General features: G+C 41.1%; 1 protein-coding gene across 1 annotated transcript; it reads left to right on the top strand.

Annotated features, from left to right (window-relative positions):
* The first annotated feature begins 1921 nt into the window (after positions 1 to 1921).
* LOC148020241 (RPM1-interacting protein 4-like) lies at positions 1922 to 75876 on the top strand. The gene is made up of 4 exons (XM_087700571.1): positions 1922 to 2156; positions 44403 to 44915; positions 45011 to 45223; positions 75605 to 75876. The coding sequence occupies exons 1-4, from the start codon at positions 2151 to 2153 to the stop codon at positions 75641 to 75643; spliced, it is 771 nt and encodes a 256-aa protein (XP_087556697.1). The 5' UTR covers positions 1922 to 2150; the 3' UTR covers positions 75644 to 75876.
* The last annotated feature ends 46906 nt before the right edge of the window (positions 75877 to 122782 follow it).

Genomic DNA, 122782 nt, shown 5'->3' with positions numbered 1-122782 from the left:
TTTTGTAATAATAAAGTAGATTTGTCACATATGGTACGCTTGTTTTGTACTAAGCAAATATTATATTGTTGAGTAATTATCCAACATAGCTACAACTTTACAGCAAGTGAGAGTGCAAATTTTAGAACATACAACCTTTGCATGACGTGACATTTAATTAAATATTGTACTATAAATTATAATTTTCTATGTAAGGATAAATAGGGTACGATTAGGACTTTGTGGGATTTATGAAAAATGCACATGGCTTTTTGCACATAGAAGTGATTTGCAACCCTAAAGAGAGGACAAGCAATATAATATATATTTGTGTCTAATATATGGAATGCATAAAGGGATAACCAACCTATGTAGTTGCATGTGCCTTTAAGTAAATTTGTGTCTAGTATATGGAATGCATAAATACAAAGGAATAAGCAACCTGTGCAGTTGCATGTGCCTCTAAGCAAATGCCATGGCACTATTGACATTATGTGTGCGATTGATTGATTGATCGAAAGCTTAAAGGAGCAATAAGTGATTGAATCTTTATAGAGTCAACACTTTAACCATGTAAACTTGCAAACCATGGACACATTTACAATTGTCAAGGATGGTTAGGGCCTCTATGAAAAGTAATTATAAAACACAAAAGTGAGAGCCATTATGCAAAATATATTGAATAGAGAAGGAGATGAAGAGATAGAACTAACCAAATATATGTAGTAAGAGCATTTAATTGAAGGAAGGTGAGGGTTGAAAATTACTAAGGAAATTTTACAAGAGGATCCTAAACATATTTCAAAAGAGATTAACTTTGTATTGAAGTAAAAAAATGAGGCATTTTTGCTACATAAACAACTAAGTAATGCTACATGAGCATTGAATACACACGAATACTTTTACTAATTGGGCAAGGAGCTTCAAGGTTGGTAGCATCTCACACACATATTTGGTAGTTGAAGGAAAATTAAATTCTTCTAATGCAACAAGCAAAAAAGTTGCTTCTAAATGTAGAAAGTAGTTGTTCTCTATTTGGCCTTTTAATGTGCGAAGTAAAATAGTTGCGCAAGTGTCAAAATTTGATAGCCTATTGGGCTTCCACTCCATCCACACCTAGTTTGGGGTATGTCCTATGCAATGGCACTAGGTTTGAGCAACCAAAACATATGTGATGATGAGGCTTGATGTAGCTTATGTTTATGAAAGTCTAGGCTTCAAAGTCAAGTGAATGGTTTAACTTTAGTTCAAAACCTTCGATTTTGAGAGAAAAGAGTTTTCTCCCTTTAGACTTTAGTTAAAAAACCTTTGATTTTGAGAGAGAAGAGTTTTCTTTCTTTAGACTTCAATGTGAGTTTGGATATGTGATGATGAGGCTTGATGTAGCTTATGTTCATGAAAGTCTAGGCTTCAAAGTCAAGTGAATTGTTTAACTTTAGTTAAAAACCTTCTATTTTGAGAGAAAAGAGTTTTCTCTCTTTAGACTTTAGTGTGAGTTTGGGTATGAGATGACAAAGGATTTTGCAAGGTCTAGGAAGAAACACTTGCAAATTAAGATTGTCAAGGTTAAAGGTTTGGTGTTTAGCTATTGCGACTTCCGCCTCTCCCGCCCCCCCCCCCCCCCCCCCCCCCCGCTCCCCGAAAAAAAAAAAAGATATTCTTTTGGACCATACATGTAGCATGTGCATGCAAGTGTACCTTAAGCTATGTGCCATGTGGGAGCAATTGTACATTAAGGCTCAATGTGTAAGCAAGTTGTGTCTTAGGGCTTACCCTTAAGGTACAAATTGCATGCACATGACACTTGCTAAGGCACCTAGTGAAGTGTGAGAGATGTGAAGTTTGAACCTCAAGAATTTTATCGGGAAAAAAAATATCTACATATATAGAATCTATACATGTGTGTGTATTTATATATGTATACACACATATATATGTTGTTATGCAGATTCTATACACCGATATAGAAAGAGAGAGAGCGCATTAAACCCCGAGGCTCCAGCAACGTACAGGCAGGCGCTTTTCCAAGCTGTCGTCTTCTTCTCCGGCACCTTTCTTCTACGCATTTTCTGCTTGCGGACTCCCCATAGCATCGCAAGAACCAGGCCATCCCTCTCCCTTTGACCATCATCTATGCATGTGGCACGATAATCTCTCTGGCAGCCGCAGCCATGCCGGTATGTTACTCATTTTGCTTGATTAGATTGCTTAATCTGCTTCTTACAAGGCATCAGGCGAGACTGATTCTTAATAAAGAAAATGAATTAGAATCCTTAGTTTGCGCCATGGATCAGTCTGAGCATAGTTACAATCATCATCTATGCATACGGCAGCATAATCTCTCTGATAGCAGCAGCTATGGCGGTATGTTACTCGTTTTGCTTGATTAGATTGCTTAAATTGCTTCTAACAAGCTACAAGCCGTGACCGATCCTTAGCAAAGAAAATGGAAGAGAATCCTTGGTTTGCGCCATGGATTAGTCCAAGCATAGTCACAAGAGCCTCTTCATTTTCCGCTTACCTCGAACTCCTAATCAACCTGGATGTTTCCAATGCCGGACACAGGGAATTATTGATACAAGGGAATCCATGCCGTTATATTACTCATTTTTCTTAATTAGATTGCTTACTCTGCTTCTAAGTAAGCATGCAACGGATAGCCGAGACTGCTTCCAAAGAAAGAAAATGAAAGAGAATCTTTAGTTTGTGCTTTGGATAAGTCCGAGCTTATACTAGCCTGTTCTTTTTTGCCGACGTTCCAGTGCCGGACATTGGAAATTATTGATGTAGGGGATTGTTCTGTTTGCAGGCTAGCCGAGACTGCTTCCAAAGAAAGAAAATGAAAGAGAATCTTTAGTTTGTGCTTTGGATAAGTCCGAGCTTACACTAGCCTGTTCTTTTTTGCCGACGTTCCAGTGCCGGACATTGGAAATTATTGATATAGGGGATTGTTCTGTTAAGTGCTAGATGCAGCAGCCATGCCATTACCTTACTCATCTTACTTTGTTAGATTGCTTAGTCGGCACAAGTAGCTGAGACTGCTTCTTAACAAAGAAAATGGCAGAGAATCCTTAGTTTGCGCTGTGGATTAGTCCAAACATAGTTACGAGAGCCTCTTCTTTTTCTGCTACTGGTGAAGTCTTAATCAACCTGAATGTCTCAGGTGCTGGATGCAGGAAATTTTTAATACAGGGGATTGTTCTGTTAATTGACAGGTATCCACAAGTCAAGATGGGATCAAGAAGAGAAACAACAATAAAAATGGATAAGTAGTAATTTGTAGATTGTTTTTCCTTGGACCAATGTGACTTCACTATTCTAAGAGAGTGAGATGTCACTTGTGCACACGAAATCTGAATTTGCTCTTCTATCAAATCCTTTTGATGAGTATGCATCTCGGCACATGCAAGGAGCAACATGCTAATCCGCATTACATATCATTACTGACAAAGAGAGCTTGAGCTCTTGCTAGAGACATATAACACAAACAGAGAATGCACACAAGATAGGAAGCTAAAGGCCTCTTCTTTTGTTTCCTTTTCTTCTAAGTTCTACATTAACAGTCTACTCAAGATAAGGGAAAAGTATAACATATATAATAATTGCCAGGTATGGAACTCATGCGTATGGCGAGTAGGCTATGGAGGGTGAAGCTGAGATTGAAAAATATTCATGTGGGCATTTGGGTACTTCAAGCGTGATCTTTAAGCATCACTTGTCATTGTCGTATGTACTATGGTAATATAGGTTTTTGGTAGATCATCGCTATACTGTGGGACATGGTGATTGTTCTTGGGGGACTTGCTCCCCATCATTGTATGCTTCATTGCATTGACCATCCATAACTTTAGAGAGGGTTTTAGCAGTGCATATTTCAGGGGTGTTGCAGTGCATATTTCAGGGGTGTTAAGACTTTTTATTAGGCTTTGTATTCCGTGCATTTATGGGTAATTGGTTAGCCCATTAGGGCTAGCTCATTTGTTTTGGGTCTCATCCCAAGACCTATACTCCACGCCTCAATTCTTATTGTATCGTGTGGTTTGTATGGTACGACTCATGTATTATGTTATGGATTTCATTGCTTGTTCATTCATAGTTTGAGTTCTTGTGTTTTCTCTTTCATCGTTTGTTTTTCTTAGTGTTCATGGGTCGTGATTCTTCCACTACTATTGTAACTTGCTCATTCTCACAAATACATCTATCTATCTTCATTTCTCTTTCTTTTTCTTCTCACAGTTTTTCTTACTCTAGCTCAAGTTCAGCCGACCATGAATACAAAAAACCGATTGAGTCATAAGCATATGTCTGTATACATGACACACACTTTCTTTTCCATATTGTTTTGTGGGAAAACCCAAGTGGGGTGGAAGCCACCATGGAGTATGAAATTTAAAAGACTCTAGCGTTGAGATAAAAAATGCATTACATGCTAATTACCCTCTTAAACAACCCCAAAACATGCTTATTTAATGAAAATGCAAACATGGTGCATGGTTCGAGAGAGTTTCAGTGAAACCCTAATTTGGGAGGGTCCATACACATCTATAAATAGACAGGCTGCCCCCATTCAGTCTCGATCCTTTTGTGCAGGTTTCTCACTCCATTGTATAGATTTTAGTCATGAGTCATTTACCATTTTCTGTCCAGCCATCATGGATTGCAACCCATCACTATCTAGTCCTAGGCGGTCTGTTTCCAGCCATTGCTTTGCTATCTGAAGGTCTCCCTTTGTTGCATTGTCATAATACTTGATTAGCTTGTGTTTTTAGTACTTGGTGCTAGGCAACAGGCTGTTGCCATCTCTCCCACTAGGTGACTGCTACGGTACATGCGTTTTTGTTGTCTAGCAGGCCGCTTACATCAGCACACACCTCTCCTATTGTCACGTGATAGTTCTCTGCCTTGGTGACTAGTTTTCAGCCTCTCATGGTACACTACCACAATTACTAGATTTCAGCCTTTGACTATTGTATTTGGGTGACTAGCTTATTGCCCTTCATTATTTAGCATTCTCTCATCTCGGATTGGTGGTTATAACACTCGAGATTTGTCTTCGGTGGACGCCACACTTCGATACTTGCTCTAACGTTGAGCATTTTGTACACTCTTATATTCATTTATTGCATAGATTCATCCACTTGAGAGTTCTCCTTCTCTCTTTGGTTGTGTTTGTGTTTTTAGTTTTGAGTTTTGTCTTTTGTGTTTAAGGATTGAGTTTCACATTTGGGTCTGTATTGTTGTGTTTTTGTTGTGGTCTTATGCTCTGTTATGCTTTGTGTTTCCTTAGTGCAAACCCGAGCAGCTACTCCACAATTTTCTTCACATGGTATCAGAGTTGAGTATCTTGCGGATATTGTTGAGTGCTAGGTTTTGTGCGAGGCACATGAACAACTTCTAACCGAATCACAATGTCTCAAGCATCTTCTTCTCAAGACCCCATGATGTCTTATCAGTCCTCTCCATCATTGGAGGCCGTGAGGAGGCATTATGGACTCGCGAGGAAGATGACAACCCATCTTCACCTTCACCTTCTTTGTTTTCTCATGTTCTAGATTTTAGTCTTATGTTAGAGGAGTTTTAAGAGCACTTGCGCATCACATATAGTCGAACTTATACCCCTCCTACTAGCTTTTCTAGTCCATCTAGACCAGTTGGTGAGGCAGGCCACCTCTCCGATCATGGAGGGCATACAACATTTGGGACGATTGACGACCCATTTTCTTTATCTTAGCCAAGCCCAATGCTAGGTTCATACAACCCCTTTGAGTTAGATGAATCAAAACCCTCTCCTATTTCTGCTTTTGGTGTACAGGATCCAGATGATTTTTTGTATGTAAACTTTAATAGAGGGGGCTATTGAAGTAGACATCCTTCATCAAGTATATCTACATCTTTCGCTTCATTTGAGTATATCTATATACCTCGATTTCCTCTTCTAGTCCACACCTCAATTTCCTCTCTTTTTCATTCCAAAACCTTGGATTACACCACATCCGTATCTTCCATATTGCAACCTTTGTTTGGGCTCCTAGCACATTCTTACTCTCCATCCCATACTCACACTTTTCTATCACTTCACATCATGGTGCATCTTTACAAGGAATGCTACCCTTTAACACTATCATGTATTTACTTCTAGCCACTTTGCAACATGGGGCTTTGTTATAGGGCACGCCACCCTTTAACACAGTTTTCTCCACCTTTCCACATGTGAGCACATCATTCCCCATTGGGACGGTTGTGATGGGCATACCCCTTACTACTTCTAGTCATATACATCCTTTGACCTCTCAGACATAGGGATTTCCTTTGCTTATGGTGCGTCATCACGCTTCCATGGGGCACTCCTACGTAGGGATTTCTCTCCTCTGCTTCACGTGTCCTGATTCCTCCTCTGTCATGAGGACGTGAAAATTTGATGCTTTGCTTATGTTTGACATTCGATTAAAGGATTAATCAAATGTGCAATTAAAAGATGCACGTGTTGCACATGTGAGGTGCAAGCTACTTTTTCACAGTTGAAGGCGGAAGGACCTTGTAAAAAAGATGGGTGTCAAAGGCAAAAGTTGTAACAAGTTGCACTTGTTAGATTCTAGGTGAATTTTGGTGTCAGTTTGTCCCTAGGACCATTAATTGGCCATTAAGTGTCAGTGGTGACACTAGGGACTAGGCATTAATCAATGGATTAATGCTTGTCCAAGGGTCAATTAATGCATGGGACCACTTTGGGTTGCAAATGACCTAGCCAATTAATTTTTGGATGGGCAAGGTCAATTTTTTGGGCATGGATTAAGGGTTGAATTAATTTTCAGAATTAATTAATTCTGAAAATTAATTAAATGACTGAAAATTGCTGAAAATGGATTAAGAAAGTTGCCACTTGGCAAAACTTTGCCATGCAAGTGGGGGAAAGGCTCATTAGGGCTGAAGGGAGAGGGAAATCTTGTTTTTTCATTTTGGAGCTGTTGGGAAGAGGTGTTGGACTGTTGCTGCCAGCTTTTGGGGCCATTTCCCAGCCATTGGAGACCATTTTGGTGATGGAGATTGCATATTCTTGACCTTGGGAAGCTGACAATTGCTGTTGATGTACTTTCTCTTGAAGATCACAGTCTCTGATGCTCCTATTGTTGTTGGTGCATCTGTTTGGGATTGGTACAGCAGGGCAGCGGCTGATTTTGATCAGTTATTCGCGGCAAATCTCAGAATTTTCTCTCTCTACAGCATTCTCTCATCTCCTTCAGCCTATGTTCAGCCATTCTCAGCAATTCTTAGCCATTCGGAGGAGATCTCAGCCATTTTTGGTGGGCTGATTTGTAATTTCTGCAGTAAACCCTAATTTATAGTAGAAATTAGGGTTTAGCAGCCACCTTGGGATCCGTGCCAAAGATTGAAGGCACAAAGGATTTCAGGAGCCAGCCTATCCCGAATTGATTTGGGGTAGCATTTGGCCAGCCAAATGTCAAATTTGAGAAGAAGTCCTGGGTGAGTCAAGAGGCAAATGACCCAAAAGGCTTGCTGGTCATTTATGATAGCAAGAGTAATTGGTTAGCAGGAGGAGATTGAAGAATCTCAAGTTGTACTCCTTCCAATTGATTGAAAGCTAAAGGAAGGCTGGTTGCATCCTCCGTGGGCTCCTCATGCGGTTATCATGTTCATGCCTAGCCAGTCCATGTCCACATTTGGATCCATTGTGCATACTTTCCGCATGCATGTGGGCACTTTGAGATTAATTTCCAAGTGTACTCCACTCCTCCACCCTATCTACTCTACCCTCATTTCCCACCTTATCCATCTCCTAGCACTATCACTCCTGTTGCAATGGCCAAGAATGCCTTCATGGATAAGACTTGTTTTAACAGGTCGAAATTTACCACTTGGTCTTGAACTTCATGCAGCCTATGCCAATGTTGAGCTTCAAGAGTTTTCCATTAAGGAAGGGGATGATTTGAAGGTCAAGTTGGTAGAATATGGGCGGTTACTCGCGGATTTTGCCACTATTTGCTCCTCAAACTCAGACAATGATTAGATCATGTTCTTCTTGAACAAGTTGCCCGAAAAATACTTCCATTTTCTCTAGCACATTATCTCACTACCTAGATTGTAGACCTTCTACGAGTTTAAGTGCTAGTTCTTGCGTTATGCAAGGTTGCATGACCAAGTTCACAAAAAATCCTCCATTCATCCTTATTAAGAGAGGGGATTGGTTTTATCTTTTTCGCAAGGTAAATCCAACAGTAGCAAGAACTCACAAGATGCGAAGGCAAGCCAAACCACGGATGATTCTCCTTCAGATGGATTCAAAGAAACAAAACCCATGTGGCAACAACTACCTAAGAAAAATTGGTTTTGCACACACTGCCAGAGATGGGGCCATGTGGATGAGGAGTGTTGTACCAAGGCCTAGGGTCTTCCTCCTAGCCGTCATGATTGCCTCCACTCTAGCTGGCCAGTCTAGTGAGGCTATGCCTCCTATTGCTGCCCCATTAGCTCCTTTGTTCCTAGTAGCTGTTGGGACATGTGGCGTACGGACAACCTGAGCAGCCATCCTTCTCTACTTCTGAGGGGTTGTTTGATTGGTCTGCGAGTACCAATCCCATTGCACTTTACGTATCCACTTCACATCCATCTCCATCTAGGACTACCTCATTGCCTCGTTGGGCGTTTCATTGGTAGAACCCTACTAGTGGGCATCCATGATGGTGGCCACATTCTTAGATGAGCTTCATCTTTGCACTCTTAAGTCTTTACATTATTGAGTGGGGCAACTAGGATTTTTTCCTTAGATTTTCATTCTTAAGTCTTCTGTTGCATTTACTCTCCCACACACACACATTTGCATCTTTGCATTGTTCTTTTAGTTAGCTTTTCATTCCAGTTTTGTTTTGTTTTTTGGAGCATCTTACCATTGACCTCTGTGCTTACAGATCTTCATCTCTTTTGTAGGGTTTTGTTTTCAGTGTAGGGCTAACATGCAGGTTTGCACTCATCCTACAAGGGTTGGAGACTTAGGATGTGGGCCGTTCCATTCATGGTTTCATCATCCTAGGAGTTTTGCTCTTCTACTAGCATGGAGGCTTTCCCTTTAGAGGTTGCTCATAATAGCATCTCTCTCGATGCTATCATAGTGGTGACTTATTTTGTTCTTCTAGTTGGGATGCTTCCTCACATCATGGTTCTCGGCACCTCATGAAGACCAACGTATGGCTCCTCTTCCTCCTCCAGCATCGACATCCAAGATCGAGAGGGGGCTGCTATTCTTCTAGGTATTCTACAGGCTTCGGTACTTGTCTTCAACATTGACCTTGTTGAGAAACTACATCATTTTTGTACAGTTTCCCTTCTTCATTCTCATTTTTGGTTTTATTTTCTAGCCCCAAAAAGGCTTTCTAGGGTCTTCTGAGAGAGTCGGAGCGCCGTACAAGAGATTTCAGTGGGCTAGATTTGAGACAGTTCGTGCCTATATATACGACACATCCCCCATTCTCAACACCTCACCCCACTCACTTCTTCTGAGATTTTCGTCTCTTCTCTCTACTCTCCTTCCTTCATCTTGTTCAAGTGCCCTGCATTCTTGCATTAGGTTTGTGTTTGGAGTTCATCTTGTCGGCATTATCATCCAGACATAGGTGATAGCTTCCAGAGCCCTTCCTCCTTTGCGTTTGGTGCTCACCCCTGCTGGCATCAGCATCCACTTGCCAGGCGCCAACTCTTCTCCTTCAGGCTACAATTCATCCTTGCGCTTGGCTGCTCCGGAGGTCCTCCTCCACGTGGCGCCTTGCTCCATCATTAGGTGTCATCTTTCTTAGGTGTTAGAGTTTGCATTTGTAGCATCTGGCGGCTGCTCCACCATTTGACATCACAGCACAACTAGCGTTTCCATCATGAGAGGCTCTTTATCTTTGCGTTTGCAGCTTCTGGCCCGCCTCCATCATCTGGCGACAATGCACCGGTCCTTGGCAGCATCCAACTTTGCGTTTGGGCTGTCTAGGAGGTAATCTTCATCCCTAAATTTGCAAATTTAGATGCTCCTCTCCGATGACAGTGCATCCTTTGTAATACGACATCCTTATATCAAATTCACTTTATCATCTCATTTATTCATCTGAGTTTCTCTTCTTCTTTTCTCAATGTTTGCCATACACACACACTCATCTCCCTATAAACCCTACCGTCTCTTTGGTTGCTCAGTCATATCTTGACATGGAATCAGAGCCAGAGGCACTAGTGAGCTGCGAAGATTCTGTGCATCAGTGAAGGCAAAGACATGTTAGAGTTTCAGCATTAACATTTGATTTCCTTACCATTTCTGCTGTGTCATTGGGAGATATCCTTCTTTTCCCTCCCACCCTTGTTAAGAAGACTGCTAGGGTTTGCACTGAGGACATACAGAGTGTACGACCACGACAGAAACACAAAGACACAGACATAGACACAGAGAGCAAAACTCAAACCCTAAATGCAAAACTCAAAATTCAAACCCTAAACGCAAAACTCAAAACTCAAACACAAAAACTCAAACGCAAACAGAAGAAGGGAGAGAGAGAGCACAACTCTGAAGTGAATGAATGCTGTAAATGAATGTAAGAGTGTACAGTGTGCTCAAGGATAGAGCAATGTCGGAGTGTGACGTCCACTGAAGACGGATCCCAAGCCTGTGACCACCAGTCGGAGTGTAGGAGTGCTGAATAGTGAATGGTAGCAGGTTGGTCACCAAAACGCAGCAGTTTGGAGGCTGGAAACTGGTAAACGTAGTAGTGTACCACCGATCGGGGGCTGGAAACTGTGCTCAGTCTGCTGTAAACAGCAGGCTGAAACAGTGTCTGAGAGTGTTAGGGCCTGCAATGCTGAAAACGCAGGCTGGCTGACCCTGGAGATGATGGACAGCAGGCTGAACAGCAGTCCGGGACAGTTTGGAGCAGTTGCCAGCAGCTGAGAGCTGTCGCCTACAGTAATGGACAGGCTGAAGATGATGTGGCTGCAGTCGATGATGGTTGGACAGTAGATGGAGGCGGGCTGCAGGCTGGAAACTGGGCGTTAACAGCAGCAGAGGGTGTGTGGGCTGGTGTAACCTGCAAACAAGGATGATGGCTGAATGGGGGCAGCCTGTCTATTTATAGATGTGAAAGGGCGCCCAAAAAATTAGGGTTTCCACTGAACTCTCTCGAACCGCTCCCCGTTTTAGGGTTTTACCGCTCCCCGTTTTAGGGTTTTACTCTAAAAGAGCATTTTTAGTGTGTTTTGGGGCTGTTTAAGAGGCTAATCAGCAAAAGTAATGTATATTTTAGCTCAACATCCCCTCTCAAGCCCAAAACTGAGCCGAAAGGTTAGGCCAGCCATGATGATGTTTATGTATCCCAAGGTGTCCCACCCCAAAAGCAACCAAGGCATCGGACAAAGGGTGCACGTCGGCTGCCCAGTGGCCTACCAAGACTACAGAGACGATGGTTATCTTACCAAGGGAATCCAAGTAGTCACCCCAGAGAGGACAGGGCATCGGACAAAGGGTGCATGTTGGCTGCCCAGTAGCCTACCAAGTCCTACAAAGGTGGATGGAACCACATTGAACTTTGTGTGTTGGTTTTTTTAATTATAAAATAAGTGTGGTAAATTTTATGGGATGCGGCCGATTGAGTAATAGTGACCCAAAAGACGGGAGTAGGGAGGGTACACCCAACACATCACAAAACCGTATAAGCTAACCCATCCACTTAGGGTGTCGATGACGAGGAAAAATAGGTGATGAGGTATCCATGTGATGAAGAAGGATGGTGGTGTAGTAACAACAACCGCCGGTGGAAACAACTTAGGATCCACTCAAGTGGTGCTTTGCACAATGAGATGCAAAGTATGCTACATGTTGAAGAATGCTCATGCAGCAGGTGCCACTTGGACAGTGTCTCTCATGGGGAAATTGTTCACTTGCCCAAGCGCCCTAGTACAAAGATGATGAAATCATGCAAGGCAAAGGGTAAGGTACAACAGGAGGGAGAAACCAATGTCGAAGACAAAGTGCTGAAGCCTGTAGAATACCAAGAAGGGTAGGAACCCCCTCTCAACCTCGATGTAGATGCCGAAGGAGGAAGAGGGGAACCATAAGGAATGAAGATGAGGAGGAAGCATCCCAGCTGGAAGAGCTAGGTAGAAGGCACTGCCATGAAAGCATCAAGAGAAATGCTATACGATCCGCCTCGGGAGGGGAAATCTCCACGCTGGTAGAAGAGCAAAACTCCAAGGATGATGAAACCATGAAGGAACGACGCACATCCCAAGTCTCTAGCCCAGGTAGGACTGGGCAAACCTGCATGTTAGCCCTACACTGAAAACAAAACCTACAAAGGAGATCAAAGTCTATAATCACAGAGGTTAGTAGTGAGATGCTCCAAAAACAAAACAAACTAAAATGAAAAGCTAATTGAAGGAACAAGTGCAAGGATGCAAATGTGTATATGTGTGTGAGTAAATGTAGCGAAAGACTTAAAATGTAAAGACAAAAATCCTATGGGTCCGACTCTAAGAATGAGAAAAATGAATGCTAGACTGACCTAGGATATCTGAAAGGACCTAGAGACATGCTAGTCTAAGAAGGTGGTCACCATCGCGTACGTCCAGTAGCAAGGCTCTGCCAAGGGAACGCTTGACGAGGTGGGGAGGAAGGTGAGATAGATGCATAAAGTGCAACGGGATCGGAACCTGCAGACCAATTAGCCAATCCTTCAAGAGTAGAGAAGGAGGGTCGCTGAGGCTGTCCGTGTGCCACATGTCCAACAGTCACTGTGGGGGTTGGAGGAGTAGATGGGGCAGCAGCGGAAGGTGTAGCCCCACTAGACTGTGAAGTCGCAGCAGTCTGCTGAGGCTTTTTAGGTGGAAGACCTTGGGCCTTGGAGCGACACTCCTCTTTCACATGGCCTGCTCTCTGGCAGTGTGTGCAAAACCGGTTTTTCTTAGGGAGTTGCTGCCAGATAGGTCTTGATTCTTTGGTTCCATCTGAGGAAGAGGAGTCACCCTTTGATTGGCTTGCCTTCGCATCTAGCGAGTTCTTGCCACTGGTGGTTTTTCCTCCCGAAGAAGAGGCAACCAACCCCCTTTGCTCTGAATAAGGTTGTGATGAGGATTTCTTGTGGACTTGATCATGCAGCCTTGTGTAACGCAAGAACTAGTACTCAAACTCGTAGAAGGTTGGCAATCGAGGTTGGGAGATGATGTGTTGAATGAAATCAAAGTATTTTGCGGGCAACTTATTCAAGAAGAATGTAACCTGATTATTATCTGACTTTGGAGAGCCAGTAGTGGCGAACTCGGCAAGTAACCGCCTATAGTCAGTTAGCTTGACTTTCAGATCATCCCCTTCCTTAAGAGAGAACTCTTGAAGCTCAAAGTCGAGATTGATGCGCCGAGTACGATCATGAGCCGCATAGCGGTCGAGAAGGTGACTCCAACGCTCTGACGCGAGCGGGAAGTGTTGCAACTGAGAGTGAAACTCAGGAAGCAATCCATGCATCAGCTCAACATTGGCTGTAGCATTGCGAACTCTCCATTGACAGATGTAGTCAGGGTGAGCTAGTCGAGGGTCCTCGGCATAGGCTCTAGATCAATGACGAGATCCCAAAGACCTTGAGACTCAAGCACTTGTTGCATGAAATTCGACCAAGTAGTGAAATTTGACCCGTTAAAACGTGTCTTATCCGTGAAGGCATTCTTGGCCGTTGCAACAGGAGTGGTAGTGCTCGGAGATAGATAGTGTGAAAAAGTGTAGTTGGGGTGGGATGGGGGAGTGGAGTACACTTGGAAATGGGCCCCAGAGTGCCCACTAGGCATGCGGGTAGTGTGCAAGGTGGATCCATAGGTAGGGATGGGCTGACTAGGCATGGGTATGGTAGCCACATGAAGAACCCAAGGAGGTGGGATGGGAACACTGGGAGCAGAAGATGGGAATCCCTGCGTAGGTGTAACCCAAGGAGAGTGTGAAGACGCACCATAAGCTGAGGATGAAAACCCCTGCATATGAGTGGTCATGGGAGATGTGAAGTTGGGGATAATGAGAGGGATGCCCATCATAGTCGACCCAGGAGTTATGGGTGTGCTCATTTGTTGAAAGGTGAGAGGCACTGTGTTAAAGGGTGGCATTCCCCCTAACGAAGTACCAGGGTGTAAAGAGGTAGAGAATGGGGTGGAGAAGGAAAATGTGCTAGGAGCGGAGATGGAAGATCCAACCCCTAGGGTGTGTGAAGCAGATGTGGATGTCAAGACTGTGGGAGAGAAGGAAGGAGTCTCACTTGTAGCTTTCTCACTTACACAATGGGGGGATACACACAAAGGTGGAGGCTGAAAACAGTTTTCCTCTTCTTAGTTGTGTAAGCCAAAAAGAACTCTAGTACAGAGAAATAGAAGAACCCTATATATGGGTCTCAAACCAAACTCAACTGACTAAGGTGGCATACTAACTGAGCCACGAACTAGAGTAGATAAGGATAGCTGTCATCTAGCTATTATTCATGGGCGGTGTACCAACCGCATCTGCAGCTAACAAGTCGGTGACATAAATGCACAACGGTTACCCTGGCATATCACGAGTGGAGCTCGATATCTCAACACTCCCCCTCGAGCTCAATCCCAATTCCTGCACACCAAGCAGGTCTCTGAACTTGCGCAGCTTCTCTGCGCCCAATACCTTTGTGAATATGTCAGCTACCTGATCCTCCTGTGTTGACATAAACTAGATCAATAAGACCTTGTAAAACCCTCTCCCGCACATAGTGATAATGCACCTCAATGTGCTTTGTTCTAGCATGATAGACTGGGTTATTTGCCAAGTGTATACTACTCATGTTGTCACAATAAATGACAACCGGCCCATCTGTAGGATGATGCATATCATAAAGTAGCTTATGCAACCAAGCTATCTCACATGCAGCCATTGGTGCACCCCTGTACTCGGCCTCTGTGCTCGACAAGGCAACTGTAGGTTGTTTCTTGTTGCTCCAAGTGGCTGCAGCACTCCCAAAAGAGAATACATATCCACTGGTAGATCGTCTATCAGAAATACTACCAGCCCAATCAGTATCAGTGTATCCATGCAACTGTATCTGCACCCCAGTCTCATAAAATAGTCCATACTGCAATGTGGCATAGAAACAGGGAATGGCCGTTCCGGCCTGTAGGAACGGCCTAACGCGTTCCAAACCCTCCAAGGAGGTGAAACGGCCAGGGAACGTTTCCTGCCGTTCCCCCTGCCGTTCCCTGCCGTTCCCCTTGCCGTTCCCCGTTTGGAACGGCCATTCCAAGCCTGTTTACTGAAAATTGATATTTTTTCTTTTTTTTTTTTTTGCTTGGGTCATAGTCCTTCTACCACACATTCACCCATCTCCATTGCCTAATGTGCACACACTAATCTCTCTCTCTCTCTCTCTCTCTCTCTCTCTCTCTCTCGGGTTGATTCAAAGTGTCAAGACAACCCACAAGCTAATTAGGAGTCCATGCAAAGTTCAAATTTGATACATCATCAACTCTTGCAAATCAGAATCAAATTTCAACTGATCCTCAATTTCAAGGTATTCATCCATTTATATTGTCTAATTTCAAGGGAAATTGGGATAATTGGGGCAATTCAAGGCAACTTGGAGCTATGGGGGTAATCGAGTCAATTTTGGGACATTTGGGTCAATTTCATGCATTGACGGGTATTGGGGCAATTAGAGGGACATTCTTTGGGGCAATTTGGGTCATGCAGGGCATATTTGGGGCACTTAAGACATGTGCCGTTCCCCCCGTTCCCGTTCCCCGACCTTGGACGTTCCCCCCGTTCCAGGGGGTCCCGTTTCCGTTCCCGTTCCCCGTTCAAGGTAACTATGCAATGTGGACTTCACATACCTGAGTATGCATCTAGCCGCATCCAAATGCGGTTTTCTTGGAGCTTGCATAAATTGACTTATCAATCCAACAGCATAGCTCAAATCTGGACTGGTAATGGTCATATAAATCAAACTTCCTACTATGCGTTTGTACATAGTAGGGTCTTCGAGAAGCTCACCTGTATCTGCGCTCAGCTTCACATTCTGCTCCAAAGGAACTGAAATAGGCTTACAGCTTGTCATCCCATATTTGGACAGCATGTCCAATCCATACTGCCTTTGCAAGAGCCATATCTCACTTGGTGATCTAATCACCTCAATCCCCAAGAAATAACGTAGCTTTCTCAAATCCTTCATCTCAAACTTCTGCTTCAATAGCATTTTCACATGAAGGATATCTTCATCACTATCACCTGTCATAATCAAATCATCAACATAAATGACAAGTAGCATAATATCTTTCTCTGTTTTTCTCACATAAAGTGAGAAATCTGCCTTGGAAATCTGAAAGCCAATAGTGACAAGATACTGTCCTATCTTGTCAGACCATGCTCTAGGTGCTTGCTTCAAGCCATACAAGGCTTTCTTCAACCTGCAAACAAACTCAGGATGAATAGCATGCACATAACTTGGTGGTTGCTCCATATAGACCTCTTCTTGCAAATCACCATGCAAGAAGGCATTCTTTACATCCATCTGATGTAAAGACCATCCCTTTGATGTAGCCATAGCAATGACTGCTCTTACGGTTGCCATCCTTGCAACCGGACTGAATGTTTCTTCATAATCAATGCCATATGTTTGTGCATATCCCTTGACTACTAATCTTGCCTTGTATCTGTTCACAGAACCATCTGCATTGTGCTTCACCTTATAAACCCACTTACAACCAATTGCATTCTTATCTTTAGGCAAAGGTACCAATTCCCATGTAGCATTTGCTTCTAAGGCATCCATTTCTTCATCCATGGCTTTCTTCCATTTTTCTTTTCCCATGGCTTGCTCAAAAGAAGTGGGTTCTGGTTCCTGTATCACTTTGACCATATATGCATAGTGAATGGCTGTAAAACCATCATATTTCAGCCTATCCACAGGATACCTAGCTCTGGTAGACCTGCGCAAAGTAGGTTCACTCCCAGGTGCTCTCAAAACATCCCTGGTCTTTCTTACTCCAGGTGTAACAATAGAAGGAATACCCAACTCATCATCAATGCTCTGTTCTGAGCCACTAGATTCACCATCCACATAAGAGTGACTTGCATTCACATCAAACATGGGCTGATCTACCTTCTCTTTTCCTTTTCGTGAAACTTGTATACCACTATCTGCATTGTTTTAAGGAGATTATTCTGATCTCAATCTGCTTGTCCATGGCGAAGAATGTAAACCACTGCTAGAGGACGCTCCAGGTCCACTAATATTTTGTGACTGCTGCTGTGAATTCTGTGCAGCATTACCATTTTGTGCATCTACATCATCAATCACATTTACTGGTTTATACCAGCTACTCATCTCATCAAAAACATCTCTGCTCACTGTAAACTTACGAGTAGGAGGGTTATAGCATCAATACCCTTTCTGCTTCTGCAGAGAGTAACCAATAAAGATGCACTTCTCAGCTTTTGGATCCAACTTGGATCTCAACTCATCTGGCACATGAACATAGGCAATGCAACAAAAAATTTTCAAATGAGAAATATCTGGTTTCCTACCAGTATATCTCTCCTCTGGAGTCATCCCATGTATTGCTGCAGTGGGAGTCCTGTTCATTATGTAGATTGCTGTAGCAGCTGGTTTAGCCCAGTAAAAATTTGACAAGTCTTTTTCGTTGAGCATGGCATGAGATACCTCTCCAATATGCCTGTTTTTTCTTTCTGTAATTCCATTTTATTGTGGGGTAGGACTAAATGAATATTGCTGCTTTATGCCATGCTCCTGTAAGAATCTTGCAAACTCATTTGAGAGGTACTCTCCCCCTCCATCTGACCTTAGGTATTTTATTTGCAGGCCTGTTTCTTTTTCAACCATAGCTTTAAGAGTTTTGAAATGCCCAAAAATTTCACTTTTCTTTTTCATAAAATATACCCAAACTTTTCTGCTATAGTCATAAATAAAAGTGACAAAATAATGACAGCCTCCAATAGCAGCTTTAGTAGTTCACACATCAGAGTGGATTAATTCCAATGGCTTCTTACTCTCTTGAACATGTCTAGGAAATGGTTTCCTTGCCTGTTTTCCAAATTGACAGGTTTCACATACCTTATGCATTTCTGCAACCTTGAATTTAGGTAATCTTGCAACAATATTTTGGGCTTGTATTGATTTAAGTCGCTGTACATTAATATGACCAATGCGTTTATGCCAGATATCAATATCTGCAACTACACCGGTCCCATGTACAAACATTGCTGCACTCAATTCAGGCATGTCTGCATCCAACGTAAACATTCTGTCCTTCTTATTTCCTTTTGCTATCAAGCGACTTTTATTTTTCATATCCTCAACAAAGCATCCATGAGGATTAAATTTGACTTGCAAGCCCTGCTCAACCATTTGACCAACAGAAACCAGGTTCTTGGTGATATTCAGGATATGAAATACATTCGATAGGTATTTCTTTTTCCCATCTTGCATAGACAAATGAATTTTTCCAATCTGCACAATGGGATGTGCAGTATCATCACCAGTCTCCACAAATCCTAGGTTTTTCATTTTCCTTGCATCCTGCATCCATTCTGCATGACCTGCCATGTGGTTTGAGGCACCTGAGTCAACATACCACACATCGTTGCTTTCTTTTGCACTTGTCACAGAATTGGTCATGTGCTGCACCATAAACAAATGCTCATTTCTGTCATCACCCTATCTACTAAAAGATGCATGATTCCCTTGTTGCAATTTTCCATTCATGATGTCATTCTGCTTTTTATAGCAGTCTTTAGCCATATGACCCATTTTACCACAGTAGTAGCATTTAACATTGCTGTTTGCATTTTGCCCTCTTTGCCATCCACCGCGACCTCTTTGGCTCCCCCTGCCTCTAGAGTTACCACGTCCTCCTTCATAGAACTGGTTTTCTTGAGTTTGCTACATATTTTGATTTCTACCACGGCCTCTAGATCGGCCTTCTTTACCTCTGCCTCTACCTCTTCCAGCATTTGAGTAGAAGACAGCTTTTTTTGAAGTTCCTCTTGAAGAAGATGCACTACCATTTCTCTGCTCCTCAGAAATTAGAAGAGCAATCAACTCCTCAAAATCAGGAAATCTTCCACGGACGGAAATGGATATTCGGAACTGTGCATAATCCTTTCCTAGACCATTCAAGGTCACAGAAACTAAATCATCATCTTCCACTGGCGACCCAATGGAAGCAAGTGCATCTGCAATCTTCTTCACCTTCATGTGGTAGTCATTGATGCTCATACTTTCTCTTTGTACATTGTGCAACTCTTGCTTGAGTTGCATTTTCCTGGCTTGCGTATTTGTGCTATACATTTTTGACAAAGTATCCCATGCCTCCTTTGGCGTACTTGCATCTTGAATATGCACAATCATAGAGTCTGAAATACTGATAGACAGCCAGTACATAACTTTTTTGGCTCTCTCATGCCATTCTTTAAATGCCTGCATTTGCCGTTGATTGGGAACATCAGGAAGAACTGGTTCTTCTTCATTTCCTGCAACAAATTCCCAATATCCTTTTCCCATAAGGAAATTCGTCATTCTAAACTTCCATGCTTGGAAGTTGTTCTTGTCAAGCTTTTCAGTGACAATGTGTGAAAGAGAATCAGACGCCATTACAAAACACTGCAAAAAATTCTGTCACTGCAAAAAACACATATTCAACCTCACAAGGGCAAATCTGCAAAATTGACGAAAGTGGTATTTGACCACACAGTTACTTCCTAGTGACGATTTTGCATCAACAGGCAACAAGGATGATTCTGTAACTCCCAATGTTTCTGCGCATAAGCATACAATGCAATTTCTACGGTAACTTTTCACTGACCTGTAGAACAGTGGTCGCACAGCAAAAAACAAGGCCTTTTCCTGAGTGCATGCGGAAAACTTCCGTCTCCAAAACAGGCCCCGAAATGGCCTCGAATAAAAAAAACAGGGATACTGAGGGCTAAAGCCCATGCCCGCAGCATATACTACCCTCTTGCTACACCGCGAACGGCGTCTCAATCTGAGACAATGCACTCTTGCACTTTTCAGCTGTGCTACCTGCAGAGACTTGCTCTCAAACTCGAAAAATGAAAGCAACACTGGTCCTCTTACCAGAACACCGCGAAATTGGTTTGCTTTCTTGAGCTCCTTACCACGAACCATGCTCTGATACCATGTCAAGACTATGGGAGAGAAGGAAGGAGTCTCACTTGTAGCTTTCTCACTTACACAATGGGGGAATACACACAAAGGTGGAGGTTGAAAACAGTTTTCCTCTTCTTAGTTGTGTAAGCCAAAAAGAACTCTAGTACAGAGAAATAGAAGAACCCTATATATGGGTCTCAAACCAAACTCAACTAACTAAGGTGGCAAACTAACTGAGCCACGAACTAGAGTAGATAAGGATAGCTGTCATCTAGCTATTATTCATGGGCGGTGTACCAACTGCATCTGCAGCTAACAAGTCGGTGACATAAATGCACAACGGTCACCTTGGCATATCACGAGTGGAGCTCGATATCTCAACAGTGGAGTGTAATCCAAGATTTTGGAAAGATGATGAGAGATGATCAAGGTGTGATATAGAAGAGGGTGGGATGGGAGGGAAGTGAGAAGTGTATGTGATATGCTCAAATGAAACAGAAGCTGTAGACGTATCTGAATTCCTTCTGCTTTCGTGAGCCCCCTCTATTGAAGTTCACATACGCAAAGCCATCTGGATCCTGTACCTCAAAAGAAGAAACAGGCGAGGGTTTTGATTCATGCAACACAAAAGAATTGTACAAACCTGACATTGGACTTGGTTGAGATGATGAAGATGGATCACTAGACATTCCGAATGCCGTGTGTTCTCCATGATCGGAGAGGTGGCCAGCCTCACCAACTGGTCCGGATGTGGTAGCAAAACTGGTAGGAGGGGTGTAAACATCACCGTACTTGTTGCGATAGTACTTCTCAAAGTCCTCTGTCATGTTAGTGAAATCTGGTGAAGGTCGAGTGTCGTCCTCCTCACCGAGTCCATAATGCCGTCTCAGGGCCTCCAATGATGGAGAAGCTTGATAAGACATCATAGGAACCGGAGAAGAAGGTGTTTGGGACATTGTGATTTGGTTACAAGTCGTATTGTGTGCCTCGCACAAAGACTAGTGTACGACCACGAAGAAACACAAAGACACAGACACAGACACAGAGGGCAAAACTCAAACCCTAAACGCAAAACTCAAAACTCAAACCCTAAATGCAAAACTCAAACCCTAAACGCAAAACTCAAAACTCAAACCCTAAACACAAAACTCAAAACTCAAACACAAACAAAAGAAGGGAGAGAGAGAATACAACTCTGAAGTGAATGAATGCTGTAATGAATGTAAGAGTGTACAGTGTGCTCAAGGGTAGAGCAATGTCGGAGTGTGATGTCCACCGAAGACGGATCCCAAGTCTGTGACCACCAGTCGGAGTGTAGAAGTGCTGAATAGTGAATGGCAGCAGGCTGGTCACCAAAACGCAGCAGTCTGGAGGCTGGAAACTGGTAAACGCAAGAGTGTACCACCGATCGGGGGCTGGAAACTGTGCACAGTCTGCTGTAAACAGCAGGCTGAAACAATGTCTAAGAGTGTCAGGGCTTGCAATGCTGAAAATGCAGGCTAGCTGACCCTGGAGATGATGGACAACAGGCTGAACAGCAGTCTGGGACAGTTTGGAGCCGTCGGCAGCAGCTGAGAGTTGTCACCTACAGCAATGGACAGGCTGAAGATGATGTGGCTGCAGTCAATGATAGCTGGACAACAGATGGAGGCGGGCTGCAGGCTGGAAACTGGGCGCCAATAGCAGCAGAGGGTGTGTGGGCTGGTGTAATCTGCAAACAAGGATGATGGCTGAATGGGGGCAGCCTGTCTATTTATAGATGTGGAAGGGCGCCCCAAAAATTAGGGTTTCCACTAAACTCTCTAGAACCACTCCCCGTTTTAAGGTTTCCACTGAACTCTCTCGAACCGCTCCCTGTTTTAAGGTTTTACTCTAAAAGATCATTTTTAGTGTGTTTTGGGGCTGTTTAAGAGGCTAATCAGCAAGTAATGTATATTTTAGCTCAACAACCCTCCCTTTTACAGGTTGGCACTATGGTATCATGGCATCTGTACTGTTAGATTGCTTGTCTACTGGGTGCTTCTACTACGGTAGGAATGGTCACATCCTCGAATATTGCCGATGTTAACCTTTGCTCCCTACCCCATCGGAGTATATGTTTCTTTCACTTGGCACTCCTTGTGCTGCCTCTCTTTTCTGGGGAACAAAGATTGTTTTGCATCAGCTCTTAGCTTACTATGCTCAAGGCAATAAAACACATCTAGTGCGCACTAAGTTCTTACGAGTAGATAGAGGAATTAAGACCTCACGTGGCGATAAGTCCTCCTGGAGACCACCACATTGCACACCGGCGGTTTTCCCCACCCATTTTCGGGTGCAGTGGCTTCCATGGCTCACATCTCCTCCACAATCCACTCCGTTGCAAGCCCGTGAGTGTTTTCCACTCTTAGCTCACCCTTTTGCCCCACCCTCTTCTCGTCAGATTTGAGAAGATAGCTCTGTCACAACTCTATAGAAATAGAATTTGTATCCTTTTTCATTAATTTGTCTATATAATGATTTATTAAATTTGTTTCCTTTGCACTAATTAGATATAAAGAAAAGTGCATTGGAGCTGGCCACTGATGAGTGGTTGCAGGTTATGGTGGACCCACGCGGTGGGTTAGAGAAAAGATTGTTTACACTTTCACCTATATGGCCCGATTGGGCGTGTGTGACCAGAACTCACGCATATCAAGGTTAGACTCGCACACAGAAAGGATTGATGCCTTGAAGTGTGGGCTAGATCCGCCAGAACAGACAGTTACAATCAACAAGATGGCATGATCATGAAATGCTTATACAATATGCATGTGTGGACTGAAAGCTTGAAATGCATATTTCTTTGCATAGGAAAGTCACATGAAGATTCTGATACCGGTTTTGCGATGTACACGGAAGAAGCTTTCATATGACACCCATATTGGGGGGGTCCCTAAATTTTAGGAGCCTTGAATTAGCCTAAAAATGCTAGTCCTAAAAAATAGGGATGTTATTCTAAAAATAGTAAATTCTGTACTCTGACTGTGCTTACTAAATTTGGTTGTTTCTATTCTTGACAGTATTCAGCCCAAAAAGGAAGGCCATAGAGAAGAGACAAGTGTCAAGACACTTGTCATACAAGTTTCCAAGTGTCCCACCACTTGTCACATCTCATGACATGTGGTTGGACACTTGTCTTGTGCTACTCCACTTTCCCCTTTTGTACTAGCTCTTCCCTCTCCTATAAATAAAAGCTCGTTTTTCTTCATTCAGCATCATTTTTCTTTGCTGTAAACTCATGTACAACACCCACAAATAGGTCAGAAACTGGCCCATCCATCCTCATCATCATCTCCCACTTCTCCATTATCAAATTCCTCCATATTCCCTCTTCTATCACTGCTGTTTTACAAGACAGCAAGCCTGTAAATTCATTATAGTACCTCCTTCTCGAGCTCTTTCTTCCATTTTAGCAACAAAAAGCAAGCCCTATCCATGTACTGCTGATCAACGATGAAGAAAGGCTGATTTCCCCTCTTTCTTCTCTCATACTGTAAAGAAATCAGTTCTTATCATTGCATAATAGATAATGCATGTGTGTTTGTACATCTTTGCATGATCTTGTGAGAGTGAGAATTACTTCTCCTCACTCTCAGGTCGAAGCTCTTCCCTAAGGGACTTGGGTTGAGCAGAAATACATTCCTTGGGGAGGGGGGGGGGAGGGGGGTTGCCCATCTTCAACCCTCAATCTTGTCTCCATTACTTTTACATTTTCATGGCAGTAATTTTGTGAGTAATTTTCATTTTCAGCTTTAAGTGTTCATTCTCTTTTATATTAAATCTCGAAAACAAGCGAATATCATAATTGTTAAGTATACTATGTTGTTCGGGGCGTTTACAAGCTCTGGGCGCTCTCTAGTGTCTACTCCTTTCGAGTCCTAACTACCTTCTTTGGCATGACCGACAATACTTTGTTTGTCCTCTGACTGTGAGTTGGAGTCCCTATCTCTCTCAGAGGGGGATATAGAGGGATCTTTTTCCTTTGTCCTCAAAGGGGGCATCTCCTTTTTCTTTGGCTTTAGTGGGGGCTCCTACTATAGTTTTAGACGGGGACCCTACTACTCTTGAAGTTCCTCACGCACCATCATTTACTTTCAAGGAGTGGCTTTTTTTCAACCAGTCCTTTTCTCTACTCCTACCCAATCTCTAGAGGATCTATCTTTAACTGGGGCCCTTGGATTTTCAACCGTGACTTTGTGATTGGGCCTTCATATTTCTTCGAGCATGGTGCTACGAAGCTAGTGGCTTCTCACTCAAGGTTGTGTTTTAGGTTCTATTGCTCATTTGGTCTCCTGACTATCTTCACAGGTCTCCTTTCAGATGGCTTTCTCAGATTATAGGGTGGATCTTTTTCTTCTCTTCACCTCACTTTTCTTTTGTGCTCCTGTTTGGGCCTAAGATGGGGTGTTGAGAAACCACATCATTTTGTATAGTCTCCCTTCTTCATTCCCATTTTTGATTTTAGTTTCTAGCCCCAAAAAAGGCTTTCTAGGGTCTTTTGAGAGAGTCAGAGTGTCGTACGAGAGACTTCAGTGGGCAAGACTTGAGACAGTTTGTGCCTATATATATGGCACATCCCCCATTCCGAACACCTTACCACACTCACTTCTTTTGAGACATTCGTCTCCTCTCTCTCTTCTCTTCTTCCTTCATCATCTTTGGGTGCCTTGCATTCTTGCATCAGGTTTGAGCTTAGAGACGATCTTGCTGGTGCCATCATTACACTTAGGCGACAACTTCCAGAGCCCTTCCTCCTTTGCGTTTGGTGCTCACCCTTGCTAGTGTCAACATCCACCTACTAGGCATCAACTCTTCTCCTTCAAGCGAAAATTCATCCTTGCGTTTGGCTTCCCTGGAGGTCCTTCTCCACGTGGCATCTTCCTCCATCATCAAGCGTCATCTTTATTAGTTGCTAGAGTTTGTGTTTACAGCATATGGTGGCTGCTTCACCATTTGGCGTCACATCATAGCTGGTGTTTCCTGCGTCATGGGCTCTTCATCTTCGCATTTGCAGCTTTTGGTCCTTCTCCATCATCTAGCGACAATGCAATAGTCCTTAGCAAAATCCAACCTTTGCGTTTTTGCTGTTTGGGAGGTCACCTTCATCAACCACTCTTTATCCTTGTGTTTGCGGATTCAAAGGCTCCTCTTTGATACCAATCTCCCTTTCTCCTTGCTCTAGGTGATACCTCATCCTCCTTGTGTTCGTAGATTCAGAGGCTTCTTTAGCAGTCTCCTTGCTCCAAGGCATTCTTTGTGCTACGGTACCCTTATATTAGATTCACTTCATTATTTCATTCATTCATCTAAGTTTCTCTTATTCTCTTTTTACTCTTTTCCATACACACTTTGTGTTTCTTCTTGCAAACCCTACTATCACTCTGGTTGATCAATCATTTCTTGACATGGTATCAGAGCCAGAGGTGTTTAGTGTGGTGCGAAGATCCTCTGCATTAGTAAAGGCAAAGACAGGTTGCAAGTTCAGCATCAACATTAGATTTCTTTACCATTTTTGCTGCATTACTGAGAGATATCCTTCTTCTCCCTCCCATTGTCCCTTTTACAGGTTGGCACTATGGCATCGTGGCATCTCCATTGTCAGATTGCCTGTCTACTGGGTGCTTCTATTGTGGCAAGAATGGCCATACCCTTGAAGATTGTTGACATCGGCCTTTGCTCCCTACCCCACTAGAGTATATGTGTCTTCCATCAGGCACACCTTGTGCTACCTCTCCTTTCTAGGCAATAGAGATTGTTTTGCATTGGCTCTTAGCTTACCATGCTCAAGGCAATAAGACTCATTCAACGTGCACTAAGTCCCTACAAGTAGATAGAGGCATTAAGACCTCACGTGGCAATAAGTCCTCCTAGAGACCACCACATTGCACGGTGGTTTTACCCACCCATTTTCGGGTCTAGTGGTTTCCACGTCTCACATCTCCTCCATAGTCCACTCCATTGCGAGTCCATGACTATTCTTCACCATTGGCTCACCACGAGCCTCCTCCTTCCCCACCCTCTTCTCCTTAGGTTCAAGAAGACACCTCTGGGCATTGTCATGAGGACATGTATTTTTAAAACCTCACTTAACATGTGGATTAATTTTTAACCACATGGTTAAGTAAATGTTGCACATGTGAGGTGTAAGTGGGGTTAGAGTAAGTTTATGAGCTTGGGATCCGAGGAAATCACGGGATGTCAAAGGCAAAAGTTGCTATAAGTTATGCTGCATACATACTTGGTGGTATTTGGTGCTAGTTGTTGGCCTAGGTCATTAATTTGGGCATAAGTGTCAATTGGTGACACTAGAGAAGTGGCGTTTAATGGTACCTAATGCCAATTTGATGGGGTCAAAGATGGTGCAGAAACACTCGGAAACAGAAGTTGCTTAGTCAATTTAATTATTGGTCAGTTAGATCATTTCTAGGGCACTGAAATAATTATTAGATTAATTTTCAATATTTAAAGACTAAAAATTAATATTTAATTATGAATAATGCTGGAAAAACCATTTGGGAAGGTTGTCACTTGTCAAAAATGCCCATGCGAGACTAAAAAACGTCTTTAGAGGCTAGAGAGAGGCGTTTGAGTGGATTCAACCTACAAGAGAGAGGGAGAAGATTTTATTGGTCTGATTTGCAGCCATTGAAGGACTTTCTGAGGCAGTCAGAGGCAGGAGAAGACCAATCAACAATAGGTGACAGCATCTACAGGCTATTGAGATAGGGCAATAGCAGTAAATGAATGATTTTCTTTAGTTCTTTGCATCTACAAGCTGTTGAGACAGTGTAATAGTAGTAAATGATAGATTTTTTTTAGTTCTTCGTGAAGAAAGTCTGAATTTTATCTCTTCTCAGCATTCTCTCTTATCTCCCAACCTTTCTACAGCCTTGCTCCAAAGATTTCAGCACTAAGATCACTAGAGGCTGAGAAATTTCAGGTTTCTCTATTGTTGTAAAGCCTAATTTGCAGCAGAAATTAGGGTTTAGCAGCAACCTCGGGAAGCATGCAAAAAATTGGAAGCTCTAAGATTTGGATTCAACATGGCCGAAGCTGTTTTCAGTCAAATTCAAGTGGAGGGACCAGCAAATCAATGAATTTGGGGCATTTTCCATCTCCTTCAAAGCGGGTGAAGGTCAATTGACTGCCCAAATCAAGGGGTAAATCGGATTGAAGACTTGCTTGTCATTTTGGACAGCAAAGAAGGTTGGAATACCGAAAGGGATTGGGAGAATCCCATTGTACGTCAACTTCTTCTTCAATTAAGTTAAATAAATACTGAAAGGGGCACCAATTTTGGGGCCAATAGGGTGTCCAATGTCCAAGATTATCTAGTAAAGTGTGCATTTCAGTTTTGTGAATTTGTTAATTGCTGTAAATAGTGCTTAATCAAGTTATTTACCACCCTATGCGAGGAGGAAGGCTGGTTACAGGCACTCTTTGGTTTCTACTCCTTTCGAGTCCTAGCTACCTTCTTCGGCATGACTGATGGTACTTCTTTCGTCCTTTGACACCTTGGGTCCATGATCCATGAATTGGAGTTCCTATCTCTCTCAGAGGGAGATCCTTTTTCTTTGCTCTTAGAGGGGTACATTTGCTTTTTCTTCGGCTTTAGAGGGGACTCCTAGTCCTCGAGTTTTAGATGGGGACTCTACTACTCTCGAAGTTCCTTCCCCACCGTCATTTACTTTTGAGGAGTTGCTTTCTTTCGTGCACTCCTTTCCTCTACTCCTACCCAATCTCTAGAGGATCTATCTTCGATTGGGACCCTTGGATTTTTAACGGTGACTTTGTGACTAGGCCTTCATATTCATTGCGGCAGGAACTTTGCGACTAGGCGACAGTTGATCCTTGCATTTGGTTGCCTTGGAGGTCCTCCTCCATGTGACACCTTCCTCCATCATTAGGTGTCTGTCAGAGTGAAGCAATGCAGAAGCGAATGACCGTGACAGAGTGAATGGAGAGAGAAGAGAGAGAGAGAGAAAGAGACAGTGAAATGTAGAAAATCTGCAGTGAAGAATGCTGCATATGGATGCAGAATTATACATGGTGCAGAGAGAATATTTGTGTATGTCTCCGGCTTGAGGACCTCGATCTCCATGATCCCTGAGTGTTGTCTCCATCACCTGCAGGCTGAAATCTGTCAAATACAAGTAAGAAACAATGTGTTGGAGAGCTGCTATATATAGCAGAAAAGAAATGCCAAATAATGACCGGGTTGACTGCATTTAAATGCAGCCGATTGGTGCAGAACTGTCTGATTGCCAGTGGCATTTGCCTTGGCAACGATGACGTGGCTGCTGATGTGGCACTTGTGTGTGTGCTGCTCTGACCTGCTCTGCACAGTGTAACACTCTTGGCTGTCTAGGGAATGACAATCTCTAACACCCCCTCTGATCCTGGACAGGACATAAGGTTGAGGGATTTGGCATGTCTTCGAAGAAGAGCCTAGGGAAGCGCCTTTGTGGACAAATCTACAAGATTGTCTTTCGTATTGCAGTACTCCACATCTATAGTCGCATTTAGAAGCTTCTTCCTAATGAAGTGGTACTGGATCTCTATGTTCTTCGTTCAGGCATGGAAAACAGGATTCCGCGCCAAGGCAATGCAACTTTCATTGTTGCACTACAAGAGAGTAGGATGAGTCTGGGGGCAGCCAAGCTCCTCCAACAACCGCTGAAGTCACATAGTCTCACATGTGGTAGAAGACGCAACCCGATGCTCTGCCTCAGTCCAAGATAGGGCTACCGTAGGCTGCTTCTTGCTACTCCAAGAGATAGCACCAATACCCAAGGTTAAACAATAACCTGTAGTAGACTGCCGTTGATCTACATCGCTGAGCTTTAGAATAATTATTAAATTAATTTTAATATTTTGAAAATTAATTTAATAAGCTGGATAATGGTGGAAAATGGGATTGAAAGGTTGTCACGTGCCAAAACTTGCCCATGCAATGGAAAAAACATTTTTGGGGGCTGATGGAAGTTTATTTGAGCTATTGTGAAAGAGGAAGAGGCTATTGGAGAGGGTGGAGAGGTTGTTAAATTGTTCTACAACATTGGAGACGTGCCTAGAAGTTGGAAACAATTGTTTAAAGGCTTACAATAGTAGACGACAGGTCCAAAAGGGCCAAGGCAAGCAGATGACAGTAGTTGGAGGTTGGTGACAACTATTTTGAGCTCCCAAACTCAAGATGATTGTAGGTTAGGCTATCACGAATAGGGAAGTAGCAAGTTGGAGATGGTTTTCAAAAAGAAAATCAGAAATGTCTCTGTCTATAGCATTCTCACACATTCTCCAATCATTTCTAAACTCAGATCAGCATTTTCTAGTAATTTGAGTCATCAGAGGAAGAGATTTCAGTCAATCTTTGTTGTAAAGCCTAATTTATAGTAGAAATTAGGGTTTTGATAGCTAGCTGGGGATGCGTGCTCAAAATTGAAGGCCTAGGACTTGAATTCTAGCAGTTGAAATTGAAGAATTTTAGGGAGGTTCACAAGGCCAGCCAATCAATTTCAATTTGGGGATAAATTTGTCTCACAAGAAGCAGGGTGAAGGCCAATTTTCCAAGCAAACCAAGGGGCCAATGTCAAAAGATGACGTACCAACGAGATAGTAGGGTTTGCGGGGAGGAACACAGAGTGAACTGGGCAAACATGGAGAAGAGAAGAGAAGAGAGAAGAAACTTTGATGAATGGAATGATGAAGATCTGAATCATGGAGTGAATGTGGTACAAGGGAACAAGGGTGCCGTAGCATAAGGAAGATGATGATGACATCCACGAACCACAAACTGCAATGTCCTCCTGAAGGGGTGTGAGGGTAGTGGAGAGGCTGGAGAGAAGAGGTGACGGACTGAATGAATCAGCCGTGAGGAATGAATGAGAGAGTGGCCTATAAATAGGCACAGTCAGTCTAGGGTGGCGCCCCTTTTTGGGGCTGCAAACCCTAGACTGACGGCGGGTGAAGGGTTTCTCAACACCCCCTCTCAGGCCCCGAAAAGGGAACAAGAGAAGAGTAAGGTGGAGATGCAATGCTACATGCTGAAGAATGCTCATGCAGCAGGTGCCACTTGGACAGTATCCCTTGTGGGAAAATTGTTCACTTGCCCAAGCACCCTAGCACAAAGATGATGAAAGCATGCAATGCATAGGAGGAATGTTGGACTTTTTGTGGTGTCAAGAACCATAAGGATATGCTCATACTTGATCTCGGGAGGTGGCTCCATGCTAATCAAGTGACCAAGGCAAGAAGAGAAGAAGAGGAAGAAGATATAGAGGATCCCTAAGATCCAAGATTTCCACTGGAAAGGAAACCTGCAGTAAAATAGTAGATAGAGTGAACTGGAGAACTTGAAACTCAACCTCGAGAGAGAAGCCACTAGCTATGTGCATCCATGCTGGAAGGAATACAAAGGCCTCGTCACCAAGTTGCAGTTGAACCTCCGAGGTCCCGATATAGGTGGTCCTTGAAGATCCTGGGTATCAGTAGAAGAGATGACTGGTCGAAGACACCCGCCCCAAGAAAGTAGAGGATGGGTGAAGAACTTCATGTAGAGTAGGTTCCCTCTCTGAGGTGGGAGGTTGAGGAGCCCCCACTGAAGTCGAAGAAGTAGATGCCCTCTCTGAGGGCAAAGAAATAACATCCCCCTCTGAAGTAGATAGGGAATCCAAAAACTCATGGATCACGCACTCCGAAATATCTGATGACGAAGAAAGTGCCGCTGGTTGTGCCGAAGAAGGTATCTGGGGTGCCGAAGAGCTTCTAGAGGTAGCCTCTCAAACCTGAGTAGTCGAGAGTGGGGAAGGGTGGGGCTCGGAATGAGTAAGAGGTAGGCAATAATCACTATCTCTCAGTGGAGCGGACTGGATAACCGAAGAAGAGGAAGGAGTCGAGCAGCCACTGTCTCTCAAAGGAGCGGATTGACGAGGAGACGGTATCAAACAATCACAGTCTCTCGGTGGAGCGGACTGGATAGTTGAAGAAAAGGAAGGAGTCGAGCAGTCATTGTCTCTCGAAGGAGCGGACTGATGAGGAGATAGTATCAAACAATCGCTGTCTCTCGATGGAGTAGACCGTAGAACCGCGGGCCGTGGTAGCCATTGTACCCGAAAATAGGTGGGAGAAGACTGTTGCTAGCATTGGGACGATCTCCAGGAGGTCGTAGCCCCAATCAATCCTCCATGTGCTCGGAAGGACTTAGTGCTCATCGAATGCAGCTTATTGCCTTGAGGCTAGTACTTTGATAGCCGATGCAGGATGTTCTCTGTGGCCCAAAAGGAGAGGTGGCACAAGGAGTGCTTGGTGGAAGACGCATATGCTTCGGGGGGTGGGGAGTAAAGATTGAAGTCAGCAAGCATCGGTGGTGTGTCCGATGATGCCACAGTAGAAGCACCCAATAGTCTGGTCATCTGCTGGTAAAGAGGCCATGGATACCAGTGTGCCTTGTTGAAGAAGGAAGAGGTCAGCCACCACGAACCACGAACCGCAATGTCCGTCTCAAGGGGTGGGAGGGCAGTGGAAGGGCTGGAAGTGAGCTGCTAGTGGGAGGATGTGACCAACAGTAAGAGGTTACAACCAGTAGAAAAATGCAAGTGAGAAGAGAGAAAGACTAAAAACGCAGGTGAGGAGAGAGAAATACTAAAAACGTAGAGTGCAAGAGAGAGAGACTAAAAACGCAGGAAAAAACAGCAGCAGCAGTCAATATGCTGAAATCAGCTCCGAATAGTGTGTGATAGGCTAGAAACAAGCTCTAGACTGGTGTAGACAACAATGGCCAGCTTGGACCGCGATGTCCTCTGCGTTCGGGGTGTGGGCAATAAGCTGAAATACCTAAAATCTGCAAAAACGAGATTGTTTTATGAATGGAGAGTGATCAGCAATAGTTGCTTTGCTGTAAACAGCTGCAAACTACGGGTAGAAGGTTGGAAACAGGCGCCAAACTGTAGATGACAGCAAGGGACAACTGAGACTGCGATGTCCTCCGTGAAAGGGGTGTGGGCAGTAAGCTGAAAATACCTGAAACCTGCAAAAATGAGATATTGATGCAGTGGAAGAAGAAGAAAAGTGGATGTTGAACCCGCCATCGGTCTTTGCCTTCATCGGAGTAAAGAATCTTTGCCGCTGTTTGAGCAGATCCAACTCTAAGACCATGTCAAAAGATGACGTACCAGTGAGATAGTAGGGTTTGCGAGGAGGAACACGGAGTGAACTTGGCAAACATGGAGAAGAGAAGAGAAGAGAAGAGAGAAGAAACTTTGATGAATGGAATGATGAAGATCTGAATCATGGAGTGAATGTGATACAAGAGAACAAGGGTGCTGTAGCACAAGGAAGATGATGATGATAGCCACGAACCACGAACCACGAACCGCAATGTCCTCCTGAAGGGGTGTGAGGGTAGTGGAGAGGCTGGAGAGAAGAGGTGACGGACTGAATGAATCAGCCGTGAGGAATGAATGAGAGAGTGGCCTATAAATAGGCATAGTTAGTCTAGGGTGGCGCCCCTTTTTGGGGCTATAAACTCTAAATGCAAACCCTAAACACAAAACACAGAAACACAAAAACGCAAACTGCGGGTGAAGGGTTTCCCAACAGCCAATTGGTTTGAAGGCTTGTTAGTCATTAATGAGAGCAAGTAGCACTTGGATTAGCGGAGGAGACTACTGAATCTTAGTTGTACTCCATCCATTTGCAATAGAAGAGAAATACTAAAAGGGGTGCCAATTTTGGGGCCAACATGCGGTCCATTGTCTAAGATTTAAGTGGTAAAGTGTGTATTTCAGTTTATGTGAATCGTTTACTTGTTGTAATTATTGTTAAATTAGGTTATTACCACCCTATTCGAGGAGGAAGACTGGTTTTAGGTGGCTTAATGGGAGGGCTACTTCCAACCAAGGATAAGATCTATGCCATGATCTTTTGGTCTTTCAACCGGTAACTACTTCGAATGTGACTCAGAGAAGCATTTAGCATACATTTTCAGAAATGAAATGAGACTCTTCCCTAACTTAGACACGTTCTCAACATTTTTATTATCAACTTTATCCTTAGTGAAAGCCAAGTATGTTGAAAGGTGATTTTTCATATCTTTAGAAATGGTAACAGTTGATATAATAGGGGCAACTTTCTCTTTCAACTTTACATCCAAAATATGGGCCTTGGCCTTATGCTGAATAGTGATCACTTTAGCATGTGAATTAATGACTGCATAAAGATGATGGCACCAAGGCATACCATGACATCACAACCCTCAAGTGATGCAATGAAAAACTCTTTGCTGTTCACATATCTCTAAATGTGCAAGCGAAGCTTCCCAATGATGATAGGCTTTGCATGGCCCTTGCATGCCACACTAAATTCTCCAATGGATCCCATGCCATTCTCTTTGATGCCTAGAAAAGTTGCCATGTCCATGGAGATAAAGTTGGCTCATGCTCCATTATCAAAGAAGATTAATGCATGTTGATCTCTGATTTTACCCATTGCTATACATAACTCAATAGTGACATCATTGGGCTAATCATTAATAACATCTGGCCCCAATCCAACTGATATTTTGAACTTCTTTTCCTTAGGGTCTTCTTGATGTTTTGATTTTCCAGCTTGCTTTTGACCTTTAGATGTCTCGGGTCTATCAAGTCAAGGGATTTGATGGTATTGTGGCAATGAAACCATGAGACCAGTCTTCCTTCTTGGAGAGGGTGGTAATAACTTGATTTAACAATAATTTAGTAAGTAAATAAATCACATAAATTGAAACACACACTTTATTGCATAAATCTTAGATAATGGACAACTTGTTGGTTCCAAAATTGGGTGCCCCTTATTTCTTTATCTTCAATCATAAATGGATGGAATACAACAGAGATTCTTTGATTTCCTTTGCTAATCCAAGTGCCACTTGATGTGATAAATGGCTAGCAAGCCTTCGAACCAATTCTTGCCTTCAAGTAAAGGCATCAAATTTCATGTGTCATTTTCCTTAAGTGTAGCCACTTCTTCATCCACTACATCCTCAAAACTAGTGGATTCTACATCTTGCACAACCTTAGCAATGTATGCATAATGATGAACTATATAGCTATCATATTTGGTGCGAGTACCACAACATTGAATATGCCATGAGGATGTGAAATTTTATTACTTTGCTTAGCATTTGATTAAAAGTTAATGAAATGTGCTAATGTGACTTTCATATGTGAGGCGCACATCGATTATTTCACAGTGTGGGGCCTAGGACCCTGAGATATCATTTCGTACCAAAAGGTTATAATAAGTTATGCCTCACAAGTACTAGGTGGTATTGGGTGTCAAACTTGCCCTAGAACATTTAATTAGCCATTAGTGTTAGTGGTGACACTAGGAAATTGGTATTAATTAATTAATTCCAGTTCTTTTGAGGTAACGAGTGCTTAGGATCACTTGGGTAATAAATTGGCCTAGCCAATTTAATTGTTGGCTGGTTAGTTTTTTTTTTTTGGATATGAAAATAATTATTAAATTAATTCTCAGAATTTATTTGCTACCTGCTTTTAGGGGACAATTTCTTAGCCATTGGAGACCATTTTAGTGAAGATGGTTGCATATTTTTGACGAGGAGAAGCTAATGACCGTGGCTGATGCACTTTCTCTTGAAGATTACAGCCTCTAACACTCCCTTTGCTATTGATGAATCCATTTGGGGTTGGAAAAATGGGTCAGCTGCTTAATTTTACTAAATTCTCTTGACAAATCTCTAAATTTTTCTCTCTGCAGCATTCTCTCTTTTTCTCTAACCATTTTTTAGCTTTGCTCTAAGTTTTATAGCAATCTAGCTATTGGAGGTATTTTGGTGAATTTTTGTTGTAAACCCTAATTTACAACAAAAATTAGGGTTTAACAGCCACCTCGGGAAGTGTGCCCAGATTTGAAGGCACTAGACTTGAATTTTCAGAGCTGAAATCGGTGTGTTTCAAGAGGATTTAAGAGGCTAGCCAGACAACATTGAATTTGGGGCTAATTTATTTCCCAAGAAGCAAAAGTGAAGGTCAGTCCCCTAGCAAATCAAAGGGCAAATTGATCTAAAGGCTTGTTGGTCATTTATGACTGCAATTAAGGGAGGAGGTTGAAGAATCTCAGTTGTATTTCATCCATTTGCAATACAAGCTAAAAAAATACCACAAGGTGCACTAAGTTTTGTGGCCAATAGGTTGTCCAATGTCCAAGTTTAAGAGGCTAGTCAACTTGCATTGAAGGAGGATTCAAGAGGCTAGCTAGCTAGCATTGAATTTGTGGCTAATTTATTTTCCAAGGAGTACGGGTGAAGGTCAATCCCCTAGTAGATCAAGGGGAAAATTGATTTAAAGGCTAGCTTGTCATTTATGATAACAAGAGACACTTGGATTAATGGAGGAGATTGAAGAATCTCAGTTGTACTCCATCCATTTGCGATACAAGTTAAAGAAATACTGCAAAGGGCACCGATTTTTGGGGTCAACAGGCTGTTCAATGTCCAAGGTTAAGCGGTAATATTTGCATTTTCAATTAATGTGAATTTTATACTAGTAATTAGTGTTAAATCAGGTTAGTACCACTCTATTTGAGGAGGAAGGCTGGTTTCAAAGTACCGTAGCACAAAAAGTACTTCAAGCCCAATTGTGGACGACCACACTCTTTAAGGATGCGGCTAGAGGTTAGACGTGCAAGTCATCTTTGCACATTTGATGAACTTTTAATCAAATGCTAAGCAAAGCAATGAAATTTCATGTCCTTGCAACATAGGAGTACTTGGGCATGCTTGATATGGGAACCTCAACTTTGATACTATCAGGTGGGCTTCTCGGAAGAAGATGGTGAAGCATCTTTCTAATTTTCCTTCCATTCACGCTCTATGCCCTAGCTGTTTGAGGAGCAAGTATCATAGGCAGCCCCATCCACAAGTTGCCTCTCATAGGCATGGCCTCCATTGGAAAGGCCAAGTATTTGATGATGATTGTTGATGATTTCAGCTCTTATGTGTGGCTTTATTTTCTGGAGTATAAAAGTGATGTGCACTTCAACTTTTGTGATTGGAAGGTATTTGTGAAAATGCAAATGTCTTTCAAGGTTCGAGCATTCGAGCAAACCACAATGATGAGTTTTGTTCTAACCTCTTTTGTAAGTTTACATGGATAACAATGTTCGGATGGAGTACTCCCATTCGAACACACCATTTGAGATTGGTATGGAGTGTGCCAATCGACCCATGCTTGAGATAGCCCGATCTATGTTGGAGCATACGAGTATTCCTAGGTGGTGGCTATTGTGGTTCACATCCGCAATTGGTCTTCTACCTCCGCGTTGCAAGATATGATTCCCTACGAGGCTTTCTTTGGAAAGAAGCCTTCCATTTTCCATTTTCGCATCTTCAGGTGCGATGCTTTTGTCCATGTGGACAAGAAGTGAGCAAACTAAACTCCAAGTTGAAGAAGCTTATCTTCATAGGCTGTAGCACGACCATGAAGGATGTCATCTCTATGACTTGAAGAAAAGAAGATTGAGGTGAGTGGGGATGAGATCTTTGATGAGGCTTTGGCCTCTAACGGATCCATTTGATGGTTCGTTTATTGTAGGTGTTGCTTTGTGATTGACTAATCCCCACCACCCCACAACTTGGCCCCCCCCCAACTCCTCCCCCCACCCTTCCTTTCTTCCAGGTTATTTATTTGCACTTCCCTTCCTTGTTTGACAACTCCTTTCCCTTCTATTGCTTCATCTTCGAGTATTTCAAGTCTTCTAGATGGATGTAAAATTTGCCTTTTTGAATGGCATCCTAGAGGGGGATATTTATGTCTCACAGTGTCCTGGTTTTCTTATGTAGGGGAAGGACCATGTTTATAGGTTCTAGAAGGCCCTTTTTGGCATGAAGCAAGGTCCTTGAGCTTGGTACCAAAGGATTGATCGATTCTTCTTACAGAGTGGCTTTAAGGATCGGATCATGACCCCAATCTTTACTATAAGGTTGCGGGTGACACGTGTGTGCTCGTCATCTTGTATGTGGATGACTTGAATATGATAGGGAGTGGCTCATAGTAGGTTGATCGGGCTTGGGAGATCTTGCGACATGAGTTCGACATGACAGATCTAGGAATCCTACACTTCTTCCTTGGCTTGGAGATCTATCAGATGAGACAAGGTATCTTCATATCCCAGCACATGTACATCTTCGAGTCACTTTCGGAGTTTGGTATGGCCGAGTGTTAGCCTATTTCTTGTGCCATGGACCCAAAGTCCAAGCTTTTGACGATTGGTGATCCCCTTCTAGATGCTATCCATTATAGGTGACTTGTTGGTTCATTGATTTGGCTTATTCACACTTGGCCAAACATTTCCTTTGTGGTGGCATTGTTGTTATCTTTTATGAAGACTCCTACATAGGCTCACTAGAGAGCCGCTTTGCGCATTTTGCGTTATTTACAAGGGACTTGATCCTATGGGATAATGTATGGAGCAGGGGCCACTCTTTCTGGCTGGAGTGACTTTGATTGGGTAGGTGATGTGGATTTGAGATGATCTACTATAGGTTATGCTTTCTCCCTTGGATTAGGAGCTATCTCGTGGAGTAGTAAGAAGTAGCCTATTGTGGCACTTTATTCTACAAAGGCTAAGTATCATGCCCTTTGTTCCATAACTATGGAGGTAGTTTGGCTTTGCTAGATGTTGGTAGAGATTGGCTTTCCATAGACAGGACCCATTCAATTGTGCATGGATAACCATAGTGTCTTAGCTTTGGCAAAGAAAACCTTGTTTCATGCTCGCACAAAGCACATAGAGGTATCATTATGTATGGGAGTGAATTGTGGATTCTGAGTTGGTAGTGGTCTACTTTCCCACAATGGACAATGCGGTGGATCTCTTCACAAAGCCTTTGCCCAAGGCTTCTATGCATCATCACATGAGATTGTTGAGTTTTTAGACATTCCAAGGATCTTTGCAGGGGTGTTAGCTTGCCTCATTTTGTTAGTTTGCCATCTCTTGGTTGTGAGTCCTATTTAGAGTTTATAGGGACATCTGGAGCTGTGACTATGTTTGCTTCTTAGTTTAGGGTACATTTCTAGTGTTTGGTTGACTTGTGCTACCTTGTTGGATGCTACCCATGCCTTCGATTTGCCACATAAGTATCTGCGACTGCATGTAATGCATTCGGCCAGTTTTCAGTTTTATTGCTATTTATAGCAGTTAGGTTGGCTTGGAAAATTATTCCTCTCTATCACTCGTAGGTGCTCCGACAAATGGCTGTAGTCATTTCCATCTCCCTCGTGCAGGCACTATAGGCTTCACACACTTTGTCTCCGTCACCATCACAGGTGTTGTCATCATTATTCAGCTTGATGCAATGCCCTCACTGATGCCTTGGGCTGTGTGTAGGGATTGATAAGTTCTCATTGTATTTAGCTTTCCTTCATTGTTCAGTGTAAATCATTCTTCTCTTCTACTTTTCTCTTCATGTTCATGATTCTCTTTTGTTGTGCACTCTCACACTTACATGGGCTGGATATAAACTAGCTTCAACTTATTAACTTTTAACTTGGATTGTCCTACACTCCCCTTGAGCTGATGTGAGTAGTCATTAGGGTTGATGTCCTAAGAGTTGAGATAGAGAAGACTTCGATCTAGCTGCCTCTCCCTCTAGGACCAAAGATGGAGTTTTACGAGAGCCACCTCTTGCACCTCTTTGAGGATGGATTTATTGTCTGACCACAACGTATGGATATATAGGTCTCCCATAGTATGCGGGCTGCTATTGGATAGATGGGCACATCCTCCCATCAGTTGATGGTAGAGATAGGTAGGTGGATAGATATTCCAGCGGAAGCTAGGATATGCCAATTATGTGATAGCCCGAGATAGAGAAACACTACTTATGCACATGTATAGTGTCATGAGGACATGCATTTTTGAAACCTCACTTAACATGTGGATTAATTTTTAATAATTGAAGTGAGCGATGCATAGTGGCGATGCAATGTCTGGCGATGAAAACGTCTGGCAGAGTGCAAAGCAAGAACGTAGCCTTAAATTCTTCATCAATCATGAACTTCAAGGCAAGCAGCTGGTCGAAAATGGAGTTAAACTCACTCAAGTGAGTAGACATTGCTGTACCCTCTTTCATACGCAAATCCATTAGCTTTTTCAGCCAGTAAACTTTGCTTGCGGGCCGCATCACTCTTTTGGGCATATAGTTCTTCAAGTTGAGTCCAAATAGCATAGGCAGAATCCAAATCTTCAATGTTAAACAGCAAGGCATCAGAAATCGATAGCTCGATGGTTGAGCGTGCAAGCTCATTTAACTCATCCCAGTCTTCATGTTCCATATCTGCGGGCTTTACCCCTTTGGTCTTAATCGGCCTTGCTTGCTTCGTCTGCAACATGATATTATAGCACTGTTTTTGCCAGACTGCAAAGTTATGTGCTCCTTCAAGCTTCTTAATGTGCATGAGATGACTACTGTCATTGCTCCCAGCCATGATTTTCAGCCCTAATGTGACAAAAAGATTCAGCAAATGCAGGCCCAAACTGTCACACAAGTGACCAAGGTACAAACAAGTACCAACCAACAATAAATAACCACGTAAAAGCAGAAATTTCAGATCTGCAAATAAATTTTCAGAAGCACTAAACCTTGTGCTACAGCACTCCACAACTAATTATAGCTGTTCCAAGGACAAATACATCACATTATATGAGAAGTCTCAAATTTTAGCTGCAATTTCTGTTGTACATGCACCCACGGGCACAAAATTTGACACGCATAGTCAAAAGCCCCAAAATTTTTGTGCTCAAAGCATCAACCATATATCTGCATTGTCTCTGACATGCATAGAATAGGCCAATTTTTCCAAAACAGAGCAATTTCAGCAAAACCCCCAAAATTTTCCAAGTGCTAGGTGTCCAAATTGCATGGAATTAAACGCGCATGTACATAAAATGACTAAATGACGCACAAATTTCGCTCAAACAGCAAAAGCCCCAAATTGCACAGGGTTCAATGTGCATCAATGCCGAGAAATTGGGTAAATTTCAGTCCAATTCTTGCATGTACATGAAAAGCCCCAAATGTTGGAGGCAAAATGTCACAAATTCTTGCAATTTTTGAGAGAAATATCACTGTTGTTTATTGCTCCTATCAAATCTGGACAAATCCCTTTATTTTTGACACAAATCTGCCCAAAATTTTGAACTGTGCTTACATGTACGAATGCTCGTCATTGAGCAAAGGGCTTGCTTACAGGAAACCTTTGAAAATTAAAAATTTTGCAAAAGAAACGTGATGAATTTGCCTCGTTTACAACCGCCAACCCATTGCTTGCTCACGTGACCTTCTCGCGACCTGGAAACGATGTTTTGACATGCGCCTGAAGTGCATGACCTGCACGTGACTGCGTCTGACCAGGAAATGATGATTTTGACCTGTGTGCAACCTAGAATTGTCGCCTGATTGAAAAACGTCGCCTGTTGACCTGTGCTTGATTGCACGAGCTGTCACTTGTTTGAAAACGTGGCTTGTTGACCTGCGCCTGACTGCATGAGCTGTCACAGTTGTCACTTGTCTATTGGTGAAAGAACAATGAGGAGTTGACCTGCATGGACTCCGAGAAGCGAGAATATCTTAGCCGCAATGCTGATACCAGTTTGAAGTGAGTGATGGGCAATGGTGATGCAATGTCCGGTGATGAAAATGTCAGGTAGAGAGCAAAACGTGAGCAAGAGTAGAGAGTGAGAGTCAAAGAGAGAGATGCATGATGTTCTTGGATACAATTTGTTTTGTATATACCTCTTTAGGTTTTAGATAGATATATATGAAAGTACAAATGTGCTAAGGGTGTATTCACACCCATGCACATATAAAAGGCACGGTGGCGCTTTATTCCCAACAATAACATGTTAAGTAAATGTTGCACATGTGAGGTGTAATTGGGGTTATAGTAAATTTACGAGCCTGAGAGGAAATCACACAATGTCAAAGGCAAAAGTTGCTATAAGTTATGCCGCACAAGTACTTGGTGATATCTGGTGCCAATTGTTGGCGTAGGTTATTCATTTGGCCAAATGTGTTAGTTGGTGAGAGTAGAGAAGTGACAATTTTATTATTGGCTTGTCATATTATTTTTTTGGGCATTGAAATAATTATTAGATTAATTTTCAGTATTTAAAGACTGAAAAGTAATATTTAATTATGGATAATGCTGGAAAAACCATTTGGGAAGGTTGCCACTTGTCAAAAATGTCTATGCAAGACTGATAAACGTCTTTACAAACTGGAGAGAGGCATTTTGGTGCATTCAGCTTGCGAGAGAGAGAGAGAGAGGAGATGTTGCTGGTCTGATTTGTGGCCATTGGAGGACCTTTTGAGGTAGTCAGGGGCGGGAGAAAACCAATCAGCAGTAGGTGACTGCATTTATAGGCTGTTGAGACAGGGCGATAGCAGTAAATGACTGATTTTCTTCAGTTCTTTGCATCTACGAGCTGTTGAGATAGGGCAACATCAGTAAATGACTAATTTTCTTCAATTCTTTGTGAAGAAAATCTGAATTTTCTCTCTCCTCAGCATTCTCTCTCATTTCCCAGCCTTTTTACAGCCTTGCTCCAAAGATTACAGCATTGAGATCACCGAAGGTTGAGAAATTTCAGATTTCTTTGCTATAAACCCTAATCTGCAACAGAAATTAGGATTTAATAGTAGCCTCGGGAAGCGTGCTAGAAATTGCAAGCTCCAAGACTTGGTTTCAACATGGCTGAAGCCGTTTTTTAGTCAAATTTAGGTGTCGAGGGACTAGCAAATCAATGAATTTGGGGCATTTTCTATCTCCATTAAAGTGAGTGAAGGCCAATTGACTGCCCGAATAAAGGGGCAAATCAGGTTGGAGACTTGTTGGTCATTTTGGATAGCAAGGGGAGTTGGAATACCGAAAGGGATTGGGAGAATCCCATTGTACATCAATTTCTTCTTCAATTAAGTTAAAGAAATATTGAAAGGGGCGCCAATTTTGGGGCCAACAAGGTGTCCATTGTCCAAGATTGTAAGTTAATTTTCATTTCTTAGTTTTATAATAAATGTTACTGCTGTAACTAAGTTGTAATCAGGGAATTACCACCCATCCATGGAAGGAAGACTGGTTTCATATAGTGTACTATGACATATGAGGAAGATATCATTGCCTCTTCCGTGAGCTTTGGATCCCTCTGTCGTCTCATGGACTAGGGATGTCTAGGGATTTTCCTCTTGGAGCTGTAGAGGCACCGCACAATAGTGCTACAAGATAGGAGACTAGCTTGGCCAGAGGAACCTAGGCAGAGAGCACTGTCAGATTTCTTCCATAGATCAAACCCCACATGCACTACTAGTTCAGCGGACAAAGATTTATCTTGCCAGATTGGACCTACCCCATGTTGCGGAATCACACTAGATAGGGCCATTGCGCTTTGCCATGCGTGGTGACATCAACCACCTGGCCGACGACTGAGGGGTCCAGACCATAGTCAAATTAGAGCCATCATTGCAAGGCATAGGAGACTCACCCCTTCACATATTAGTAGAGTGGCCTTGGACCACATCATAGCTGGGATCATATGTTGACCTTGAAATATAGAGAGGAGCTATTATAGCTGAATATTTTGTACATACAGCTTTAGACATTGAGATATTTAGATTTTAGATGTTGGACTATACTAGGATGCATTCTTCTTTCACTTTCATGATGAGATGACCTTGGACAGAGATGTACTTTGATTTTGTCTCATAGTGCCACATTGGCCTTTTGTAGACATTAATATATCTTTCTTTCTTTCTTCTTTTCCTCTCTCTTTCTTCTCATTGTTTCTTCTTGCTGTACCTCAAAGTCTAACATCTAGTTGACCATGAACATGCAAAACCAATTTAAGTCATGAGCATGTGTGTACATACATGACACACACTTCCTTTCTTGCATCATTATGTGGAAAACCCCAAATGGGGCAGAAGCCCACCATGAAGTATGAAGTTAAAAAGATTCACAGAATCCGGAGGTCTACTTACTTCAAGGACCAAGAGTTACATGGAACAAAGGAGAGTATGAAGATTAATCCTTTTCAAGAAGTGAGCATGCTTTTTTATTATTGTCTAGGGAAATATTTATGATACCAAAGATGCCACTGGCTAGGATGATCAAGCCATCATCAAGAGCAAGTATGTAATTTTTCTCCCCCTTAAAGATATTAAAAATGTAGAACAAATCTCTCCCAGCTGTAATGTTAGAATCCATCTTTAACTGTGCTTTGACGTATCTAGAATCAAGGGTGTGAGAATGGCCAGCAGTTGAGGCTTGAGCACACTTGTCACACAGAGAATATCTTGTGGTGATCAAGGATGAGGTTCTGATACTATGCTAAGCTTTGCTGGCTGAGAACCGTCATTGTCATGGAACCACTTTTTGGCTGAGATATCTTGACATGTTTCTCCAAATCCATGTTTGGTTGACCATGATGGTATTGTGAGGGCAACAAAAGGATTTGGAACTACAACCATTGGTATGTACAATGTATGCTCCATATACCGTTCTGTATTGGATTCCCAAGAGGCTTTCTCCAAACCTTGGTAGGCTTAATTGCAGTGCCTTGGGAGGCAAAGTGGCGACAAAGCCCTTTTGAGATAAAACACTTCTTGCTCTGCCTGCCTGCATGTGGGCAGGCAGTCATGCACACATGGACATGCACATTCATTTGTCTGGTCTGCCTTGATTTCCAACCATGAGTGTTGGTTTTTAAGGAAATGGAAAGATTGGAAATAATGAGAAGTGAATAAAGGGGTTGGGGGTGGTATAAGCATAGTGGCAAGCAAAAGCACACCTGAAGTTTTGATAATAGGTTTCCAAAGTTTAACATGAGGAGTTTACTGCTAGATGTACAGTCCTCTTTGTTCTGTTCCCTCTTGGTGGTCTCAAGGTATTATTGCGTTCAACATAGTTAACCACACACTTCACACACATGCACAGACCCTGAAGCATATGTTCTCACTTTTTCCTTATTTTGAGGGTAGTTCTCTTCAAATGTTCATTGAAACAGTCCCGTGATGAGAGAGAATCTTCCTAATAATACCATTAGATATAGTGAAAACACAACTATTTGCTAACTACTTCACACATCAGTCATGAAGAGATGGGCACAAGTATTGACATGTGCAGTCATGCACACACACATTACTGTTTACATCCGGTCCATGATTGAGATTTAATTGACTTGCAGTGGCCACAGAATGCTGTTCCAAGGTTTGGAGACTGGGAACACAATGGTGACATATCATATAGTGTCGTTTTTGATAAAGCTCGAGAAGAGAAAGAACGTGGTCTCCTTGGGGGTTCCAAAGAAAAGGATAGTGATGTTCTCCATCATTATATGCTTGAGACTCTTGGAAAGGGAAGAAAAGTATCTGAGAACAGCTTGGAATCATTACCTGTAAATGATCGATTTAATGGTCAAATTCCCTTAGGTCAGCAAGCATCTAAGCTGGCAGAGGTAGACTCTCACCATCCTCCTACCATTAAGCCTGGCCGCTTGAGACGGCCTACACCGGTGGTTGTGGCTAAGGACACAGGTTCAGTCGGAAGTCACCATTCCTTTGATTCGGAACACTATACAGAAAGAAGTGGGAAAAATGCAGGAATATCACCTGGACAGAGAAGAGTGTCACGAGGGAGTATACCAGCCCCTGAAAGTGCAAGATCTCGACGAAGCTCAGAGAGTTCAAGAACAGTCACTGTGAGTAGTTGCCAACTGCAGACTGTCTTGAATTGAAGTTGATATGTGCTGTTTGTTATGATATTCAGTATTGTCGTTTGAATTCAACAATCCAGTCGGAACGAGCTGCTGTGCCAAAATTTGGTGATTGGGATCCGAGGGATACTGCATCTGCAGAAGGTTTCACTGTTCTGTTTAACAAGGCTAGAGATGAGAAGAAGGCCCAGTCTGCACAAAAAGTTTCCGCTCAAAACGTTTCTGCTCTGCAACCTGAGGAGGATTTGTACACCCCATCTCGTCACGCCCCTATAGTGCCCAACAAGAAAAGGGTAACTTATCTCACACTCACTGCACACAAGGTTTCTTGGTTCTATTGGGTGTGTGCTAGAAACTTCCAGTTTTGCAGTTTTGTTTCTGTTAAGTGGGCCATATTCTACTTTCTTGTAAATTCGGATGCTTAAAGTTGGAGTATCTCCTGACAAACTTAACCCTGTTTAGTGGTGCACTTCAGTGCCCCTTGGAGAAACTTTGAGCACGATTGTGTGCGCTATGGAATCAAGAGGCAGTCAGCATGTCTATGTGCTTTGATATGGAGTCTGGGGATTTCTAAAAGTGCTTAGGCACTTCAACCCTGTGGTTGTCTAGCTTTAAAGCAAATTTGATAAATTGTAGTTTAACAGAAAGTGAATGTGAACTAGGATTTGGTCAGGTACAGTCTGTTTTTCACCTCTTTATTAGTCTTCCAACAGTCATTGTTGGCTTGTTTGGAGAGTCTGGAAAATAGCTAGCTCTCTCTGTGTGTGTGTGTGTGTGTGTATTTGTCTCTTGAAGAGTAATTGTATTGATCACAACAAATGAGTACAAGTGTCAGAGAGAACTAGAAAGATGGTAGAAGTGCTGAGGAAATTGCTGAATGCCAAGGAACTAAATTCTCTCCAAGGGGAAGGCTTGCAGAATGAACAAGATTGTGCTGCCAATGAAGAAGGCCCTCCAGTTTACCACATGATGCTGAACACCAGAATTAGAATGAAAAACAAAAGCATTTCGGGTGAGCCAATTGTGCCAGCATCCCTAGAATCTAAGAAAGTGAAACATAATCTTCATGTGAGGCTGCACGGGAGTAGGAAACTTAGCCTTGCCAAAAACACTATCAAAGGGACAAATAGAAGGTCCCACTACTTTCATCCAAATCTCAGACAAAAGATACCAGATCTTCTTGGCCAATGAACATGGAATAAGTTTGTGCCACAAAGTCTCCACACTTCTACAAAAAAAGTAGGTGCCATTAGAAATTCGACTCTTGAAAAGTGCCAAAACAAGGGGCAAGCCATGAATCAGCATTCTCCATAGAAAAATCTTACATTTGAATGGAGTTTTTATTAATCCGACCATATGTTATAACTTAACTTCCACCAAGATCAACTTGGGTGGAGATCCCATACTGAATTAGCCTTATTTGTTAGCCAGTTATGATTCTTAATAAGCAAATGATAAATCTAGTTGACAGAAGCTCTCTCTAGGTGTAACTAGCTTATAAGGCACCAATCTTGCTAGGGATGACCAACAACATGGCTAGGAAAAGGTTCTTGATTGTGCAAATGTAAAGCAAGCGTATCCCACAAGCTGCAATTTCCATGTGGGATTTGAAAAAGGCGATGAATAGTGCGGAATGACATGAGGACACACTGCGAAGAAAAAAGTGGCATCATCAATAGTGACTAATCCCAAACGAGCCACCTGATTAATTCTAGGACTATCATCTTGTTTGCCTTCATAGCAGAGGAGTTTAGACATAACCAACAGCTCAACCTGGAAAGAATTGGCTTGGAACTGATCCTCATCCAGATGCCAAAGCCCCTTTCGATGCACAAGCTTCCAAAATTGACCAAATGGGTTAACAAGAATGAGCATGGAAGAGAAATTGGCTGATCATTGTTAAGCACGTGCCACCAAGGAGTGTGAATTCTAGTATTGTGATGGAGCAGACCTTTGTCTTCAAGGAAAAAATGAGCACTTGAAGTCTAGGGTGATAACCAGCACATAAGGCCTGAAACAATGACCTGTGTAGGGCAAGTATATGAGTCTCCACATCCAAAACAATAGCACCTCCTATGACATCGTGTATAAACATGAGCCTAGGAGATCCAAGTAATGCCAGCTTGGATGGAATCTTTTGTCTGAAGCATAAAATGAATAGCTCGTGTAATTCCCCACAAATTACTCATGGACTAAGGTAGATGAGGCAAGAATTTGGCATGTATTTTTGTCAGTTTGTCATCCCTTGGTTGTGAGTTCCATCAGAGAGATGGAGACATAGGAGTTCTGGCTTTTGCAGGCCATTATTTTTTTGTGCATTTCTTTTTCAGTATGTCTAGGGTGTGTTCACACTAGTTCTAGCCATGCTACTTTTTTCATGGCTGGACAACTTGTTTATCGGCCTGGCTTGCTAGACATTTATGCCAGCATTTTGGTGATCTGTGGCAGCTGGTCCTCCAGCTTTACTGGTTGACTGCATCAATTTTTGGGCCGCTTGATCAGGTCGGCCAGTTTTCGAACTTGCTAGCTATGTATAGCCTCATCCCACACTTGGCAGATCACATTCTTTTCTTGCAGGTCCAGCACTCCATCTTCAGCCGTCCTCTGCCTACGGTGCTGCTGTTGTCATTAGCATGATCTGGTGTCTCATTGACACGTTGGTCTGCATGCAGCGACTGATCAGTCCGCCATTGTATCCAAAGTTGGGGATGGCCTTTCAAACATTTGTGCCAATGTTTTCATGATTTGTGGCAGCTGGTCCACCAATTCTTACTACCCAATTGCATCAAATTTTTGGCCGTTTGATCAGGTTGGCCAATTTTAGCATTGGCTGGCTATTTATAGCCTCCTCCCACATTTGGCTGATCACATCCTTTTCTTGCAGGTCCAGCACACTCCATTGTCAGCCTTCCTCCGTCTCCGATGTTGCCGTTATCATCAATCTAATCTGGTACCCTCATTGATGCCTAGTTTGTGTGCAGGGATCGATCAATGTGCGATTGTATTCAGCCTTCTATTCAAATTCAATGCAGATTTATCACTTCATACTCTTCTCTTTTGCAATCTCTCTCTCTTTTTTCCTCTTTGCGTTCGTGTTTCCCTTCCATTGTGCTCATACATTGTATCATTGCCTAAGTGAGGATGCAGAGGATTCTACAGGTGGAGACCATATCTAGGTTGCTGTTTGGAGCAGATTTGTGGTGAAGAATGCGAGCTTGCTGCTGTTTTCGGGCCTTCTAGGCCTTCTAGGAAGTGTATGGGACATCTACGATTACTTCTTGCAAGGCGTGATTGCAAATTTCCCAATGTGATTGCAGGTCTATTTCAGAGATGTTGTACCATGGGTTCGATGTGTTTGATGACTCAGACTGTTGGGTGTAAAGGCCCTTCGTTATGCTTCCTGTGTATATATTTACATGTGCATGTGAACGCATCCTTATGGGTGTAAGTGTACCGTATCCTAAGTATAAATACATTTTTTTATTCTTTGTGTGTACCACATTGGTACACACCCTACTCACGTTTTTGCTCTCATTGCACTCTCTATTGCTTTACACATAGCACTCCTATTGTGCACACCCCCTTCAAGTTGGTATCAGAGCTTCGATTAAAGCGTGCATGCTTCCCGGAGTCCGTGCGAGTCAGATCCAGCTCATTCGGTGTGCAAGAAAATCATGAGGTCGTCACTTTCTAGGTCATGTGTGTGCTGGACTGTCAGTCGACAGACCAGAAACCCTAAATCTGGTTGCAGGTCGTTTTTTGCTCAGGTAGGCAGGCACAGGTCATTTTTTGCTTAGACAGACAGTTTGAAACCCCAAAATCAGAGAGACAGTCTAAAACCCTAAATTTAGACAGTATGGAACCCTAAAATCAGACAGATGACAGCTGGCAGTACCTTCTGGAAGAGTGTGATAGCTGTCAGGCCCTCATGTGATGATCTGGCAGTCCTGCTGTCAGTTCTGGACTGACATTCATTAAATCTGGAGGAGCAATCTCTAGACACTACAGCAGTCAGCGCTTTTGGGATTTTCTTTGATTTTTCAGAGTGAATGCTTGTGCAGTGACATTTGACCCAAAACTTGCAGACATTGTACACATTGGCTTTGGAACATTTGGGGCTTTTCATGTATCAGTGAAATTTTGCTCAGCTGAGCTGAATTCAATGACATCGTTGCACATTTGGACCTGAGAAATTTGGGGTTTTTGCAGAATTTGTTAAATTTCTGCAACGTTTTCCCTTGTTTGGCACTTGTGAACCTGTATTAATACAAGTGGGGGAGATTTGTCAAAGAAATTTTGGGACTATTCACATCGGTGATGTATTTTGCACTAATTCATACTTTGGCAATGAAATAACAGCAGATTCATTGTTGAGTGGGAGAAATTCTTACTTGGGATGTATTGAATGTTGTTAAAAGACAGTTTCCTTTAGTACATGTATTTTTGAATGCTCATCGTGTAGTGAAACAGTGGTATATATAGCACTTGGGTCGTTGCATATGGGCATTACGGTGATGTATTATTGAAGTGGGAGTTGTCTTTTGTGCATACTTATCACATTCTGTGCATGTATATATTGTAATCAGCCTATTTGGACTGAAATTGCAGCAAATCATCTGCTTCTTGAGTAACTTTCAAAGTGCATTTTGTGTACTTGCTGTAATATTCAGCAACCTTGCTATTGGCAAAGAGTATTTAGCACTTTATTGTAGAAATTTATTGCTGAAAATGGCTAGCAGTGCATCCACTTCTGACACAGAATCTTTTCGAGATTTGGAAATTTGATGGCAAGGTCTTTGATCTTTGGAAAGATCCTATACAAAGAATCCTGTTTTTGAAGGATTGTGATAATACTTTGGAACAAGAAAAGCGTGTTGCTTTGTCAGATGAGGAATGGGACAATATGAATAAGAAGACTATTGCTTACATCAAAATGGCAATCACAGATGATAACTTGGTTGATATCAAGGGACTCTCCATTGCACATGAAGTTTGGGTGAAACTCAAAGCTTTATGAGAATACCACTCTTGTCAATCAAGTCCATCTCATGTGGAAGTTGGTTAGCTTGGAGCTTGATGAGTCCAAGCTCGCCTCAGAGCATTTGAATGCATTTATTGGGATTTTGAATGCATTTATTGGGATTTTGAAATAGTTACAAGATGTAGGCTTGCCCTCTTTTGATCCCAAAGTTGAAGACTATCTTCTTGCTCATGACTTTATTAGATTCATGGGAAGCATTGGGTGTCTCTTTGAGCAATAACCCCAACTTGACTTTTGATGGTGTGCATGGTTCTATTCTCAATGAGGAGATTAGATGCAAGGCAAGTGGGGGCAGCAGTGGATCAGCCTAATGTAAGAGGAAGGACAGAAAAGAAATTCAGCCTATGATGCAAGAGGAAGGACAGAAAAGAAATCTAACGCTACAAATTAACATAAAAATTGCAGCAAAAGCAAGGAAAACTAGCAAGATGTCACTTGCTTCCAGTGTGGACACAAAGGTTATAAAAAGCCCGATTACAGGTATTTTAGAAAGGAACAAGAACGCAAAAAGAAAATAAATACAAAAGGCAAAAAGAATGAGAAAGATAGCAAAAGTACCCCTAAAGAAACAAAGAAGGCAAATGTGGTATCTAGGGTTGCCATTGAAGAGATAGAAGAAAATGAATACCACAGATTTGCTGGTTGCATCTCTAGATTCATATGCTATGACAATAGAAGATATGTATATCACTAAAAAGGATGTGATAGGTGTCTTGTTGTTTGCTCATGATGGTTTTTCACAATCACAGATTGTTGATAGTGGTGCTTTATTTTATGTAACTCTGTCTTTGGAGTGTTTCTCTTCTTATGCAGTAGGTCACCTTGGAAAAGTTTACCCAGGGAATAACTATGCATGTGATATAGAGGGAGTTAACACCGTACACCTGGCTTGTGAAAATGGTCAGGAATTGATTCTTCATGATGTTAGGTATGTACCTGGCATTAAGAAGAGTTTGCTTTTAGTTGGGCAGTTAGACAGTAGGGGTTACTTTAATACTTTTGGTGGTGGAATGTGGAAGGTACAGAAGGGATCCGTGCTTGTCACTAGAGGCAACTAAAATGGAACTTTGTATTATATGCATTGCAAGGCACTTCTTGGAAAGTTTATTGCAGTTGCAGAAGTGTAGTCACACATGGAGCTATGGCACAAGTGTCTTGGACACGAGTCAAAAGGGTTTACAGACACTCTCTTCACTTGGAAGAGTTGATGTGAAAGATTCAAAGCTTGACTTTTGTGATGATTGTATTTTGGAAAAACATGTAAAGAGTTTATACTATTACGGAGCCTCTAGAAAGGCATGTATTTTGGATTTAGTCCATTTTGATGTATGTACCATGCCAATAAAAACTCATAGTGGTTTCCTTTATTTTGTGTTTTTTATTGATGACCACTCTAGCAAGCTATGGGTTTACTTGCTTAAGTAGAAAAGTGAGGCATTGGACATTTTCAAAAGGTTTTATGTGTTTTTTAGCACTCAAAAGGGTTTAAAACTAAAGTGCATAAGAACAGATAATGGGGGAGAGTATGTATCAAAAGAATTCAATCAATTTTGTGATGTAGACATCACTTAAATTGCGGTGCATATTTGCAACCGATCTTCACATCATGTGGTTGATAGTGGCATCTGTGAAGAGGTTTGGTTTGGCAAACTTGCTTCATATTACCACTTACAGGTCTTTGGCTGTGAATGTTATGCATATGTACATGTTGATAGTAGAACCAAACTTGACATGAAATCCATCAGGGGTATCTTCATGCATTATGGAGATAAAGGTGAAATGGTTTATAGAGTTTGGATTCCAAGCATGAAAAGGGTAATAGGCGGCCGAGATATGGTATTTAATGAATCAAAGCTATTGAAAAATGTCACATCTAGTGACTTAGATAAGAAGAAAGTGAAATTTCAGCATGATCAGCCACTTGAACAGCCATCAGCCATTGAATTTTCAGCGCCGTTTGATGCTAGTTTGATGCTCAACATGTCATTTTTGAGCTAGATGAAAATGGGTAGCAAAGGGATGTTGAATATTAGCTTGGGCAACATAATCAGCATGCTGAAGATGTAGTTCAGCAGTTAAATAATGAGTTTATTGACATTCCTTTAGATGTAGACCCATTGCCCAAGAATATAGATCATTGGGTGAGAAGGTCTACATGTGTCAGAAGACCTATACAGAGGTTTGATTCCTCTTTAGACTGCATTTTACTCATAGATGAGGGTGAGCCTCTCACATACAAAGAGGCACAATCTTGCGAGTTAAAGAAAAAGTGGGAGCTAGCTATGCAAGAAGAAATAAAACCTTTGTATCAGAATGATACTTGGGATTTCGTTCCATTTCCTAAAGATAGAAAAGCAATTCCTAACAAATAGGTCTATAAAATCAAGTGTGTATATAGCAAACCCAAATACAAAGCTAGGCTTGTAGCTAAGGGTTATACACAAAAAGAATGGATTGACTTTCAAGAAGTGTTTTCATCTATTGTCAAGATGACCACTCTCTATGTACTGTTTGCCATTGTAGCATCTATGGATCTGGAGCTTGATGAGATGGATGCTAGAATTGCATTCTTGCATGGCGATTTAGAAGAAGAGCTGTATATGAAGCAACCAGAAGGCTTTGTTATTTGAGGAAAGGAGCATTTGGTGTGTAGGCTTAAGAGAAGCTTGTACGGTCTAAAGTAGGCTCCTAGACAGTGGTATAAGAAATTTGATGCCTCTTGGAGCTCAGCTGGAGAGATAATCAGTAGTTCAAGGAGTGAGAGTGATTGAGAGTCAGAGAGGGAGATTGAAAAGTATGATTAGATTTGAGTGTACCAACAATGTGCTGATACACAAAGAATAAAATGTATTTATACTTAGGGCATATAAGGGTACATTCACATGTACAACTGAATAGTGTGTGTGTACTATACACGGAGGTCAAACGGGCCTTTATTCCAATAACCTCCCACTTAAAGGTCCGAAGTGAACCTCTAACAAACTTCCACTAATTGTATGCAATGCTCAATTTGAGCTTTGCTTAGAATTTTAGTGAGAACATCTGCAGGGTTGTCCTGTGTTTTGATCTTGGTTAATGTGATTAGACCATCTTTTAGAATCTGTCTGGTAAAGTGATATCGCACATCTATATGCTTTGTGCGTGAATGATACATGGCATTCTTAGCTAGATACACAGCACTTTGGCTATCACATCCCAAAATTGCGGTACCCATGGACATGTCGAGATCCTTTGCAAGTCTGCTCGACCATATAGCTTCCTTAGAAGCTTCAGTAGCTGATATGTATTCAGCTTTAGTAGTACTTAGTGCGACGATGTTTTGCAATCTAGAACACCAAGAAACGTCCCCACCAACAATTGTAAAGACATACCCGTTGGTGGACCCACGAGTGTCCAAGTCACTTGCCATGTGTGCATCACAATAACCTTGCAAACTAAGTGCATCCTGCCCATAGCAAATACACTTTCTTTGTGTACCCTTTAGGTATTGAAGAATACACTTGATAGCCTCCCAATGTGTTTTGCCAAGATTTGACATAAACCTGCTAGCAACTTCCACTGCATGAGCAATGTTTGGATGAGTAGCAAGCATAGCATACATAAGAGAGCTACAAGCTGATGCATAAGGGACTCCCTTCATAGCATTTGCTTCCACGTAATCTTTTGGACTGTTAGTTTTACTAATCTTAAGATAAGGAGGTAAGGGTATCCCAAAAGGCTTAGCTTTAACCATGTTAAATCAATGCACTTTTCTTGAGATAAGAACAACAATTTCTGCAGTCTATCTCTGCGAATCCTCATGCCCAAAATATGCTTTGCATTCCCCAAATCTTTCATGGAGAAGGCTGATTTCAGCTGAATTTTGAGAGCATCCAAGCTAGTCTTTCTTTTCCCAACTAGCAATATATCATCCACATACAAAACAAGTATGATGGGGCTGCCATCTGTATCCTTTTTCGTGTACAAACAATGATCTGTATGGTTGCATGTAAACCCATGAGAGAGCATAAAAGTATCAAACTTTTTATACCACTGCCGTGGTGCTTGCTTCAGCCCATACGGGTTGTATTTTAGTTTACACACTAGCTGTTCTTTTCTAGGAACTACAAAGCCCTCGGGTCAAGTTTCATGTAAATTTCCTTATCAATGTCACTATGTAGGAAAGTTGTTTTTACATCCATTTGGTACAGCTCTAAGTCCAATATAATAGTGAGAGCAAAAAGCACACGTAGAGTGGTCATCTTCACAACAAGTGAGAAGACAACTTGGAAGTCAATCCCTTCCTTCTGTGCATACCCTTTAGCAACCAGTTCTGTCTTGTACTTGGATTTTCCATCAACTGTCTTTACTTTGTAAACCCATTTGTTTGGAAGAGACTTCCTTCCTTTGGGCAACGACACAAGATCCCAAGTATCATTAGCATAATAGAGATTTAATCTCTTCTTGCATGGCTAGCTCCCACTTATTGCTGAATTCGCATGACTTGGCCTCTTCGTATGTAAGAGGCTCACCCTCATCTATAAGCATCACATAATGCAAGGAGGGGTCATACCTATGTGATTGCCTTCTTACACGTGTAGACTTGCGTACCCAATGATCAACATTTTCAGGAATTGGGTTTACATTTGGAGGTATGTTATTTTCAACATTTATTGGCTGCTGTAAGCCATTTTCAGCATGCTGTTCATGCTGTACAGCACCTTCATTTTCATTATTAGCAAGTCTATTTTGCTGTCCATGCTCCTATTTGCTGTCCATCATCATCTTCCTAAAAAATAACCGGTTGATCATTAGTTTAAGTTTGTGGAAAATTGCAGCATTTGAAAAGTTGAAGCAAAAGATGACTTCAGATCTTGTGCTTGTGTTGCTTGATCTAAAGAAGTCATTTGTGGTTCAGTGTGATATATGTGATAACAACATTGGGGCTATTCTTATGCGGGATGTACTTTATGAGAGTCGAATTCTCCATGGTGCAAATAAGAATTTGCAGGTCTATGAGAAAGAGCTCTTGGCTGTAATTCATGGACTATATGCGTGGAAACATTATTTGTTGGGGGACTGATTTTATAGTGCAGACAAACCATTAGACTTACGGAGTATTTTCTGATGCAGACAAAGTCGTCAGAGAAGTATGAGATGGGTAAATTTTCTCTCTATGTTTCAATTTCAGATTGTACACAATGATGGTAAAAATAATGTTGTGGTTGATGCACTATCATGTCAGCCACAAGTTTTAGCCATCATCATGGTTTATCACATTGAGTTGGATGCTATGAAAGAGCAACATGCTACTGATTTGGACTTTGCTAATGCTTATGATTAGCTTATTAGCTTATGATCAGCTTTGCAATGGCTAGAGACATGAGTACTTTGTGCTTAGAGATGGATTTTTGATGATACATGGACGACTGTGTGTTTCAAAGCAGTTAAGACTTAAGAGTTATCACTAAAAGTCATGCTCCTTTGTATATAGGACATAGAGATATTTATGCCATAGTTAAGGCAGTGGAGCATTTATTTTATTGGCCAGCTTTGAGGCATGATGTAGAGCAATTTGTTAGGACATGCATCATATGTTAGAAGGTAAAGCATGATAGGCAAAAGATACTGGGCTTGTTATAGGCCTTGTCTATTCCAGGTAGGCCCTGGCAGAGTATTGCAATGGATTTTATTTTTGAGGTTTCTAGGATACCTACAGGGAATGATGGGACATGTACTATCATTTGCAGGCTAAGAGAATAGACTCATTTCACTCCGATGAGAAATAAAATAAAGATTGATCATATGGCATGATTGTTTTTGCAGCATATCTTTAAGTATCATGGTATGCCAATGTCGATCGTCAATGATCGAGACCCTTGGATGACCAGTTTATTTTGGAAGGGATTGTCTAAGAATACATGTATCATGTTGAAATTCTCATCGTTCTTCCATCCATGGACAGATGGTCAGTTTGAGAAAGCAAATTTCACAATGTTGGATCTTTTGAAGTGCTATGTTTCAGACCACAAGACATAGTGGTAGCAATATTTGCCATTGGTTGAGTTTGCTTATAACAACACAATGTATAGTTCCATTGGAAAAACTCCATTTGAGGTGGTTGAGGGTGGCAAGAAGGAACCACCTATCTTGCAAACTAAGCATAAGATCTTTGAGATTGATTGTTATGTGGAAAACTTGGATGTAGTGATGCAAAGAAAAAATATGCACTTCAGAGGTCACAAGAAAACTTGGATGTAGCGTATGTAAAGGAAAAGTATACACTTCAGAGGTCACAACAAAAGCAAAAGAAGACAGCTGATCGGCATAGACGTGCTTTGTAGTTTATAGAGGGCGATTTATGTATTGCTATGTTTTAAAAAGGCAAGGTTGAAAGATATGAAAGAAAGAGAGATTATATCCGAAGTTGAGTATGAGATACTATGGGTCCTTCTAGGTGTTGGAAAAGATCAGCGATGTGGCATATCGGCTGAAATTACCTTCATATTGGTGGATACACAATGCCTTTCGTGTTAGTTTATTGAGGCTTTATTATGGTAATGTGCCAAAGGATATCCATTGAAATTCAGCTTGAGGTTGAGGAGCTGGATGAGATCTTGGTATGCGAGTAGATTTTGGCACATAAGGAAACAAAGGTCAGAGGTAAAGTTTCCAAGAGATATTTAGTGAAGTTTCAAAACTATTCATCAATGGATGGAAGAGGATGACTTGGCTGACCACCCTGAGTTGTTGCAACTTTACCTAGATGCATTTCAGCTAGAGCCGATTTCAATTTAGGGGCTTAGTCAAGTTCAGTAGAGTAGGGATTTGGAGCATTGCCTGATGCTCAAGGGGGAGGTAGTACTTCCACTCCACTAGTTGTGGATGTGATAAGTTATGTTGACCAGGTTTTGGTGGTCAGTTGGTGTTAGTTTTGACCCTAGGACAGTTATTTGGCCAATAAGTTGTTGGGAATAAAGGCTCACCATGTCTTTTTCTACCGAGTTCGGGTGTGTGGGTGTGAATGCATCCTTCACTTGTTGTACTTTATATATATATATTCAAAACCTAAAAGTGGTACACTAGTCCAGTCCTTTTGTACCGAACATCAAGTGTCGTGCTCACATTCTCACTCTACTACTCTCAACTCTCTGTACCTTCACTCTCAGCTCAGAAATATGCACAAGTTGTGCACGCTTAACGAAGCCAGTGATATGCGTCAGGCCGTGTGATAGGGGAGTAGGAGGTGTAGGCGAGTAGGAGCTTTAAGTGCCAGACGTTGAATGGGCAGGTGTCGCAGGAGTAGCAAATGGGCTCGATGGGCAATAGTTGGCAGGTCGCAGGCTGCAGGAGAGACTAGTTGGCAGGTCATAGATTGTAGGAAACACATTGCAAGCACACGACTACGGGTGACCAGAACCAGGTGGAGACACATTGTAGGCACACGGCGAGAGGCAACCAAAACCAAGCAACCAATCGGGACGGGATGCGACCTGACAGGACGGACGTGAAATCCGTGACCAGGCGGGTCACAAATTGAATCCACTCAACAGTCAACGCCTTTTTTTAAAAAAAATCTGAAATTTTCTTTTTTGAGTTTTCTTTCCCTTCTCTACCGGAAGTTTGCGCGTATAAGCATAGAATACAAATTTGTGCATATCTGCTCTTGGAAAATTGGGGCTTTTTCCGGATTTGGAGACTTTGATGCAGAAGTTGACAATCTGACTCAAAAATTGCAGAATCGGTGCACATTTTCTTGTGAAATTTTGGTGTTTTTTCACATTCCAATGAAATTCCTTCAATTTCAGTGAAATTTGCGCACACCGGACCAGAGAGATATTTGGGGCTTTTGCAGAATTTCATGAATTTGTGCAAGAATTACTTGGTACATGCTCTTGGGTACTTGAATTGATGCAATCTGAACAGATTTTGCTCTAAAAGTTTGGGGCTTTTGATCCAAAGTGTCTAATTTCTGCTCGAGAATGCCTTCAGAGCAGAAATTGCAGTGAAATTTTGAGGATTTCACATGTGACTGGTGGCTTGGTCTCTAAATGCGTCAGAAATTGCTTGAGGAGTGCAGCAAACGACATTTTTTAATTCTGAAAATCCATTTGCAGATCTGAAATTTCTGTAATCTTGGGATTTTCATTGCTGGTTGGTACTCTTGTGTACTGTGGTTACTTGTGTCACATTTGGGCTTGCCTTTGGTGACAAGTTAGTCAATTTGGACCTGCAAATTATGGCTGGAAACAATGACAACAGTAATCTTTTGCACATTAAGAAGCTTGAGGGTGCACATAATTTTACAATTTGGCAAAAACAATGCTATAATGTCTTGGTGCAAAAGAAACATGTAAAGCCCATCAAAACAAAGGGAATCAAACCGGTAGACATGAAACAAGATGAGTGGGATGACTTGGACAAGCTTGCTTGCTCTACCATTGAGCTCTCAGTGTCAGACAACTTGCTCTTCAACATTGAGAAGCTGAATTCAGCATATGCAATGTGGCAAAGGCTTGAAGAATTGTATGCTCAGAAAAGTGCAGCCAGCAAAGTTTATTGGCCGAAAAAACTGATGGACTTTCGCATGAAAGAAGGTACAACCATATCTATACATTTGAATGAGTTTAACGCAATTTTTAGTTAGCTGATTGCTTTGGATTTCCATATTGATGAAGAGTTCAAAGCTACTTTCTTGCTGTGCACTTTGCCTAAAAGTTGGAATACTTTCAAGACAGCTTTGAGTAATTCGAATGCTTAGTTGTTATACTCTGATGTGGAGAGTTCTTTGCTGATGAAAGAACTCAATAGGTAGAATAACTCGGCAAACAAGTCTTTAAATGCATTACACACTAGAGGTAGATTTTAGCATAAGAGCAGTTCTGAAAACAGAGCACACAACAAATCTTGTGGAAAGAATGTGGAGTGCCATCATTGTGGCAAAAAAGGGCACTACAAAAGGGATTGCTTTCAATTGAAGAAAGAGAAGGGAAAAAACAAAAATAATGAAGCCAGCAAGGCTGAAAATAATGACAGCCAGTCTACCAAAAAGAGCAATGTAAAAATACAAGAGGTTAATGTAGTCACTCATGACAATGACAGTGATGGTGATGCACTTCTTGCTTCTTTTTTGGATTCACATGCATTGATTGCAAATTCTGAGGATGATATGCACGCTTGGATACTTGATTCAGGTGCGCCTTTTCATGTCACATCACACCATGAGTGGTTCTATGACTGCAATGGTGGTGTATGTGGTGTTGTCCACTTGGGGGAGAACTATGCATGTAAAATTGCAGGCATTGGCAGTGTGAAATTGGAATTTCAGCATGGCTCCGTGTTTGTTTTGCATAATGTGAGACATGTACCTCAGCTCAAGAAGAACTTTATAAGCATAGGGTAACTAGATGACGAAGGCTATCACACCACCTTTGGGGATAGGAAATGGAAAATATGTAAGGGCTCCTGCATTGTTGTCAAGGGGTTCAGAAGTGATACTTTGTATCCTTTGTATGTATCTAGTGTGCGTGACCATGTAGTCTCCATAACTGAGCAGCCAAGTGTTTCTTTGTGGCATAGCCGGTTGGGACACATGAGTCAATCTAGAATGAAAGTGCTCTCTTGTTTGGGTTAATTTACCGCCTTTGAGGTATGCTGATTTTGAATAGTGTGATCATTGTTTTTATGGTAAACATGCTCAAACGTCACACAAAAAATCTCTTTCTCTAAAGTCTTCACCCTTAGAGTTAGTACATTCAAATATATGTCAAATGCCAAGATTATCTCTAGGGGGGAAGAAGTATTTCATTACCTTTGTTGATGATGCCACACGCAAAGTATGCGTTTATCCAATCCGTCACAAAGAGGAGGCCTTGGATAAATTTAAAAAATTCTTGGCACTTGCTGAAAATCAAGCCAGCAAGACGTTAAAATGCCTTCGCTCTGACAATGGTGGGGAATATGTGTCCAAAGCCTTTCAAGACTTTTGTGATAGCAAAGGGATTAGAAGGGACTTTACTGCTCCTTATAATCTGTTCCAAAATGGTATTGGAGAGCGTATGAATAGGACCATTCAAGACAAGGTCCATACAATGCTGTAACATGTTGCTTTATCCCATGGTTTTTGGGCAGAGGTTGTTATGACAGCCATACACTTGATTAATTAGTCAACAAGAGGTCTTTTTTGGGGGGGGGGCAGAGTCCCTCAAGAAGCGTGGTAGGACAAGCCACCTTCGTATGCACACTTAAAAGTGTTTGGCTGAGAGGCATTTGTGCACATCCGAAAGGAAGAACGCAGCAAACTTGAACCAAAGTCATGTAAATGTATTGTCCTAGGATATGCTGATGAAGTTGAGATGAGGTATAGATTATGGGATCCCGAGAAAAGAAAAGTTGTACACAACAATAATGTCATTTTGCGGGAAAATCGCATGCACAAACAGCTCGAAAGAACAGAGGAGGTCAGAAGGGTTGTATTCTAGGAGGATGTACCAATAGGATAGCATAGAATGCCCGTTAGACAGCAGCAAATACCTGCTCAAAATGTCCCTGAAAATGCAGGGAATGATGCTGAAAATGATCAGTAGGATCTTGCCCATGATGTCCCACAAATTTAGCAAGAACATGTGGACCTGGAACAACCTAGGGCCGAATAGGAACACTAGCCGAACTTGCAGCTCGGACAGCCAAACAGATGTGGCTGAGGGTCGAGTTGGCCGAGTGGTCTGAGGGCTGAGTCACATTAGTGGGCTGAGTCAAAAAGGGCTGAGTGGGTTGGGCCGAGTCAAGTTGGCCGAAAATATCGGTTTGGTCCGAATGGTTGACTCGGATGGGCCGAGCGATACGTGTCCGAGTTGAGTGGTCTGAGGGCTAAGGGCTGGGCCGATTTCGGGACTCAGCCCAAAACTAAGCCACTCGGACAAGCCTAGTCGTGCGCGACGACGGCCGCACCAAGGATGATCTCGTTGAAGCTAAACAACTTGCAAATTTTGACCACTAGGTCCGTAGGTCGACCTGAGTGTAAAAACAACCAAATAGATTTATTCGTAGAGTAAACTATATGGTTGGTTATGTCATGTTAACAGATTGTGGTGAATTGTCATGCTTCCAGGAAGCAATGGATAGACAGAATAGTAAAAAATGGCAAAAAGCAATGTTATCAGAAATGGAATCTCTCATGAAGAATGGCACTTGGGATTTGGTACATTTACCAAAAGGACAAAGAGTGCTACCCTGCAAATGGGTTTATAAAATGAAAGTCACTTTTGGTTCTTTGCCCAAGTACAAGGCATGCTTGGGTGCTAAAGGGTACAAACAAGAACATGGAATTGATTTTGATGAAATCTTTTCTCCTGTAGTAAAAATGACTACTCTGCAAACCATCTTGGGCTTGGCTGCATTTGAAGACATGGAACTTATACAGATGGATGTAAAAACCACCTTCTTACATGGTGATTTGCATGAGGAAATCTATATATAGTAGCTTGACGGTTTTGTTGCAAAGGGGAAAAAACACATGGTATGTAAACTCAACAAAAGTTTGTATGGGCTGAAGCAGGCACCACGAGAATGGTATCACAAATTTGATACATTCATGCAATCTTAGGGATTTCATTGTTCTCAAGTTGATCAGTGCTTATATACCAAGAAGGTAGCAAATGGCAACCTTATTCTCTTGGTTCTGTATGAGGATGACATGCTAATTGTACGCAAGGATGTTGATGCCTTGGACACCTTGAAGCAGAGTCTACACAATAGCTTTGATATGAAAGATCTTGGTGAGGAAAATCACATTCTTGGCATGCGTATACTCGGAGACAGATCAAAATATTCTTTATCTGTCACAGCAGGAGTATATTACGAAAGTTTTTCAATGTTTCAATATGGAAGGGGGTAAAGCTATTAGTGTACCATTGCCTCCATATGTGAAACTTAGTACAGATGACAGTCCTATATCAGATGATGGAAAGGCTGAAATGGCCAAGATACCCTATGCTTCAGCTGTTGGTAGCTTGATGTATGCTATGGTTGCTACACGTCCTAACATTGCATTTGCGGTGGGAGTGATTAGGACATACGTGGCATATCCTGGCAAAAAGCATTGGTAAGTAGTGAAAGGTATCATGAGATACCTTAAGGGCACACAAAGGATTTGTGTATCTGCTTTGGTAAGCAAATGTCATTTGTTGTTGGTTTCACAGATGCAGACTATGTTGGCCATCTTGACTGTAGAAAGTCCACTTCAGGATATGTGTTCATGTTCACAGAAAGAGCAGTCTCTTGGATATCTAGGTTGCAATATTGTGTTGCATTGTCTACTACTAAGGCAAAATATGTGGCTGCCACATAGGCATGCAAAGAGGCTTTATGGCTTTCACGTCTGGTGAGAGAGCTTGGGATTACAGAGCCTTCTATCCTCCACTATGACAGTCAGAGTGCTATCATGCTTGCACGGAATCCTGTCTTTCATGCAAAGACAAAGCACATACAGTTGAAGTATCACTTTACCAAGGATGTACTTGACAACAAAGGCATTGAGCTTGTCAAGGTACATACAGATGATAATCCTGCAGACCTTACGAAGGGTCTTCCAGCCGAGCGGTTTGCTCATTGCCGCAAGATGATGGGGGTTGGATAGTATATATGTCTTTCAGCTTTGTACATACATAGACTTAGTTGATTCTTTCCTCTACCTTTACACACGTTGCTTTTAGGTGGGAGGTTGTTGGGAATAAAGGCTCACCGTGCCTTTTTCTATTGAGTTCAAGTATGTGGGTGTGAATGCACTCTTCATTTGCTGTACTTTATATATATATATATATATATATATATATATATATATATATATATATATATATATATATATATATATTCAAAACCTAAAAGTGGTACACTAGTGTTTTTGTACCGAACATCGTCTACTGCTCTCAACTCTTTGTACCTTCACTCTCAGCGCGGAAATTTGCACAACATAAGTGTTAGTAGTGACACTAGGGATTAACATTAATTAATTAGTTAATGCTAGTCTAGGGGTGACCACTCTAGGTTGCGAATGGCCTAGCCAATTTAATTATGGATGGGCACATTTAATTTTGGGCAGGGTCAGAAGGATTAAAATTAATTTTTAGATTGATCTAATTTTGAAAATTAATTTAATGGTTGGATGATGCTGAAAAATGCGTTTAGAAGGCTGCTACTTGGCAAAAATACCCATGTAAATTGAGAAAACTTTTTTGGGGGACTGGTTCTAGCCATTCAGTTAGTTTTTAGCTTGGGAGATATGGAGAAGGTGCTTCTGGTCAGATTTTAGATTTGTTTTTAGGCATTGAAGGTAGTAGACAGCAACTAGGAGGTTAGGAGCAGTAGGTGACTGCAATTTTGGCACCAGGAGCTGTTGGCGACATCATTTAATACAGGCGACAACAAATTGGAGGGCTCACAACAATTAGCAAATAAACATAAATTGAAATGCACACTTTACCTTTAAAATTCTTGGACAATGGACACCTTGTTGGCCCCAAAACTGGTGCTCCATTTGGTATTTCTTTATCTTCAATTGCTAATGGATTACTTACAAGTTGAGATTCCACAATCTCCTTGGCTGATCCAAAAGCCTCTTGGCATTACAATAATTGGCAAACAAATTGGGCAATTTGTCCCTTGATTTTCACCCAGTACTTGCTCTAAGTGAACCCCAACTAGCCAAATGCTACCCCAAATTTACAATGGATTGCTGGATATTTGAAATCCCTAACAAGACAAAAAATTGCAGGTGCTGATTTCAGTGTATGATGCCTTCTCTTGTTGGCATGTGTCCCAAGGTAGCTTCTAAACCCTAATTTCTGCAGAAATTTAGAGTTTACATTAGAAAACCCTCTATTGTCCACCAAAATATGGTTGAGCTCTGCTCCAAATGGTTGAGAAATGCTGAGATCTCCTGAGAATGGGCTAGAATAGGTGAGAGAATACCAGAGAGAGAATTTTCAGAAGTTCACTTGGGAAAACCTCGGAATCAGCTTTTTTCTTTCCTTAATAAAACCATAATGATGAGGGTGCACAATATCAGGGAGATACTCATTGAGGTGATTAGCCAAAACCTTGGAGAAAAGCTTATACATGGTGCCCATCAATGAAATTTGTCTCTACTGTTCAAACATCAATGGTGAAGGGATCTTAGGAATCAACTTAACAATGCTCTCCTTCCAAGATGGACACATAACTCTAGTGGCACAAACTTGCTGGCACACAATTGTGAATGGTCTTGCCAATCGAGTAGCATAAGTTTCATAGAAGTCATTTGTGAGTCCATCCCATCTAGGACTTTTTTCCTTAGGCAGATGCAATAAGACATCCATAACCTCCTCCTCACAAATATTGCACTCCAATGTATCACGACCGTTTGAGGGTGTGAGTCCATCCCTTCCAGGACTTTTGCCCTTAGGCAGATGCCACAAGACATCCATAATCTCCTCCTCACGAATATCGGACTCCAATGTTTCATGAATGTTTGGAGAAACCTAATCTTTAATCAATGCATTAAAAATTGAATATGCAAGAACTATTTGGTGAGAAAGAGGCTATTGTGAATCAAGAATATCCATAAAATATTATTTGCACATGTGCACAATAGATTGAGGATTTGTAATCATGTGACCATTGGCATCTTGCAGCCATACCATATTTTCTTGTGCAAAAGATGCATGCAGGTCACAATAAAATTTATGTGATTGGTAGAAGTTATCATATAAACCATCAGTAAGCACCTTAAACTTGGCTTGTTGATAAGAGCACAACTGAAAATGCTGAATCGCGAAGACAAGGGGACCAAAAAGAAACTCGAAGGGATGTCTTCTGGTCCATACTTGTTGTGTGGTACTTCTCAAACTCCTCCTTTGTGAGGTTAATGAAATTTGGAATATTTGGCATAGGTGTAAACATAGAGGGCGATGTGAGGGTGAATATGGAGTGTTGTCTTCCTCACGAGTCCATAAACCTCCTCCGAGCCTCTAGTGATGGAGAAGCTTGATAAGACATCATTGGGTGATGAGAAGAAGGTGTCTGTAACATTATGATTCGATTATGAGTTGTATTATGTGCCTTGTGCAAAGATTAGCACTCCACAAAATCCGCAGGATACTCTTTATAAGAGCATCAGCTTTGATACAATGTGAAGAAGACTATGGAGACACTGCTAGGTTTCACACTGAGGAAACACAGAGTGTACGACCACAACAGAAGCACAGCGAGACAAACACAGACACAAAAAACAAAACTCAAGCCCTAAACTCAAAACTTAAAACTCAAACACAAACAGAAGAAGGGATAGAAAGAACACAGCTCTGAAGTGAATGAATGCTGTAAATGAATGTAAGAGTATACAATGTGCCTAAGGGCAGAGTAGTGTGTCAGAGAGTGACGTCCATTGGAAATGGATCCCAAGTCTGTGACCACTAGTCAGAGTGTAGGATGAAGAGGATAAATCAAACGCAAGTGTTAGGACGATCGGAGCACCAAACTCAAGCAGAAGTGCTGCCAGGAGGAGTGTCGCCAGCTGCCACTAGGTGCTAGAGAGGTCCAAATGCAGCAACAGAAGGTCGCTTGATGAGGGAGATGGGCTGCTAGCTGTCACCTACACACTGGAGGTGCTAACATGGCAGATAGATGGTGGTGGAGATAGGGCGATGAAGAATAGGGTCAAACACAACAGAGAAAAGGGCACCAGACAGTGGGCGACAGTAGGAGGAAGGTGTTAGGGCATTGCAAGGGCTGATGAAGAGAGAGTGACAGTAGTCGCAAAGGCTAGACAGCCACGTGGTAGAAGATCGATGGCTGAAAGCTCCATTGAAGAGTGAGAACTTGCATAGAAGAGATTGAGACTGAATGGGGATAGCTTGTCTATTTATAGATGAGGATGGACCCTCCCAAATTAGGGTTTCAATGAACTCTCAAATTGCTCCCTGTTTTAGGGTTTTCATTAAATTAAGCTTGTTTTGTCTATGCAAATTCCCATTTAAGAATGCTGTCTTAATGTCCAAGTGATATACATTTTAGCCATAATTTGTAGCCATAGCAATTACACATCTCACTGTACTTATACGGGATGTAGGAGCAAAAGTCTCTTCATAATCTATGCTCTTTTTTTGTGCATAGCCTTTTGCTACCAACCTTGCTTTGTACCTATCAATGGTACCATCAGCCTTGCATTTGAGTTTAAAAACCCATTTTGTGCCAATGGCCTTCTTGCCAAGTGGTAAATTGACAAGTTCCCATGTAGAGTTAGTGACAATAGAGTCTAACCCATCTTGCATGGCTTGCATCTAATGTACATCTTGTTGAGCTTTGTCCAGGGAAGTAGGCTCATCATCATCCAATAGTGAGCTCCCCTTGCATCATGTGCTACATATCTACTCTTTTAAAATCAGCCAAATGGACTCCCCTTGCATCATGTGCTGCATATCTAGCAACTTTTCTAGTGCATTGAGCTAAAGGAGCATCCATTTTACTCTCTTGGAGAGTTTGTAACAGCCATCTCGTGGCTGTTTTTCTGCATTTACAGCAGCCCTTTCATGCTGTACTGTATCTTCCACTGCGTGTGGCAAACCATCATTAATACCCTGCTGTTCAGGCACATATGGTGCAACAACAGCTTGCTCTATTATGTCTGTCCGTCCATTTATAGCAGGCACAGACTCCAAAGAAAGTGGTAAGAGACCCTCAAAGATGTCATCAATGTCATGGGTGGCTGGCATTTGAAATTGATCATGTGAAAATGCAACATTTTTAGCAAATATGACATCCCTATTGACAAAAACTTTCTTTGCATGTGGGCATACAAGCGATAGCCCTTGCTTTTCGAAGTGTAGCTAGTAAATATACATTTTATAGCCTTGCCATCAAGCTTTCCACGAAGCTCTTTCGGAACATGTGCATAAACACCCGAAAGTAGTCAACCTTAGGTTTCTTGCCATGGCAAGCTTCAAATGGGGTGATCGTCTTTAGTGCCTTAGTGGGTGCACGATTCGACACATGATTTGCACACTGAAGGCTTTCTAATCAAAATTGATGAGGCAACCCCTTGCTTTTGAGCATACAACGAGTCATCTCCATAAGAGTGCGATTCTTCCTTTTAGCAACACCATTCTGCTGGGGAGTCATTCCAATAGTGGTTTGATGTGTAATGCCATGATCAAGCAAATATGTCTCAAAAGCACGAGACACGTACTCCCCCTCTCTATCTGTGTGAAGTGTCTACACTTTCAAGCTAGTTTCAGCCTCAAGCTTTGTGACGAGATATTTAAAATGCATAAACACATCAGATTTTGCTTTTAGCCCATACACCCATGTATACCGAGCGTAGACATCAATATAAATAAATGTAACAAAGTAAAGATGACCTCCAAGTGTACGTGTTCTCATGGGACCACAAACATCAGAGTGAATAAGTTGCAATTTTTGAACATCATTCACTGATGTCCCAATGCCACAAACATCGTAACTGTTGCTGTTCGCACATGTAACATGCTTCCCAACAGGGGCTGAATGCAAAGAGGAAAACAAACACTTCCTAGAAGTGATGTGCTTTGAAGTTGCATTGTCAAAATACCATGTTTGCTGCGTTTCAGCAACATTAAATGCTGAATCAGCCATTGAAGAATCATAACTGCAAGTTAGAAATGCATAGTCCTCCTCCACAAAGTTGACTGAAGCATCACCATTAGTAGATTTGTTGGCTGATGTCTCTTGGACAACCAAACCTGAGTCCTTTTTCTTGTCTTTGGCTAATCTATTATAGCATTCATCAATATAGTGACCTGGCTTCTTGCAATAATGACATTTCCCCTTCTTTTTAGACTTTCCTATGTCTTGGATAGCCTTATTTGATGGTTGTTTAGCATCGCTCTTTGGCTAATTTTTTGCATTTTGCTTGGCCTTTCCTTTGCCTTTGAAGTTGGAAAGCATACCCACATCTTTTGAATGCAATGTAACATTCTTCTGAGTCTCTTTCTCTTGCAACAAGAGGTCTTCTAACTCCACAAATGTAAGGGGTTACTGTCTCCCCCCTCAAAGACAACATCAAAGAGGTGTGGAAACCAAGATACGAATGTGGAAGAGAGTTCAGTGTGATGTTTACCAATTTAGCATCTTGAATGATTTCATCCACATTGAGTAGTTGCTCGTGCAAATCGTGTATGTCAGTAAGGTGATTTGTCATGCTATCACCCTCATCCATGTTCACATTGGCTAACTCTCTATGGAGATAAGATATTCTGACCTCGTTATGTGTTACAAACATACGCTTAAGTACATCCAATGCTGATTTTGAGGTCTTAAAAGACCGGATGTGTGGAATGATCAATCTTTTCATTGACAAGGCAATCAAAGAAAGCACCTGTGAATCTTTTGAGTCCCATCTCCTCTGATCCTTATTAGGAGGGGGAGGAGGGGCAGCAGTACCAATAGCCTATCTTCTAGCATTACATTGAGGTGCAAGACCTTGTGGTCACTGCAAATCACATGTAACATAGTTCCACAAGTTCTTCGCTACAAGAAGGTTGTGAACCATAAAACTCCACAACTAGTAGGTTGATCCATTAAGTTTGTCTTCTTGAGTGAGGATACTAAGGATGTTATTTTGATCATTAATCCCTTGCCATGCCATGCCATGCTATCAGTATTGGACAAAAATCTACAGCCAAATACTTCTCTGCTGAATTATAGATTGTAATCCTCAAAGTACCAAAAATCCCCTCCGGATCATGCAACAAGTACCAAAATGTCACACAAATGCCAAAGCACACGTGCCTCGTAATGCGTGCCCTCAAAAGTACAAATTACAGCAAATTAATGCCGATTCTTACCAAAATTTATTGAATTTTCCCAAAATTTCTTGCTCAATCTGACTGTAATAGCAATTAAGGGTTGTTGTACCACTTGTTTGCTTCCTTGGACTGCATGCCAGGCAGAAGCTCCAAATTTCTTTCTAAAATTTCACAGGAATTGAAGAAATTTGTACCTTATAGCTTGAATTTCTACAGTAATGTCACCTCGGGGTGCATGCCAACAGTGAACAGCAGCTGGAATCCGTCTTGTGATGCATGCCGAAGCCTCTAGGACAAAAACCCCGAATTTCTTGCACAAATGTTGATGAAATTGGTGCAACCTCGGCCTTTCCAATGAAGATTCGCATGTGGGATTGTAAATCAGAAAAAAGCCATAAAATTTTGGCGGGAATTTTAAAGAAATTGTGAAATATCTTCAAATTGATTGTCAATTTGAACTTTGGGAGTGAAAATTGAACAAAGTCCCAAATTTTGGGTGGCACGAGTTGAGATTTGGAAAGAGATGGCCAAAATAAATGGGAAATTGCAGAAATTTCGAAAAAATCCCAATTTTGAAAATTAGGGGTTTTGCACTTTTTAGGGTTTGTAGAAAATCAGAGGCAAGGTTGAGAATATGGTGGGCAGAAGAATGAAAGGTACAAGATAGGTCTAAGATGGACCTAAGCTCTAACTCAACTAGAGTTAACTGGCTTTGACTCTAACTCTAAGAGTGACGTTACAACTTATAAATTTAGTTGTGTTCACACTAAAAGCTGAAAAAGAACTAAAGACTAAAACATTGAGCACTGTCCATAGAATTGGCAAATTCTAACAAGAGCCCAAATGGATTTGTGATTGATATTGTTGTGGGAAACATGGTTGGTTCCTTTTGTCTATTAAATGTATTAGATGAAGATGCACCTACTTCATATTGGCCATGAGAAATAAAATAATTTGAAGGAAAAGGAAGGGAAGGAATACTTACAAGTTCTTCTTTTAGCTTCTTACCTAGTTTTGAGTTCCTAAAGAAATACTTGCTTCCTCATTACTCACAAACCAAAGTTCGTTTTGAAGAGTCCCTTCTTGACGAGCATCCCTCGATCCGACAGAAAATACAGAATCAGTTGGCATAGAGTTTGAAATAATAGGGTTATACATGGCATTGGAGAAAAGTAGAACTATGGAAGTGATGTGTAATTTGAGCCGGTTTCACTTGCAGATGGCTGGTCCATAGTAGAGATTCCAAAGGTCCTGCAAAATCATTAGTTTTGTGCACTAAATATAAAGGAGAAAACTTAGGCTTACCTTCAACCTCCTGTTGAGCCGTGTACATAAGGATGATATCATAATCAGCGGCAAAAATTTCTTATAGTTTTTGGACTCCATGGTAGTCCGATGGTTCTTCGTCCATGTTAGATCGGGCAGTAGCAAGTTGAGAGGCCCACTCCTGATTGTTTCTCTTCATGTTTGGCTGTGGAGATTGGAGTGGTGTTATGAATGTGTTCGAATGCCATTTGATCCTTTTGTTGTTCTTGCTTTTGCGAATGAGCTTTCCGATTAAAAGCCAAGGTTTCTTAGACAGTACCTAGCTCTAATACCATGTGAAGAAATGCAAAAAACACAAAACCAATCATACAACAAAGCACAGATTGATAAACATAGAACATAGTTAGGTTAGGGTTAGGATAACTTAGAGACAATGAACACAATGAATAATAAAGTGAATGAATAATGAATATATAGTCCTCATGTAGCAAACACATTATGCAATGGATATTGAAACTCAAACTCTCATATCTCTGGAATCAAGGTAGAGGTTATGAGCTGTAGAGTGTGTCATACTCTAAACGGATCCCAAATCGCAACAAAGGCAACCTCCATGTATCAAACACTAGTAAATGTAGCCAAGGAAGGTTGGATTCGATGCAGATAACAATGCAGGAGAGAGAAATACTAAAAACGTAGATACTTGAGGAGAGAGAAAAATTGGGTGATAATTTTAGCTGCAAAAGCAGCATGTGGAGGAGAGAGAAGATCAGGGTGGCAGCCAAAAACTGTAAATGCAGCTTATTGAGGAGAGAGAAGATCAAGATGAGAGTTCCAAACTATGTTTGTGACCTTAATATCACATTAAATGTCACTTTAATGTCACATTAATGTCACACAAACTATGAGCGACATCACCAAATGCTGACATCAGCATCAAACGCAGTAGACAAATTGTAGGTAATAGTGCTAGATGCTGACATCAGCATTAAATGCAGTAGGAAAATTGTAGGCAACAACTCTAGGGTACTAGATGAGAGCTGCAAATAGATGGCGAAGACTAAAATCAGGCGCTAGATGGTAGAAGATGGTTAGGGGAAGGTTTGATCGCGATGTCCTCTGTGAAGGGGTGCGGACAGCAGAGATACAGCTCCTGAAACGGGCAGCAGAGATACAGCTCCTGAAACGTGCAAAAACGAGATTGAGGAAGAGTGGTGGATTGCATGCCTATTTATAGAAAGTTTGGAGCACCCAAATTAGGATTGTGCATGTGGGAAACAACTCTCTAGAATCGCACTTCTTTTTAAAATAAGAAGGTTTCTTCATTAATTAAGCGTGCTTTGGGGTTGTTTAAGTCAGGTTAATGCATTTTTAGCTCAACAGAGGTGATGCTAGATGATGACAAATGCAAATTCTTGAGTGAGGAAAGTTGACACCAATGCCCTTGATCAGCAAACGCAAGCAGTAGATGTGCAGCTAGGTGTGGGAAGATGACGCTAGGGTGAGGGAAGTTGATGCCAATGCCCCTGAACAGCAAACACAAGCAGTAAATGTGCTTTTAGGTGTGGGAAGATGATGCTAGGGTTAGGGGAGAAGGATGGATGTCCACCACCAACCACAATATGTGCTTGAAGGAGTGTGAGGGCAATGGAGAGATAGGAGAGAGAATGTCAAAGTGACGGAAGAAGAAGAGGTGAAGAATGACTTAAGTGGTGAAGAATGAATGAAGTGACGCTCTATTCATATGCATAAGCTGTCTAGGGTGGAATACCATTGTGTAGATACCCGTGACAAAGTAATTAGAATGAGAACACTAGCCCTTTTTGGGGTTGTCAATGCGAAACCCTAATTGAAGTGTGAAAACTTGAGAAGTGGCTTTTCAACACCCCCTCTTAGGCCCAAAAAGGGATGAAGAAAGATGAGGGAAGAAGGATATGAAGAAGATGTGGAGGATCTCCAAGATTCAAGATTTCCATCTGAAAGGTAACCTATAGTAAGGAACAATAGACCGGATGAATTGTAGAACTTGACTTCACCTCCGAAGAGAAGCCACTAGCTTCATAACTCCATGCTAGAAGGAATTCAAAGACCTTGTTACCAAGTTGCAGTTCAATCTCCAAGGCCCTAATCTAGGTGATACCTGAAGATCTTGGATATGAAAAGTAGGTGCCCCCTTTGAGGGCAAAGAGAGTACATCCTCCTTGGTGAGAGAGAGGGAATCTAAAAACTCATGGATCATGAACTCTGAATCATTGGATGATGGAGTGTCGCTAGTCATATCGAAAAAAGTATCTAGGGTATTGAAGGTGTTGAAGAACTCCCAGAGGTTGCCTCTCGAACATAAGTAATCGAGGGTGGGAAAATGTGAGACTCATACTGAGCCAAGGGTGGGCAATAGTTGGTGTCTCTCAATGAAGTGGATTGTGGAGCCAAAGTAATGGAAGGAGTTGAATAGCTATTCTCCCTCAAAGGAGCGGATTGCCGAGGGGACGGTATCCAACAATCACTATCTCTCGGTGGACAGGAATGTAGAACTACGGGTTTTCAAGGTGGCATTCTTGAAACCCTAGAAGAAGAAGAAGAAGCAATCTCCGTAGTGCATTATGGCAGTTGCGAGGAGGCCATGGCACCTTACGATCCTCCTTTTGCTTGATAGAACTTAGTGAACATCGGATGCGCCTTATTGCCTTGAGCATAAAAAACTGAAAGCTGGTGTAGAATAAATTGTGTGTCTCAAAAGGGAGAGGTGACACAAGTGCGTGAGGGTAGACACATATACTTTGGCGATGATGAGAGCAAAGGTCCATGTCGGCAAGGTTCGGTGGGAGGTCCGGTGATGTCAGAAGAGGAGCACCCAGTGGTTTGTTCATTTGCTTGTGGAGAAGTTGTAGCACTTGAGTGTCAATTTGTAAAAGGGAAGGTGGGTGGGAGAGGAAGAGAAGGGCATCTTTGTCTCCTGTTGATGCAACGGAAGGGGGAAAATCAATGGTTGATGCTTAATCCGCAACCTATCTTTGCCTTCTCTGATGAAAAGGGTTTTTAGCTCTCTGAGCTCCTACGCTCTGATACCATGTCAAGGATAAGAGGTATGCTCTGATACCATGTCAAGGTAATAGGTATGCTTTGATACCATGTCAAGATATGCGATAGTGCAAAGAGATAGTAGGGTTTGTGGGGAGAAACACTAAGTGTTGTACACCAAACACTGAGAGAAAAGAGAAACTCAGAAACACAAGAACATGATGATCATGCATTGAATCATACTATGAGAAGAAAAGCTGATATAGTTGAGTGGAAGCTCAAAAAATGACTGCATTGTCCTCTTTGACTTACATAGCAACACGTGTGGAATCTGTAGTGAAGGGAGTGAAATGCAGTCCTTCAGGTAGTGGGCTATTAGCACATTGCTCAGCCACTAGGAAGATGGCCTGGGCAGCAAACACAAACCCTAGAGGCCAGAATGCTCAAAATGAAAATTGTAGGAACCTAGATGTTGATGTCTGTGTGGAGGGAGGTCGCCAGATGTGGAGGTGATAGTAGATGATGACAAACACAAATCCGTGAGTGAGGAAAGCTGACGCCAATGCCCTTGATCAGCAAACGCAAGCAATAGACGTGCCACTAGATGTGGGAAGATGATGCTAGGGTGAGGGAAGCTGATGCCAATGCCCCTGATCAGCAAACACAAGGAGTAGATGTGCTGCCAGGTGTGGGAAGATGACATCAGGGTGAGGGGAGAAGCATGGATGCCCACCACAAACCTCAATGTCTGCCTGAAGGGGTGTGAGGGTAGTAGAGAGGCAGGAGAGAGAATGTTAGAGTGACGGAAGAAGAGAGGTGAAGAATGAATGAAACGGCCTATTTATAGGCATAAGCTGTCTAGAATGGTGCACCTCTGTGTGGGCGCCCACTAACGAAATGACCAGAATGACACCAGCCCTTTTTGGGGCTGTCAGTGCGAAACCCTAAGTGTGGAAACTGAAGTGGTTTCTAAAGACGGCCAGCAGTCTGCAGTGTTGATCAGGTCCAGGGCATGCTCTATACAGGACTGCAGTTTTGCATGCAGCAGGAGGATCGACAGCTCACTGCAGGTCACACAGATCTGCTGGCCACACTTCAGATTTGCAGGGCATGCAGGTCTGGACTCTGAAGGGCATGCAGGTTTAAAGGCACACAGGTCTGAAGGACACATGTCAGGTCTTCAGGTCACACCCGTTGGAAGTTGCCTAACTGTATGCAAGCAGGTCATGCCTTGAACAGGTTGCGATCACTGCAAGCTCATTTCTGCACCAACCGGGAGCTCAATGCTGCAATGCGCTCATTTAGCAGTGATTGCAAGCTCAGACAAGGAGGCAAGCTCATTTCTGCACCAGTTCTCCTCTCCCTCCCCAGGGGTGTGTGCAAGTGTGAATGCCAATCTTGAGCTGAGATTGAGTAGGTCAGGGCTAGCTCAAAGAATCAAATTGATGTCACTGGTGGTTCTCTGATGAGGGAGAGCTCTGTCATGTTGGCCACACTTCAGATTTGCAGGGCATGCAGGTCTGGACTCTGAAGGGCAGGCGGGTTTAAAGGCACACAGGTCTGAACGACACACCTCAGGTCTTCAAGTCACACCAGTTGGAAGTTGCCTAACTGTATGCAAGCAGGTCATGCCTTGAACAGGTTGCCATCACTGCAAGCTCATTTCTGCACCAGTTGTCTCCTCTTTGCAACAACCCCCCACATCCCCCCCCACCCAACCCCCCCCCCCCCCCCCCACCCCCCCACATTAGTGCATGCTGGATACACAGGTCAAGAAATGGGCAGGGAACATTTACAGTCGTTTAGTGTGTGTTCCAAACCTGATCTAGTCTTCTATCCTTGTTTCCTGACCTATGGCCGGTTTAAAACAGGCAGAGCAATCACAGGAAAGAGAAACGTGTGAAGGAAGATTGAAGATGTGTGTCGCAGAAAAGACCTATAATACACACATGTAGGAACGTTGTATGCACATCAGAGCAGAGAACTGAGAGCAGTGGAGAGAGTGCACACAAGAATGCTCGTGAGGATACATTCACTATGCCAGAATGAAGTGAAAGTACAAGCCCAAAGGTCTATAACCATCATTCAGACAATATGAATCATTTAGCCTACACAAAGAGAGGATATTGGTAATATGTTTGATGGGCTCAGCTTGTGTCGCCTGGCGATCCTTTGCTTTCCCATTTTAAAGAGTTTGGAAATTTCCCTACAGATGATCAGCTCATTTGAGATTTCCAGGTCAGGGCCTGGAATGTTTGTGTGTGTAGAAAGCTACTGTGCAAACTCCTACATTTCAAGCTTTTGTGGTCTGGAGCTCTGATCCCACAGCATATGGTTAGCTCTATTAGATCTGTTTTTTAACTGTGTCTGGCCTGCCTTATGTGAAGATAAGAGAGCTGATAGCAGAGCAGAGAGAGGATAATGTTAATTTGCAATGAGGAAAACCTGAAGTGATTCTCTCTTACTCATTCACGCTTATAGAAGGCTAGTAGAACTCAGTGATTGGGATTGGGTCTATGTTTATAATATTTCATGTTTTTTCTGTGCAGGATTTCCGGAATTATTTCTGTTGTGGAAGCACCAATTAAAGTGGATGATATGAAAGAAAAGATGGTCCCATAGTTACTACATAGTGGTCAAGTACAAAGTCCAACAACTATCTATAAAGGTTTTGTAACTGCCAGTTGTCTGAAGCATCCTGTTTTGACGTGAGTGCTGTGACATGCTAAACCAGACATTTGTATATTCTGGTATGTAATTATAGTGCAGATTATGTAACTTATTCATAAAATCTATACCTTGGCACTTGTATGTGAACAAATTTCATATGTTTAATTGAATTGTATCATCTCCTGATTGTAATGTTATTGGCCCAAGTGAGCTCCCTAGTTACATTGCTCCCTTGCTAGCCAATCTAAAGGATTTCTGATCTCATCTTGTGGTAACATTTGAGCTGACCCTTGACTACATGTCTCCTGAATTGGAGTCCTGATTGTAAACCTGTTAGTAGGGCAAGAAAAATCCCTAGCCACATTACTTCCTTCCTAATCTAAAGACGAGTTCATGACAAGCAGGAAAGTTTTTCTAACAATCAAAAGCACAGTAGATAAGCAACTGCAATTTTACTTGTCACATGTGTTGGTTGCTTTAAGAGCATTTTGCTGTTCTATATTTGCATCAGCTCATCTGGGGCTTGTGTCCTGGAGGACTGAAGTTTGCAAGCTTTTACATCACTTTTGGCTGTTGTGTTGCATCTGCTTTCCTTTATGTTTTTGTATACATTTCATTTAACTGTAACCATTTTACGAACGTGAGTTCTGATTTCTTGGAGTTAGCCACAGCCAGATACTGTCCTGAAGTGTAACTAGAGAAATGTATGGCCATGAGACATGGCTAGCCAAGATATGGATGGACAGCTTGACGGCAAGCTGCTCTTGGACATACAATGTAGGAAGCTTAAGATCATATGACCAAGGCCCTAGATGTGATGTGTGGAGATGGGGTCTCTGGGCCAAAGCAAAGGCCATGACTTGTGAATGACAGCACTGAAGGTAACAAGATGTCAGATGAGGCTGATGTTTCTGACAAGCCAACGGGTCAAGCAGAATGTGCTTGCAGTGAATTATTGATAGGCAACCGGGAGGGTGTGGTAGTCCGCATGAATGTGGATGCTGGTCAGGGACCCCACAGAGGCACATGTGTGGACTCTGCCAAATTGATTGGACTAAACAGCTGATAGTATGCTGAGTCTACCCAGGGCTGTTAGGCTGGTATAAGCAAAGGGGTCCATGTTCAACACCTGGGCATTAATGATTAGGTGTGATTGTTGCAGTAGATTCCAGGTGTGTGTGACTGTGGCAAGTACCTCAGACTTGCTGATTCCAGGTGTGTGTACTCTCTCAAGGTGATTGACTTCAAAGTGTGGCTGCACAGACTTCAATTGCAGCAGATTCCTGGCATGAATGGAGCAACATACATGTAACATTTGTTGAGTCTGGGTGTTCTACTTCTAAGGCGATTGACTTCAGGGTGTTGCGGCTGATTTCAGGTGTGAGTGCTTGGGCATAGAAAGTAGCTCACACTCAAACAATAGGCTGAGTCTGGGTGTCTGTACTGGTCTGAGGTTGCACAAAGCCACAGCAGCGAGATTTGCAGCAGTGATTAGCAGTTCTGCACTCTTTTGGCAGGTATTATCAGTTATATACTCTGTGATCTGTCCCCTTGCAGTTATGATCTGTCCCTTTTCACATCTTATTATTTTACATATATAGAGTTTAGAGTTTGTGGATTGTATTCCTCTTGAATTATCCTCTGCATTTAGGAGGCACTTGGTATCAGAGCCAACAGGCTGCATTTAGGAGGCAGTTAGTATCAGAGCCAGCAGAGTCAGCTGGGCAAGATCAAGCCTTGGAGGCAAATCTTACTCTCTTTCACACAGCACTACAAGGGTATTGGGGTGTGAAGACTTGGTGTGCAAGTAACTACTACATTTTGGAGTAGGTAATTTCTTAATTGACTGCAGAATTATTACTCCGTAATCCAGCCCCCAAAATTTTTTATTAACGTCAACAGATTTATATGTGGACAATGCCCAAAAATTCCTCAATGTTGTGGGCATCCCTATTCTCTCACATGTTAGGTCACCCTGGCACACTCTGAGACTATGCGCATTCACTTTATTTCTCTTAGCCACTCTCCTTCGAGCAGTGCCTCCTCTTCCCACATGTACCTGGTGGATGCTATCACAGTGGGGCAACAACTCTCCTTTTCAGTGAATCCTAGAGCTGTGATCATCGCAGATTGGCTGTCACCTAGGCACTGCCTGTCATTGATGACATGCTGCCCAGCTATGTTCTCCATGTAGAAGCCCATATTTTCTCCTACAGCTGCATTTTGTATTGCTGGTCCTATAGCAGGTTGTTGCTTGTGGCAAACAACCTTTCTTGACATTATTGTAGTTGCCAAACAACCTTTCTTGACATTATTGTAGTTGCCAAACACTTTCTTTTTTGCTGCTGTCACTGTTGGAGACCATCCCAGAAGCGTTTTCTAGCTAGCAAGCGTTTGCTTTTGTGCTACTGCTCATCCTCCCATCAGTAGACAATTTCGTTTTTGCTGTTGCCCCTTGAGACCATCCTGGAGGCATTTCCAACAAGTAAAAATTTACGTCCATGGACCTCAGGGTGCATGTACTGCAGCAAGTTGGGATACTCCAAAGCTTTATTGTCCACCTTTGCTCTCTACCCCATGGAGTATATGTGTCTACTCAAGCCACTCCTTGTGCCATCTTGTTGTTTTGGCGATAGAAACTGTTTTGCATTGGCTATGAGAGCCTTATGCTCAAGGTGATAAGTGTTAGAACTGGTTAGCTGATCATTCCCTGGACAGGAGCAGCAGGTACAGCAGCTGGTTAGCAGGTGACAGGTGCAGGAGGCTTGCCATGTGGCAACTGACATGGCACAGGCAGTCGGACAGGAGTCTGCTGCATTTAATGCATTATTTGATGTGTTTTCCTGGCCTATCTATAAGCCCCTGTTTCAGCTGTCTTGATCAGTTGTTTTCCATAGATTTCTGGCTGCAGACCATGGAGACTGCTCTCAGGGCTGACGGAGACTGAGATCTTCGAGGTGGAGACATACACAGATATTATCTCAGCACCCGTGTATATTTCTACATTCCTATACAGCATTCTTCACTGTAGATTTTCTGTGTTTCTCTCTCTCTCTCTCTCTCTCTCTCTCTCTCTTTCTCTCTCTCTCTCTGTTCACCCTTTGTCTTGGTTATTTGCTTCCGCATTGCTTCCCTCTAACATGGTATTAGAGCATTGAAGGACTAGACCCATCTGAAGAGGAGATTTTAGCGCCACACAAGGCTGCGTTTTCAGCGTTCCAAGTGCGAGCAAGAGGGCTATGTATCAGAACAAGGCTGAGGCGAGGGTGGGTGTGTGAGAAAGGTGAAGATTTGCTAAAGCTGCCGCTGTTTTTTGCTATTAGAGAAGAAAGAAGACTGCGTTTTGGGTCTTCAAGTGCAGATTTTGCCTTTTCATTGCCTCTGGCTGGTGAAGGAGGAGCAGGACGAGCTATCAAGAGCCTGGCAGGCTGTATTTCCAGTCAGAGGGGCTATTTTTTGTGTTTTGTGTAGGCATTGTAGGTAAAGATGTCTTTTGAGGTCAAGACCGAGTTTCAAGTGATCATGGACCGGAAGGTGCCCGTCTTACTAGCTCTTCCATTAGATTAAAAGCTCGATGGCGAGAATTACTGCATTTGGCGGGTCATGATGCTTGCCATTCTGGAGTCATATGATTTGGAGGAGCTTATTATAGAGGCTATTCATCGTCCTTCTTTGCGAGATGAGTCTAGACTCTCTTCCAGTGATAAGGTGGAGTTGGTAAAGGCTGAGGCACATTGGGATAAACTCAATGCTTGCATTTGCTCGTTTTTATTTCTTTCATGTACTACAGTTGTTATCTCTCATATTGAGCATTTGATGGTGGCTTGGGAGACATGGCTGGAGCTTGATCAGATGTACAATCGAATGACCATCATGAAGCGAGTTTCTTTGGAAGTGCAGCTTGATCTCTATCTCTTAACCAAGCCTTTAAGACTTGGTAATAACATGTACATGTTGGATCCATTGATTTGGAACAACTATTGAAGTAGACATATGAGAGATATAATTGTTGAGGGGGAGAGTGCAATTGTTTGTGGTTTTCATCTCTGCAACCAAGCATGCAAGACTTTTTAATATCAACTACATGTTGGATGCATTGATTTGGAACAACTGAAGTAAGTACATGAGATAGACAATTGTTGTGAGGGACTAACATGCATCCTAGTGCGATATTCTTGGCAAGACAAATGTACTGCATCAAGATCTACATGCAGTAATTGATGCAATTTCAAGTCTCTTTGACATTAGATCTTAGGACAAGGGCCTTAAGAAGTGTGACCTACTAGAATTACATGTAGGGACTTTTTGGGCATCATAGGTGAGCTAACCCAAAGTCTGGGTGGAAATTAAAATGTCTTAGCCCTTTTTTAGCTATGGATTATTTCTACTTATTTTAGTGGCCATGTTTTTGGTTACAAAACTAGTATTGGAAAATTTAACATTTATGTAGGTGTTTGGTGCATGTGCTTACACGTGGAAAGAGCGCCCTTTTGTAATTTCGTAGTGTGTGCTCCACCCTTGGTGCTCACCTTGATTTCTTAGCTTTATGTACTCAGCCATGGTGGTTATCAACGTGGTTTTATAGTGTTTACTAACATGACATTGTAGTCTTTACCAACATGACATCATAGTAAGCTTGGATTCTTCTACCTTGCGTATTTACCTTGATAGTTCTTCGCTTTTGTTACTTTTAAGTTGAGGTTTGAGATGATGAATGAGATAGAGGTGAACAATGCAAGTTTGGGGGCTTGGGTAGGTAGTCAAACTATCAGAGGTTGTTGATGCTATTTTGATTGAATTAACTTATACAATCGTGCAGCTATAGACAATATGTTTTAGGTAGCTATGACTTCATGCATGTGGACTTGCATCCAACTTGAAATTATGCAACCTAAGATTGTCTTTGGGACGAGTCTTGTGTTTGCACCACTAGCTCAAGTCATCCTTTAGATTAGGTTATCCTACATTAATTTTGACTTTATGAATAAATGCTAAAGCTAACATTGAGGTTGTTTTGGAGTGGTTCATGTTGTCCTTTTAGTTAGGTCGAGTGAGTAGTGTTTTAACAACTTGATATCATTGGCTTTAAGATTAGATCTCAAGTTTCATGTTGAGCATGCATCAAAAGCTTGAAGTCATCCTTTGTGCCAAGTTAGGTCTTGCTTCAGATTGACTCCAACATCTAATCATAAATTCATACTTTCATTCTTTGTATGTAGAGTTTACTTCAAGAGCCTCAAATAATCATTTTTACCAAGTTTAGTCCTATGTTATTTGATATTTGTATTATATCCTAATGTTAGTGACGAGTTTGATTTGACTTTCCCGTCATTGTTTGTGCTTGATTGTTTCCTTTAGAATTAGATCCAAATGTTACTTCAGTTCTTTTTTAGATTCTCAAGGCACCCATTATGCTAGGTCAAGTTTGTTATGAACCTAAATCTTTGACCTAAAGTCCGTATTGTGTGTCCTTCAAATGATCTATATGATGATGCAATTTGTAAAGTCATTCTAGACTCTTGGTGCTTCATTGTTGTATTTGTGCTTGTTACATGTGTTTAGTACAAAGCGGCCACCATTGTTTTATTCTAATATGAGTGGAAGGTTGTGGGTTATGGTGTGCTTTTTGTAGATACATCAATAGATGTATACTAGAGAATCCCAATCGGAAATGCATGTGTATTAGTCTCTATTTGGCATGGAAATCCAATTGCCTTGTCCATGAATCAAAATAAGGTTGTTGAGATTGTTGGTAAAAGTAAAATATCTAACTTGACATATTTCAAAGCTAATACATAATTCTAGTGAGTGGCACACAAATAGGTTTAGATGTTTGTCAATATAATTGGAAAGAGAAAGGGGAGAAGCTAACTTTAGATGACAAAATGCTTGTTTGTTTGTAATGGTATTGTTTTGTATGATATGTATTATAGATGTATTAATTTGACGAGCTAGTTGAACGGGTCATCCATTTTTTTATAAAGAAAAGAATTTTATCAATGGCGACACACTAAGGTAACTCTTAAAAGGTAAACTATCAAGAATGGGCCATCTCTTGAAGTTTTACCTTTTCATCATTGATAGGCATCAAGCAAGATGATACATGGTATTTGTTAGTTATGGTTCATTCAAAAGAACATTCTAAAAGAAAGTACAGCATGACAAGCATGGCAAATATGAAAATAGAAAGTAACTATCCAATAAGAAGAGCCTACATGATATAAGGTATATGATTTAAACAATAAACTCTATTTAGTGAGGTGGTTGTAGGAATGAGAACACACTAAGTGAGCTGACTCTCAAGAAGTAAACTATCAATAAGGGGCCATCTCTTGAAGTAGATCATTTTATTATTGATAGGCATCAACCATAATGATATGTGGTATTTTTTGGTTATGGTTCATTGACAAAAACATTCTAAAAGAAAGTATAACATGGTATGTGTGGCAAACATGAAAACAAAAAATAACTATCCAGTACGGAGGTCCTAGAGAGGGTATAAAGTGTATGATTAAACAACAAACTATCTACTCGGGTGGTTGTAGGAAGTATCACTTTTACCAACCTTGCTAGAAAGTTGTTGTCAAAGAGTTGATCACAAGTTTATTGCAAATTCTTGTACCAATTTTGGAATTAACATTGAAGTTTTTACATTAGGGTTCAAAAAGGTTCAAAAATGTACTTTGGTTTATCCTCGAATTAAAAAAAAAAGAGAGCAAAAGAGAGTCTACTATATATACGAGAATATGGTATTCTTATCTCTTTCACTTTGGAGATGGTAGATATCTTTTTGTGGTTCTCTCCTCTTTTAATTGAAATATTCAAAGTTTGACATTCTTTGGTGGTCCCAATAATCCTATTCACTTATAGAAGCTCTTAAAGGTGGAACTCAAAGTTAATACTGGATATTTTGAAAATTGAGAGATGTAACTACATGACTTTTTTAAAAGTGTCTATTTATCTAAGCTCTTTTGATTCTCATTCTTGACATTTTCTTTGAGTTCCTTGACCTTCTCTTTGAGTTTTTTTATTTACAAAATATTTGCGCTTTTTTTTTAAATAGCATCCACAAGGCATCCTCATTTCATGAACTCTTATGAACTCTTGCATGGTCTATAGCAAAAGTGCACATGAAACTAGGGGAGTCTAAAACCTTTACTTTAAATGATTAGATTATCATGTTGCTATCTTACAAGGGTTTCATAAGGTGAAAAAACTGAAACAAGAGGATGTAAAATATTATTGGAAGGGACATGTTGGTTTCAATACTACACCTCAATGATATTTACGTAGCTTTACCATTTTGCATGCTTAGGGATATGTACTTGTCTCTAATTGAATGTATTTCTTTGCAAACACAAAATTTTTTGATGCAAGCAACAAATCTTCAAAAACTAAACCAAACATAAGTATGAAAACCATAAGTAGTTTTTGATACAAACCATAAGTATGAAAAAACTAAACCAAACATAAAATTGAATATAAATAGTCATACATTTGATAGCTTGATGATGAGCTACATCCTACATACATAAAAAAATCAACCAAAAAATTTAAAAGATAATCAATACTCTTGATTAAAAACAAGTAGACAATATATTAAGCATAATGAAAGTACTTGCTATTGTTAGCACACTAATCTTGTCAAATTGTGTATTCTATAATATGTTTTAAATAAATATCAAATAGCCCATGAGCAGAGACATCAAACGGCTCGTATGGACTGTGACTATTTAGCGTCAGAAATCTTGAGACAAAACGTATTTAAAACCACACCAAAAAATAGATAATACATGTAGCAATATGCACATTGAAATGTCTGTTAAGCACATTGAAAACCCTTGCATTGACACAAATAGCAAACAACTTACATTTATGGACACAATAAGATAAGAGATTCACATTAAGAAACAAGATCTTACCTTGTAAGCTCCAATCATCACCAACAAGTACTCTCTTGGCTAATCGTGACCATATTCTTAGAGTTGAAAAATATTAGTTAACCAAATATTTCAAGTATAGTGGAAAAGAATATGAAAAAATCATGAAGAATAAGAAATATCTATTACAAAGTGAATAGGGGGACTCAAGCATGGTTAGAACCCCTTGTTTGCATCATATCAGATATTTCTTTTTCTTCATGAATTTTCAGATACTCTTGGTTAATGTGGTTTGGTACAAAGATAACTACATCCAAATTGGAGTATCACTTAATGGAAAGATTATTATAGGTAGTTTAAAGTATCTTAAGCATAATAAGTCTTGGAAACTTTTTGGTTAGTCATCTACTATTTATTTTATTTATCATTACATAGTTTAAATCGAAAATACTATCTTTTTGTAGAGATATTTAATGTAATATATCTTCTTTTATGGATAAATATTCATTTTCCTGGTAAAAAATATTATTTATTTTATCTTAGTTTTATTTTTCTTGGTAAAAAAGTTCATATAGTTATGTCTTTTATAGAAAATATATTCTTTTGAAAATTCATTTGCTAATTATTTTATCTAACATTGTGTAATTTGTATGGAAGAGAGATTATCTTTTTGAAGAGTTATCAAATATAGTACATCTTTGCTAGATAATAAAATCTATCTTTTTGAGCTATTAAAAAAAGATAGAAGTTGAGCTATTAAAAAAAGATAGAAGTGGTGTTGAAAATTATATAGATTCTCATAGGTTTCAAGTATTATTCCAAGAATTCGACTATTATGAATTGAAAACCTAATAGCATTGCTAAGGATCATAGTTAATGGTATGATGAGAAAATGACTCCTAAGAGCTAATATCTAGTAAGAATTTGTATCTTTAATATTCTCTAAAGCATCATGCATACACGAGATCTTCTCAGTGCTAAAGAAAATATGCTACAAAATGTCATTAGTACTTCTATCTATTTCTAGGTTATTGTTTTGAAACCTTCTAATAAATTAAAGATCAAACAATGAATAATAAACATTAAAAATTTGAGGAGGTTTACTAGTCAAAAGATTGTTTGAATCAATATTTATGTCTACCTAAAAATCAACGTGCTTCCTTCTATTTGTAATATGTAGCTTTTGTCTTGTCCAGCAATGCTTGATGAAAATATGCTTCTCCAAGATAGATATGGCTAATCTATTGTAAGCTTATAATTACTTGCTCTTGTACTTTCTAATGAGATATTGGTTGACATTACAACAAAGTATAATCTACTTTAGAAGAAGGAAAAAAAGAGAAGAGGATAGAACAATGATTCAAATGACTAGAAGCAAAAAATGTCATTTTGGTGGGAAAAGGTGATAGTAGAATGTTTAACCATTGAAAAAGAGAGGATAGTGGTCAAAAAGTGATCCTTGACATGAGCTAAGGACCTTGAACACTTAATGGATGGCCTCTTAAATGAACAATACATCCTCTCAATAATCACATAATGATGAAATTTGGAGGGTTCATTATCTTAAAACCTTAGTAATTAGCAACTTAATCATTTTTTTACAAGTGTCTTTTTTGAAATGGTGTTGACCTTAATGAAACAAGCTAGTTGTACATGCTAGGAACAATTTGTCGACAAAATGAATCTAGTGTAAACAAGTACATCAAACTATCTTATCGAGCATGGAAATGGGATTACATCACAATCATCACCTACCAAAGATCCCACCAAAAGGCCAAGCAATGCGGGACAAGTAAAAATCAATATAGAAGGCTTACCAACCTCTTGAATAGCAAAAAACAAGACTACTACAATAGCACTTGATGTGAAAGGCAAGACATGCATGTAAACAAGGGACATCACTCAAATCACAAGTATGCTTAATTACATAATGTCTTTAGGGAGATGTCATTGAGTCTTATGTCATTCGCTTCAAAATACAAGTGTTCTAGAGATGGTGGAGAAAATCCTATTCTTGTACATATAATTAAATGAAGATATGGTATGGGGTTAAAGCATGTTAACTTGTTACAAAATCCATGGATATCGCTAAACATTTCTTTAGTGCTCCTTTTTGAATGTCTATTTTCAAACGTTCTATTTTGGTAGTTTAGGTGATCTTGAAAGCAGATGAAGGTGCCACAACAAGAAAGTGCTCATCCCATCTTCTTCCTCAATCTTTTAAAGCTACTTCTTTCACTTTTTCTTTCATTTTCACTATTATTCAACAATTACACACACATACACATCCATACACACACATATATATACACACATTCTCCCTCTCTGTTTGTCTCTATCCAACATTATTAAAAGTAAATTTAAAATATCGATATAAACATTCGTTAATATGTTTACATTTACAATACCAAACTATCTTTTACATTTTTTATAGAGCATGAGGTTGAAGAAGTTAGCACTCAACTTAGCTTTTATTAATTGATTACAAGCCTAAAGTAGAAAAGCATGAAGCCTAAAGTGAAAAAAAGCAAAACACAAAAGCAAGGAAAATGGCCAAGATGTAAGAAAAAACAAAGAAAAGAGAGAATCATATTAATTTAGAAAAAGAATTTAAAAATTGAGAAAGCATAGGTAGCAAAAAACGACAAGGATTGCATGGCGCAAAATGTAAAAGTAAGGCGCATTTAATGGTGTGGGAGTGCGTGGGTCATGTTTTCTTAGAAAAATAGATAGTTTGATGGGTTGTAGAACCGTAAAGTTAAGCCTAAGAGGAATGGGTAGTGGGCAATGATGGAAAATTAGGCTCTATCTAAGGACTGAAATTTAAAATTCATATATAAGTTTAGAAAACCTTATTGTAAGGCATTCCACGACTAAGTAATCAAAGGCTTACCTCTTTTCTCTATCTGTGCGTTGATAATCTCTATTGCTTGCCCAGAGGGAGCTAGGGAGTGTTTCATGGCTAAGCTTGTGAGTTTGTTCTCTTGTGATCTCATTGCGACTCCTCTATCTCTTCTCCTTACCTTCTTGGGATTGTTTCCTAGTTTGAGAGGTAGAAACATAGAGAGATTGTGACAAAGGGCTAGAGAGCTTGAGGGGGCTTGGGACTAGCCGAGGGGAGCACAGAGAGAGAGAGAGAGAGAGAGAGAGAGAGAGAGAGAGAGAGAGAGAGAGAGAGAGAGAGAGAGAGAGAGAGAGAGAGAGAGAGAGAGAGAGAGAGAGAGAGAGAGAGAGAGAGAGAGAGAGAGAGAGAGAGAGAGTGTGTGTGTGTGTGTGTGTGTGTGTGTGAGGGACTGTAAGAATGAAGCCTTCTTCTTCTTTCTCTTGAGCACTCTCTCATGCCTATGCTCATGCTTCTCCCTTGCATGCTAAGGCCATAGAGGGTTGAGAATGAAAGGTACACACTCATGGGTCATGGAGTTTTGCAAGGTTGTCATTCATGCTTAAAGAGAGGCCACACAAGCTCACTACAAGAGAATCTTGGTATTGGTGATATGTGCAAGAGGCTAGGTGAGAGAGAGCCATTGTACTTTGCAAATCGAGCCTCTTGAATAAACAAAGAGGGAGTCTAAAGCCCCATCATTGAGCTCATGTAGCACAACAGTGCGAACGATAACTAGTTAAAATTTTATGGTTGAAACATCAAGTGCTGGTCTTTTTGCATCAAAGAAGAAGCATAAATCTTAGTTTTGAGGGCTAAATATGCTTGGAGAATAAAAAATTTCATGATGGTATTCTAGACCACACAAGAGGGTCACCAACTATCGAATACAATGGATATAATCATCATCTATGAAGGTGTGTATGAACCTCTTTGGTTGAGTTAACCTTGAGATGTGTTTCATTGAAATTTCATTGTAAAATCTCTAAGAAAATACTGAAATTTTTGACTTTTTATTGATTTGGGCAAAGAGGTTGCATAAGGACTATTGGCTTATCGATTATTCAAGAATGTCTTTGTTGTAATTTACTATGTATTCTTTGTGGAAATATGTGAACATTTTTTGAAAATTGAGTTAATGGACATAAAGTTCAATTGGAATGGACAAGAGGTCAAACTAGCTGCAATAGCACCATTACTAGCTATTCATTAAAAAGTATATTTTATACATTCAATATCCTTGTATAATATGTATATCCTTGTATATTTTATACATTCAATATCCCCATATAATTTGTGTAATACTATAATTACCATATAATCAGTAATCTTTCATTAAAAATATTATGTATAAAATACCATTAATATTTTAAAGTAAAAAAGATTAATTTTGACTAAAAATAATTATTTAAATAATATATTTTTAAAATATTTATGTATTTTTTGTTTTAGTTTGACTTCTTGATAATCATGTAGAGTTAAATTCTTTAAGTTATAAATAATTATTAAAAATAAAAATATGTAAGGATTTATTTTAACTTATGAATTTTATTTATTATTAGTCATTATCAATTAATTAATAGTGATGAATCATTCATTATTTAAAATTTAGTTATTATTTATTGATTAATTATTTGTTAAGTATTATTAATTACTAGTTATCTCTTTAGCTTTTGATTGAGTAGCTCAAATCTTTTTAGCTTTTGCCAAGGAGACAAGTTGCATTTTTGTTTGTTAGGACTCATTTGAAGGTGCTATTTTTATAGTAATGCTTTCATATGGAAACTGTGTTTTGTACAAAATATTCTTTCATAAGATAGAATTTCCCCACCAGTCTTTTTTTGAATCCAATATGGCAATCCATGTATTTGGCTAATGTGTCCCCATATTATACTTTGTATTTTTAGGGGCCATTATAATAGTCCTATATTTTCCATATTATATGAATCTAGAATTCATATCAATGCAACTTTGATAAAGATGTAACTTTTTGGCCAAGCAAGTCTAATAAGCCTTAGAGAGTAAAATGTGCACTTAGGCCAAAGTTTACAAAGTCGAGAGCACACATGGAGATGCAACAACCTGGATACAAATGACATACCTACTTCACTTTTTGTAGGGCAAATACAAAAGAAATACTTGATCTAACATGTTTTCTATACCTAGGGTAACATGGATGGAGCCTCATTTCATCCTAACAAGTATGGGAGGTTCAACTTTCAAATGTATATTCCAAGAACCTTTACTCTACATACTATGGCAAAGGGACTTGATAACATCATTCTCTACCTTTTATCAAAACTAGTCTTTTTTGTTCATATGTAATTACCTTTACCTATTAATGTTTCTACTACGATAAAAGCCCACCATGTACAAGGGTTTGCTACCATGCTTGTTATTTGATTGAATGGAGTTAACCATGCCACCATGGCTAGGCTCATTCTCCATGTGGCATGCTTACATTCGAGTTGCTAGAGAGGAGCCGGTTTGCTCATTGCTCTCGCCCCTTTCTTCCATAATCTCCCATCTAGATTTGGCTAGCCACCTTGAAGAACTAGTTCATGAAGTGAGTCTTGCCTTGCTCAAATTTTACACCCACTATTTGATTAATAAAAAAGTACCTAAGAAAAAGAAAAGAAAATATGAACAAAAGATAAACCTTCAAAAATATAAAAGCATGAAAAGAGAGAAAAAGCTCAATTTTACAAATAGGTGTACACACCTAGCTTTGCACTTAATAGGTGTACACACCTAGCTTTGCACTTAGGGGTCCTCAAGCTAGAATTACCTAATAGACTCATTTAGTCCATCTCTTACCCTTAACCCATCTTCCTCTATGTTACACATTTAAAGCACATCAAGGGTAGGACACCACTAGGCTCACCCCTATAGACTTGTCATCATGAATTTCACCATGTATATACCACTTCACCACTTGGGTCCTCAACTATGGGACATACCTAACCCCTTTATGAGTTTCACCACACAATCACTCACTTCTAGCACATGCAAGTTTAGGCACTACCCTCAAGGAGAGTACAAAGTTTTATTTTAGGTGCACCTCAAAGGACATCCTAAATTGTCATCCACATATTTACCTCTAGTAACTCCCAAATCCATTTGTCTAAAAGTCACTTGCATTAAAAGAGAGGTGGCAAGTCTTGAGAGAGAGGCCAAGGGGTTGAGGCTACCCACCTATGAGACCCTATTCATTAAAAGAGAGGTGGCTAAACTTGAGAGGAGGCCAAGGGGTTGAGGCTAACCACCTAGGAGACCCTATGTATATAATGAAGAAAATATCTCCTTCTTTTGTGTGCAATTTGGAGCTCAAGATTTTTTTCTACTTCCTTTCTTCTACCATAGCCATTGCTTGTGAGAGAGTGACTTCCTAGGTGGGGAAGGGCAAGAAGTGAGTGTTTTGAGCGAGCTTTTGAGCAAGTTTTTTTTGGCAACCCCTCTATTCTTATTCCACATATTTCTCTTATTCCATCCTTAGATGTACCCACCTCCGCTTCCCCTTCTACCACCACCATCACTACTAGCTCTATCACCACCACCGCCATCATTACCTTTACCACCACCTTCATCTCTCTCTCTCTCTCTCTCTCTCTCTCTCTCTCTCTCTCTCTACATGTAAGTAGCTCATTCTCTCTCTCTCTCTCTCTCTCTCTCTCTCTCTCTCTCTCTCTCTCTCTCTCCCTCTCTTTCTCTCCTCTCACACAACACACAATCTCTCTCTCTCCCCAAAAATAATTTGTGCTAGCACTCTAGATTGATAGAGTCTGTATCATATTATATTACGAAAGGTGTTTCAACAAATAGTTCTCTCTCATGTTTGCAATATGGAAACATTTGTACAAGCACTCCAAAAATTCGATAGAACTTGTATTACATTGGATTGTGATATGCGTTGCAACAAATAATTCTCTCTTTACTAATATATAGCGCTCTCTCTCTCTCTCTCTCTCTCTCTCTCTCTCTCTCTCTCTCTCTCTCTCTCTTTGTGATTTGCAACACAAAAGTATTTGTGTGAGTACTCTAGGTTTGACATAATTTATTTTACATTAGATTATGATATGTGTCACAACAAATAGTTCGCTCTTTACTTGTAAATAGCTCTCTCTCTCTCTCTCTCTCTCTCTCATATTTACGATACAAAATAATTTCTGCACGCAATCTGGATCTAGATTTGCACTACATTGACCTCTGGCAAAATAAACTATTATCATAAATTTGATCATAGCTAACCAAGCAAGGTATGTATGTATTTTCTCAACAAAATAAAATGCATTTGCTCTAAGAATTAGTAGAGTATTTACTTTGTTGGTCACACTATGGGTGATGTTGGATCTTTCCAAATATGAGATATAAGTCCTCTACAATAAGCATGGGTAGTGTATAAAGATATCTACATTTGCATCCATTCCAAATACTTAATGAACATTTTTCTTTATACATGGATCTAATAATCTCATTAAAATTGATTTAAAAATAAAAACCCATTATTAAAGCTTGCACATTTGTGGATTATTTGTTGTGGTGGCAAGAAGGGATATTGGTTGGTGAAAATAAGTATAAATTGGATACTCAATTAATATGCTTAATGTGTGTGTGTGTGTGTGTGTGTGTGAGAGAGAGAGAGAGAGAGAGAGAGAGAGAGAGAGAGAGAGAGAGAGACTTGATCTCTCATTGTGCATGTCTTTGATAACTTGACATCCTGTTGTTGTAATATTAATATTCCTAGGCTATAAAATATACTTATACTTCTTTGAACTAATCATATGGGTGTACATGTGTATGTGTGTGTATTAGGACTTCCAATACACACACACAAATACATGCACACATACATATGTATATATAGTTATACTTCTTTGAATTAATCATATGTGTGTACATGTGTGTGCGCGTGTTAGGACTTTCAATATATACACATAAATATATGCACAAATATATGTTCGAGGTAAAGGCGTCTCCGCCTAGCTGCCCGTGTATTACTACACTAACAGTCACTACCACTGCACACTGCAGGTGGTGGGTGCCTATCACCGTCACTTTATTCTTTATTCTTTTAGTGACAGTTTGAATAAAGGAAGGCCCGGTCACACATTGTGACTGTTGGAGTTCCCATTTCTTGCCTCTCTCTTTCTTGCTCTTGCTCTCCTGCCATAGCTCTCGAGTGCAAGCTTCGATCCTTCTCACCTTTCAACTGGTATCAGAGCAGGGCTTCCTGACTCTTGAGCTTGGCTCATGGCATTCTTAGCTTCCCACTGACTCCCCACTTGCATTGGGTCTCCTTCCCGACATCCATAGCTCATTCTCTTGAGCTCCCGTCACTCCCTGGCTTCCCAAGCTTCTTCTCGGCCTATTGAGGCACCATAAGGGCATTGACATTGAGGTATTGCTTCATTATTTTAGAGTTTTATTTCAGTCCACAGGTCTAGGCAAACAGGGCAGCCACCATTGAAGCTTCCAACCTTCATATCGCCCTCGGTTATGGGCTGCTAGAGACTTGTTCCCAGGCCCCTTTGGCTTATGTTTGAGCCCTCCAACCACTCTAGATCTGCCACATGGACCAGCAGAAACTCCACGCAGATTTGCACCTGTTTTTTGGATAGCCACATAATCAGCCACTTTAGCTCCAACTCCAGCTTGGCATTCAGCACTTGTTCGGGCTACATTTAGGGCTTCTTGCACATGTATTGATACTTGGCATTGATCCTCTGAGATTAGGCATTGGTTGGTGGCTGAAAATAGTGTTTCAGGACTGTTATAAATAGTCCACAGACATTTGATGCTAGTGCTACATTCACAGTTTATGCCTATGCTTGTTTGGGCATGACTATATAACCGGTTTTATGCCTATTGCATCCCGATTGATTGGGGGATTGAAGCATGTAATTGTGGGGCTGGAAATACTCAGTTTGTAACAGTAAATGCATGCTGAATACTCTTGGGTTGAAGCTATCTTTCATGCTTTGACATATGCCTACTGGTTCCGGGTGCATGTCTTGGGTTATTCTATGATGTATTGATCATCGAGGGACGACTTCGAGCTTGTCATTGGATCCGGATGCTTTTGGAAGCTTGAGCTTATTTTAGCCCACACTTATTGACATCAGTTTATGCTTGACAGTGGTCAGTGCTTTGACAGTTATATGCTCTTTGCGTACATGCTTACCTAACACCTACGACTTGATGCATTTGTCTTGGCACAGTGTACCATGTATTTGTTGAGCTTTAGTGCTCTCTAAAGACTTGGCTTGGATTCTCATTTGCTATTCCATAATTTTGTATTGGATGTCATTTTGGTTGTTAGAGATATTTATTGGGATGTATGTCTTGCTCATGGATGCTACCTAGAGTTGCTTTGTAGCCGTCATGCTCTTGGGATGCTATTGAGGCATTGTCTTGGTTACCTGTCTTTGGTACTCTGACTTGGTTTGATTGAGCTGTTGAGCTCGTTTATCCACCTTTTGTGCCAATGGGAGCATCTTGTATGCTTAATCGACATTGAGCAAGAGGTTTATGCTATTTTGAGCATTTTGCAGATACTTGAGACTTTGGGATCTCTTACACTTAAATGTTGCATGGTTCATGCATTGATATCTTGGAGTTGCTTTTGACCTGAGCTTGGGCTTTGCACTCTTGTGAGCATACACCTACTACTGGTGTCAGGTCTTGCCAGTGTTATGTATACTTTGCCCTATTGTCCAGGGGGTATGCCTACTCACTGACTGATGCTTTGGTGACATGTTTGGTGTTTGCTTAGAGTTTTGATGACTGTTTGGTGCTGATTTATGCTTGTTTATGGCTGGTCATGTCTTGACTGTCATTTCTTGACCTGGTGCAGTGATTCAGCAATTGCCTTTCACAGTACCCTGCTGCCATTTATTACATCAGGCATATAACTCCGGACTGACATGGATTTTTCATGCTGAAATATTCTGAAATGATGTACTTTCACTAGTACTTGGTGGGAAGTAGCTTTGATTACACTTTTCTCGCCATTTTCTCTCGATTTTGGTGATTTTTTTGTCATTTTCTGTAGTAAATAGCAAGTAGTTTTGAACTATCTAACAGTCTTCCAGCTTGCATTATGGTGAGTTTGTCCACTGATCATGCTATTTTCAACATCACTAAGCTTGATGGTATGAATTACTCTTAATGGAAGAGCCAGATTTGACAGGTGTTGGTGCAGAAATTGCAGATCAAACCATTGAGATTGAGCGGGCATCCGTCTGCAACTATGCCAGATGAGGAATGCCTTGAGCTTGATGAGTTATGCAAGTCCACTATTGTATTATCTCTCACAGAACAGGTTCATTACAATGTATTTGAGGAAGAACAGAGTGCATGGCAGTTGTGGGATAAAATCAAGAATCTCTATGACAAGAAACGTCCAGTGAGTCAGATGTATTGGCTGAAGCAGCTTATGGATCTGCGCATGAAGGAGAATGTGACTACGTCTGCTCACTTGAGCCAGTTCCATGCTATACTCAAGAACTTGACTTCTCAGGATATCACTTTTGTAGAGGATGTCACTCCTCTTTTCTTGCTTGGTACTCTTAATGATTCATGGGATGTATTCCGCACTGCATTACGTGCCTCTACTGCTACCTTGAAATTATCTGATATTGAGAGTGCTCTTCTGTAGGAAGAGGTTAATCGTAAGAATTTGGATGCCTCTCGTATGTCGCATGCTATGACAGTTAGAGGCAGGAATGATGGGTATGGAAAGCATGGCAGTGGCAGTGGTCGTGGACGGGATTCTCAAAAATCTCGGTCCAAGTCTCGTGGGAAGTTACGTAGCAAATCCCATGGTAGGAATGCAGATGTTACTTGTCACCATTGTGGGAAAAAGGGCTATATTAGGCCACAATGTCATGAATTGTGCAATGAAAGGCGCAAACATAAGGGGAAAGACAAAGTGCAGGATAAGTCTTCTGATCACAGCATAGTGCCTGTAAAGTCCAGTGTTAAAATTGAAGAGATCAATGTTATGCAGCTTGAGAATGTTTATGATGATGATTATATCCTTGCAGTTTCTTCTAATGCTTCGCAGATGACAGAGATACACTCTATGTATGCACAGTGTTGGCTCTTAGACTCAGGTGCGTCCTTTCATGTGACACCTTGCCGAGAGTGGTTTCATTCATATCGTACTGTTTCGAGTTCTGTGCGCTTGGGTGATGTTAGGCTCCAGTTTCCTTCTGGCAACAGTTTTGTTATGTAGGATGTACGTCATGTACTTGCTTTGACACGCAGTCTCTTGTCATCAATTGGACAGCTTGATGATGCAGGTTATCATGTATCTTTTGGAGACTTTGCATGGAAGATCACTCGTGGAAGACTTGTGATTGTGAGAGGTGCCAAGGTTGGCAGCCTCTATCCCTTGATTGTATCTGCTTCTTCCCTTGATCATGTTTTATTTGTGGGTTCTATCCCCCATGTATCTCTTTGGTATGCCCGTTTGGGCCATATGTTTTTGAAGGGAATGAAAATGCTCTCTGGTTTGTAGTACTTACCGCCCCTTGATTATGCATGTTTTGATTCATGTGAACATTATCTTTATGGCTGGCAGACTAGGCCTACGCATAAGAAGTATGGCAGGCCACGCATGAGCGAGCCCTTGTCATTGGTACATTCAGATGTCTTGCTCATGGTCAAGGTGTTGGACAGGCAACTGGGCATGCAGCAGAGCCTGCCATGAGACAGTCTACTAGAGACAAACGTCCACCTAATAGATTTCAGCCCTTGATGCATTATGTCTTGGTTACAGATGCAGGAGAGCCTTTCACTTATGATGAGGCTATGCGCAGGGGTGACAGCCACTCTTGGGAGAGGACTATGCAGTCTAAGATAGACTCCTTGCATAAGAATGACACTTGGGATTTGGTTTCCTTGCCTATGGGCAAGAAAGCTTTGCCATTTGCAAGTGGGTGTACAAGCTAAAAAGTACCCTTAGATACCCCACGCTGGCATACAAGGCTAGATTGGTAGCAAAGGGTTTTAAGCAGGAGCATGGTGTGGACTTTGATGAGGTCTTTTCTCCTGTGGTTAAGATGACCACCCTGCACTTAGTCTTGGCTTTGGTTGCTCAGCTTGACTTGGATTTATACCAGATGGATGTCAAGACGACTTTCTTACATGGGGACTTGCATGATGAGATTTATATGGAGCAGCCTAAGGGCTTTGCAGAACCTAGCAAGGAGCACCTAGTGTGCAAATTGAAGAAAAGTGTTTATGGCTTGAAACAGGCACTTAGGGAGTGGTATCATAAGTTTGATGCCTTCTTGATTTAGGACTTTTCTGTGCTTCTTGTGTTTCCATGTTTTTCTTGGCATACCTTTGTCTTCCGTTTCACTTTTACCTTTGTCTTGTCTTCTACTTTAGATTTTCTAGATTTTCCACCTTTTTCGTCTAAGGGTTAACATTACCCCCTCCTAGACGAGTGACAGTCCCATGGCACTCACCATCATAGGTAGCAGGCTTTGGCATGCATCGAAGACATGGTTGAAAGGGACTGCTGTGGTTTGTCGTGGAGGAGTTATGGTGGTGGTGCGGATGAAGGTTATCGGTGGTTGTTGCTGACCACACTGATGGCTTTCAAATCACCTTTTCAGCTTAAGGCATCTATTATATTGTTGGTGGAGCCTAGCTCTGTTTGATCTCCAAGTCAAATTTGTGCTAGGAAGTCTAGTCGGTGAGCTTGTTTGGAAAATAGCTTTGGTTGTGATTGGAAGTATTTGAGGGAGATGTTGTCGGTGAAGACTACTGTGTGTTTTTCTTGAACATAATGCTTCCATTTTCTGAGGCAGTGGATTATTGCGAGCATCTCCTTCTCGTGTGTGCTCCACCTAGTTTCAACATCTGTGAATTTCTTGGATTCATAAGCTATGGGGTGGCCTTCTTGCACCAACACACCCCTAATCCCATAATCTGATGCATTTGTGGAGATCTCAAAGGGCTTGGTGAAGTTGGGTACTTTTACGATAGGGGTTTGACTCATGTATTTCTTCATCAGCTCAAAAGCATCCTATTGCTCGCTACCCCATGCAAAGGTGTTATCTTCTTTTGGTGAGGTGGGATAGTGGTGCAGTGATGAGGTTGTAATCCTTAATGAACCTTCTACACAATACTGTGAAGCCTAGGAACTCCCGCACTTCCCTCATAGTCTTCAACACAGGCCATTTTTGGATGGCTTCTACTTTCTTGGGGTCCACTTTGATACCAACTGCTCCTACAATGAATCCTAGGAATTCTGACTCTTTTACTGCAAACTCACATTTTTTTGGTTTGGTATATAGCTTATGTTGTCTCAACTTCTCAAAAACTAAGCATAAGTGTTTTTTGTGTTCTTCTAGGGTTTTGCTATATACGAGGAGATCATTGATGTAGATAATGACAAAGACATCTATTTCAAGTCTAAAGACTCCATCCATGAAGCCACAAAAGGTGCCTAGCCCATTACTTAGTATGAATCCTAAGACTAACCATTTAAAACTGCCATATTGGGTACGAAAAGTTGTTTTGGGGATATCTTCTTCTACTATGTGAATTTGAAGTTATCCTGACCTAAGATCTATGTGGCTAAAGTACTTGGCTCCATGTAGCCTATCTAGGAGATCCTCCACTAGAGGCATGGGATATTTGTTTTTGATAGTGATCTTATTAAGGGCCCTATAATCTACACATAACCTAAGTCCCCCATCCTTCTTCTTGACAAACAACACTAGGGGCATGAAAGGGGATTTGCTGGGGTAGATGAAACCTTGTTCTTCTAATTCATGTAGTTGCTTATTCAATTCCATGAGTTCTGTGTGTTGATGGGCCGAATCCTGGAATGAGTGCGATTTTGTGATCCACATCCCTTTCGAGGCCCTTGGGTACCTCTGCTAGCCTTACATCCTTAAACTCCTCAAGTACTTCTACCACTTTTGTGCTCTTGATTTGGGGTTTGGGTTTCTTGGTAACCTCCTACTCAATGGGTCGAATCATGCATAAATAAACCATGTCTCCTTGCTTAGCTGACTTCTCCACTTGCTTGGCACTGCACATCATGATGTGTGGCCTAATATGGTTCACTTAACAAGGTGGTGCTTGGGTTGGTGCTCTTGGTTGGCTTGTACTTGATTTCACTATTTGGCATGAGACTTAAAGCTTATTCTTCTTCATTTGCACTTTGATTGGGGTCTGACCTGCAACTGCATTCTTTCATAGGGTACTCTAACGCCTTCTCATTGCATATCTAGCATCATCTCATTAACTCCTTTCCCAAACATTGCAATGGCATATTTATCATAGAATTCCAAGCCTAGGATAACTTCAAAATTGTCCATGGGAATGACTAAGAAGTTGAGTTTTGCTTTTCACTTTCCTACTTCTAGTTGTAATGCAAAGACCTACTACACCTCCTTGGCCCCTCCTTGTGCGAATGTTATTGTTAATCCTTCTGGGGCCTCAGATCATTTCATCCCATGTTTGGTTGTGCACTTTAGTGTGATAAAGTTGTGAGTGGCCCTTGTGTCCACCATAATAGCTTGATTCCCTTCACTCAACTCTTCTGGGGGGGTCTCTCTTTCCCTCTCTGTCACCTCTCCCTTTCTCTCCCTCTCTCTTCCTCTCTCTCTCTCTCTCTCTCTCTCTCTCTCTCTCTCTCTCTCTCTCTCTTCTCCTTCTTCTTCTCCTCTCTCTCTCTCTCCCTTTCTCTTTCTCTTCTTCTTCTTCTCCTTCTCTTCTTCTTCTCTCTCTCCCTCTCTCTTATTCTTCCTCTATATGTCCCTCTTCTTCTTCTTCTTCTTCTTCTTCTTCTTCTTCTTCTTCTTCTTCTTCTTCTTCTTCTTCTTCTTCTTCTTCTCTTTCTCTCTCACCCTCTCCCTCTCCCTTCAATGTGTTGTTCCATGTGTTAAGCCTCCCTCTTTCTCTTCTTCAGCGTATCTGGGTATCAAGGCTCTCTCTCTCTCACGACAGCAAAGGGCTCTCTCTCTTTCTCACGAGAGCAAGGGGGGTGGCAAGAGGTGGTACCTCTACCCATGCAGCATCGAGCCGCCCTTCAAGGTCTCCCTATGCCCCCTTCTATAATAGGAGGGGGGGAGGGTTTATATAGGGGTTTGGGAGGGGGAAACGTGGAGTGGTGGTGTGGTCTTCCCACCCACCACCTGCCACACCACATGGCAGAATGATCGAGGAGTTAGGGGGGGTGTTTGACCATGTGGCCTCCCCCTTGACGACATCGCCATGACTTCCCCTTCTTCCACACGTAGAATTCTCCCTTTCATCGCCATCGACTTCGTCATTGTCTTCCTCCTCATTATCACCGACATCATCACGTTCTTCCTTCACCATGTCAATTTCTTCCCCCTCGCCACCTGTCGTCTCGTTGACAGCAAGGGGGGATTTTTCAATTAATTTAAAAGGGGGGAGGGGGGCTTCTATGGTTCGCGGAGGATATTACATCCTCTCCCCCTTAGAGAAGTTGAGATGTCCTCATCTCGGAAGAACTGGGGAAAACAAGCATTAACAAAGCTTAAGGTATGTGGGTTAGGACCCACCATGTGTCAGCTACGCTACTCTGATGTGACTCATAGGCATGCCGTCTTTTGAAACAACATCTTATTGTATTAGATCTATCTGAGTCTAGATTACAAGAGAAAAGTTTATTGTAGTTACATCTCATGAATATCTTCTAGGTTTTTCCTAAGTATCAGGTATATTCTGGATCACTAGAACCTTGTACAATTTCACTCTTTGTAAGTTCAAGTTCTCTTCGACTCGTATCGGGACAATTGACGTGGTTATGTCCAATGTTGTGGCACTCGAAGCGTTGGTGTTTAGGGTGCTTTTTGGACATTCCCTTTTGAAATGACCTAACTCCCTACAATAGAAACATCGTGAAGCTTTATCACTTGGGGTCACAAGATTCCTGGTTGTCCTTTTTGTAGGATTTTCTTATTTAGACCAAATTGTCCTAGGATTCTTTCACCTAACTAAAGTGATCCTTTATCACGGAAACTTTGTTTTCGAATTGTCCTCTTTTTAGATCTAGACTGAGGTCCATGGTCAATCGGCTTTGCTTGTAATATTAAAGAGTACTCCCAAACTTTGACATTTTGGCAAGACCCAATCTATATTAGTTGAGAAGAACATTTAAGGAAAATTCATTGCAAGTTATAACTGTCATTCCTTGCTAGAGTATCTCCAGTCATTTGCAAGTTCTAGGCCCCAAATAGATGCAACTCATATTACTCGGGTTAATTGTAGTTACAAGAGTAAAGTTTATTCCAATACAAGTTAGGTTACATGTCTCTAGAACTTCTAGGATTTCTAATCATCCTGAAGAGGTGTAGTAGGCTCTAGGTCTTTGTCTTCATCTGACTCCTCTATATATCCATAGACTGCACTTGTGTAGCTTCGTTTCCTTGGGGGAAACGTCTTCCGAACTTAAGTCAGCAAGGCAGTCTGCTTGGATGTGCCCTAGCTCATTGCAATGGAAGCATTGATGGTAGGGACATCTCCTATGGATGTGCCCTATCTCTCCGCACGTATGGCATCTCTTGTCCTAATCTGGGGAAGCATCTTTGTCACAATTGCCTGATTTAAGTTCTTGGACGATTGTCTTTGCTCGAAGTAATGCATCTTGCAAGCCCCTTGGACGCATTGCTTCTAAATGGTGTTTCACAGGAGTGTTCAAGCCATGACAAAACTTGGATACTTGCTGCACAATATCCATAGGGGGTGTGTATTTGAGTAGGCTTACAAACTTTGAGTAGTAAGCTTCCAAGGTTAATTCCAGCTGCTTGAGCTTGAAGAATTCATCCATTCTCAAAGTTTGGTAGGTTGACAGAAGGTATCATTCACATACATCATCTTTCAGCTGAGCCCAAGTGGCAATAGCTTCAGAAACATCTTAATCTTTGCACCATTGCTTCCACCATTTCCGAGCCTGGCCAACTAACTTAAGTTTGTCTATCATTGCTTGATTGGTAGCGGCAGTTCTTGAAGCAAAGAAATAATCACCTATTGACTCAATCCATATCTCCACCTCTGCTACGATATCTATCCCTTCTCCACCAAACTCGAGTGCCTTAATTTGCTTGAGAATAAATTTCTTTTCTTGCATGTCACCATTCGTGGGTGCAGAAGGTGCATGACAATTAAACCATACCATTTAGGTTATTCTGTTTAAGATTTGTCTATGAACCATACATTAATCAGTCATGCACCATTACAAAGTTTCGCTCTGATACCAACTGTAATGTGCCCACCTATCGGCTTTCCAAGCACATTTTAGTGGTCCATCGAGAAATGAATCTAAGCGTCACCACCCGGCACTCCCATGGAATGTTCTAGGGTTTGTCACCTAGGGTTTCCCGAGTCCACCTCGCAATGGAATGTTCGCCACAAAACCCACTAGGATCGACTTGAAATCTAGGTTCCTATGATCTCTTTCCCTCTCTGTCACCTCTCCCTCTCTCTTCCTCTCTCTCTCTCTCTCTCTCTCTCTCTCTCTCTCCTCTTCTTCTTCTCCTCTCTCTTCCTCTCTCTCTCTCCCTTTCTCTTCCTCTTCTTATTCTTCTTCTCTCTCTCTCCTCCTCTTCTTCTTCTCCTCTCTCTTCCTCTCTCTCTCTCCCTTTCTCTTCCTCTTCTTATTCTTCTTATCTCTCTCTCTCTCCTTCTTCCTCTCTCTCTCTCTCTCCTTCTTCTTCTTCTTCTTCTTCTTCTTCTTCTTCTTCTTCTTCTTCTTCTTCTTCTCTCACCCTCTTCCTCTCCCTCTCCCTTCAACGTGTGGTTATGTGTATCAAGCCTCCCTCTTTCTCTCCTTCAATGTGTCTGGGTATCAAGGCTCTCTCTCTCTCACGGCAGAAAAGGGATAGTGGCAAGAGGTGGTACCTCTACCTACGCAACATCGAGCCCTTCAAGGTCTCCATATGCCCCCTTCTGTAATGGGGGGTTTATACAGGTGTTTGGGAGTGGGAAATGTGGAGTGATGCTATGGTCTTCCCACCCACCACCTACCGCATTGCATGGGGAACTAATCGAGGAGTTAGGGGGGGTGTTTGACCACGTGGCCTCCCCCTTGAGGGCATCGCCATGACTTTCCCTTCTTCCACATGTCGGCTTCTCCCTTTCGTCACCATCGAAGAGGGGGGCTTCTCCCTTTCAATTAATTTTAAAGGGGGGGGGGGGGGGGGGGGGGGGCTTCTGTGGTTTGTAGGGGATATTACAAGTCTATCTTCAAGATCCTTCAAAAGCTCTTGTGAATCAAAGGGAACATTGAGCATATCTCTGATGTAAATAAATCTAGATGAATTTTCAGTTGCATGAAGAAAATCAAACAGCTTTTCATCACATGTATCCTCCAGATCCTCCTTCTCCATTACCTCTAAAGACAACTTCCTTTTAATCATCCTGATTACTCACAAAAGAAAAACCAAAAAACAAAAATAAAAATAAGGGGCATAATATAAATCCACATTTGGTCATATCCAATAGACTAAAGAAAGATTGCTAAAAAATTTAAGGAAATACAATATGAATGAAATGAATTAAAACTATATGTAGCAGAGAAAGCATGAAATTCCAAGTCTCATCGATCAAAATTTTGTTTAACATTTACAACTCATGAAATGCGAAAACAGTGATTCAGATCGCCTCACAGTTCACAAAATCGGATTTCACACGTCACTTAGAAAAAACTTGACGAATTCGTGTTTTATAGATCTGAAAATTTTGAACAAAACAATCCATCAAAAACATCAAAACAACATCGTTTAATATGTGTACTAGACGAATGTTTAACATAATTTCTAAGTCCCTCATGTATCTTTCTCCTCTTAAACCAACTAACAAGATGGATCTTTCTCCTCTTAAACCAATAATATCTTCAATGCCTCGAAATTCAGGATTGCATAGAAAAATATTAAGAAAAGTGTGATACCTAATACTTGCAGGCCCTGCTCCTAAGAATAGATGGTTTCTTGTAATAATATACTTGGTTTGGCTTGTGATGCTTACAAGATAAATAGCTAGTCGAAGACAAGACATGAAAAATAGTAACCAAAACCCAAACCTGAGTGCTCATATATATATTCCAATAGTCACCACACGTCTGATCAAAAAGTACGTTGCACTAATTCGGAGGAGGTGCACTTAAAATGAAAAAAAATAAAAAAAACCTTAAAAATTGGAGCCATAAAAGCGCTATAATGCTGAAAAAGTAAGTCACACATGGCACAACTTCCATGGCATAAATGTTTTGTAGTCGCACGTGTGAAATTAACTACGCATTACAGTAGCCACATGTGTAAACCAACATCCTTATAAACCCGATTTCTGAACCGCAAAAGAGTCTTTTCGATGACAAACCTCTCTCTATGCTCAACCAAACTAACACAATGCTAATTTGATTCACAGTGCAAAATTATTCTTCAGTGCAAGGCTACTCAAGAAGGCTTCATCGCCTAACAAATGCACCGAACCCTCGAGAATGTAAGTTTTTTGCTCAAATAGGAGTAAGCTCTAAATCCCTTGATGATTTCTACCAAATCATCCCCAAAAATGCCAAATGTGTGAAACACAATGGGTACTAGGTTTCTCTTGTACATGTGAGGGCGCCTCGCATTTCATACGACTAAGGCCTGCATTATTTATGTTGTGACATGGGTGTAAGCTTTTTCTTGTCCATGTAAGCCATCATCGTGTTTCATACGTCATGCACATGCACATCCAGGTTATAGAAATTTCAATATCCTCTATGACCTTTCAATATCTTCCAAATGCATGTGTCTATTACAAAGTCAAAATGTTTAGGGTAAATAATGTTGCCCATAAAGTAGTCTAAAAGCTGAGTCGAACTTTAAAACTTCAAATATAAATTCCTTGAAATATAAATTTTGCTTCCTGATAGTGAGATGGAAAATGTTGTTAGAAGATACTAGATGAAGCTACTAAGTAATTGGATACCACATATTTTTCTTTGAATGATATAGCAAGAATTTGCACATATAAAACATGATGGGTGTTTAGAGTCCATGAAAGGCCTCTTCACGTTCCATACAACTAAGGCCTGCCATTATTCTATTGTGATGTATGAAACGTGATTGGTGTTATATTCACTTCTCTAAGTGAGGCCTCCTCGCGTTTCATACGGCTTGAGCATGCATTGTTTCCCTTGTGTCATATGAAACGCGATATGGTGTTAAGTTCCATGGTCTAAAACGCCTCTGCGTGTTTCATACATCTTGTGCATTGTTTGCTTGCTACTTACTGAAATTGGATTTAGATTATGTGATTAATGTTTGCTTGCTACTTAGTGATTATAGTCAAATTGATATGAGAGATTAGGAGATCTTTCCTAATTTATTTGTATTATTTGTTTTTTTGGATGTTTGAGATGGCTAGAACTAAGGCAACTACAAGGAAGTAGAAAGTTGATCCTAGAGGTCTTGCTTCAAAGATCCATCAGTCCTCCAAGCCTTCCAAACTTACAAGGAAATCAAAGCCAAGAAGAAGGTTCTCATAGCATGTGAGGTCCCTTAAGGAGATTAAAAGTGCAATGAAGGCCCTAAATAATGCAATTCCAAAGTTGTCTTTTCAGAGACTTGCGAGAGAAATTTGTGACAAGCATAGTCTACATATTTTTAGATGGACTAGGGCAGGTCTCAACTATATTCAGGAGTCTACATAGGATTTTTTGATTAAGTTTTTCTAAGATTCTTATATTTGTGCTTCTCATGCACATAGGCTTACGCTTATGGATAAAGACATGATCATTCTTAGGAGATTGAGATATAGGTTTTCAAGGTTCCTTGAGCAAGTACCTCTTTCTGATGTGAAGGCTTTCAATATTTTAAATGTGCCTCCATATAGAAAGAAGAAAAATTATCCTGCTTTGAAGGTTGAAGATGTTACGCATGTAAAAGGATACAAGACAACATGAGAAAGAGAAAAAGGGCATTGTAGAGCAAGGAGATAAATGGAGGGAGTATAAAAGAAAAAAGGAAGAAGAAAAGAAAGAAAAACAACTCCCATCTTTTAAAGAGGAGTTATCTACCCTTCTTTAAAGGCCTGACCCTAAGGGCTTCAATGTTTCTTGCTTTTTATCGGGTAATATAACAAAAGATCTGATATGGTATTTTTGGTCTCTAATTGTGTTCAAATTCTCAAGAATAAAGTGAGATAAGTAAATGACTTGATTTTTCTTGTTGGGATTAGGTAAAGTTTACCAAAATTTGTTCTTACTCACCAAATTTTTTTAGCATTAGACTTTCATGTTGATGCTTACTATCTCCATTCCTTTGCTAGGTGTGTAATGCATGAACTCCCCTTCGAAATACAACAAATGATTGAGGTTCTTGATCCATCTATCTTGTATTATATGAGGAGTGAGCTTGATGCAAGTGCTTTGGACCATTGGTTCAATTCAATTGACTTTGAATCTTTGGAGCTTATTCTAATTCCATACAATGAAAAGTAAGTAATTTGATATTTTGTTAAATTTTATGAGATCTTGTTTTGCTATATTATTAAAATATTTTTTTTTCAGTTTTCATTGGAGCCTAATTGGAATAGACAGTGTGGAGAGGAAATGTTTCCTCATCAATTCTATAAAAAGAAGCCATGGAAATGCCAAGTTGTAAGTTATATAATCTAGGGTCTCCTTGATATTTTGATCTTTTTGTTGTAGGTACTCTAAATATTTTGATCTTTTTTTGTAATAAATCTAAATTTTATTGCCTTTTTGGTATAGAGTTGTAAAAAGATTGATTGAAGTGATAGAGAAAAGGCCTCCCATGCCTTCCGACTTACTTGCAACAATGCAATATAGACAAGTTGTGGTAAGGTCTAAATTAATATGGTTGGAACATATAAAGAAAATTTATTCTAAAACCTACCATAAATAATTTTCTTAGTTTTACTTTATATTGTTGATTGCAGTGTCCTCGTCAGGATTATAGTTACTCTTGTGGGTAGAGAGTAATTGTAAATGCCAGAAGATTGGTTCAGTTTATTTATCTCAATGATGATAAACTTATAAAGGTAATGTGAAACATACTAAACTTTAAGATAGAGTTTTATTGAAAAATAGCCTATTGTAAAAAATAACAATGAACTAAAATTATTTTTTTACAAATGTATGACAATTTACAAGGGATTGATATACAAGTGAGCACGTTTGGTATATAAGAGCAAATCTCATGAAGTATATAATGGCCAATCGTATACAATCGACAAGAATGGACAATAGTGGGAGCTTGGACATTGAAGGAGAGGAGGTGCATGTAACTACAACAAGTGAAGCTATGCCTTCAGCACCCAAGGCAACCAAAGCATCAAAGATAGGCAAAAGGACTCCTAGAAAGGATGTTCCTTCTCCTAAGAAAAGTTCTCCAAAAAAGTAGCTTTGCCTCAAATTGTAAGCCCTTTTGTATAAGCCATGGAGATGGCTGACGAAAATTTGTACATGTATTTTATATTGATAGTAAAGAGATATTTTCTTTAATATCCTTGGATTGTATATTATTTTCTCTCCTCGTTGATATCTGTAAAAAAAAAATGTTACAAATGTTTATTTATCAGGAAGTGAAATAAAATATATACCTAAGTGGATGTAATATGATATAAAAACTTACTCGTTTATTATTAAGTTGAAACATAAATGAATATGGTGGTTCAATATCTTCATTCTATAAATCCATCCTCACTTGATGTAGCGTACATGATAATCTAACCTTTAGGATCGCAATAATGTCCTCATTGTTCCAAACATCAAGATCCACTATAGGATCTTTGCTAAAATTATCAAGATTTTGGTCTAAAGTGACTAGACTACTGCCAACATAATGCTATCTACTATAATAAAAGTTAAGGATGAAATTTTGAGTGGCAATCATGTATTTACAAGCTATAGAGTCTTGATTTATCTTACATATAATTTTCCCTTCTGCCCTAGTGTCCCATCCCTCATCAACAAATTGTATAACATGATCATATGTTAATCTCTTCATTGAAAGCATAGCCTTTGATTTTCTTATCTTAGCATTAGAATAGAAGTCAAAAAATATATTAATAGGCATGAACAAAGTAACTTTACTTAGCTTACTTGAGATACTAGGTTTTAATGCACTCTGTATCTCAAAAAATATTTTACATCTATAGCCCTCACTAGTAGCTGGACTTGGCAAAGGCCACTCAAAGCTTGAAAATTTTGGCAAAGAAAGTGTGGATATTGATCCCCATTGGCTACATTGCATGGGGACAATATAAGAATGGTCATAGAAGAATATTCTATTCTCTGCAAGCTCTGTCTTCTTTCTATCTTTGTATATTTCTTCTCCACTCAAGCCATGCATCACATCAATCACATCAATAATAGACTCGACCGATTGCCATTCCTCAAGATTAAAGGGATAGACATCTATATGACAAATGAACAAATGTTATAATGGAAAACCTTAAATCAAGTTCAAGAAAAGAAAGACTTTAAGAATCAAATCCTTACAATTTGGTTTATGCATTGGAAGATTTAAATTTCTAGGTTCCAAATATAGCTCTCTATGCATAAACACATGTTGCACCAGAACCTCTTTTATGCTATTCTTATTTACTCCAAGCTTGAAATCTCAGATTCTACCCTTCCAAGCAGAGATAAACGAGCTCTCATATATTCACATTTTTCCATGTTTTGCATGTTGCATGGTGATCCAATTGCCTTTGCTAATGATTGTAGAAATCCATCTTCCATCTTTTTGGAATGAGTTAAACATTGATATGGATGTGACTTGGAAGCTTAGACGCCTTATTAAAGATCAAATTTCTGTATCCATAGCACACACACACACACACACACACACACAGAGAGAGAGAGAGAGAGAGAGAGAGAGAGAGAGAGAGAGAGAGAGAGAGAGAGAGAGACTAGGCTACCACAAAGGAGGGAAAAACACGAGAGGACCGACAAAAGAAAGGAGGGAAAAAAAATATGTGCTAAGCTTTTTACTAATTTGAATTTCGAGTAAACCTGTCATTATCATTAATTCAGACATATCATTAAATAAAAGTGACCAGGATTGTATATCATTAATGCAAAGAATATCATAATCATGAATATAAGAGGCTAAAAATAGATATTGATAATAAAAATTTGTAATATTATTATATATGTATCTTTTGGCAAAATAAATTTTTGCCTTTTTTAAAATAGAAGTTTTGTTACGGAGGCTTTGCTCCTATTAGTCTAGAGCACTCTCTTTCTATCTCTTAAAAGGCATTTTCGAGACCTCAAAACTCCCTTAATGTGTTGTTGAGGTTGGTATTGGATCTATGTTTTGGTTTCCCTGGGCTGTCCTCTTGCCTTCTAGATCCATAGCCAGAAACTGGCCCCATCCATCCCCATCATCATCCCCCACTTCTCCATTATCAAATTCCTCCATATTCCCTCTTCTATCACTGTTTTTTTACAAGACAGCAATGTTGCTGTCGACATTCTTCACCCTCGTCTCCATCTCCATCCCCATCAAGCACTTCATCATCTTCAACCTCAAGATCCGAGCATGGACGAAGGCATAAGAAGAAGAAGAAGACTAAGTCACTATCTCAACTTGAAAAGAAGATCAAGTTTAGTATGTATGATGGTTCCCGAAATCCTGATCTTCTTCTGAAGTTTATTCGTCAATTTCAAATTTTGTATGGTCGTGACAAGTATAAAGAAAAAGAAAAGATTAAGTTTGCAGCTTTACATTTAACCGACTTAGCCCATACTTGGTGGACGGGGTTGGAATATGATCATGCTGCCCCAAAATCATGGCGGTCCTTTGTTCGCCTGATACAAAGCCAATTTCTTCCTGTTCATTAACCATTCTCATGGCCTCAGCTAAGCTGGTTGGCTCCTATCTCTCTACATCTTTTCTAGCCCATTCTTGCATGCCAAATAAGAATCCATGCAATTAAGTGTCAGTGTTCATGTTGGGTAGTTGGAGCATGATTTGCTTGTATTTGTTGACATATGCCTTCGTCTTTCCTTGCGTTTGCTTGAGATTTCTCCATTCATCTCTTACCTTGAATTCCAACAAGTACTAACTAGCAACGTTCTCCTTCAAGTAGATTGTTGCCATCTCTCTCTTCCTATCTTCAATGATCATGGCATACTTCAAGTACATGTATACTTCTGTGATCCATTTCTTCAAGACCAATGCATCTTGCTCGCCTTTGTACTTGGTGGGTTGGGGCATCTTGAACTTGCCAAAATTATCTTCTAAACTGTCGCTCTCCTCCTCCTCTCTATGGTTGTGTCTTTTGTCCTTCTTCTTGTCATTCTTCTTACTTCCGGCTTCCACTACCTTCTCCTTGTCTTTTCTTGTATCTTGCGTCCTCCTAGAAGTCTTCACTCTCCCTAACCTATCCATCTCCTCTTGTAGTTTTTGCCTTTTCTCCTCTTCTTGTTTATTGTAACACCCACTCTCTATAAATCTACTCCACTTTTAATTTCTTTCTCATTTTCTCTTCCTCCTCCTTCATTTGCATGTTCCTCCAAATTGATTCCAACATGCTTGACATGCCATCCAGTTGCCTCTCTAGTCCCGCTACCTTCTCCTCTACTTGAGCTACTCTCCATTCTTGCCCTCTACTATTCTTCCTCTCCTCCGTTGTTAGGATGGGTACATTCTCTCTATCATCCTCCATGTTATTGTGGCAAGCCACTTCTCGGCTTTTTGGGATTGTTGATATGGGGAGGTCGTGTTTCATCTTTAGGTGATGGTTGTGCCATGGGAAAGCCGCGTCATGTATTCAGATGGTGGATGGTGTCGAGGGTTGTCATGCTGGGGGGTCAATGCGATGTGGAGCAACACGATGTGGATCATTTCAGCTCGTTTTCTTTCGAGCACTGAATCTGCTTTCCTACTTCCGTGAACACTCCTTCACTCCGAGCAAGAGTTGCTTTGATGCCAAGTGTGATGCACCTGTACTCGTCACTCACTCAACACGGCACAAAAAGATAACATGATATGTGAGAGCAAGGTATACTCTTATATTACTCAATTAAAGAAACAGTACAACATAGGCACATCCTAAGGCTACACCCTCATAACACTGCATATAAGATGGTTCATCATTGGGTATAGGGAATCACATGTAAAACCAAGTAGAGCTCGAAATCACTACTACTCCTTATGTAAGTGTTTTTGGTAGCAACGCTATGGTATAGTTACAAAGCCCTTACAGGGGAGAGGGAGGGGGAAAGAAAAAGAAAAAAAAGAAAAGGAGGAGAAAAGGAAAAGGAGAAGAAGGGAACAAATGAGAGAAGAAGAGAAGGAAGAAAAGAGGAAGAAGAAAAAAGAACTAAAAAGAAGAAGGGAAAAAAGAAAAAGAAGAAGGAAAAGAAAAAAAAGAGGAGGAAGAGAAGAAGGAAAAAAAGAGGAAGAAAAAAAACTTACCTAGGGCATTGGGTACCGTAGCCGACTGCGCCCCCACCCTCCACCTCCAAGGCTGCTGCCCCCCCTAGCCTCAGCCTCAGCCTCAGCCTCAGCCTCAGCCCACCTTGTCCTCTCCTATCGCTGCCAGGGGATACCATCACACAATGCAACCCCCGCCTTCTTTCTCACCCGCCCCCCCTCCCACCACCCTACCTGCCTGTGGCCGCCCGCCGGCGCCCCTCTCCCACCCACTGGGCACTCCACACGCGACCGCCACCAAGGCCGTCGGCTACATAGGATGCCCTCCTCCCCAACTACTCGTCTTCTTCACCTCCTTCCTTTCTCCTCCAACCTTCGCTCCCGCCTCTGTCAACTACTCACCACCTCCCCTCGCTGCACACGGCCACCCACCGTCGCCATTGGCTGGCTCCATGCTCCCCCCCACTATACGAATTTCACTCCTCCAAACGCCTCCCCTCCCACCATGGGCACATACACACATCACACGTGCACCTCACACCCCACATATACTTACACATGTAGAGACACATTCCACTATAGATGCTTACACACACAACCACACATGTACACACACACACACATGCCTAGCCCCCCTCTCTTCTCCCCCCCCCCCCTCCCCCCAAACTCCCCATAATTTCCCTTGCACAGGAAGAGAGTGGGGAGTAGAGGTGGAGTAGGTTTATATAAGTGCAACCACCCATACACACTATAACACAAACCCCCATATAGTGACACTCGCATGCACACACACATATCACCACTGCACATCCACATGCACACTATAACACGCACCTCCGTATAGTGACACTCATATGCACGCACACATATCACCATTGCACATCTGCATATACACACTATCCCATCCACATTGCACTAACATACATAGACACATGCACATGGGCACGTGCATATGTGCACATGTGCATGCACACAAGTGCACTTGTGCACCTAGACAAGTCCACACATGCACTTGCACATAGACACATCCATGCACACATGTGCATATGTGTACATGCATACGTACACTTGCACATAGACACATGCACACAATGCCATACATTAGGACCTTTGTGCATAGTCCCTTCATGCGCACACAAGTCATCAGGCATAGGCACTAGCACTTATGGCATTGCACAACACCCTTGCACACGTCCATATGCACATGCACATAGTAGAGCCTTGAGCATGCATGCAAAAACATGCACATGCACACATCTCTATACATAGACCCATGCACATGCACACAATACACATGTACATAAACACATCTACGCACACATGTGCACACCTTACAACACACTCATCCACATACACCATTCATGTTCATCAATCCACATGCATAGAAATGCACCACTCATGCATGCTCACAATATGCAACTATACACACATCCCCATAGGTACACATATCCACACACACACACAACCCACAACACTCATCAACACTACACATAGCTCACATACACACACCTCATGCACAAGACATGCTAGACATACACTCATGTGAACATAATGACATACACTTAGACTCACATACTAGACACAAAGACACCTCACATATGATACACACACACAAATATAGACCCACACAGTGTCACTCATCACACATCCCAAGTACACGTAGACACACATAGGCACACACAAATATACATAGATACACACTACACATACCTTGCTACATGCACCACCCATACGCACACACCCACAACATAAACACATGCACGTCCACATGTCACACATCCACCTTACACAATACACACGCCCACACATCTTACATGTACACACACACACACACACACCATATACATACTACCATATACCTTACACACTACACACACACATTAGATACACACACCATATCCACACACTAGCCACAAACCCACATAGCACACATATATGTAGACACACATATCGGCACACATAGATAGCATAGACACATGTATGTACACATTACACCACACATACACACTTCTTCATACATGTATATGCACGCACTTCACAACCCACCCACACATATACACTAGGCAAACATACATGCACTACACACATGCACTCCCTACACATGTATGCATACCTCCCACATCACACACACAACACACACCCACACATATAGACATATCCACACATGTAGACACATTGCAACATAGCTACACGTATAGACACACACATGGACAAGTTTGTTTGTTGCTCATGGCCATCACTACCCACTTGATGAAGCACTCCCCCCCCCCCCCCCCCCCTTTCAAAATATACCAAGGTATTAAAAACTCTGCACACACAATAGCCTCACACCTAGTACACTCCACCCATCTTAAGGCACACACTCACATAGTAAACCTAGTCCATCGATCACCCTTGCATACATTGCATTCACACATGACCTATCTACCTCTTGTTCACACGTAAATCCATCATGAGGCACTAGTGCACCTCTTCACAACACACACTTACACAAAGTGCACTTGTGCATTACCCACACCTACTACATTAGTGCACGAAAGGTCCACCTTGTTACACCTTATGCTTAAGCACCTCGTACCCCTGCAGAGAGCACTCTACCATTGCACCCACACACATTGCATCATTATAATACAAGTAGGTGCAACTATCACCAATACATCTCGCATACAATCTTAATCATAATGTTTGTTTGCCTAGCGTAGTCCTTTGGGATTCAAACCCTAGGGCACACATTCTCGATTCTAAAACATCTTCCAAGTAGGTGTAACTAACTGAATACAATAAGTGATGAGTTAGTAGCTATGTGAAGATCATAATGACCACCAACATGCTAAGTGTAGATGTGCAGATCCATCTAACTAGAAAATCTATCATCAATGTCTACAGGTATTGAGATTGCCATCTCAACACTTCCCCTCAAGATTAACTACATCTTTGCAACTCCAAGTAAGCTTTGAAATCTTTGAAGCTTCTCTATACCCAAGGCCTGTCAAGATTGTGGGAGAGAAGGAAGGAGTCTCACTTGTAGCTTTCTTGCTTGCACAATGGGGGAATACACACAAGGGTGGAGGCTGAAAACAGTTTTCCTCTTCTTGGTTGTGTAAGCCAAAAGAACTCTAATACAAAGAAATAGAAGAACCCTATATATGGGTCTCAAACCAAACTCAAATAACTAAGTTGGCATACTAACTGAGCCACGAACTAGAGTAGATAAGGATAGCTGTCATCTAGCTATTATTCATGGGCGGTGTACCGCATCAACTGACAAGTCGGTGACATAAATGCACAATGGTCACCCTGGCATATCACGAGTGGAGCTCGATATCTCAACACTCCCCCTCGAGCTCAATCCCAATTCCTGCACACCAAGCAGGTCTCTGAACTTGCGCAGCTTCTCTGCGCCCAATGCCTTCGTGAATATGTCAGCTACCTGATCCTCTGTGCTGACATAAACTAGATCAATAAGACCTAGTAAAACCCTCTCACACACATAGTGATAATGCACCTCAATGTGCTTTGTTCTAGCATGATAGACTGGGTTATTTGCCAAGTGTATACTACTCATGTTGTCACAATAAATGACAACTGGCCCATCTGTAGACTGATGCATATCATAAAGTAGCTTATGCAACCAAGCTACCTCACATGCAGCCATTGCTGCACCCCTATACTCAGCCTCTGTGCTCGACAAGGCAACTGTAGACTGTTTCTTGCTGCTCCAAGTGACTGCAGCACTCCCAAAAGAGAACACATATCCACTGGTAGATCGTCTATCAGAAATACTACCAGCCCAATCAGCATCAGTGTATCCATGCAATTGTATCTGAACCCCAGTCTCATAAAATAGTCCATACTGCAATGTGGACTTCACATACCTGAGTATGCATCTAGCCGCATCCAAATGCGATTTCCTTGGAGCCTGCATAAACTGACTTACTAATCCAACAACATAGCTCAAATCTGGCCTGGTAATAGTCATATAAATCAAACTTCCTACTATGCGTCTGTACATAGTAAGGTCTTCCAGAAGCTCACCTGCATCTGCGCTCAGCTTCACATTCTGCTCCAAAGGAACTGAAATAGGCTTACAGCCTGCCATCCCATATTTGGATAGCATGTCCAATCCATACTGCCTCTGCAAGAGCTGTATCCCACTTGGTGATCTAATCACCTCAATGCCCAAGAAATAACGCAACTCTTCCAAATCCTTCATCTCAAACTTCTGCTTCAATAGCATTTTCACATGAAGGATATCTTCATCACTGTCACCTATCATAATCAAATCATCAACATAAATGACAAGTAGCATAATACCTTTCTCTGTTTTTCTCACATAAAGTGAGAAATCTACCTTAGAAATCTGAAAGCCAATAGTGACAAGATATTGTCCTATCTTGTCAGACCATGCTCTAGGTGCTTGCTTCAAGCCATACAAGGCTTTCTTCAACCTGCAAACAAACTCAGGATGAACAGCATGCACATAACTTGGTAGCTGCTCCATATAGACCTCTTCTTGCAAATCACCATGCAAGAAGGCATTCTTTACATCCATCTGATGTAAAGACCATCCCTTTGATGCAGCCATAGCAATGACTGCTCTAACGGTTGCCATCCTTGCAACCGGACTGAATGTTTCTTCATAGTCAATGCCATATGTTTGTGCATACCCCTTGACTACTAATCTTGCCTTGTATCTGTTCACAGAACCATCTGCATTGTGCTTTACCTTATAAACCCACTTACAACCAATTGCATTCTTACCTTTAGGCAAAGGTACTAACTCCCATGTAGCATTTGCTTCCAAGGCATCCATTTCTTCATCCACGGCTTTCTCCCATTTTTCTTTTCCCATGGCTTGCTCAAAAGAAGTGGGTTCTGGTTCCTGTATCACTTTGACCATATATACATAGTGAATGGCTGTAAATCCATCATATTTCAGCCTATCCACAGGATACCTAGCTCTCGTAGACCTGCGCAAAATAGGTTCACTCCCAGGTGCTCTCAAAACATCCTTGGTCTTACTTACTCCAGGTGTAACAATAGAAGGAATACCCAACTCATCATCAATGCTCTGTTCTGAGCCACTGGATTCACCATCCACATAAGAGTGACCTGCATTCACATCAAACATGGGCTGATCTATCTTCTCTTTTCCTTTTCGTGATACTTGCATACCACTATCTGCATTGCTTTGAGAAGATTCTCATGATCTCAATCTGCCTGTCCATGGCGAAGAATGTGAACCACTGCTAGAGGACGCTCCAGGTCCACTAATATTTTGTAACTGCTGCTGTGAATTCTGTGCAGCATTACCATTTTGTGCATCTACATCATCAATCACATTTACTGGTTTATACCAGCTACTCATCTCATCAAAAACAACATCTCTACTCACTGTAAACTTACGAGTAGAAGGGTTATAGCATCTATACCCTTTCTGCTGCTGCAGAGAGTAACCAATAAAGATGCACTTCTCAGCTTTTGGATCCAACTTGGATCTCAACTCATCTGGCACATGTACATAGGCAATGCAACAAAAAATTTTCAAATGAGAAATATCTGGTTTCCTACCAGTATACCTCTCCTCTGGAGTCATCCCATGTATTGTTGCAGTGGGAGTCCTGTTCATTATGTAGACTGCTGTAGCAACTGCTTCAGCCCAGTAAAAATCTCTGACAAGTCTTTTTCGTTGAGCATGGCACGAGATACCTCTCCAATATGCCTGTTTTTCCTTTCTGCAATTCCATTTTGTTGTGGGGTATGACTACATGAATATTGCTGCTTTATGCCATGCTCCTGCAAGAACCTTGCAAACTCATTTGAGAGGTACTCTCCTCCTCCATCTGACCTTACGCATTTTATTTGCAGACCTGTTTCTTTTTCAACCATAGCTTTAAGAGTTTTGAAATGCCCAAACACTTCACTTTTCTTCTTCATAAAATACACCCAAACTTTTCTGCTATAGTCATCAATAAAAGTGACAAAATAATGACAGCCTCCAAGAGATGCAGCTTTAGTAGTCCACACATCAGAGTGGATTAATTCCAATGGCTTCTTACTCTCTTGAACATGTCTAGGAAATGGTTTCCTTGCCTGTTTTCCAAACTGACAGGCTTCACATATCTTATGCATTTCTACAACCTTGAATTTAGGCAATCCTGCAACAATATTTTGGGCCTGCATTGATTTAAGTCGCTCTACATTAACATGACCAATGCGTTTATGCCAGATATCAATATCTGCAACTACACCGGTCCCATGTGCAAACATTGCTGCACTCAATTCAGACATGTCTGCATTCAACGTAAACATTCTGCCCTTCTTCTTTCCTTTTGCTATCAAGCGACCTTTATTTTTCATATCCTCAACAAAGCATCCATGAGGATTAAATCTGACCTGCAAGCCCTGCTCAACCATTTGACCAACAGAAACCAGATTCTTGGTGATATTCGGGACATGAAATACATCGGAAAGGTATTTCTTTTTCCCATCTTGCATAGACAAAGGAATTTTTCCAATCTGCACAATAGGATGTGCAGTATCATCACCAATCTCCACAAATCCTAGTTTTTCCATTTTCCTTGCATCCTCCATCCATTCTGCATGACCTGTCATGTGGTTTGATGCACCTGAGTCAACATACCACACATCGTTGCTTTCTTCTGCACTTGTCACAGAATTGTTCATGTGCTGCACCATAAACAAATGCTCATTTCTGTCATCACCCTGTCTACTAGAAGATGCATCATTTTCTTGTTGCAGTTTTCCATTCATGATGTCATTCTGCTTTTTATAGCAGTCTTTAGCCATATGACCCATTTTACCACAGTAGTAGCATTCAACATTACTGTTTGCATTTTGGCCTCTTTGCCATCCACCACGACCTCTTTGGCTCCCCCTACCTCTAGAGTTACCACGTCCTCCTCCATAGGACTGGTTTTCTTGAGTCTGTTGCATATTCTGATTTCTACCACGGCCTCCAAATCGGCCTCCTCTACCTCTGCCTCTACCTCTTCCAGCATTTGAGTAGAAGACAGTTTCTTTTGAAGTTCCTCGTGAAGAAGATGCACCACCATTTCTTTGCTCCTCAGAAATTAGAAGAGCAATCAACTCCTCAAAGTCAGGAAATCTTTCACGAACTGAAATGGATGTCCGAAACTGTAATCCTTTCCTAGACCATTCAAGGTCATAGAAACTAAATCATCATCTTCCACTGGCGACCCAATGGAAGCAAGTGCATCTGCAATCTTCTTCACCTTCCTGTGGTAGTCATTGATGCTCATACTTTCTCTTTGCACATTATACAACTCTTGCTTGAGCTGCATTTTCCTAGCTTGCGTATTTGTGCTATACATTTTTGACAAAGTATCCCATGCCTCCTTTGGTGTACTTGCATCCTGAATATGCACAATCATAGAGTCTAAAATACTGATAGACAGCCAGTACATAACTTTCCTGGCTCTCTCATGCCATGCTTTGAATGCCTGCATTTGCTGTTGATTGGGAACATCAGGAAGAACTGGTTCTTCTTCATTTCCTGCAACAAATTCCCAATATCCTTTTCCCATAAGGAAATTCGTCATTCTAAACTTCCATGCTTGGAAGTTGTTCTTGTCAAGCTTTTCAGTGACAATCTGTGAAAGAGAATCAGATGCCATTACAGAACACTGCAAAAAGGTCTGTCACTGCAAAAAACACAGCTTCACCCTCACAAGGGCAAATCTGCAAAACTGGCGAAAGTGGTATTTGACCACACAGTCACTTCCTAGTGACGATTTTGCATAAACAGGAACCAACGATGATTTTATAACTCCCAATGTCTCTGCACATAAGCATATTATGCAATTTCTGTGGTAACTTTTCACCAACCTGTAGAACAGTGGTCGCACAGCATAAAACTGGGCCTTTTCCTGAGTGCATGCAGAAAACTTCCGCCTCCAAAACAGGCCCCGAAATGGCCTCAAATCAAAAAAACAGGGTCGTCAAGGGCTGAAGCCCTTACCCACAGCATATACTGCCCTCTTGCTTCACCGCGAAGGGCGTCTCAACCTGAGACAATGCACTCTTGCAATTTCCGGCTGTGCTACCTGCAGAGATCTGCTCCCAAAACAGAAAATGAAAGCAACACTGCTCCTCTTACCAGAACACCGCGAGCTTGGCTTACTTTCTTGAGCTCCTTACCACGAACAAGGCTCTGATACCATGTCAAGATTGTGGGAGAGAAGGAAGGAGTCTCACTTGTAGCTTTCTTGCTTGCACAATGGGGGAATACACACAAGGGTGGAGGCTGAAAATAGTTTTCCTCTTCTTGGTTGTGTAAGCCAAAAGAACTCTAATACAAAGAAATAGAAGAACCCTATATATGGGTCTCAAACCAAACTCAAATAACTAAGGTGGCATACTAACTGAGCCACAAACTAGAGTAGATAAGGATAGCTGTCATCTAGCTATTATTCATGGGCGGTGTACCAACCGCATCTGCAACAACTGACAAGTCGGTGACATAAATGCACAACGGTCACCCTGGCATATCACGAGTGGAGCTCGATATCTCAACAAGGCCTTCATAAAAATGTCAGTTATTTGATCTTGTATGCTAGCATATGGTAAGTCAATCTTATATACATTTCATAAAATGGTAATCCATCTCAATGTGTTTTATTCTGGCATGGAAAAGAGTTTCAAGCCCCAATTGTATACTACCCATGTTGTCACAATGATGAGTGATAACAGGACCACATCCTTGCATATCCAAATCACCTAAAAACTTTTGCAACCATATCACCCCAAAATGTTGCCATAGAAGTATCTATATACTCAGCCTCTGTACTTGATAAACAAACCATATGTTACTTTTTGCTACTCCAAGTACCCACCACACTACTAAGGTAAACATGACCCCATTAGAAGATATTATATTAGACATACTACCAATCTAGTCTACATTTGTGCACACAAACGTTTGTATATTTTTATCTACCTCATTAAGAAGTCCATAATATAATGTGAGATGGACTTCACATACCTCTAACTATATCTAAACGAGACTTTCTAAGTATCTATATAAACTTATTCACAAGCCCAATAGCATAGTTCAAGTCTGATATTATGATAGCCATACAAATCAAACTCTCTACTATCCTTCTAAACCAAATAAGATCTTCTACCTCATCCCCAACACTAGCCCTCAACTTTATGTTTTTCTCCAATGGCACTAAAAGAGGCTTACATGCTACCATACCATACTTAGATGATCCCTTAGGGCACTAACGTAGTGCATTAATATACAACACTAACATGCAACATTCAAGCAATACATGCACTAGGGTAGCACACCCATTCATTACACACATGCACATACCTTTTGTACTAGTGCATCATTTTATCCACTTGCATACAAGGACTAGGGTAGCACACCCGTTCATTACACACATGCACATACCTTTTGTACTAGTGCATCATTTTATCGACTTGCATACAAGGACTAGTGTTCACCTAGTACACATTCATCATATAGGCTTGTACATCTAGGAAATCCCCTAGTGTACTACTATAACACATGCACATGTAACTTAGCTCACACACTCAAGCACTAGTAGTTGTGCACATAGATGTTAACCCATGCACTCATCCTAGTATCCCTAGCCTAACATTTGCCTCTACATCTCAAATTTACATGTGTATATGACTAAGGCACGTAGGTTAGATTGCACCAATGCATGTGCAAACATTGTTGTATAGGTAAGCTTGAAGGATTAAAAATTGATCCAAAACTTGCAATACAAGGAGCCAAGGACCCAAAAATCAAACTACAAGGAGCTGAGGAAGCTAGTGTTTTTGTTGTTATATATGGAGATGGGGTGAAGGAGCCAATTCATAGTTGTAATGTCCCCATTATTTAGTTTATTTTAATAAAAAATGTACGTATACATTCCAAAAATTGATTTATGTTGAAAAAAAATGATAAAGATTGCACATTTGAAGATAATTGATGAGGTATTATATGCCAGTTCAAGGAAGGAAGGCTTGGGAAACCCTCCCAAGTCAAGTTTATTAAAACTATGTTTGTAGTATAGAATAACAAAAAGAACTAGCCTAGTGGATAGTCACTTGGTAGTTAAGTGCACTTAGGTGACGACACTGCTGAGATAGGTGACCTCCCAAGAAGATTTTCCTACAAGCTAGTGAGAGCTTCTCGTGCATAGCCAATGGCGGCAATGAAGCCTTTGTAGCTCGTTGCCAAGTGTACCAAGGCCAAGATGCCAATGTCTATGCCTTGGTCAACGCCTTAGAGTGACATACGGTGCTCACCCATATATTCATAAATTTTAATCTGCATGCTACAAAAATGGAGCCCCCTCTCTGGCATCATTGATGATGTCATCAAAGATGCTAAAAGCAAGTATTCTCTCTTTATCATCATCGATGATGTCATCGAAAACACTAAAAAGCAAGTGTTCTCTCTTTACCCCCCTCCCCCTCCCCAATACTATATAAACAGGGGTAGAGTGTTACGTCAAAAACAACAAACCATGAAAAAGTCTCTCTGTTGTTGACGCAACGAAGCTCTACTACAATCAGTCTCTCTCTCTCTCTCTCTCTCTCTCTCTCTCTCTCTCTCTCTCTCTCTCTCTCTCTCTCCACACCTACGTGGAAGCGCTGCTCAAATACATCAAGCTTCTTCCATGGCTCCCAAGAGACGTCGAGTTGCTGGGTGAGGTCATGCTCGAAGAACTCCCCAACACGAGAAGGCAGTTGCTGTTGAGGGAACTCAACACGAAGCTGAAGCACAAGCAAAAGCTACCCTTGGATCCATTCAACCTGAAGGACCGCTTATTCCACAACAAACCGAGGTTGCGGTCATGCCTTGTAATCACGATGGATGGCCGAACAGAGATAATTAGGTTTAGTACATAAGAAAATGATTACTTTTAAGCTATCTACAATTTCTAATTTTTCTATTGCTTTTTTGTATCTTACAATAAAATGAGGGATAAGTTAGTAATGTTAGAAAAGCCCATAGGATAAATCTCTTACATAGATTATGATTAGTTAGAATGTACTTAAATTTACAAAAACATGTTAATGTTATCAATTGCTTTTTAGGAAAGAGCAAGAGAATTGAGGACGAGGATATATGGATTTGTGAATGAGGAATTATGTCTCTTATGATTCCATGCTTTGTAAATAGCCGCAAATTGTGGATTGTGGTGGTTCGAGACGTTGGGGTCCCAAACCCAATGCTCCCTAACACTCTGTAGAGTGTGGAAAAACTCATATGTGGGTGGCCCAGGTCCTATGCTCTCAAGGGAGGTAGGTGTTTTTGGTTTTTGATCACTTGCGCACCTGAGAGGGCAAAGGGGTAAGTGATAAGTGCCCCTGTTATGTAGGACGGCTCCTAAGGCTCAGGGAAGCTTAGAGGGGCTCTAAGCTAGTAAATTCCATGTTGACCATGGACGGAGTGTGATCACATACAACCCAATCCTGAGGGATGCTGGACAATGTCTTTTTGCGGAAAGATGGATTTAGTGTCACTCTGTGGAGTGATGGTTCTACTTGTTATTATGAAATAAAGTATTTGATTTTCAGATTGTTTGTTATGTGCTAAAGATTGAGTTTAACGAACCTAGTTTAACGAAGTAATAAAAGGAAGTTGTTTTTTATATGTCCAAACAGCGTGGTAGTATGCTTTGCTAATTAGAAAACTAAAGCAAACCCAATCGAGGAAGTGGGAGGCTTCAATCCTGACGATCGAACGCCTATGGTTGGGTGGACTTGATAAGTCGGGTAACTTTCCCCAACACTAGATAGAGCTAATTAAATTGTGACCCTCCCAATATCAATAGGATTAGTTACCAGGTTTAACACCGTTTTAGGGGGCACGAGCTAAGATTTTACTTTATGGGTAGAGGGATCAAGTTAGACTCCCCCCCTCTCTCACTCTCTTTGAACCAAGTGCCATGTTAACCTCACTCTTGCCTTTGATTGATTCAAAAGTGGTCTTTCTTAGGTGGGCATTAGATTGCTGTTAAGGGTGACTTGTCCACGCTTCCCCTATGAAGTAGAACTGAGATTCCCATGTTCAACTAACTCCTAGGGGTTTCCCATGGGGGAGACTGGATGGTGCATGGATATGAATTTTGGTCAACTACTAAGAGAACTCCTCCAGGTTTGTTGGAGGAGGCACCTCACAATAGCCACTTTTCAACATAAAGCAATGTATTCGTTGAGAGGTTATGGTTTTTGTTTTAATATTTTCAAGTTATAATGTCCTTAAATTTTTCTTTTGAAAATGTTTAATAAATATCAAATACCAAGAGACATTTTGAGGAATATTAAGAAGGTTGAACAAAAAGATATAATAAAGGAGGATTATGCTTATAAGGTCAAGATTTTGCTAAATTGGTTAGGCTAGAAGGGTTAATTTTCCATTGAGATGAAAAGTACATATCTCTTGGAAGGGATCAAGGGAAACATTTGAGCACATTGAGGTGGATGGATCCCTTTCTAGGGGTGGAGCAGAACAAGTACCTGATTTATTTAAATATATTGCCTCTATTTTAATGATCGAATGCATTAGTAGTCAAAGGGTGTTAATGTTGTGTGAGGGTGAGGGACCGAGGAGGAGAAGCTCTCCATCTTCTCCTCTCTTCTTCTCTTCTCTTCTCTTCTCTTCTCTTCTCTTCTCTTCTCTTCTCTTCTCTTCTCTTCTCTTCTCTTGCTCGCGGCAATGGAGCTTGGAGCTTGGAGCGGGAGGATTGAGCTTGCTTGAAGCTTGCACTTGGATCGTGGAGCTACCAGAGTGCATGGGAGAGGAGGTAACTCGAACGGCACGGAGGTAAGCTCACTACACCCGTAGATATGGATGGTGCGTCGGCTATGTGAGAGGTAGCCATTAGTGCTCGG

Source organism: Lygodium microphyllum, chromosome 19, assembly GCF_053477565.2.
Source record: "Lygodium microphyllum isolate KBCC chromosome 19, Lygodium_microphyllum_v1.1.10, whole genome shotgun sequence".
NCBI lineage: Eukaryota > Viridiplantae > Streptophyta > Polypodiopsida > Schizaeales > Lygodiaceae > Lygodium > Lygodium microphyllum.
The sequence above is the reverse complement of the archived record's forward strand: the minus strand, read 5'-3'. Positions and strand labels throughout refer to the sequence as shown.

What these genes read in the sequence shown, in the direction of transcription:
- LOC148020241 (XM_087700571.1), top strand. An exon ending in AGAGTTCAAGAACAGTCACT is followed by an intron (nt 44,916 to 45,010) that starts GTGAGTAGTTGC and finishes TCAACAATCCAG; the next exon opens with TCGGAACGAGCTGCTGTGCC. An exon ending in TAGTGCCCAACAAGAAAAGG is followed by an intron (nt 45,224 to 75,604) that starts GTAACTTATCTC and finishes TTTTCTGTGCAG; the next exon opens with GATTTCCGGAATTATTTCTG.